At 37.7% G+C, this 117707-nt stretch overlaps 7 protein-coding genes, 2 long non-coding RNA genes and 1 pseudogene across 19 annotated transcripts; 8 read left to right on the forward strand and 2 right to left on the reverse strand.

Annotated features, from left to right (window-relative positions):
* Positions 1–2634: 2634 nt before the first annotated feature.
* Positions 2635–5843, forward strand: LOC136276938 (peroxidasin homolog; annotated as a pseudogene).
* A 7322-nt stretch (positions 5844–13165) lies between these two features.
* LOC131775970 (peroxidasin homolog) lies at positions 13166–21202 on the forward strand. Of its 3 annotated transcripts, none has more exons than XM_059092099.2 (8): positions 13203–13238; positions 15470–15572; positions 16655–16817; positions 16942–17265; positions 17766–18080; positions 18553–19041; positions 19480–19613; positions 19838–21202. In XM_059092099.2, the coding sequence occupies exons 3-8, from the start codon at positions 16697–16699 to the stop codon at positions 19895–19897; spliced, it is 1443 nt and encodes a 480-aa protein (XP_058948082.2). In that variant the 5' UTR covers positions 13203–13238; positions 15470–15572; positions 16655–16696; the 3' UTR covers positions 19898–21202. The 3 variants fall into 3 exon arrangements, with proteins under 3 accessions (XP_058948080.2, XP_058948082.2, XP_058948081.2); XM_059092098.2 differs by having other exon boundaries at positions 13205–13238; positions 16640–16817; XM_059092097.2 differs by lacking the exon at positions 15470–15572 and having other exon boundaries at positions 13166–13238.
* A 2919-nt stretch (positions 21203–24121) lies between these two features.
* LOC131775995 (ficolin-2-like) lies at positions 24122–27393 on the forward strand. Its single transcript, XM_059092122.2, has 3 exons — positions 24122–24321; positions 24622–25005; positions 25948–27393. The coding sequence occupies exons 1-3, from the start codon at positions 24240–24242 to the stop codon at positions 26241–26243; spliced, it is 762 nt and encodes a 253-aa protein (XP_058948105.2). The 5' UTR covers positions 24122–24239; the 3' UTR covers positions 26244–27393.
* Positions 27394–27983: 590 nt separating this feature from the next.
* LOC131775982 (myb-like protein A) lies at positions 27984–44044 on the forward strand. Its single transcript, XM_059092109.2, has 21 exons — positions 27984–28304; positions 29303–29355; positions 29819–30250; positions 30436–30498; positions 31298–31399; positions 32033–32111; positions 32824–32905; positions 33509–33595; positions 33861–33930; positions 34064–34222; positions 34395–34462; positions 35182–35255; positions 35773–35876; positions 36304–36398; positions 36706–36800; positions 37720–37805; positions 38591–38686; positions 38998–39027; positions 40024–40332; positions 40894–41070; positions 41664–44044. Exons 1-21 carry the CDS (start codon positions 28100–28102, stop codon positions 43845–43847), a joined length of 4650 nt encoding a protein of 1549 aa, XP_058948092.2. The 5' UTR covers positions 27984–28099; the 3' UTR covers positions 43848–44044.
* A 2622-nt stretch (positions 44045–46666) lies between these two features.
* On the forward strand, positions 46667–47409 carry LOC136283829 (uncharacterized). Its single transcript, XR_010718931.1, has 2 exons — positions 46667–46924; positions 47148–47409. It is a non-coding gene; the product is annotated as an uncharacterized lncRNA (long non-coding RNA).
* A 3221-nt stretch (positions 47410–50630) lies between these two features.
* On the forward strand, positions 50631–78501 carry LOC131776012 (transcription factor 12-like). Of its 6 annotated transcripts, none has more exons than XM_059092144.2 (21): positions 50631–50769; positions 55977–56070; positions 56256–56314; positions 56714–56837; positions 58943–58974; positions 61510–61567; positions 65560–65606; positions 67277–67382; positions 70197–70309; positions 70408–70470; positions 71527–71680; positions 72171–72241; positions 72398–72497; positions 72900–72988; positions 73418–73624; positions 74028–74145; positions 74596–74830; positions 75744–75846; positions 76375–76432; positions 76712–76879; positions 77174–78501. In XM_059092144.2, exons 1-21 carry the CDS (start codon positions 50767–50769, stop codon positions 77266–77268), a joined length of 2097 nt encoding a protein of 698 aa, XP_058948127.1. In that variant the 5' UTR covers positions 50631–50766; the 3' UTR covers positions 77269–78501. The 6 variants fall into 6 exon arrangements, with proteins under 6 accessions (XP_058948127.1, XP_058948125.1, XP_058948129.1 ...); XM_059092142.2 differs by lacking the exon at positions 50631–50769 and adding an exon at positions 55428–55840; XM_059092146.2 differs by lacking the exon at positions 50631–50769 and adding an exon at positions 55428–55840 and having other exon boundaries at positions 56714–56780.
* On the reverse strand, positions 50667–65879 carry LOC131776013 (uncharacterized). Its single transcript, XR_009339517.2, has 3 exons — positions 65741–65879; positions 65502–65555; positions 50667–53010 (listed from the first exon to the last, which is right to left on the reverse strand). It is a non-coding gene; the product is annotated as an uncharacterized lncRNA (long non-coding RNA).
* Positions 78502–79202: 701 nt separating the features above from the next.
* Positions 79203–86913, forward strand: LOC131775952 (methanethiol oxidase). Its single transcript, XM_059092075.2, has 11 exons — positions 79203–79330; positions 80705–80874; positions 81477–81547; positions 82256–82370; positions 83022–83142; positions 83483–83662; positions 83999–84177; positions 84341–84419; positions 84794–84915; positions 85815–86026; positions 86481–86913. Exons 1-11 carry the CDS (start codon positions 79318–79320, stop codon positions 86665–86667), a joined length of 1449 nt encoding a protein of 482 aa, XP_058948058.1. The 5' UTR covers positions 79203–79317; the 3' UTR covers positions 86668–86913.
* A 1701-nt stretch (positions 86914–88614) lies between these two features.
* Positions 88615–104316, reverse strand: LOC131775953 (leucine-rich repeat-containing protein 71-like). 4 transcript variants are annotated; one of them, XM_059092077.2, is made up of 17 exons: positions 104151–104316; positions 98977–99138; positions 98281–98457; positions 98010–98085; positions 97410–97487; positions 96708–96776; positions 94504–94651; positions 93944–94027; positions 93205–93282; positions 92589–92662; positions 91922–91982; positions 90529–90565; positions 90305–90396; positions 90065–90176; positions 89826–89938; positions 89202–89324; positions 88615–88871 (listed from the first exon to the last, which is right to left on the reverse strand). In XM_059092077.2, exons 1-17 carry the CDS (start codon positions 104296–104298, stop codon positions 88860–88862), a joined length of 1644 nt encoding a protein of 547 aa, XP_058948060.1. In that variant the 5' UTR covers positions 104299–104316; the 3' UTR covers positions 88615–88859. The 4 variants fall into 4 exon arrangements, with proteins under 4 accessions (XP_058948060.1, XP_058948059.1, XP_058948061.1 ...); XM_059092076.2 differs by having other exon boundaries at positions 90305–90399; XM_059092078.2 differs by lacking the exon at positions 104151–104316 and adding an exon at positions 103260–103464 and having other exon boundaries at positions 90305–90399.
* A 926-nt stretch (positions 104317–105242) lies between these two features.
* On the forward strand, positions 105243–115755 carry LOC131775981 (endothelin-converting enzyme 1). The gene is made up of 16 exons (XM_059092108.2): positions 105243–106384; positions 106800–106862; positions 108235–108438; positions 109145–109269; positions 109421–109643; positions 110184–110282; positions 110876–110953; positions 111102–111205; positions 111389–111447; positions 111555–111606; positions 112041–112108; positions 112605–112729; positions 112858–112923; positions 113501–113596; positions 114270–114346; positions 114705–115755. Exons 1-16 carry the CDS (start codon positions 105566–105568, stop codon positions 114802–114804), a joined length of 2358 nt encoding a protein of 785 aa, XP_058948091.1. The 5' UTR covers positions 105243–105565; the 3' UTR covers positions 114805–115755.
* The last annotated feature ends 1952 nt before the right edge of the window (positions 115756–117707 follow it).

Below are 117707 nucleotides of genomic sequence, written 5' to 3' on the forward strand. Positions count from 1 at the left end.
TTTCAATTAAAGACATTTACGTCTTTCACCACTTTTTAATGTCCAGTCCTTACGGAGAGAGGAAAAATAGCGCTCTAGATATATCTTAGAAAAAAATATACGTCTTCGAAATCGTAAGAACTCTACCTCAAACGTGCAAAGAGTGGGTTGATTCTCAGTCCACATGTGTACTACGCTATCCGGACTTATGTTTACTTATTTTGATAAGCTGAACGAGTTTCAAGGATGCCAGAGCAAAGATTGCATTGCATCTTAACTTGCATACTTATTGACGAGATAATTTACATCGTGGATCTCTTAGGAGGTACGATTTAGCCTGTTTAATCCTTCCACAATCCCGAAGTATGCGACCCTTCCACTGTAGAGTGCCAAAGTTTCCTCAATATTTTCCTATCTCCATAAGAGCTAAACATATTTAGAGAAGAAAAATATACTGGTTGGCAACAAAATCGCTTTTGATGATCATTTGACCTGTATCTTTATGGGTGTTAAAAGCCTCCGATCCAAACAAACTTGTCAGTTAAAGCTTTCGTTTACGTGGGCGAATCTCTAATAAGCGGACCTTTGCAAAGGAAATAAAAGCAATCACAAGCTTTTTACAATTTTTGCTGGTGTATTTACTGATCTTCGTTGTAAGGTTTTTATGCGGGTCGTGGGTTCTTTCTTATAAAATAAAAGGTATGGTTATGCCCCGTTGAGAATTAAACGGCATGTTCATACACCCACTAAGAACTTGAGTTGTTTGTTGACCGTCCCACATAACCATTGAATTTTTACTTCAGATAACACAGGCAGCCCAAGCTCGCGTCTCGTTGTGACTCGGTGTTAAGTTACGAAAGGAACCTTTGAGAATCTGAACACGTTACAAGGAATAGCATGGGGAGCGAAATGCGGTCGATTTACAGCGATAAATATTTCGAAATATGAACATTCTACATGTAAAAAAAAATCAATAGAACTTACGCACATCTTGTTTGTCCATCGTAGTTTCCGGCGATTTCTGCCATTTCAAGCTTGCATGTAAAAAAAAAAATCAATAGAACTTACCCACATCTTGTTTGTCCATCGTAGTTTCCGGCGATTTCTGCCATTTCAAGCTTGCTCTGCTATCGCTCTTATTCCTGTCATAACACCATGTCACTTACTCTCCAGACTACATTGTAATGAAGGCTAATTCGCCCAAAATTTTAAAGTAAAAGCTATGATTTGGAATTGATAAAAAAGACAGCCGGAGCGTTGAGTTACGATGTACGTGGTGGATTGGCGCCTGAAAAAGCTGCCTGACGGTTTAATTACCGGATTGTAACGTAGTAATCCTTGACAAACAACCGAAATTATCCAGAGCGTTCCATGCCCACTTCTCGAAAAATGATACTTTTTGTAGGTTGGAGAATAAAACCAGTAATTCAAGGAAGCTTCAGCACTACTTTCCCGGAGCACTAAGGACAGTCAAGGTAAGAGCCCGGCTCACACGCGACAATTGATTATAACTTTCATCTCTCTGCACACTAACCCTCAATCCCACATGACAGAGCTGAACAAAATCTTTCCTCTAAACTAACTCTAGGCTTCCTTCGCTTTAAGAATTCGACAGTTCTTACCTGGTTCGTATTTTGTTTTTAAGTCTGTGGTATGAGACCTAACATGGAATCGTTAGAATTAACGTAGTGGCATGCCACGCATCTTTTAGTGTGGTTTGCGTTGTTTACCAAGTATTTGACAACGAAAAAGAAAATTGGGGTCAGTGTTTTTCAGAACATTAATGCACTTATCAGGTACCTCGTGACATACCTTTCCATAAATGGGTATTTTGATAGACGATTAAGACGTCTTAATCTGTTGAGTAAGAACGAGAAGATGAAAGAAGAAAATCGCCGTCGAAGCTAATTACAAACCGACAAGGGCGCCAAAACCCGTCAAAACTACATTTGGGTTTACTGAGATTCACTTGATAGCCAGTCAGCTTTTTCTTAAGGGCTTTTTACAGCAAATAATCCCTACCCTAATGATTGTCAAAGTTGTAGTTTTTTGCTGTTTTTCTTTCAATGATATTCGCTGAGTTTTTGTGGAAGACTAGCTACCACAATAAGCAAGTCACCAAAAGTCAAGGTGTAGTATTTCATAAGCTTCTGTTTCTAATGCTGCTGCCAGTACAAAGGCCAAACTCATGTACAATTAGCGCCCAAACTTGTCTGTGTTTCCAGACTACAAAGGCTGTCCAAAGCTTATTTCTTAATTGACACACAGTAAATGTTAACTCGAAAAATCAAAAATAGAGCAAAAAGATATAAAAAATATTGGTAATGTAACTGCACGGTATTCTTAAAAAAGAAAGGTATCAAACTGAGCGATTATAATCTATTTACTATAATCAACTTAGCTCACCATAATCATGTTATTAGAGTCAACTTAGTTTGACTCAATTCGATTCTATGTTTTTTTTGTCGTTGTTTTAGGTTTTCTTTCGTTCTTTCCTTGTTTTTGAAAAAATTTCAACGATTTGACCTTTATTGCGTTCCTCGGGCGTCAGCAATTTTTCTCAACCACTTGTGTTAAAAAAATAGATTATGATCATGACGATGAAATTTCACTAGTTTAAGAATGCTACATTTTTTCTTTATTACGTGATCAATATTCCTTGCAGGCTATTTGAACAAGACTCACAGATATTCGCCAACGTGTACTGATGGAATTCAATACTTGGCCAGATGATCTTTCTAAACCTTTTCTGGTAGTCCTTATAGTGACGAGCGGTCTCTTGAATCTCCCTCAAGCCACAGGCATGAATTGCAACACTAAACTGACCATGGCCAGTAAGTAGTGGAGGTATTTTGGGTTTTTCTCGGACTGGCAATCTATCTTTTTAAGCTCAGAATGGCCGCTGCCAAACTCTTTATGTTACATATATTAATAGACTATCCTTCTCCCTCCTCCAGTAATACCTGATGTAGAGATTTCCATAAATCCACCAAGGCACGAACTATCTGTAGGTACTGCGGTTAACTTGACTTGTACGGCGCAGCCCAGGAGTATTGATGCAGGATATTACGATCGATGGACCGAGTATATTCAGTGGTACGATCCACAGGACAAGCAAACTGGATACAGATGTGTACAAGGTAGACACATGGTGTTAAAATATAGATGCACATTAATGATCGAAAAACTAACGGCAAATCAACTTGGAAGCTACACGTGTGAAGCAGAAAATGGTTATCGTGCACACTGCAGGAGAGAATCAGTCGAAATTCGTCCTGAAGGTAAATAACAAAGCGGGACAAAGATCATGAAAAATATTTGAGTAAGACGGGTCGAGTAAAAAAAACCAAAGAAAGAAAAGAAACAACTCTATCAGCAGTCCATCACGTCATGTCAAAATGAGATTTTTATTATTAGCTGTAAGTTTCTTGGGTGTTGTTAACGATCTTTAAGCCACAACATTTTAATTCTTTGTTTACGGAATATTGTAAAAAAAATTATGGCTACATAAAGTTTGATCGCTCTTGATCTCAGTGTCTAATAACTGAATGTCTGACCTTTTCTTATGTATTACGCAAGCTGTTGACGATACAACAGAACGAGTGTTAGGGGGGTCTAGACACCTGTCTTCACTTGAACCAACCCTTAACAACCTTCAATGTTGAAAATCCTTTATATATCTTTGTTCTCACAAAAGTAAACTTTAATGACTGTCTCACTTTTGTTCTACAGGAGCCCAAAACATTCAAATTATTGAATATCCAAAGAACCAAAGTGCTTTTATCAATTCCAGCGAATTTTCAATTGTACTGCCACCGGTTATCCCAGGCCAACCATCTCTTGGGTGAAGAACGATGATCCATATGCTTGACAAACCAACCCAAGGGTAGAGGAGAAGGTTATTTTGTTAGACAACAAAACCGTTCGCAGTCAGCTCTTGTTAACAGGAACTAAGATGGAAGACAGTGGCAAATACCACTGCGTGGCTAATAACAGCGCCGGAGTAAGGGTATCAAGAGTGTCTTCCTTATTCACAGAGGATTTAGGTAAGAGGCATTCATTTTTTGCGCCTGAAAATGACAATTTATTCTTAAAACTGTGCAGATGATTTATCCGAAAAGCTTTATAACTTTTCCTCGTCAAAAGGAAGGTTATGAAACAAAATTACCTTCAACCTGAAGTGACTAACAGAATATTAGTATAGTGAGATGGAGAAAAAATCACCGTACAAAATGAAAAGAAAAGACAAAAAATTGAAGAGAAAGGCATAAATTGACTTGAAAGGGAAATTTAATGACAGCAACAACTTATGATCGTTCCTGCTTTAAAATATGAGAAATAACTGCTGATTGGTCAATTACCAACTACCTTTGGAAATAGGAAGGACTCGTTTCCAGCTATTTAATTGCCTTAAGCCTCTCCTTAGGCGTGTCTTCCTTCCTTCTAGTCTATTTGCAAGAGAGTTTGGGAACCTGCAGCTATCATAGCAACAATAATTGCCTCATTGTCATTCCTCAGACCTCCAACCTATTCAAAATGTGGAAGATCTCACAAACCAAAGCGCTGTTGTCGGTTTTAATGTAACTTTTATCTGCACCGCCAAGAGTTATCCCATGCCGAGCATCTCATGTACAGGGGGCAATGATCGGCATTCAACGCAATCCACCCCTGGGACCAACTTCCACCCATCAGGCACTCAAACTGTAACTCAAGTTGTTAAAGATCGGTGGAACATAAGTGTTGTCATCGGTTCTGACGTTACTTTGAATTGTATTACCACTGGTCATCCTCAGTCAACCGTCATGTGGATCAAGAACAACAATTCATATGATGTCCAATCTACTTCAAAGACAATGATCACTCGAGATCGACGTGACCAAACCACTCATTACCAACTGTTTATAGAAACAGTAAAGAAGGAGGATGGGGGCAAATATCAGTGTGCTGCAACTAACATAGCAGGGGAAAAGGCATCAATCGAGGTCAACTTACATGTGAATGATTTAGGTAATAAAATCATGGATTTAGCTTTTGTGTGACACAGAGGTCACTATCTTGCCTTCTTAGCTGTATGTATTTAAACTAATGTTTCGACACAGACATCAACATTCTACAAATTTTGATCAAATAGATGCATTAAGAGTAAGTATAAAAGAAAATAGGCTCAACTGTGGCGGCAACGTCGATAGTCTAAGGCACTTCTAAAGTCTGCCTTACTTACGTTTATTGTGTCTGACCACAATGGTTACTTCCCTATATAAACGCGTCTTTTAACTCTCTGTCCTTGTGAAAACTTATCAAATTGCCAGGGACGTCCTCTGTGCCTGAGATGGGCAGAATTTCCTGATCAGAAGTTGCTGACTTAAAAAGAGCTGAACAGAAGCAAAGTAATTGAAGTTTTTTAGAATTAATAGCTTTGTTATAAGCTGATTATATTCTTTTTCCAGATCTGAAATCTGAATCACGAACACTAGCAAGAAGGACTGGTTGTCAATTTTTCAGCTGACTGCGATCGCTTTCGTAGTATCTGCATCTGTTTTTGCAGTTGGTGCATTTTTGTGGGATCGACGTCTTTTAAAGGTGTTTTCAAAAACTCTGATTCCCCATTTATATGAAAAGGGCTCGTCACGCAATTTGATGCTCCAGCCCCTGAAAATCTATTGCCTTCAAACAGAAATAACAGTAATTACACATAATTAGACGACACTTTTTGCTTCCTTTAGTTAGCATGGGCCTTCAACCATTAAAATCACTGCTAGTCTCTTTAACTTTTTATTTAACTACTTCCTATTTGCCTCTCACAGATCAGCAAGTCCATATCCATGAGCCTCCTCCAAAAATCAGAGAGTCAGTCACTGGTCTAATTGTACTGGCAAGCGAGGGGTGCGGCTACCGCCTCTCTGTTGGGAGAAAGAAAACGAAATCCAGTCTGACACGAATAAAACAACTCTGCATATAGCAATTATTACTACCCTTATATCCCGTTAAGCAAGATGTCATCATTCTTGCGGACTAAATAATGAAACATTCCGGATATGATAAGCTGGGTCATTAAGTATTGTTCGAGCCCACACTCCGGTTCCTCTTCTAGAAACAACGGCGGAAATCATGCCCAACCCCATACGAAAGTGAAACACGCGAATCACCAAGCCATGCAACATAAATTGGTTTTTTTGTATGTTTGTTTGTGTGTTTGTTCTTTTTTTCAAGAAAATAAAACTAAGATATGTTTAGCGGGAGAAATTATCCAGCTTCTTGTTGGGCTGTTTTGATGTTTAAAAGTCCCGGAAGTCGACCACTGTCATAAAGAACTTCCCCATAATGTTCTCCATCTCTTTTGGACCTTTTTATAGCTTTAATTGAATTACGAGCACCTTGAGGGTTTTAATTTACTTCCGTTTTGTAGGTGGGTCAAATTAATTTATCCCGGCAAATTAACAGACAGTAACAACACATTTGCACGCAATAGTCCCAACCTGATATGTGTAATGGTTTTGATAAATGACACAATTTTGTCTGAAGTCTGCGTTCGACTCTGCACAACTTTTCTTTTGATCTAAAGATGGCTACAAAAGCCGATAAGTATTAGGGTCTTTAATAAAGAATACCTTTATTTCCTCTTTCTGATCTTTAGTATTTCATGTAAATTCTCTATGAAAAAAGTAATCTTCGCGTGGGTAGCACTTTGATGAACTTAATAGCACACTTACTCGTGCGCTCAAGGATGATGTTCATAAAAAGAAAGAGTGAAGCAGTTGCTACATATTTATGAATTGTAGGTCTAGTTTATGTGTGAGGAAACGACCTCGGAAAAAAATTCCCAACTTGTATAGAGTGTTATCATGGAACGAAAAATGGAGCAATTATTACTACCCTTATTACCCTTGTGTGTTTTTTTGTCAGGAAGAAATAATATTTTTTAGCTCAAGTTATCCAAACTTCTGTCTGCTAACAATTGCCCTTGTGACTTTTAATACGAAATATTCTTTCGACATTCAAAAACGCATTAATAATTCATAAGCCCATTAACCTATCAAATGGTAGATAATACATCGCGTGCAGTGACTTTATATCGATAAACCTCATCCTTATTAGTATGCGGTGTTTTATCAGATATAGAGACACTGCACGTGACTTATGAATATTAATTAACTATCAACACAGAAACTGACACAACAAATGGTGGGAACATATTTAATGTTCTTTCAACAAATTTCACACAGTAAATTTACTTTTGCACCAAATTAATAGTACAGTTGTGAAATACACATCTGGAAAAATTCTCTATTCCATTAGTACAGTAATCTGGTAAAGGCATATTAGACAATACATCATCTGAAACTGAAATCTGTTTTTCTCGTATGCTAATTTATAACGTTCACAAAAGCATAATTGTTATGAACTCTTTTGACACACGCTTTTCCAAGAATGTTTTTGAAGCCGCTCAAAAAACTCGCAGCACGTGTTTTATCGGGTCAAAAACCACTCGGCTACGCCTCGTGGTTTTAAACCCGATAAAACACTCCTGCTCGTTTTTTAAACATTACATAACCGACAATGCACAACTTTTTGGTGATGGTCAGAGTTTCAAACGCTAATTGATTGTGGGGATCAAATTGAGATAAATTTTTCTCGTAAGATGTTTCATTCTTCCTACCGGTAATTCGCGAAAGCCACTGCCCATCGCCCACGGAAAGGTGTGTGGTCGACCCAGACAATTCTGAATACTCTTTCACTGAGTTGTGATGTTTACTAAGTTCGTTCACCCACAAAAATAGCTGTTTTTCTCGTAGCTTTTTTCATAGCTTTTGCAGCAATGGCCTAAATAGCTAATCAATTCCAATCCAGACTATAAATGACGGTGTTTCTTCAGTCCCTCACTGTTACATATTATAACCTTTCGTTGCTTAAAGCAAGAGAGAGCTTCACATTATATAAGATGAATTCCCTTTTCAGAGTTTCTAATTGGCTGTTCGGGCCAATACTGTTGGTGATTCTAATCTCATCTTCAACGTGTACATGTAAGTAAGATTACCTTCTTACACCATAGTGATGAAGAGCTAAATTACCACTAGTTCGATTTCTCTGCATCAATTTCATCAGTTGCAGGCTGTGTAGACAAATCATACATGTGCGAGGTTGTGCACTAAAACTAAGGCAAATCAAAATTGACTCAAAGACAATCGTCACACAGAGGCATAGGATGTGGTCGACGGAAGTCAGATTCCTTTCTCATCTACGATCCTCGGCTTTTTTATTTCCATTCTGCTCATTTACGTGCAACTTTGTTGACGAAACTTTCGTATTTTTATTCAACAGTTAAGAATTGTGCTGAGCTGCACAGATCTGGTCAGAGAATTAATGGTATTTATACAATCAAACCTGACAACTCACAAGCCTTTGATGTATACTGTGACCAGACAACAGACGGTGGAGGCTGGACAATGTTCCAGAGAAGACTAACTGGTTCCGTTGATTTTAACCGCAGTTGGGCTGACTACAAACATGGTTTTGGAAGTTTCCTCGATGGTGAATTTTGGCTTGGACTGGATAAGATCCTTCGGCTGACTAAAAAGAATAAAAACAACAGGCTTAGAGTGGATCTGGGGGTCGATTCTAAAACAATTGTTTACGCTGAATATAAATGGTTTGGAATTGCGAGCGAAACGGCTGAGTACCAGCTGAACATTGGCAATTTGGCAAATAAGTCAGTAAAAGCAATAATTATTGACAAGTAGCTTCGTTGCGTGACAATAAATGAAACAGTGAAGCAAAAGGATACGACTTTCTGGGGAAAAAGAAAATGATTGTAGTACCTATCAGTCGACAGACAAAACGATTAAGATCTCTAGCTCTCGGGACTTGACTGGTTTTCCCGGTCTTGAAATCAAAGCCAGAGGGTAAAGAAGATGAATTTGGTCCATCGAGTATCAACAAAATGACTACACTGAAGAGCTCAGTTATAGCCCTCGTTACTATCGAAGTAAGCCTCATATAAGCTTTTTAACAATAAATCACCTCGACTATTTTTTCTTGTATACGTTTTCGTCTAGACTAAGCACTTTGTGAGCATATTACCGCATGTATATGTGCGTGTTACACTAATGAATAGATTTCGTGTAGTATTCCTTTAACGAGTCCCTGACTCAGCTAAGGGTCTGAAAATCTGACCTGTAATGCAAGTATTAAAGCTCAATGTCGCAATGCTCAGATTCACATTTTTCTTTTCCCTTTTTTTTCACACTTATCTTCTCGAGATTAAAAAATCTTTTTTCCCATTTTTTTTTCATCTTGACAAAAATTGCGCACAAGTTTCAAATAATTTATGAGTGGATCTTACTTTCTTAACAGATGCGACTGTCAGCGATTCTCTCCGTGATCATAATGGCTCAAAGTTTAGAACCTGGGATCAAAAGCATTCCATCTGTCCTGAAAAAGTAGGGGAAAGCTGGTGGTTCCCGGAAGTACTGTGCTATTCGTTCAAATCTAAACGGAATTTATGAAAGCAAAGAAAACGGAAAAATTCATTGGGGAAAATTAGATCTTGACGATCCTACTCGCACTCCCAAAACAACAGAAATGAAAATCAGACCTGCAGAATTCAAACGGCGAGAAGAGAGGCGGACAAAACGAGGAACAATGAAAGAAAGGGTGTGATGGTGAAAGAGCGCGTTCACATATTTCCTGAGAGAACACTGATTTGTTTTCTGAACTTCTCATGTATATCAAGGAATTTACGCTTTTGATTGAAGGACTACTGTTGATGTCACTAAATTTCTATTTGTCAATTCTGGATTACAGTGATGAGGTCGATTCAGAGCATTTCAGTAAGTTATAACATTCTTTTTAATCAACAAGTGTGGCTGTCGTTGGTATTTAAGAATTCCCAACACTGACAACGCAATGACGATAATCAAATGAGAGAAAACTATTTGTAGAAATATTTGTAGCCGAAATGCAAACGAAACGGCTAAGTACCCACCGAACATTGAAAATATTGCAAGTAAGTCGACAAAAACAACTATGAAAATTAACTCCGTTGCACGATCATAAATAAAGCATACAACTTTCTTGAAAAGGAATTTATGGATACAACTGAACAAGAATGATTAATTGGAGATATTTAGATCCTAAAGATGTTACCCGCGCTTCCAGAACATCAGAAATGAAAATCAGACCAGTGAAATTTTCTTTGAGCTTTCGAAATGAACTTTTCGACCCTATGACTTGATTAAGACATCTGATCGACCAGAAAAGCAAATGGCATACGGTGAAGAAAGTGGCGGATAAAACCAGGACCAAAGGTGCGAACAATCGATTAAAGCGAAAATGAAGTTCACGCAATTTATACAAGAAAATACGGTAATTCGGAGTAAGGTTGAACTGAGCAGTGAAGGCGTAATATTAGACAATGCACCAAAGGTGGAGAAATTAATAGGGGAACACTGTATTTGACCATTATTGGTGAAATATTTTAGTTCCACAGTAAATTGTGTGAACCCAAAAATAACTTTCTGATCGTGTAAACTGGTCGTCTGGGCAAGAGTAATCCAGAGAAGACTGTCATCATCATTGTTATCAGAGTCAATTGACTTTGATGAGGACTTCCGCCTATTTTGTCGAATTGTCAGTCATTACTAATGTGTCACTCTGAAAATGGTTATTAGATGGTTATCAAATGGTTATTTGATCGCCTAAGAGAGTTCCCTCTTTCGACAGAACAACATTATTAATAAAGAGAGGATCGAAACTCACACCTTCAGATTCCATGCTCGGAAGCTCTACCATTGAGCCACGTAGACTCAATGGTGAGCCATCACGTGAACCAATAATTCCCAAATGCCCCAAGCTTGTGACATTTCTCCAAACAATCACTTTCGGGTCGGATAATGTGATGATAAAATCATTGTTTGTTGACATCTATAAGCTTACTTGTCAACCAACGGTGAAAATACCCTTTTACGGTGAGAAAAGGCTTTCTCGGCCAAGAAGCAAAAACCGTGAAAAGGCTTAAATTGTCAGACTAAGAAATTTGGTAAATGATCGACGATACTTACCGCTGAAGGAAACGGAAACGAAGCGGAAGCGATGAGCAGTCAATCGTGTCTATTTCAAGATATGCAATTCCACGGCTGGAATGGAATGGGTCTTGACTAAGCATTCTACAAGAAATAGATAAGTTACGAAGCATTTAGAAAGAACCAAGGAAGTTACGTGAGTGTCTTCTCGAGCTTAGCTCGAAAACTAGTAACTCCCTCTAAATCTTGTATGAAACATTGTCAAATATCTGATGAGATAGCCTCTCAAGTATAGAGTTATGGGGCCAGAGATTTCAACCCTTTGAAATATAAAGGGGAAGGTTGGACACGAGCAAGAAAGAATCGTGCTAAAAATACTTTTAGTGAAGCAGAAAAAACATTCTTATTTGTCAATGGAAAGGGAAAAAAAACAAAACAAAGCAAAAGCAATCAAAAGGCTCTTGGAGCCAGCTCATTCATATCATGGCTTAAGTTTATATTGATTTCTTGGACTTGCTGAATACAGTTGAATTCAGTTTATGTGATTTTTTAAGACTTATAGAATAAATTTCTTTTATTTTGGGGGCAGTTGTGTGATAAGAAAACGTGTGCATTCTTCGCAATGGGAATTGGAAAAAAGCCGTTGTGTGGGCTGGAGGTGGGATGAGTAGAGGTCATTAGGCAGACAGTGTCCTTTTTGTTGGTGTGTGTATGTGTTTGTGGGGCGGGGGGTGGGCCGGTGGTCATAATCAGGTATCAAATGTTGCTCTAACAGCAAGACATTAGTAGCCCTCATCTTTCACCATCATTTGCACTATTATGAAATATTCCTTGCCCGATTTATGATATCTCTTGTTTTTAACAAAGTGGTCACTGCATTTGATTTTTAACAAAGCGGCCACAATTGTTCTTAATAGAATTTCAAGCCTTCATGCAGTCTGATTTTCGCATATTAATATTTGCGTAGTCACCAAACAGATGAGGGATAAAACTACCGGAAAAGTAAACAAATGGCCAGTCACGAAAGCAACGCTTCGCTTTTCTATATAGAAATTAGGTGTGAACATTTCGGCTACTCGATACAAGTTGTATTTGTAGAAGTTCGGAAACGTGATTTGAGGTTATTATTTTTATTAAACCATACAAACATTTTATTTCTTTCCATGTGAGTTTTTGAGCTTCATCGAAATTGATTTTGACTTTCACTAAGTGGGGGCGGGGAGTAGCACGCGAGACTACTTCCCTTCACGGTCCACAATGCAACTTCCGTCTACGGAATACAACTTCCGTCCACAATCGACAACTTCCGTCAACATCTGCTTCACCACAATATCTCATTCGTTGCTTCCAGCATGAATGAGCTAGAAAGGAAGAGCATTGGGGAAAACGATCCCCGGAAACGGGAGCTTTTCGTCCAAACGGAAAGGTTGGAATCAGAGTGTTGAATTCCAATTAAGGAGATTTACGTCTTTCACTACTTTTTAATGTCCAGTCCTTACGGAGAGAGGAGAAATAGCGCTTTATATATATCTTAGAAAAAAATATACGTCTTCGAAATCATAAGAACTCTACCTCAAGCGTGCAAAGAGTGGGTTGATTCTCAGCCCACATGACACATATGCTCCGGACTTATGTTTGCTTATATTGATAAGCTGAACGAGTTCCGAGAATGCCAGAGCAAAGATTGCATTACATCTTAACTTGCCTGATTATTGACGAGCTAATTTTTATCGTCCTCTCCTAACTTATATTTTAACACAACACGTGACGCTTTCATGAATTACTAGTTTGCTTCTTCTCGAGACGTGAGCTTGGGCTGCCTGTGTAGATAGAGGACTGTCATTGATCTTTCTCTAGTCACTTCGTCATCGTTCTGTTAATTTTAGTTTAAATTAAAAATATGACCAGTCCCACATAGTCACCTTTTCTCCAGACTACCTCGCAATGTGTTATTTGAAGGCTAATTCGCCCAACATTTTTAAAGGAAAAGTTATGATTTGGAATTAATAAACAAGACAGGAGCGTTGAGTCACGATGTGCGTGGTAGATTTGCGGCTGGAAAGGGTGGCTAATGTTTTAATTACCGGATTTAACATAGTAATCCTTGACAAAAAAACCGAAATTATCTGAACGTTCGACTCCCACGTCTCGAAATATGATACTTTTTGTAGGTTGGAGTATAAAACCAGTAATTCAAGGCAGCTTCAACGGTACTTTCCCGGAGCTCGAAGGACAGTCAAGGTAAGTGCCCGGCTCACACGCGGCAATTGATCATAAGTTTCATATCTCTTTACACTAACCCTGAATCCCACTCTACAGAGCTGAACAAAAACTTTCCTCTAAAACTTATTCTAGGCTTTTTTCGCTCTAAGAATTCGTCAGTTCTTACCTGGTTCGTATTTTGTTTCTAAGTCTGTGGTATGAGACCTAACATGGAATCATAAGAATTAACATGGTGGCATGCCACGCATCTTTTAGCCTGGTTTGCGTTGTTTACCAAGTATTTGACAACGAAAGAGAAAATTGGGGTCCGTGTTTTTCTGAACATTAATGCACTTATCAGGCATCTCGCGTGACATACCTTTCCATAAATGGGTATTTTAATAGACGATTAAGACGTCTCAATCTTTTGAGTAAGAACAAGAATATGAAAAAGAAAATCGCCGTCGAAGCTTATTAATGGACGATCAAGACGTCTTAATCTGTTGAGTAAGAACGAGAAGATGAAAGAAGAAAATTGCCGTCGAAGCTAATTACAAACCGACAAGGGCGACAATACCCGTCAAAACTACATTTGGGTACACTTGATAGCCAGTCAGCTTTTTCTTTAGGGCTTTTTACAGCAAATATTCCCTACGCTAATGATTGTCAAAGTTGTAGTTTTTTGCTGTTTTCTTTTGATGATATTCTGCTGAGTTTTTCTGGAAGACTAGCTACCACAATAAGCAAGTTAACAAAAGTCACGGTGTAGGATTTCTTAAACTCCTACTGCTGCCAGTACAAAAGCTAAATTCATGTACAATTAGCGCCCAAACTTGTCTGTGTTTCTAGACTACATAGGCTGTCCAAAGCTTATTTCTCAATTGACACAGAGTAAATGTTAACTCGAAAAATCAAAAATAGAACAAGAAGATATAAAAATATCGGTAATGTAGCTGCATGGTATTCTTAAAAAAGAAAGGTATCAAACTGAGCGAAATAATCTATTTACTGTAATCAACTTAGCTCACCATAATCATGTTATTAGAGTCAACTAAGTTTGACACTCTTCCGATTCTGTTTTTTTTTTTTTTCTTTTTTCGTCGTCATTGTTTTTTTGGTTTTCTTTTGTTCTTTACTTTTTAAAAAAAAAATTTCAACGATTTGACCGTTATTGCGTTCCCCGGGCGTCAGTAATTATTCTCAACCACTTATGTTAAAAAAAGAGATCATGATCATGACGCTGACATTTCACTATTTTAAGAGGGCATTACGGTTGGTTTATGGTTAGATTTTGGTAACTTACTTAAAAAATCATGTTTAATCAACAATTCAATCAAATCACCTCAAACTTGGCAAGAGGTACACCCAAGCAACTGCCTACAACATGACATTTTTTGAGTAAACATATTTTAACAAGTTACTGTGAAGGGCTATTCTGAGGGTCAAATTGGGCCCCCCCCCTCCACTTTTTTGTCATTTCCTTTTAAAATAATCACCTAATTTTTGGTATGATAAAGCATTATCAAATGAGCTGCAACCTTATTGAGAGCTATTCCCTTTTGACTATTTTGGTTGTCATGGTAACCAGTTAGATTTTGCAAAAGACAAATTACTTATAAAATCAGTTGTATATCAGAAAAATAAATTTTACTCAATTACATTGCAGATAATTACAAAAACAATCTTTGTACCAAATTTGGTGTCAGTAGCTGAAATACTCTTCAAGAAATTTGAGGGGCCGATAAAATTACCCCGAAAAGAGCTATTTTCGGAAAAATGGAATTAAAACTTCAGTTATTTCTAAATGTCATTTGTAAGACTAAAGACTCCATAAAATGGCCTTTTGTACATCACAGCACACCTACTTGAAGGTATGCTTAGGTTCTTTGGTTCTCTCTCTTTTAACCCACTCTGCAGAGCTGTGTTTTGTCAAAGTCTCCAGCTTCAAATTATGCCTTCCACAGGTTACACACAGGTCTTCTTCTCTCTGCTAAGCTTGTCTTCGTGCAAGTCTATATTGTTTGTGTTTTTCTTGAGCTCTGTGCTATGCTTGCTGAATTCTTCCATTGTTTCTTTGCCTTACTTCCTTCTACCTGTGCCTCCACAGTTCTTTTGTAGCTGTTTGCTTCTTTCCTCTTGGAAGGCTTGACTAAGGGCGTCTTCATGGCTGGCATATTGTACACCTCACAAAATTTGGCAACTTCTTCTCTCCCATTCCCACTCTCAAATACAGCAAACTCCATTCTTCTGTTCACATCTTTTCCTTGAAGAGCTCTAGGATAACATCATCTTGAGGGTGGCTACCAGTTGCAAGAAACTCAGAGTGCCCCAACCACTGCACTTGACATAAAGTGAGCTACCAATTCCAAACTGGTAAGAGGAACTCTTCAATATCTGTATTTGACTTAGTAGATCCATAAAGACAATCAACGCTTTTATTAATAAAGGGATATAACTGTAGTAATTTTGGTCCAGCATTGATCCAGAAAAACAGCTTTTATATCTTGGTTCAAAGGCCTTAAAATTTAACTCACGTAACTCTTAACTAAATTACGTGGAGTTTATTCGTAAATTCTCTTCACAAATTTAAGAAGACTGTCCATTGAAACAAGTCTGTATCCTTTCGGCAGGCGCCAGATGATCTTCAATACGTTCATTCGAGGAGCTTTCATCGTCGTTTGGCTGTATTTTCCGTTTGGAAGCAGATTCTGCGAGGGGCAGAATTTGGTTGTGTCCTCGTGTACCGGTACACAAAGGAACGAAACATTAACGAACTGCGTCACAACTCCATGTATGGATATGAAAACAATAAGAATTCCCCCGTGTACCGGTACACCAGGACAGCCCCCAGACCCCAGAATTTGCTCGCTGACAACATCATCTTCTCTAACGAAGGTGACCTCTACAGCTCTCGTTTCTTTCCTTCTCTTTTGCGCTACTTCCTGCTTCTGGGTTCCTTTAAAACCTTTCTTTCTTTTTAAAGCATAATTCCTTAAAAGAGACTGTTTTTTCCCCAACTTTTGACACGGTTTACGGGCAAGAAGACAAGATGGACACTCACGCTCGATCTGTGAAGATTGAGTGCTTTGTAACCGGGCTTCATATTGGTGGAAATTTTAACTTAAGAATGTGGAGCTGGACTTGAGGGTCTCAGGATCGAATGGACTTAGTTTTAGTACCATTTTGGAGAAATGAAACGTGCCAAAACGATTGGATTACCTGTGGTTGTCATGGCAACCAAAAACAAGCAACGTACTGGCCTTTAAAGGGGCTGTTTTTAGCGGCGCATGAATAAAAAAGCTAAAAAAACATATATTATCTGAAACATTATCTGAGAATCATTTAAGAGGAAATAAAAATAAGTGAAATTTTCCATTTTTATTCAAAATCCAACCGCTATGCGCCCTTAAGAATGCTACGTTTTTTCTTTATTACTCGAGCAATCTTCCTTACAGGCTATTTGAACAAGACTCACATTTACTCGCCAAAGTGTACTGATGGGAATCAATACTTGGCCGGATGATGCCTCTAAACCTTTTCTGGTGGTCCTTATAGTGACGAGCGGTCTCTTGAATCTCCCTCAAGCCGCGGGCATGAACTGCAACACTAAACTGACTAGTAAGTAGCGGAGGTATTTTGAGTTTTTCTCGAACTGGCAATCTATCTTTTTAAGTTCAGAATGGCCCCTAACAAATTCTCTATGTAACATATGTTTAATGGACTATCTTTCTCCCTCCTCCAGTAATACCTGATGTAGAGATTTCCATAAATCCACCAAGGCAAGAATTATCCGTAGGTACAGCGGTAAACCTGACCTGTACGGCGCAGCCCAGAAGTATTGATGCAGGATATTACGATCGATGGACCGAGTATATTCAGTGGTACGATCCACAGGACAAGCCAGCTGGATACAGATGTGTACAGGGTAGACACATGGTGTTAAAACATAGATGCACATTAATGATCGAAAAACTGACGGCAGATCAACTTGGAAGCTACACGTGTGAAGCAGGAAATGGTTATCGTGCCCACTGCAGGAGAGAATCAGTCGAAATTCGTCCTGAAGGTAAACAACAAAGCAGGAAAAAGATACATGAAAAATATTTGAATAAGACGGGTCGAGTAAAAAAAATATAGAAAAGAAACAACTCTATCAGCAGTCCATCATGTCATGTCAACATGAGATTTTTATTATTAGCTGTCAGTTTCTTAGTTGTTATTAAAAATTACCTTCTCCTCTACCCTTGGGTTGGTCTCTCTAAGCCACAAAATTTTAATTCTTATATTAACGGAATATTGTAAAAAATATACGGCTACATAAAATTTGATGGAAAATAACTCAAGAGGACATTTTCGCTCTTGATCTCAGTGTCTAATGACTAAATGTCTGACCTTTTCTTACGTATTATGCAAGCTGTTGACGATACAACAGAACGAGTGATAGAGGGTCCAGATGCCTACCTTCACTTCAACCAACCCTTAAAAAACCTTCAATGCCACTTTTCTTTAAGTATTTTTGTTCTCACAAAAATAATCTTTAACGACTGTCTCACTTTTGTTCTGCAGGAGCCCAAAACATTCAAATTATTGAATATCCAAAGAACCAAAGTGCTTTTATCAATTCCAGCGTAACTTTCAATTGCACTGCCACCGGTCATCCCAGGCCAACCATCTCTTGGGTGAAGAACGATGATCCATATGCTTTACAAACCAACCCAAGGGTAGAGGAGAAGGTTATTTTGTTAGACAACAAAACCGTTCGCAGTCAGCTCTTGTTAAAAGGAACTAAGATGGAAGACATTGGCAAATACAACTGCGTGGCTAATAACAGCGCTGGAGAAAGGGTATCCAGAGTGTCTTCCTTATTCACAGAGGATTTAGGTAAGAGGCATTCATTTTTTGCGCCCGAAAATGACAATTTATTCTTAAAAACTGTGCAGATGATTTATCCGAAAAGCTTTGTAACGATGTCTCGTCAAAAGGAAGGTTATGAAACAAAATTAGCTTCAACCTGAAGTGACGAACAGAATATTAGTATGGTGAGATGGAAAAAAATCACCGTACAAAATGAAAAGAAAAGAGAAAAAATTGAAGAGGAAGGCAAAAAAGGACGTGGAAGGGAAATTTTATGACAGCAACAACTTATGATCCTTCCTGTTTTAAAATATGAGAAATAACTGTTGATTTGTCACTTGCCAAGTACCTTTGGAAATAGGTAGGACTCGTTTCCAGCTTTTTAATTGCCTTAAGCCACTCCTTAGGCGTGTCTTCCTTCCTTCTAGTCTATTTGCAAGAGAGTTTGCGAAGCTGCAGCTATCATAGCAACAATAATTGCCTCACTGTCATTCCTCAGACCTCCAACCTATTCAAAATGTGGAAGATCCCACGAACCAAAGCGCTGTTGTCAGTTTTACTGTAACTTTTATCTGCACCGCCGAGAGTCATCCCAAGCCAAGCATCTCACATGAAGGGGGCAATGATCGGCATTTAACGCAATCCACCCCAGGGACCAACTTCCACCCATCAGGTACTCAAACTGTAACTCAAGTTGTTGAAGATCGGTGGAATCTAAGTGTTGTCATCGGTTCTGACGTTACTTTGAATTGTATTACCACTGGTCATCCTCAGTCAACCGTCAGGTGGATCAAGAACAACAATTCATATGATGTCCAATCTACTTCAAAGACAATGATCACTCGAGATCGACGTGACCAAACCACTCATTACCAACTGTTTATAGAAAAAGTGAAGAAGGAGGATGGGGGCAAATATCAGTGTGCTGCAAGTAACATAGCAGGGGAAAAAGCATCAATCGAGGTCAACTTACATGTCAATGATTTAGGTAATAAAATCATGGATTTAGCTTTTTGTGCGATTTAGTTTTTGTGCCTTCTGTATTTAAACTAATGTTTCGACACAGACATCAACATTCTACAAAGTTTGATCAAATAGATGCATTAAGAGTAAGTACAAAAGAAAATAGGCTCAATTCTGACAGCAACGTCGATAGTCTCAAGCACTTGAGTCTGAAAAGAGTCTGTCTTAATTATGTTCATTGTGTCTGACCACCATGGTTACTTCCCTACATAAACTAATATCTAATAACTCTCTGTTCCTGTGAAAACTTATCAAATTGCTAGAAGGACGTCCCCTGTGCCTGAGATGGGCAGAATTTCCTGATTAGTAGTTGGTGATTTAAAGAGAGCTGAAAAGAAGCAAAGTAATTGAATTTTTGTAGAATTGATAGCTTTGTTATAAGCAGATTATTTTCCTTTTCCAGATCTGAAATCTGAATCACAAACACTGGCAAGAAGGACTGGATTGTCAATTTTTCAGCTGACTGCGATCGCTTTCGTGGTATCTGCATCTGTTTTTGCAGTTGGTGCATTTTTGTGGGATCGACGTCTTTTAAAGGTATTTTCAAAAACTCTGATTCCCCATTTATATGAAAAGGGCTCGTCACGCAATTTGATGCTCCAGCCCCTGAAAGTCTATTGGCTTCAAACAGAAATAACTGTAATTACACATAATTAGATGACCCTTTTTGCTTCCTTTAGTAAGCATGTGCCTTCAACCATCTAAATCACTGCTAATCTCTTTGACTTTTTATTTAACTACTTCCTATTTGCCTCTCACAGATCAGCAAGTCCATATCCATGAGCCTCCTCCGAAAGTCAGAGAGACAATCAGTGGTCTAATTGTACTGGCAAGCGAGGGGTGCGGCTACCGCCTCTCTGTTGGGAGAAATAAAAGGAAATCCAGTCTGGCACGAATAAAACAGCTCTGCATATAGTTATAGGAAGACGACCAGAAGCGTTTGAAGCGTTAGTTTTTACAACCCACTAAATCAAATGAGTCACACAAATGACAGAATAAATTTTGCAAACGACCAAATCAGTGCGTTACGCCTTTGACCCCTAAGAGTGACTTGCATCTTAATTCTCCTCACAACATCATCTGTCTGAATCACAGATGACCCTAACCCTAAGTATTTTATTGGGAGATAAATGGAGAACAAAATGGGGAATTTGCTGACAGATGTTAATGAGAAAAGGTTTAAACTGGTTGGGTATCATGTTTACAAGCGACCGAAAAAGTCTGTACAACTTACAGTGTATCATGATTATAGGGGGTAAGTTTCTAAAGAAACTGTGGTGCTGCGTCGCTGGGAGAATAAAACAAGGTAATTTTGTATTACCAGCTGAGTTGGTAACGTAAATTGGCCACTGCAAAGAGTTTTAAAGCTGACGCTTCGAGCGTAAGCCTTCTGTTAGCCCTCCGTTAGCCCTTCGTTTGCCCTTCGTCATTTGCTCTGGCGAAGTACTTACCCTCGAAACGTCATCTTTGAAACTCTCAAGTCAACGGTTGCCAACTTACGTTCTCAACTCAGTTGGTAATACTAAATTGCCTTATCAAGATTACAACCGACCGAATAAGTTCGCATAACGGACAGAAAAAACATACTAATTATTTCTTACAACAGAAAGAGTAACCAAGCTAATTATTTCAATTGACAAAGTACTATGATAACAACCGACCCAGTAAGTGAATAGCAACTTCTTACTAACCGAGGGCCGTACTAAGGAATGTTGGTTATAGGTAAGTAAGTAGTTTGTTAGCTTTCGTGACCAAAAATACACGGCTTATGACCGTTCCCGTGCCATGTGATAAAACAAGCTACTGGAGTGGTGTCTTACATTTTATCAAATATAAAGTATAAACTAACTAATTTTTGCAGCTGACTAAAAAAGTGAGTACGGTTGACAGAGTAAAATTTCTAAGTGACTGTTTAAGTCCCCATAACCAACCAGGTGATATTTCAATAACGCCAAGTTTCGGAGTGATGTTTATTTTAGTGATGTTCACAGTTGACCGAACAAGTAAACAAGTGACTGAGATATATCTTATAGAGACCCCCAAAGGGTTATTAAAAAATGTAGGATCTCTTTGTATGTCAAGCATCGATTTTACTAAGACTGCGAAAGGAAGAAAATAAAGTGGAGAACATTTAGTCTTTAGTAACAACCATGATAAGAGCGATATCATTCTGCATTCTGCATTCTAGACGCAGTTGCTTCATATTTATGAATTGTTGGTCTAGCTTATGTGGGAAAAAACGACCACGGAAAAAAATTCTCAAGTTGTAGGAAGTGTTATCATGGAACGAAAAATGGAACAATTATTACTACCCTTATTATCCTTGTGTGTGTGTGTTTTTTTTGTTTTTTGTTTGTTTTTTTTTGTCAGGAAGAAGTAACATTTTTAATTCGTGAATTGCGCAAGAGCGAGTTGTAGATATGATGTAGAGAATGGCACTCGCTCGCTCGCTCGCTCACTCGATTGGTCGATTCCTGTAAACTTTTTTTCGGTTTTAGGCTTTTGAGTGCACTTGATAGTTTTTGGCGAGCAATAAACAAACGAAATGGCAACCTTTGTTGTTAAGAATAGTGGTGGGGTGAAAAAGAAGCCAATGATAATCTTAAAAGAGTTTTTTTTTCGTTTTAGTTTCAACAAGCGGCGCCAGCAACTGGCAGGCATGCAAGGATTCACACAGAAATAACAGAACAACCTTCGTTTTTCATAAAATTGTAATTTACAATTCTTGAACTTGAAAACAATCCGAAGATTCATTGAAAATATCACTTACTGCGAAGTGCTCGGAGTTTACAGATGTACAAAAGCTTTTTCTGTTATGGCATGAGATTGAGGACAAAATCGATCATTACGTTTCGTATCGTGTGTTTTTCCTGTGTGAAGCAACAGAAGGTGCCGGCGACTGACGAAATTACAAGTTAACACGAAAATCAAATAACACTTAAACAAACAATTTTAGGTACCGATTTTCAGTGAATTTTTAATGAACAATTTTCTCTTAAGTTTCAAGACAATTTGAAGATTCAAAATAAATATTACGTACTAAAATGCGAAAGTTATACACCACAAAATTGACAAATAGGCCTGAAATTAAATTCTATCTTTTACTTGATTACACGTTGCCTAGCACGTGACTAAAATCTACCCGGGCAGAGATCCAAAATGACGGTGGCAGTCTTGGCTTAGTTATATCACTCAAAACTAGTTCCCGTTTGTCTCATTCGATAAAGAGGGAATCGTTAATGTTTTCATTAAAACAGTATTGCCTTGATTTTTTAATATTTACAATGATAGACAGTAAATTTCACTTTTCACCCACATTCACTTCCAACCTTTTCTTTTGAACCAGAAACGAAAATGATATACGTTTAAAACACATGACATCATCCACCCTTGTCAAATGTAATAGCATGATCATTTCAATTGTAATGCCTTCTTATCCCAACGTTACTTTGTTTCTTAGCTACGTTAGCGAACACTGACCTACTGCTCGTACTCTAGATATGACAATCAACCACAAAATTTCCTAAACCAGATAACATTAAACATAATCCAAAAAAATCATGTGTCAATTCACGAGTTTGCTCACGGAGCACTTTGATTTAGCTCTAGTTATCCAGACTTCCGTCTGCTCTTCCAATTGCCCTTGGACAATCACATTAGGTGATGTTTGGACTTTAAACCCTTCAGTCGAGGTATCAGAATAACAATGTAGCTGATTAAGTATCTTTCTAGCAATTAGAAAAGTATTTAGCTATTAAAAAGAATTAACACCCGCGTTAAGCATAACTCTGGAAAGTTTAACATCACAAAACTCCTGGCGGCGGCTTATTCATATTTGTTAATCTTAAGTGATTACAAGAAATTATAAACTGAGATAATTTTATTCTCATGACCCAGTTTATAATCTCTCGGTGACGATTAATGTCAAATTATCTAGCAGAGGAAATGATGTATCAGCACAACAGTCAACAAGAGAACTTTCTTGTGACTTTTAATACGAAATATTCCACAACAAGTGTGACTGTCCTTGGTATTCAAGATTTCCCAACATCAACCCAATGACGATAATCAAATGAGAGAAAACTATTTGTAGCTAATTTTTGCAGCTGACTAAAAAAAGTACGTACAGCTGACTGAGTAAAATTTCTAAGTGACTGTATAAGTCCCCCTAACCAACCAGGTGATATTTCAATAACGCCAAGTGGCGGAGTGATGTTTATTTATGACACAAATTGACTTAGTGATGTTCACAGTTAACCGAACAAGTCTAAACAAGTGACTGAGATATATCTACTTAAGACCACCAAAGGGTTATTGAAAAAAAAAGTATTTAAAGTATTTAGCTGATTAAGTATCTTTAAAGAATGTAGCTGATTAAGTATCTTTCTAGCAATTAGAAAAGTATTTAGCTTTTAAAAAGAATCAACACCCGCGTTAAGCATAACTCTGGAAAGGTCGACATCACAAAACTCCTGGCGGCGGCTTACTCATCTTTGTTAATCTTAAGTGATTACAAGAAATTATAAACTGAGATAACTTTATCCCCATGACCCAGTTTATAATTCCTCGGTAACAATTAAAGTCAAATTATCTAGCAGAGGAAATGACGTGGGAGAACTCAATGACAATAACTAATAGTAATTATTAAATACCAGTAATGTTTACCTTTTTCAATGTAGCACAGCATAGGTATTCGATTATCAGCACAACAGTCAACAAGAGAACTTTCTTGTGACTTTTAATACGAAATATTCTTCCGACAATGTGCAACTTCTTGGTTTTGGTCACTGCTTCAATTAGTTTCAAACGCTAATTGACTGTAGGGATCAAGTTGAGATCAATTTTGCTCGTAAGATGCTTCATTCTTCCTGCCGGTAATGCGTAAAAGCCACTGATTTTGATTGACAAATTCTACCCCACCGCAAGAACTCTGGCTTAAGCGCATCGCTCACGGTAAGGTGTATGGTCGATCCAGACAATTCTGGAGACTCTTTCACTAAGTTTTGATGTTTGGCACCCCCAAAAATAGCTTTTGATGCAATGGCCTAAATATGTTATCAATTCCAAACCAGACTATAAATGACGGTGTTTCTTCAGTCTGTCACTGTTACATATTATAACCTTTAGTTGCTTAAAGCAAGAGAGAGCTTCACATTATATAAGATGAATTCCCTTTTCAGAGTTTCTTATTGGCTGTTCGGGGCAATACTGTTGGTGATTCTAATCTCAGCTTCAGCGCGTACATGTAAGTAAGATTTCCTTCTTACACCATTGTGATGACAAGCTAAATTACCACTCGTTCAATTTTCTCTGTATCAATTTCATCAATTACAGGCTGCGTAGGCAAATCATACATGTGCGAGGTTGCGCACTAACGCTAAGGCTAAATCAAAATTTGCTCAAAGACAGTCGTCACAGAGAGGCATAGGATGTGGTCGACGAAAGTCAGATTCCTTTCTCATCTACGATCCTCGGCGTTTTTATTTCCATTCTGCTCATTTACGTGCAACTTTGTTGACGAAACTTTCGTATTTTTCTTCAACAGTTAAAAATTGTGCTGAGCTGCACAGATCTGGTCAGAGAATCAGTGGTATTTATACAATCAAAACTGACAACTCAGAAGCCTTTGATGTATATTGTGATCAGACAACAGACGGTGGAGGCTGGACGGTGTTCCAGAGAAGGCTAAATGGTTCCGTCGATTTCAACCGCAGTTGGTCTCACTACAAACATGGTTTTGGAAGTTTCCTCGCTGGTGAATTTTGGCTTGGACTGGATAAGGTCCACCGGCTGACTCAAGAGAAGAAAAGCAACACGCTTAGAGTGGATCTCGGGGATGATTCTAAAAACATCGTTTACGCTGAATATCAATGGTTTGGAATTGCGAACGAAGCGGATAAGTACCAGCTGAACATTGGCAATTTGGCAAGTAAGTCAATAAATACAGTAAATGGTTTGAACCCGGGGGTAACATGTACCAGTGTAGTTTGATCGTCCGGGTGACTGTAGTCCTGAGAAGGACTGTTGTCGGTAGTGGTGACTGACGTTTCGACAACCTGAGCGGAAGTCATCATCAGAGTCAAGTGAAAGGTTGTTGTCAGTCGAATATACTTACACAAACACACAAACCGGACTAAGTACATTCGACTGACAACAACCTTTCACTTGACTCTGATGATGACTTCCGCTCAGGTTGTCGAAACGTCAGTCACCACTACCGACAACAGTCCTTCTCAGGACTACACTCACCCGGACGATCAAACCACACTATTATAAGTCAATAAAAGCAATAATTAATGACAGGTAGCTTCGTTGCGTCACAATTAATGAAACAGTGAAGCAAAAGCATACAATTTTCTGGAGGAAAAGAAAAATAAAATGATTGTAGCACCTTTCAGTTTTCCCGGTCTTGGAATCAAAGCCAGAGGATAGAGAAGATGAATTTGGTCCATCGAGTATCAACAAAACGACTACGAGAGCTCAGTTATAGCCATCGCTATTATCGAACTTAGCTTCATATGAACTTTTTAACAATACATCACCTCGATTATTTTTTCTTGTAAACGTTTTCATCTAGACTAAGTACTTTGTGAGCATATTACCGCATGGATGTGTGCTGTTACATTAATGAATAGATTTCGTGTAGTATGTCCTTTAACGAGTCCCTGACTAAGCAAAGGGTCTGAAAATCTGATCTCTAATGCAAGTATTAAAGCTCAATGTAGCAGTGCTCAGATTCACGTTTTTCTTTTCCTTCCCTACTCATCTTCTCGAGATTAAAAAAATCTTTTTTTCCCATTCTATTTTCATCGTGACAAAAATTGAGCTGAAGTTTCAAAGAATTTATGAGTGGATATTAATTTTTTAACAGAAGCGACTGTCCATGATTCTCTCAGTGATCATAATGGCTCAAATTTTAGCACTTGGAATCGAAAGCATTACAACTGGATGTCATGTCCCGGAAAAGTAAGAGAAAGCTGGTGGTTCCCGGAAAACTGTTCTATTGTTTCAAATCTAAACGGAATTTATGGATGGAAAGAAGACGCAATTTATGGAGGCAAAGAAGGCGCAAAGATTCGTTGGGGAAAATTTGATCTTACAGATCCTACTCGCGCTCCCATAACATCAGAGATGAAAATCAGACCTGCAAACTTCAAACGGCGATAAGAGAGGCGGACGAAACGAGGAACAAAGGTGGCATGCAACTTTAGAATATAAGTCGACTTACATACTCGTAAATAATGTTCCTGGCGTAAATGATGTTCACGGTGCCAGAAGAAGAAGGTGATTCGGAGTAAGGGTGGGGGTGGGGAAGCGCTGAAAACAAGAGTAATGAGTAATGAGAGCGATCCAACAATTTCCTCTTTATTTGACTATTGTTAATGAAATCTCAAGGATCTTAAGTAAATTGTGTGAACCCAAGAGTAACATTTGATCTTGTAATCTGGTCTTCAGGGTTGGAGTAGTCCTGAGAAGGACTGTCACCATCATTAGAGTCTCGTGTGTATTCGTAAACTGATATTCAGTTTACAAATCGTGTAAGGTAGGGTTTATGTTTTCCGACTGTTCCATCTCCAAGATAGGGTAAAGAAAATTTGTCTCCATCACAAAATCACTACATCTTTAAAATCAAAGAAGATCCAAGAAGCATTTGGGAAATAGTTTAATTTGACACCAAATTCTTACACCCTAAATGATAAGAAATGTATGGTAGATGGTGCAGAGAATTAATATCTAAATCTTGTGGGTTAGAGGGTTGGCCGAGGCGAAAGATGCTACAAGCGAACTCCGAAAGTGGGATGCTCCTCCCTTTAGATTTGTCCAATTTTAACTAGTCACGTGGGTAGTCTTATTATTACATCATGTCTGTTAAAAAATAACCCACTATGAAAGGGTGTGAAGCGTTAAAAAAGAAATTGTGGCCGTTAGGCGTAAAAATTGAAAAATTTTGATTGCTAGTCGTAAAAAAGTTAATCCTAAAATTTTTTTTCTTGATGGATAAGGAAAGAATTTAACCGTTAGCTGCAAAATGGCCAAAATTTTAACCGTTAGTTAGCTGTAAAAGCCATCACCCCATTAAGACCTTTATGAGCTATTTTTGATCATCAGTTCTAGTCAAAGTATTGAAATTCAACTATTGTTGGAAGAAAGGTTAGTTTTTAAAACTTCTTCTTAACTTCGTAAGGAAACTGATATCCAAGTTCTACCTTGTACACAGTATTTTCTAAGTTCTTTTCTCTCTCTGTGATGAACCGTCCAGAAATAGGATCATAACAGTAATGGCTGCTTCAGTATTAGATCAAAGATTCATTTTAGTCGCATGGAAAAATTAGTACATAAATGAACTTAAATAATAAAAAAAAGTCATATGTCAGGCTGGTTTTCTTTGAGTGTTGATTGGGATGAATGAGACCAACAGGCCCATTTATACTGAAATAATTTTCCTGGTTAGCAAATTTTTATGTTTCACGAGTACAATTTTTGCAGTTTTCCTCCAGGTAGCAGAATATTAAACAAAAACTACACTGGAAAACATTTTCATCTTGTCTTCTTCTTCAGTTACAGCAAAACCATGAATATTTCCTAAAATTTCACTAAATATTAATTCAAACGTTCACATCTAAAAGCTCAAAAGGACTGGTAACAGGTTTAAAACCCGACAAAACCTAACCCTACCCCCTCCCTTCACCAACTCCCGCGAGAAGGTTCAGTACGTGTTGCACAATCTAAAAAAGCATTTTTCTTCCCTGTGATTAATTATAAAAAGTACAAAAAGCAAGAAAAAAAGCCCACAATAGTCATTTTTCATCTAGTTTTCCCTTTAATCTGCGACAACACAACAATACTCACTCACGTATCACTACTCTCCCACGTTTCTTTTGCACCCTGAAAGTGAGGTTGTTTCTAATATGGCAGCTTGACGTAACCAGGTCGTTGTGTCTTTCTCCAACAGTCGTTCAGATGGAGAGTTCACTTCGTTTTATCAACAAATTGCAGCCAGTAAAGTTCGGAAAGAAAGTGACATGAGTACTCTTCAGCCCGATGAAGGCGACGTAAGTGAAAGAGAGCTTCTTGTGGATGACATCCAGCGCATTCGCGAAGCCCTCCGTGTTACAGCTGATGCAGTCAACAAGTTGTCTTCTGAAGATGAAGAAGACGATGAAGAGTTCGAAGAAGAGGAAGAAGAAGAAAATGAACAACCTTGCGCTGAAAACGCAAGCCTGAAACGTATGTTTCATTTGTTGTTTTGGTAAAATTTCTAGGCTGGACAAAATAACTGCCACGCACAACAGACGATAAATTTATTGTAGTAAACATTCTGGAACTCCCCATTCCCAATTGAATCTAGATTCACCCTTACGTCAAGAAGTGTCATGGCTATCTCACTTGAGTGGAGCTAATTGCTGCAAATGCTTCAGTGACGTAGGAACTATTACACAATACAGCACCACCGAGGTCCACCTTGTCAGCATGCTGAGTTATAATTACAGCATGTAGAGTAGCACCAATACTTTTTGAAGTAAATAGTAACTAAAAAGAAATAGGGGATTAAAAAAGTTGATGTGTCAACAATTTTGTTGCCGATTATAGATTGGTGTGAATGAATTATGGGTACACACCGTACATAACTTGTTTTTTCAAATAGTCAATTTCTAGCTAGGTGCTACCACACAGTAAAGGAAAGAAGCAAAATCTATGATATAAAAGTTGTGTTATGTGACAAAGTTTGTTGCTACTCTGGTGTGCAGATTTAATGAATGTAACCGAAGAAGTTACAATTCATAGACCCAACGTTTCCACACTTCTGTCTAGTGCCTTCATCAGGGGTGATCTAAACACTGCAACAACAGGTCCTTTTATATGATCACTAATTAGCGGCCTTTTTTTTTTTTCTGACAAGGTGTAAATAGGCGTCAGGAAGCAAGCCACCATCGTAATTAGTGACCATATAAAAGGACCTCTTGTTGCAGCGTTTAGATCACCCCTGATGAAGGCACTAGACAGGAGTGTCGAAACGTTGGGTCTATGAATTGTAACTTCTTTGGTTACATTCATTAAATCTGCAAACCAGAGTAGCATCAAACTATGTCTGATTGTCCACCTGGTTGCCGTGTGAACTTTAATATATTTTGTGTTATGTGTTTTGAATTTTACCTTTAATTTTCTTATGTGAGCTAAATCACAAGTTTTCCGCTTTGACATATATGTATACCTGTATCCCACAGATCAAACTTCTTTCAAGTTGCCACATCAGACAGAGAATTTTCTCTCTGCTTCAGTGAGTATTTTTAGTTGCCTCTTATTACCATAAACAGGCAAATGTTACTTATCAGAGTACAACAGCCACAGAAGAAAAATTGGGATACCAGAATTAAGATCAACTCTTTTAGGTTGAACCTCAGCAGAGGTCATGCTGTTGTGGTCCTAGAAGAGAAACTTTTCTCTTTTTTCTTTTTGTGGTGTATTGTCAGCAATCCACTCTGGAGCACAAGCAGTATCAGCACTATTACTTATTTTTAGCAGAAATCAGGATAAGTTGTGGAAATTTTGGTAGCCTTTGGCTTCAAGTTTTGGCACAGATTAGGGAACTAGTTGGTCATTAAATCAGAGCACCAGTTGAAAATATAAAAATTTGCCATGTGTTTTGGGAACCAAACAAAATTTTGCAAGTTTTTTTGAAGTTTGATTATCATGATTAGTACAATATCAAATTGATGTAATTTAACCCATGTTTCTCGTAGAAACATGGTTTTACACTCACCAGTGAAGGAGAAGTACTTCAGGAAGAGAATTGTAATGGGCAAGAAGGATTGAATGAAAGGACACCATTTGCCTTAACCTCTGTGGACAATCAAGGACTTATCAGTGGGTTGCCATTCCAGGCACAAGGTGACACTGATTCATTGACATCTCAAAACCATAATTTTTCTTCAGAAGAGGTCATCTTGACTGAATTACAACCAGTATGTTTTCAACCCCCTGTTTGTAATCTCAATACCAGTCAAGGAGGACATACTGCTAATAGCTGGCCAGTGGAGTTGAACCAACATCACCATCAGCTACAAGAGGAGCATGGTCCACAGTACAATGATGATGCTGACAAGGAGCTCGACTGTGATTATGGGATGAGCAGTGAAATTCAACAGTGCTTGAGTTTGAACAGAGACTATCAAGTACAGTCTTTTTTTTTTCTTTTTTTTCTTTTTTTAAAGCGAGGTACCTCAAAATTTACCAATCATTATAGCAACGTAAACCAAAATCAGTGTAATCCCACTGATTACTATTGACTCTCAGCTGAAAATGCTTGTGCCTGCTTCTCTACCTGTTGTTTATTTCTTGATTAATTTTCACATTTCAGTTGGTAATATTGGATGAACTTGAAAGAATAGAACACGCCCTAAAACGGAACAAACAGAAGCAGGTACTGTTAAATACACTGTAAATGGGGATTCTTTTTTTGTTTTTTGACAATTTTTGATAGCTTTTAACTTTAGTTACCTCACATCTTTTAGGCATCCGCTAATAATTTCTTACGATGTTTTTTTATTAATAGTTTTATCTTCACTGGCCTCATGGAGATACAATGATAACATTTTGTACATGGTTTAGTCCTGAGCACATTTTTTTCCCCTTCATGTATACATATCAGGAATTTGCAAAGTGAAATTTTCACAATTAATTGGAAATTGTTGATTGGTCTCATGCGAGCCAATCAAAGCCCTCCATTTAATAGAACAGCCATTTTTAACTCTCTACACCCTAACAATAGAATGCATATTCTTCATAGTGTTCTTTATTCTCTTTCTGTTGTTCTGGGTCCAGTTGTAGAAAGATCGGATAACGCTATCCAATGGATAAATCGCTATCCAGCAGATAGGAGATAGCAAAACATATTGCATTATCCACTGGATAGAGTTTTATCCAGTGGATAGTACCATCTAACCTTCAAACAACCAGAACCTGATATAGAGAATTTCATTGACTAACGAGAGCTTCAGTCTTGAGTTTACTCTGACTTTTAGTTTCCCTTATTCCTACGACCATAACATGTGATTCAGGGGTGGTGCTGGAATGAGAAAGCCAAAGATATGCATGCAAAACTGCTTGAATGAGCATTTAAAAACGTTGCATTTGGGTAGTTGGTGATAACAGTTGAGTAAGACAAGGCATTTGTTTACATTTGTTGGTCTGACATAAAAATTTGTCTTGTTGTGAATCAGATGGGATTGCATCAAATGAGAGCAAACAAAGATGACACAAAACCTGATCCTCATACATTAATCAAGTTTGCCAATCCTTATTTTAAAGATTCAAGTTCACTGGTAAGCTATAATTAAAGTTAACACACATTCTTAAGAATTTTTTTTAAAAAAATAATAAACAATTGTTGTCCACAAAGACAGAGTGAAAGCTGAATGTTGTCAAATAGTCCAAAGACAAATTGAAAGGCTCAGAGCAAGAACGATCCCTTGATTTTTCGGCCATTTTTGAAAGTGTTCAGAAGTAGTTATCAACTACTTCTGAACACTTTCAAAAATGGCCGAAAAATCAAGGGATCGCTCTTGCTCTGAGTCCTCCAATTGTAGGTGATTATTTGACAGTTATGTCCAAGGCCAGAGGAGAATGGCTTAAGTTTTAGAATTGATAAACACTGTACAATGCAGTCATTCACTCAGATTGATTGTTAGGGAAACTACAGTTTTGTTGCTTATTCAGAGACATGAAAGAAATTATTACTTATAGGGCAGTCACATAGTAAACAAATGGTTTCACAGTATCATTACAACTTCAATCTTCACTCTAACTGAGTGTACAGTCAGGTAGTTTTAAGCATGCCAGTGTGAAAACAATTCAAGATATTAAGTTAAACATGGTTTTTTTTATTACAAGTTATGCATTGTATTTTAGAAAACATTATGAGATGTGATATATCACCTGAGCCTCATGCTTATTAGGGACCTCCAGATAATGATGACACCAAGGTAAAGAGGCAAAGTTCTCAGGTTGGAGGCTACCAGATTCCATCCAGATGCTGTAAGTCAGGTGTTAAATTCAACTACACTGTCCATCGTAAAATCCTTGAAAATGGCACACTGAAAATAGGGAAAAAAGAGGAAAAAAAAAGGAAGTTATAATTTTTTTTTCTCAATATCAGAGCATTTCTCCATGTTTAAGAGATACTCAATACCAAACAGTGTACAGAAAACACTAAACTTGCCTGAATGTTTTCTCAGGAGCCAGTACTTTTTTTTCAGAGGGGCTAATAACTCAGTGCCAAAGAATCCGGATCAATGCTAGTATCTAAGCAACTGCACATCTTCCATTCCCTTAGCCCAACAACAGTCAACTGATAACAAGTTAAGGCTAATGTAGAGTTGGGGAAGGGGTAGGTGTGTACTTTCTTAGATACTGACATTGATCCAAGAATTCTTAAGTTCACTCTTTGTCTGACCTGAAGCATAGAGAATTGACTTGTTTTAAGTATGGAGGGTGACACCATTTTCATATAATTTTTACTGTGAATAAGTAATGTTACTCCTATTTCTACACATGATTTCTTAACCTTTAAACAACACAGGCAAGTTTTTCTTCCCTGGGATAATATCTCCAAAGTATTGGACATGCCAATATTGGACATGTAGCTTGGAACTTTATTTTGTTGTTGAAGCGCAGATCCAGGTTATCAGCTTAACAAAATGAAAGAGAAACACAGTTATCTCCACTGTAAGGTTTTTTAAATTTGAAGGGAATTTGAAGGAGCAAAACAGTCTAGCTGAGGGAGTCAGAATGCAAAATTTGGAAAGTAAACTTTCCCCTGTGCTGCAAAAGTAAGTACAAATAGAACTGGTATATTTCCCAGAAGAGGCCTAAGGAACATATTTGGTACCTCAAAAATGAAATGACCAACACCCATCAAAATAATTGTTTTAAATAAACTTGACTGGTGAGGTATCAAAGAGGCTATAATTATTACAGTTTGCCATAAACACTGTACATTCAGTAAATAAATAGTCACTGTGTTTCTCCAGCCAACCCCTAAACCTATACTATGAAGGGCTCAATTAGAATTGATCTGAAGTTTCAACCCAACTCAACTTATTTCAGTAACATTGGTTTCTTCTCTTACTTCTTCTGGATAAGAATTTTCTGATTTGAAGTGACTTTGCCTTAGGATTTTTATTGATTTTCCTTGTGGTAAGCATAAATGACGGTCTATGTTACATTTCAATTCCTCTTTAGTTCAAACTTTTCAAGGTTAAACCTCAGTTACAGTATAATTATGAAGAATATGAAGGTACAGCTGCACCAGACATCAGTTCTTAGAATAGGGAACCAGGTTGATAGAAATTTCAGAGTGTTAAGTCCCCAAATTTCTATTTCTACTATTTTTCCCCTTTGGTCATTTTATGTAATTTAATTTTGTTCTTTAGGATCAAGAAATTGGAAGGTAAGAAAGAGAAAACTAAGAGGGAATTGAAAGAACTTGAAGATCTCAAAGCAGAAAGTGTAAGGATTAGGTATGTGTAATCAGCTTGATAATTTCTCCTCATTTTGGTACATGAGTGCTCCTAGGAACATCAAGATTAGAGTTAAGAAATCTAGATCTTATTGAACTCAGTGATAAATTCCTAGTATATCCCCTCCCCCCCCCGAAAGTTTGCATCTGTCCATACTTATGACAACAAAGTAATGATAATGCTAAATAGAAAAAGCAAAAAAAAATCTTAACTGAAGATACCTTATTTCAAGCAGTTTCCTAAGAGCTTTTTGGTTACATTTTAGAAATTTAGGAAAGGAAACACTGGAACGAGATCTAGAGGATATCGACTGGGACAAATTAAGCAGCAAATATGTAAGTTCTTTAAACTGAAATATGTGGTTGGATAATATATATGTTTTGTTTTGTATGTTTACCTCACCCTAAAAGCCTGACACTATTAGGAACATGTGAAAAGAAACACATTGAAAAATATATTTTTTACTAGCTTCCAAAGCGATCAGGCCTTGAGTGCCGTTTGCAGTGGTGCAACTTTGGACATCCTGATGTCAACAGAACAGCATGGACTAAAGAAGAAGACAAGAAGTTAATAAAACTGGCAAAAGACCCCCAAAATACCTGGGATATTATTGCTCAAAAACTGCAGGTACAAAAAACTATTTTACAAGCTGTTCCTTTCTTCAAGCCTACACATTTTGTGCTTAAGATGGAAACATTCTCTCTGTACAATATACTAACAGCTTTTCTAACCTTAGTTGAAAATCAAAGAGAAGGTAGTTGATGCTAATGATATATCATTTGTTTCTGTTTGTTTTCAGACCAAGCGCACACCTATTCATTGTTATGAGCGTTATCAGAGAAGCCTTAACAAGAATCTTCTAAAGAGGTGAAAGACTGCTTACATTTAAAGAATCACATGCACTGCATATGCTACAAGGAACATTTGGTTCCTTATCTGAGGTCCATTGAATAATTAGGTTCCTATTCTCTGATAGTGTTGTCGGATTGTCAAAGGGAGGATAGAGCTTGAGAGGACTGTTGTTAGTAACGGCAACAGTCATTTTGACAGCCTGGGTAGAAGTCAGTATCACTTGACTTTGTGACTAAAGATAACATTCCTTCAGGTTTTAAAGACTACAGTCAATGGGTTGAAACCATGCACTGTATTACAGAGTGATCCACATGAAGACACCAAATTTGTAACTCAAGGCTCTGCATCTACTTCTGATCCTCCATATGACTCCAACACAAGTGATTTAATGATAATTGCAGTGCGGTCATAATGTTAGAATCTGTTGAGGAAGTGTAGGAAACTTCAAATCACAAAGCCAGTTCTCAGGCCCACCAGGAAAAGTTCTGTCTCCACCAAAAGAAAGGGAATGGGGAATTTTAAGGAGGGAAAGGAAAAGGTTTCAAAATTCATTTAGAAATAGTATAAGACAGAGCTGTCCAAATCGGTTCTGGTTTTCAAACCAAACACCTATAAAAGGGTGCAAATGTTTTCCGATTGAAACAATTTAATGCAAGGTGTTTGTTCATCTTTTTTATGTTTTTGTTTGCACTTTTTTGTTTTCTTTTTTCTTTTTTTCCCTTGGCTTTATCTAGTAAGTGGAGCCCAGAAGATGACCAGCAGTTGCTTGAGGTTGTACGTATTGTCGGCCTTGGAAACTGGCCAAGAGGTAGGAAAGGAAAACATATTTGTTTGCACATTCTCAATTTCTTTTTTTTTTTTTTTTAATGGTGTTCTCTTTTTTGATCACCTGTTCACATCTTTTAATGGTTCTCTTCTTGAAAGTACTCATACTCCCTAGAAATGTTTTTTGAAATTCCCGGCTGGGGTAAGGTGGGGTGGAGGGCTAATGCACTGAAATTCTCTAGGGATGGGTGGTATTCATGTGGAAAATTTTCCTGGGTTGTGAACATGAAGCATGTACAAGCTAATCAGTCTCTTAACCCTTTACACCTGAACATCAGTATGTATATTCTCCATACTGTTCTCTGTACATTTCCTAAGGTGCTGACATGGAGAATTCGTTATCGTATCCGTTATCGTATCTGTAATATTTTACTCGGGGCATGATATTGTAAGGAGAAATGAGATGCTGGTCACTCTTTGAGGTCAAAGGTTGAAAGTGCTTTTCCAGGTTATGCCATCCTTTTCTGTTTCTTTTTAATCCTTGGCTTTCACCTTGGCAGTGGCCAGTTTCTTAGAAGGTCGCCATGGAGACCAGTGCTTACACCGTTACACACAAACACTGCAGATGGTGAGGAAAGGAAAATGGGAAAAACATGAAGACGAGGTTAAGTGTTTTAGTCTTCCCTTTAAGATGCTAACGTATTGTGGTGTGTGGTGAAAAAAATTGATAATAACTGGGGGCTTTTACAATTGAAGGGAAAAAGAAAGTTCATGAAAATTTTCTCTGTCTCTGTTTTTGTTAGTGAATGGTTTTGGCTTCGTGCTTTAAATAGTTTGCTTATTGAACGTCTTGCTTTGAAACTTGGAAATAATTTGGGCCCAAAAAGCTGCAAGGTTATTTTTCTCCTTTGTTCATGAAAGGATCAAAAATAAATAAGCGTTGTTCCCTTATGTCTTAACTTTCAAGCCAAGATTCTTTTATTTTTATTTAGAATGAAACAAGTACTGGGTCAGAATTTCTCCTCTTCTCCTCCTTTACGTTTTAACCCTGTGGAATAATTGACAATTTTTTATTTGTCTTGGGTTTTTAGCTTCTGAAGAAGGCTATTGACAAGTATGGGCCGTGTAACTGGAGTAAACTTTCTGATATGGTTCCTGGAAGATCAGGTCCTCAGTGTCGAGAAAGGTGTGTCACTAAGTTTCAATCTTTATAGGAAGAAAGCCTTGACCATTCACGGCTTTTTTTTAAGAAGTCTTCTTCTCATTAGCAATTGTTTGGTGTCGTCAGGCAACCCAGTCTCCCTCCCTCCAAATGGCTGATGCGAAGTAAAACTTCGGCCTACTAATCCCCCCTCTCTCTCAGCCATCCACCAACGGGAATAAAAGAGGGAAAAGAAAGAGTTATGTACGATGTACGAGACAGTCTAACGTATGTAGGTAGTTGTGTCGGTTTCTTTCTTTGCTTATACTGAAAAAATCATCGTTATTTGTAGATGGGTAAATGCTTTGGATCCCAAAATAGAGAAAGGACCTTGGACCAAAGAGCAGGACAAAGACCTTTTGGAAAATGTGAACAAATTTGGCAAAGGTTTGTGTACTTAAATTGTGTGAGAAGATTGTCTTTACTACATAACTGCTTTCCGTTACCTTATGTCCCGTTCTGCTGTTCTTTTTAGATTGGATGAACTCAGGCTACTTTCAAGCCTACAGAATGGTCAATATTTTTAACTTAACTGCAATTTTTGTTTTTGGCGTAAAGAGCTGTTACTGTATGTTAAAGCGAACTAACACGGAAGATAAAATTTCGTTGTTCTCATTCGGCGCTGAGAAAGAGGCCAGTTTTAGTGGAGAGCTGCAATAATAATGTTGAGTCAGGACACCTCTGAGCTGTCAGTTAAATTATTTTCTTCACTGCCGACTTAACTTGCGATCAGGCGTTCCTTTTCTCCCTCCTCTGGGAAGCACAAGAGTGAGGTTGGTCGACCGACTAGTGAAAAAAAAACGTGTCTTCTTTTTCTCCTATCCTCTTTCCTTCTCTGGTGCACTCATCCGTACAAAAAAGAATTACCTGCTAACTCTGCCAACGCACGGAAATGTTCGTCAATCTCAGGTTACCACCCCTTCCCTTCCCCACAGCTTTTTGTCGCTTTCTCGTGACAGTTTACAAGTATCCATTTGTTACTCCTGAGTGGAAAGTGGTACGCCTATTCCAAAACACAACACAAATTACCGGCCAGGACTCCAACCCAGACTGAAAAAGCGGTTAAACAGCGCACTTACACAAGATAACTACTCAGTCTGCGTTAGGCTCTCCTTTGGTAGAAATAAGCGAAAGAGCGATTACAAAGCCGTTGCTCTGACAACCACAACCCTCATTTGTTGGTCGGTGGCTCATTCCCACAAAACAGGCTTGTCATTGCTGCTTCCACAAACAAATGCTTTCGGACATTCCAATTGACAATCCCCGTCCCTGATTACAACTAATCAGATGTTTGAATTGTTTGCAGGAAATTGGTCTAAAATTGCACGTGCCATGGGTAATCGAACTGATAATCAATGTTGGCGCCGATGGATTGTGATCTGCAAGGATGATGTGAGTTACTTTCTCTCGTTACCAAGTTAATAAACATCTTCTACAGCGGATGTAAATGAAGGATTAGTAATTGTAGGCAGATCTCACTTGCTGGATCCTTCAGTTACTCCGCGTTGACCAAATAGTTGGTCCCTCACTGTTTGGTCCCTCAGAGTTTGGTCCCTCAGCCGGAGTTTGGTCCCTTAGAGTCTAGACTATCAGAGTTTGATCCTTCAGAGTTCGGCGCCACGCAGTGTTTCCTTCCCTGACCGCACGAGCCCAGAGAAAGGGTTTATTTCTGCAATGTTTACAACTGAACCGTATTCCCTCAGTTGTTGTATACTCTTTGCATTTGAGATGAGCACGTGTTGAAAGGAAAAAGATGAAACAGACTTTAACAGTGTACTCCAAGATTCATCAGGTGGTCACCAACATGGCAAACCTTCTTTAGAGTGCTTTTAACATAAATACCAAGGTTATCTCAACGGTTGACCATGAAAGTCAATATCACAATAAAAAATCGAGTGGCCAGGTCGCGGTTGGTTGTTAGCCTCGTTCAGAATTTACTGGGAGACTGGCGCGTGTTTTATAAATCAAGTACACTGCGCAGTTATGTAGGAGAGAGCATTCCAAGGTTACACTCATCACAAAATACCTAAAATGTCGTGAGTAAGTTGACTGTAAGCTGCCGTTACTTTAAAAAAAAAAACTTGCGACTTGAGGAGAATTTGTGTATCGCTGTCATCAGAGGTGTGGTAGTTCGAATAAAATCGCTCATTGAAAGGATTTTTTGTTATTCCTTGCAGTCGTTACACTATCGTCAAAATACACTTCGCAAGAGAAGAGAACTGGTAGCCAACTTCACTGGAAGAAGACAAGAAAGACCGGAACTTGAACCTGAGGTAAGCGTTGAATGACTTCTATCTTTTTACTGCCTTCTACTTGTGAAGTTGCGAATATTTTCTGAAATTAATCAAACAAGAGGTAAGAAAAGCCAATACAGAAGTTACAAGACAAATTTATTAATTTTGTAGTAAGGTATACAGCGAATACTCATTCACAAAGCACATATGCCGTTATCAATGCCGCTTCTATTGAAAGGCGTTGCTCTTGGCCACCTGTTCGTGTTCTTGATTGTTGGTGGTTCGGGGAGTTTTTGTTTATCAGTGTTTAACTGGCTTTTATTTTATTTATTTTTTTTTTTTACTTTCAGGATCTTGACATTCCAGATATCCCTGTTGTGGTAAGTGCGATTAAGTCTTGTTTAATCTTTTCAGTGTCCCTGTAAGCAGTCCCTCAGGAGGGGAGGATAGGTTTTCCCGAAAGTTGCAGGGTACCAATTCCAAACCATCAAGTCGAACAAGAAATCGACGAGAAAATTCGAAATTTCGGCCAAGAATGCTTCCTTAAAAATAAGGAGATCAACGAACGAATAGCAAGTAACTGTCATTAGCCATACAGCCATGTCACAATTCGGGCTTCCTCAAAGATTTCAATTTTTTACACAGCGGTAAAATACAAGGCATGCGTATATGCGTCAATTTTGTCCAGTCTTGCGCCAATTTCTCGCTCAAAGTTATAAAGGAAAATGCAAGAAACAACCCTCTGCCATGCAATATTTAGGAAATTAATTTGAAATGTGCATCGAAGTCTGCAAAAGGAAATAAAAGGAATTGGAAACAAAACTTGGCCATTTTTTTTAGACAAAGTTGTTTATTCACGGTTATTCTTTTGGTTCACCATTTTGCCTTGAGCTTCGTCAAAAGTACAGTTTAAAATTGCCATGACATCATAATTTGTGGGGTTGTACAGTGTGGACGCGCTATGTCGGGCCGCTTCGTAGGACACTTGCGCGTCCTAATGTTCGTATATGCCCAGACTTTCGACCGCCTTGTTTCGTCGAACACTTGTTGCCGTGACCGTCAACACTCTTCTTGCATGACCTCAGGAAAGATTACCAGTTTATGAGTAAGGTTGCCATTGTACAAGTAATGGTAGGGGGGAATCTTCGAAGGCAAGGAAAAGGCAATGAATTTTTATTGGATTCAAATTGACATTTCGGAGAAAAGTCTCGGGAAATAAAAAAAACAACCTTGCTGATTGATTGAATTGCGAGCAGAAGCATTTTAGGTCACCCGGATCTTAACGATGTTCAGATTAACGGTTAGGGTATGGGAAGGTTGAATAGTGATGTTGGTGGTATTCACGTAAACACTACCATAATTTCATCTGCATGTAGAGGAAACGCAAAGGACGTGCGCCACGTCCCATTGAAGAGGCTCGTGCGATGAGAAGAGCGACTCAGAGAAAATTCAGAGAGAGAAAACGAGCGGAGAGACGAGAAGCAGAAAGAATCAGAGCTGAGGAAGAAAAAGCTGAAAAAGAACGTAAAAGAGCTCAAAAGGCCACCATTAATGGTGGTGGCGACCAAATTGAGGCAGAGAGAATGAAGGTTCAGGAAGAAAGACCTGGAAAGGAATGTAAAGAAGGGCAAAAAGAGGCGAATACTGGCAGTGAAGAGGATAAGTTCCCGCGCACAAGGAAAGCGGTTGGTTCTCAGTGTCCTTATCCAGTTTTGAATAGTTTTTCTGCCTTAATTCTCAGTATCAGATTAGCAATTGTCGCTTCTAGTCGGCATACATTTCTTTATAATTTAGTTACCTCTCCAAGCATTACCTCCAAACACTTGGAAAAAAAAGACGAAGTTATCAATTAGGGGTGATACCTTGCTAAAACATACACTTCTCCTATGCAAATTTAATAGAAACACGCTGCATCTTGGACAGGGAATTATGTAGCAGTTGTTGTAAAGGAAACGTTGACACACTTTCATTTACCTTCCAAGAGGAATGCCCATACTGCAAGTCGTGTCCTGTTACAGAAACCCACGACTGGGTGCGGCAGTAACCGTAAGACTTAGCCGATGTAACCCTCCTACCTGTTCGGGAGGTCGTTATTCTATATGTTTTCCCACAGAGGAACGTTGCAGGATATTACACAAGGAGACTTGTTTCCCGTTCTTCCCATTTTGCATCTGTGGAAGGCTAAATGATAAGTACAGTAGCCCCTCACAATTTTTGTTCTTGTCCTATGTTTTGCTTCCCTACAGGGTGGAAACAGAAACCGAGTTCAGCAACCTCATCACCGTGTTCTTATGCGCGACAAACAGCTGTCCAAACGGAAGCAAGTTGCCGAGAAAAAAGAGCAACGTCACACGATAAGCAGTGGCGGAGAGAAGCAGGTGGCGGTATCCGGCTCGTTAGGGCCATTCTCGCTTCTTCTGCAGGTATGCAGACATTGTACTAGAAATAAACAGATAAGGTTCACTTTCTGAAAAAGTTAAGTAAACCTTACTTTCGCTTTTCACGCTCAACCCTTTTAATTTCCAGTCGAGATGAGCTTGTAACTTCTCCCTACAGAATCATTGTCTAGTTTACAGGTAATGAGAATAGACAAAACTCTCAAGTAAAGAGTATTGCACCAATTTTGATAGCGTTTATTCGATTTTTGGTAGTAGAAGGGTCAATCTCCGCAACTTCGACACATGGTTGTTTTGTTGTAGATTTTCTTACCACTTGTTGCCTCACGGATAAAGAAAAACAAGGGTAGCCATAGGAATATGCCAGTGTATCACAATGAGAAGACATGTCGCTCTTACACACGTATTTTTATAACGGTAGAAATGCCTGTTCAGCCGAAAACTGCGTCGGACTGTTAAAGTTTCAAACGACGGAGGATAATGATAACATAAAATATACTTTTAAAAAAGTAATTTGTAATATTTTTGTTTGTGACAGTTTGGCCTGCAAGCCAATTTTTCCAATGTTATTATGGAAAAATATTATCGTGTAACATCAGCTTTTCCTTTAACGTTCCTAGGCGTTCAGTATCGACATTGCCACAGTCCTAAAAGCTATTCAGCAGACCGGCACGACTCCATCCTCCGTATCATCGACAAGCACCAGTGTTGGCCCTAACACTGGCGCCTCTGTGGAGAGCAAGGAAGTTAATTCAAATGAAGAACAGCCTCAGGGACAAACGTGCGGTGGTGTTGAAAGAATGGAGGCTCAAAGGGAAACCGTTGGCAATGAAACTCTCAATCCTGACTTGCATATCTCTACATTAGACAAACAAACCTCATTAGTGGCAAAAAATCACGAAGAGGCTGAACAATCTACCGACACTGAATCACGAGTTAATAAGGAAAAACACAGCGAAATTAGCGATACCCTTGAACTTGATAATACAGATACGGAATCATCTCTTCGCAAAGAAATTCCAGATACCAGGACCAATAAAGAGGCACCCGGACCAAGTGAAAATGCCCATTCTGGCTCGGATCGAGTGGGAGCTTTAAATAAACCACCTGCAGCCGGTTCTGCTGTTCTAGCAAGCCAGGCTGCGCGCAGGCGTGCACCGGCGATTCCTCCTCTTCCCCCGTGCTACACAACGCTAAAAACGTACAAGTCCCTTCAACTGCTCCGCCCTCATTTGCAGAAAATCGCCGCCATGCTAAAAACAGTTCCCAGAGTTAGCAGTACAGTCTCATCAACTTTTGGGCAGTCTTCTTCATTAAACAAATCCGGTAGTCATGGGAACGAGGAGTCAAGTGGGACATCTGGGTGTGGAAACGAGGTTACGGTTGCAAATCAACCGAATCGTTCTAATTTAGTGAACAAAACTGATGATAACGAGGGCAGTTTGGGCGGTAAAATCGCGAACAATCGCGATGTATCACTTGAAAATCCACTCGATAAAGAAGGGAACAATGTGTCAGAATTGAATAACGAATCCTCTATATCAGTTGGCCACGAGGCTAAGCTATTAAAGGGTACTGAAACAGCGGCAGCGCAAAGTCGCTTTAATCGTAATGGGAAAAAAGAAACACTGTCAAGTGAAAATCCTAGTCCTTCACCAATGAGAGTCGTTACACCAACGGCGACAGTTAACGAACAAGGAAACGGATCATCCACAACCGGTGTTGTGACCAACGGACCTGTTCAGAGCAATAGACAACAGACTGAAACAGTCATTCCTTTAAATAACACTTCATATCGAAATTCCTACGAGTACAGAATGCTATCTTCGCGATTCAACTCTTTATTCTGTTGGCCAGCTCTCCTTTCGAGAATTCCAGTTAATCGTTCTTCTCAAATTGGACCTGTTTTCGCTGAGAGGCATCCTCCTCCCAGAGGGGGGATCCAGAGCACAAAACCTAAAATACTGACCTTTAGGCGTAAACAACGTGGCCTTGCTGCAGTGAGAATGGCCTCTTCGGCGTCGTTTTCGACTCCGGGCCAACAGATGGTCTCATTGGGACAAGGATTTGCTATAAAGAAGAATGTCCCACCCACTCAGCCGCACAAGGAAACGTCCCGGTCGAAGGATGTGGTCGTTGCAGCTTCTCAGTTGCTATCACTTCAAGAGTCGACTCGATCGTTATCATTGTCTACTGCCAAGAATAGACCTTGTAACACGCATCAAAATAAAAGAAAGATTACCCCTGTAAAACGATATTCCAATCAAGAGTGCGAAGCCAAAAAGAAAAAAATTGTCCTCAGTTCGGATTCGTATTCTTCGCCTTCAGAGGATGATGACGATGACGAAGACGAGTCCGATTATGTACCCGGCAAGGAAATCCGCAACGTTAGGGAATTTCGTCCAGCACCGAACACGCGCCGATCCTCTTTACGGAATATGGTGCCCCAAACTCCGAAAGATTCTCTATCAGTATCAAGCGTCCAGGCCGGCGCGTCCTCTTCTACCACAGGAAATGTAGCTAATAACGCCGATGAAATTATCTGGGATGATCATGGAAACTCAATCGATCACAATACGAATGAAACTGGGCCTTCGTTTCAAGGCGACATCAACGAAAGAGTACGCCAAGTTGAGGAAGTATCGGAACAAGATGTAAGTGATGTCACCAGACCGCAGAACAACAATACAAGCATATCGTCATCGAAAGGGAATGCGATGCTCAAAAGAACTGGGGGAGCTCGCTGGAGAGCAATGCTCCCGAGAGTTAATGATTCTGGAGACACTGACGTCGATACAGAGTAGAATATGCTAAACTGATGTTCAACCTAGTTTTGTCGACTATTATAGATTTTGATCAGCTTTCTGACCCTCCACGCGGACCTTTAGACTGAAACTGTTTAACACCTTTTAAATGTTGCTTTGAGAAATATCTATTCGTTGTTCTTTGTAAACAATAAACAATATAATTTTGCAAAAAATAAAACACGAGATGTTGGTAATTTACGGTTGTGCTTAAAGAAGAAGAATAATTTATTACTTGGGCAAAGTCTTGTTTTGGTAGGATTGTTTACACCTTTCCGGTGACTGCCGAAAGAAACACAAAAAGTTGCATAATAGGGTAAAAACCGCACACATGTCGAATTTTGAAACTTGGAAATTTCCACAATGAAATGAGTCGACGAAACCTTTAACTATTTTTCCTTAAATGGATTCATCCAAGGGAGTGTTATGGCAAAATAACTTGAAAAAGACACGATTTTCACTGACAGTCCATCGATTCTCTTTATGCTCAGAAATACGTTCTTCAGTGCAAGAACGACGGCAAACGTGAAACATCAATTAGCCGTTACCTGTTTGCCGTCAGCGTTAGGCCAGTCTTCAACGTCACGACAATTACTGAAAATATCATTTCTTTTCTTCTGTTAGAAACAGTTCGCTGATTCAAATGGTAAAATTCTCTACTTTTAAGGTAGAATTGAATTCTACTGTTTATGACATCGTAACTACATTTACTTGATTATTCTGCCAGGAAAAGTTTAGTTGTTAAATTTTTGGGCAGATTTTGAATGTCAGTGTCACGGCAACAACTAAAAAATTCGAACTAATGACACGAGATCAGGGAGAACTTTCTAAAAGTAAAGAAACCGATATGCAACATGGTATTCGAAGTAGAAATTAAATAAAAATTGCTGATCTTTTCAGTCTTCACCAAAAGAGAAACCACAAGGTAAAAGCAAGATTATCCTTGTCAAATACGCCTTAAGCAAATGCTTCGCGTAATTTTTCCCACAGTTGGCAAAACTAGCCCCTCAAACCAAAAGCTCCAGTGATAATTTTGTTAGGCCTTAACTGACGGTGTATGTGTTGTAAGAGAAGAAACTACACAATACACGTTCTAACTTTTAAATGGCAGAAGAATTCTCTGCCAATTTCTCTAGTCTCGAAAGATCAAAGCGACAAGGTCCTCATGAAGGAAATAAAATATTAAACTGGGTAGATGAGCTCACAATTCCTTTGTTTATATCTTAACTTGTGCGCGTCAGTGTTGGGTTGATTACATTACAACATTTTGCAGCACCTTAGCTAATTCCGAGGCATAATTGGCAAGAAAAATAAGTCCTTTACGCTCTGATTGGTAAAAGCATACCCTTATGCTGTGATATGCTTGGAGCGAGATACATACCCCGAGGCAGCGATCCGAGTGATTGATATACCACTCGATACGCTACCGTAAAGTCATAGTATTTTTCTTTTTAAGAAAAAGATATACATAACTTAAAAATCCCTTCTTTTCCCTGCTGTTTGCGAACTGTTGTCATATTTGGCACTACCAGCTGAGTTGATAACGTTAATTGGTCACCATAAAGAGTTTCGAGGCTGAAAGTTCGAGCGTTAGCCCTTCTTCAGAGCGATGACGAAGGGCAAACGCTGGAAACGTCAGTTTTGAAGCTCTTTACTGTGGCTAATTCCATTTACGCTATCAACTCGGTTGACAATAACAAATTACCCTGTTACTATGTTCTTCCACCGACGCAGCACCACAGTTTCTTTAGCACCAATGATCTATCGTCACCATTCTGCTTTGGCGTGGGTGACACGTGTCGTGTTGTTTTTTTTTTGTTTGTTTTTTTTTTTTTGCAAAGATAGCTTTATTTTAATGATGTCGGGCGAGTAGCAGTTCTAAATGTATGATTTTAAGTCTCTGTTTGTGGACGCAAATAAATTATGTGCCCTCGTCTAATACGCAACTGCATTGCAGGCCACATTCGCGGCTACATGTACTTAGGAGACTCTTGAAAACTTTCATGGCCCAATCATTTTAAACCAAAAACGTCCGTTTTGACACAGACACTGCTTTTTCACCAAAGTCGAGTGCATCGATGATTGATTTTCCCAAATCTACTCAGCAACAGAGTTACTTTCAAGGCTATGTGGCGCGCGAGAAGTGTGTGAAACCACCGAGGTGTGAAAATTGAAGAAGAGAGAGACTAAGAACACTTTATTACATATATGGTCATATATTTGTCTTATGTGGATAGCTTCCTTGACTCTCGGGTGCATGTACCAGTGCGAGTCTCGATCAATAAACTTAACTTTATTCCAAAGCGGGCGGTGGCCGGTTGGCGAGCTCAGAAACGGTGGATGTCTATGTACGGGCTAAACATATTTGCCGCTTGTGTTCTTTCATCTTCTCTTGCATAGATCTTCTCATTTCACTAATGTAGATTTTGCCGCATTCACAGGGAATCCTGTAAACCGCGCTGTCCTGTCTAGCTGGATTGACAGGGTTCCTCTGGTCGCCCTAAATGCGATCTAAGTGTCGTGTCGGACTTAAAGACTGCGCGGATGCCTTGTTGTAGGTAACGGCGAAGAGGCTCTGATAAACCACAGTTTATCATTACTTATTACCGCGATGAGCATTAGCCTCTTTCACGATGGTCATATATTTTATTTTTATCAGTCCTTTGTCTCGGCTCATAACGTCATCCGACTACTGCCACCCACGCAGTCTTTCTCAGTTCCTGGGATTTCTCCCAGGTCCTCACGGTGTATTCACATAGGAGTCATAACTGACGTCTCACCAGCTCCCACCGAGTTATCAAAACAAAATGGAAGACCGTAACGGGTTATAATTTTGGGAAATAAACAACAAGGACCCCGCTTACCCCCGCATTTCCTCATAAGTTAATGGCGATGTCTTCAATTGTGACGAGTCTAAAAAAGGTGACTGGCGTAATTTTGCACAGCTGCTGAACATATTGAACAGGATGATAGAATTTAGACAACTTTTCTTCACCAGACAACAAGGATCCTGCTTACCTCCGCATTTCCTCATGAGTTAATGGCGATATCTTCTGTTGTGACGAGTCTAAAAAAAGGTAACTGGCGTAATTTGCACAGTTGCTGAATATATCGAACAGGATATATTTAATAGAATTAAGATAACTTTTCTTCACGAGAGGAACGGATCAACACTGAGATACTTTAATGCAGACATCTTTATATATGAACCCGTTTAACCCCGCTAAACTTTACACCACAGTCCTAACAGCAGAAATAAGAGATCCTTAGAATTACCTTTTTTACATTTATATTAAACAGCAAGCCACCATAACTGTGCTATCGCTGTGTACGTCTTGGCTCCTGGTGCTGTAATGCGGGCATGGAATTCAAGAAAAACTAAAAAAATTAAATTTATCACATAATAGTTGCGATCGTGAGTAAAGTTGATGTCAACAGAAGATTCTTCAGACATGATTTGATGCTACTCTGGTTTAAAGATTTAATGTATATAACCGATAAGTTACAATTCATAGGCCCCCTTGGTCTAAATATTGAGAAATAGTAAAATGATAAAACCGGTCTTATCAGGGTGTAATTATTTAACCCTCTGCAATCTTGAGCTTTGAGTATGTGCACAGGAAAGTTCGAAAAAAGCTGAGAATGTACGTAAGGAATAAATGAGAGGCAGCTATCAGGTATAAATTTAGTATCGCCAAAACCAACACGTATTAGGGTATTCCCCTAATTGGCTGAAACGCGTTTGTACTTAATTTATATATCTGTTGTCCAGCGCAAATACGCTAGTCGAGTTGGCATGCGGTTACGAAATTCCCAACCATAACAAGCATTTGCATTTTAAACGGACAATCGGCCATGTCAAAGCGTTGTTGTTGGAACGGAAATCGTAAAGCGTGACATTAAATTTGGGTCTACCAACTTAAACGAAAGCCAAGCGTGGGAAAGAGCACACTTAATTATCAGTAAAAATTTATTAATCATGCATTCGCTAATATTACATTCAAATTTTGAAATACGCGACGATGAAGAACTTTGTAAAGTTATTTATTTCAGAGATTCATTAAAAAAGAGCATTCATGAAATGAATCTCGCGTCCACCTGTTACGAACAGTTTTGCATTAAACCACGTGTAAAACACGTGGGCGGTGGGCACGCGACAACACAAGATGGGTAATTTGCGTATATTAAACAAAACAATTACGAGGTACTTTCAGCCTTGACGACACTTTTGTTGTATTTTACAAAATAGAACCGGCGGTAATTTATCTTTTCGAAATAAATAAAGTGGCATACAACTTGAAGCTAACATGTGTTCTGGCTCTCAAAGCTAGCAACTTTTTTCTCTATTTCTCAAACAGCGGTTTGGCTATTCATTGGATTGACGCAATTTTCTTTACCTTTAAGTGTCTTAATTGATTCTTTGAAGCTAACTCACGTTTTTCAGTTTTCCTGTGTAAAACAGAATGAACTGTCAGAAATGTACGTCTTGCGGAATATATTGTTTTAAAATGTCTTCATTAGCCCCACCTGCGATGATGGATATTGGGTTTTTCATTGCTGCTGACTTAAAGAAAATGTCACTCCACGACGCAAGTAATTACAAGGAATTTATGCTCCGAACTTCACGTGAAAATTACATGAATTCAGGAGAATAATCGCGGCACGTGCCTTATTGTTGTTGCCAAACAATGGGAATTGTTCTCACAATAATTTCTTCACGATATGAAAATTTTTGTTATAGTTACATGGTCTGTACTTCAGCGTTTCCATTTCTGCTGTATATCATTTAACCATTTAAATCGGTTGCGTGTTCAAAGCGTCTGCTTTTTTACACACGCAATTATGTTTATTAAAACAGCTAATACGCTCCTCTTTATTGGAATTTTAGACGCTCGCATCAAATTTTAATTACATCAACGAAGGGGTAAATAAATTTCGGTAATGTAAAGAGTTCACTGAAATATTTCATTTTTTCTAAGTTTTCTCCTTGAATTTTATTGAACGTGCTATCTTTTGAATTTGATCGTTGCGTGATAAGTGCCCAAATGATATTGAGTCTTAAAAGATCAGCTGGCAAATAATACTTGTTTAATGAATAATCAGTTCATCCCTGAATACTGCCCTGCACAACTTTCTTGGCATAATTCTAACGCGTTTTTTTTTTTTCTTTCTTTCTTTTTTTTTATCGTTGTCTATTACTATTATGCTGGTTTTACTATTTGAGTCGACTATACGTAACGCTCCATAGGAAGAATAAGGGGGTCTAAATCCTCGGCCTCATCGGAGCAGCGGGATTTTTTCTTCTTCTTCACTGACACAAAAAAATTCTTGCAAAGATAGGATCACACTTTATTACTCAAATACCTCCTTCTGTTTCATTTATTTGGGAGGGTGGAGGTGGTGGGTTAACCGAGAGTTAAAGATTAAGTAAATTCTGTGTTTCAGTGTCAAAGTTTGGACGCTCTCCCCTCTTTTATCAAAAGTTCCTGAAGCCTTCCCAAACCCCCCCCCCTCCCGCCTGAGCAATACCTTCCTCTGCAATGTACACTCAGATAAATTCCCAGCGCAAAGAAATCGTAATCATTGGACAAATTGATTTAGCAGGTATTTGTAATTTGAGCGAAATACCAATTTCGAGGTACGAGGTAAGATCGAGTCCCCGAGTAACAAACTGAAGGGTTCGTGGAACTTGTTCCATATAGCCCCGTTGGAATACCTTGTTTTAAGCGCACGTACAGATGTTAAAAAAAGACGTGAAAAAATGCTTCTCGCAGAAAGCCACTAGCGATGAAGGCTGTGTATAGGGCTGTCAATCTAAAAAATATGTGAAAAAATTGGGGTTTGCAAAGGATACTAGTGGAGTTCCGAAATGAAATAGAATGTGCTTTACAGAAAAGCATCTGAAGTACAGTTTTGATCAAAACCACGTTTTTCAAATTTGAAATATCTTCACTTTCCCGCGGAAAGCCGCTAGCGATGAAAACTGTGTATAGGGCTACCAATCTAAAAAAAGGTAAAATAAAATTGGGGTATGTATTGGATACAAGTGGAGTTCCGAAATGTAATAGAATGTGTATTACGGAAAGCAACTGAAAAGTGTGTAAATTAATGCACTCTGTAAAAAAAAATTTGCTCAAAACCACGTTTTGCCCATTTTGAATATCTTCACTTAGTCAAAATTCGTTTTTAAATGTCTTTATGTATTAATGTAACTTGTGACCACAGATTTGGAATCCTCTAGCTACAGATGGCCGGACTGCGCACACCTTGAATTTTTTAGACGGCGCAGTTTGAGCGAGATGCTTAAAAGGTTTGATAAAATTTTCCTTAAAGGTATTTAATGAGTCTCTAGGCCCATACGAAACGCCGTATTTCAGCCACGAATCATTTTCACAAACATCGGTAGATAGCGAAAGAAAGTACCAGCCAACCCTCGAACAAAGCGGGCAAATTGCCTAGGCCGTACCCCGTTTTCTTATTGAAAGGTAATGAATAATAGAGGTATTGATATTTCTCCCTGTTCCTGAGTGGTTCTTTCTTCCAGCAACTTTAACGGCCAGTTTTATTATTGTACTCTATTACGGTGGCCCCTGATTTTTTTTGTCCCTAGTCTACCAAAGCACCTTACTCGATCTCACACCCATAAGAGATCTGGGCACCAGTCGATTTAGGCGCCATCGCGCCGGCCGTTATTTGTGTTCAGCACTTGTTGTTTTTCTTTTGATAAGGAAAAAGTTTTAAAGGAAAGTTTTTTTACAGATTACAGCGACGTGAAATGAACAATCTCTCATTAACAGTCTTAGAACTGTTTTACGACATTACCGTGGCGTGATTGGCAAGACGAAGTTTCTACATCGATCCACTCCAATACAAATATTTTTGAAGTAAAGCTGTCAGCTGGTTGGAATTCAGGAAAGAAATGGTAAGTTCTATTCTATGAAGGATTGACGAGGCAAAGTCTGAGTTCATGAGGTTCAATCGTTGTTTAAATTTGATTTTGAAAGAATATATTTATGTGCCAGTTAGATACAAGACAAGTTCGTTTGTTTCTATGAACAGACAGACAAGTTTGTTTGATGACTTATGAATTCATCACTACGCCGATTAATATTCTTAAAAAACTAAACCACAGGAGACTCGCTTTTGTTTCCATGATTTGCTTTTTAAATTATTTTTAGCTATAATATTTATTATGCAAAGGGTTGATCATTTTGTCAAACACCTATCGTCAAATCTCCTCCATTAGTGTACGCGCTCGATCCTTGATAAGTATTTTAAAACTCTTCACTTCATTTGCAAGGAATAACGGTTAACCCTTTAACTCCCATGAGTGACCAAGACAGAATTTCTCCTTATAATATCAATACCATATCAAGCAGAAAAATGATGAGAGTAAAGAAAAATATTAATCAGGCGATGGTTAGTTCATCCAATACCAAAGTCTCCGAACGAACATCAAAATAATATTAAGGTAGACAGTAATGAGAATTCCTAATTAGATCTTGGGAGTGAAAGAGTTCAGGTCAAATAATTTAAGGATTTTAAATATGGGTTATGGTTTAAAAGGGTAATTACATCAAATACCGATGCTGAGAACCCTTGATTTTTCAGTTTTTCATTTCTCACTTTTTCAAAATATACATGAATCATCAATAAAGCATACACCAATCCCGTTTAAGATGCGTATTGAAAACTATTTCTTGGACATTTGCATTTAATCGAAGATTGCTCCATATGTTCATAACGCATTCACAATGAAGAAATTTATTTTTGAAATAGATTAGAAGGTACTCTTACTCGAATTTGAAATGAATTTTATCGATTCACATGCCAAGAGATCAATTTCTCGCCGTCATTTTCTCTATCAAGCGTCTAAACGATTGTCGTCAAAGTAAGAAAATTATTAAAAAACATACGGAGTGTGGGAAGAAGGGGCTTTTTTTGTAACCCGGGAACCGAGGTGTTGCAATATCGTCCTACACTTTCCCGCTTTCGGGTACGAAGACCGGAAAACAATTATTAGCAAGTCGCTATAAAAGTTAACCGAATTTATTTCCTTTTTCCGTGATGAGAATAAAGGAAATAACTGAGGTCAATAACGAAAACAAGATATTGAAGATCAAGATTAAAAATGAATATTATCATACTTTCTCAAGTATAATTGACCGAGTGGATCGAAATATATTTTAAAGTAGGCGAGTCCAGGTATTGTTTCTAAGAGCGTTTCTTAGCAGCTTCCGTTGTCTCCGAGTTTGTTCCGAGCCTTGCACTGCCCAATTGTTTTGAATCTTCGGCCACTTTTCAATTCATTCTCTTGGCCTTCTAAAATCATAATAATTTAGGAAAAGTCGAGGACGCAGCCTTCTCTCAATCAACCAGCAGAGAGTAGCTGTCTTCCGTCTTCAAATAAATAACGGAAAAGAATATATGAGAAAGGATAAAATTCAATCCACTTCCCACAGTGTTTATACAGGCAGCGGAAACTACCAACTATCGTGGGATCTAAACCTGAGAATTCGATATTTCAGTCACATTCAACCACAATTCGTTCCCTTGCTTACCAGTCAGTTTCACAGTCCATTTCGGAAAGCAGAGGTGTGACCAGTCTTTTTTCCACTGACAAAAAATGGATCAAGAACGATCGTGAAAAGAACCAGGAGGGATAAGTTCTATTTTTAGAACGATGTGGTAAGAATGAATCAATAATTGAACGTATTCATCCAGAATGGTAATCATTAAAAAATTAATTTGAAAACGATGTTTCGTCTTGTGCAAAGTCACAACATAAATCCTAAAGGCAGGTTTTCTTAAACACTGAGTGACGTCAAAAGTTTCCTTTCATATTAGGTGGCCGAATCTTGTCTACATAACTTCACCTCTTTATTAAAATCGTCTGATTTTCTTCCCTGAAAGTATCTATTTTGAAGTTTTTTAGAGAGAAAAAAAATAATTCGGAAGGGAGGGGAGGGCTTAAGAAGAGCATTCTGCACAAATGTAAGTTTGTTGAAGGAAACAACTTCCAATGTCTTTTATTATTATTGTGAAAGTAATTTTCGCGAAGTTCTTGAAAGCGCACAACAAGGCGAAAAGACTTCTCCTAGTATTTTACCACGGAATTAGCCTGTCGTTCTTGAGTCTTCAGGGCGAAATCTCTGCTCGACATCTGTGTAAAAGAAAAAAAAAGAGCGTACGTGATACTTCCTCTTCCCATTTTTTTTTAATGAAGCACGGAAAGCTGCGGTCTAGAAATCATCCTACCACGCCAGAACATTTGTCAAAAGAATTTAGCTCGTTAGTGAACTATTTTTGACAAGATAACAATTCTCTGTGGGCTTCCACACCTATCTGCCAAATAAAGAACTAAAGAACTAAATTTGCTACAGACATTTGTATACGCTAGGCAACTCTATTGTAAAGTATTTCACCAGTAGAGTTTTATCTTATATCGAGCCGCAAACTTTTATTTATACGGAGCTAACCCACTGCTCCATCATTTTTAAGCGCTGGTTTGGCCTTTAAAAGCACCCATTTTGCGAACAAAGAGGAAAAAGGACGGATAATTTGCTATTTCGAAAATGCCATGAATCGGGAATCTTTTGGAAGTTTCGTCCCGAATTCGGCAAAGTTCGGTCCTTGGATCTCGAACGAACTTCACACAGTAGATCGTGGAAGGGCATGGCGGGTATGTTTTATTTTTCTTCCGTTTTTAATGAATTGTTATGTTTCAAAACCACGTAAGGTGTCCACGACATGCGCATTAACTCAATCTCCTTTGCTTTCTAAATAGTAGGGACAAACATCAACCATCCACTGTGAACCGCGATTGCAAAAAAGGATAAAGTTATTCTTAAACGCAATTGAAAGGGAAAATCATGGCGGCGTTAGGCAGAATTAGGCCAAAAATTGTATAGATCAGAGGATTTACATCCGCTTTATTCAAATGATCATAAAACTTACATCAAATTTATATGAGGAACGCTGATAATATGAACTTGTTCAAAGATCAGCCCATTCGGTATTGAAAACTTCTATAAAAGGAATTTTTTAAGTTCTATAAAATCTCCTACCAACGCCACATCAGTCATGGGGTGCTATTTAAAAAATTAATAAACGTCATCTTCATAATTGCGTATTTCTCTCGTATCTTCCTGAAATAACTGTTCGAAGGGACATTCTGGGACGTAAGGAAGACTTGAAATAACTTTATTTCATATATATGTATATCCCAAACACAAAAGCTAACTGTTCGAAGGGACATTCTGGGATATAAGGAAGACTTGAAATAACTTTGTATTTATAGATACATCCCAAAGGCAAAAGCTTAAGAAACAACTTTATACATCATTTCGTGAACGTGTTACGAGCTTCGAAGTCGAACTTAGGGTAGTGTTTATTGTACAGTGAATCGTAAACAAATGGCAAATTATGCCCATCTTGTTACATCCTACGCGTGATGGGTTGAGCACTGCAAGTTCATGATTCGAAGTGCCTCTTCTTGTGATTTGTTATTGATTGAAACAAACGCACGATATTTGAACGTTTGGTTGGCTAGGAGGATATTCACTAAGTAGTTTGGGTCAAAAGCTACTTGTGTTAGCTAAGACATGATGCGAAAGCAAACCATCGTTGTTGTGATGTCACGTAATTGTCGCGAAAAGTGACGTAGGGACAAATTTAAACTTCAAAAAAGCCCACAAAAACTGGAATCGGAACAAAAATTTCTCTGCTCAAAATCGACTAAGAGAAATGCGTGTTTTTGTGTGAATTGTATGAATCACATTTAATTCACGTTTCCTTTTAGCTTGTCAACATTATGCAAATTTTGAGAAAAGTTTACCGTGGATATGCAAATTTCCAGAACTTTCAAACGACTCTTATGTGAACGACTCAAAAACGAGGTTGCCAAAAGAGCATTTCTTTACTTTAAGAAAGATTAAAAGATCGCACCTTAATCCCACTCGGGCAAGTGTAAGCGGAACTAAACAATAGGATTACATGTGACACTACCATGAAAATCGTAAGGAACCATAGCGTAACAATTGTTTAAAATAATCGAAGGAAAGCGAGGGAGTAATTTAACTCGTGCATCATTGTTTGGAGCGTTTCACAAAGACGTACCCACATAAATTTTATGTCGCTAACGAGAACCGGAAATAACAAATTTAATATTTCCTGTTCATGAACAAAAATTTATAGCGTTGGACCTAAGAATAATGTTAATAACACCGTTGCAACTTAAATTAATTACTCGTGGAAAAAAAAAAACTTTTTTCCGATCTCCTTTTTTAAAATTATAAGAATAGATTTTTTGTTGTTCATATTAAATCATTTTTGCACTAATATTCTTTCTGCATCCCAAACAGGGAAAAAGTTTAACTCAATAACGTCATAGATCAGCCAATCACAAACGCCGAAAATGTTGTTTGGGTTTTGTAATCACGTGTAGTGGTCACATGGTAATAGTTGAGTTTCTAACAACACGTGCGATTGGTCCGAACATAATTGGATCTGTCAAGACTAATAATTGCCATGATGAAAGCAACAATGAGCTGTCAATTATTATTTTTAGTCCCCTCCCCGGAGAGTTGGGCCGGTTAAACTTGGGAATATGGAGAAAACGAAGCCACGCGAATTAGAGGAAATTTGTAAAGCTAGTTGTTGAGTTGTGTTCGCGGAAATTCCCCCCGCGCTGAAGGCGCATGGAAAACCGTTAAAAAATCGCGAATTATTTGGCAGAGTGCGGTTTCTCAGCTCGGTATAACGATCGAGGGAAAGTTATACGCGTTGCCTTTGTTACGGAGCAAGCTTGCAGTTTTGAGGATTTTTTGTGTGGTTCAGCTTATTATTCAAAATCGACTCGCTCAAGCCTGCGTGCATTCACAAAAGTCGCTGCGATTTCTTCAACGGACTGCACGCTAGACACTGGGAGATTTTGACGAATGAATCCGCACGCGGGAGATAAGGAACTGAGCGATCTACTAGACTTCAGCGCGGTTAGTACAACTTGGAAAAATTTCTGACACACTTGCATTCGCAACTTCTCTTGATGTTGCGATTAGCGAGCGCCGTTGGCTGCAGTTTATTAACGATCGTGTTTGCTTTGTGTGTTGGCAATTTTTTTTTGCTCAGATGTTCTCGCCGCCGGGATCCATGGTCGGCAGTAAATCTAGTGGCTCTCTGACGGAAGCTGGGTTATCGAGTTCCATGCACGCATCTAGAACAGGTGCCGTTTGCGTTTTGTTTGTATGCCGTTCGCCATGAATTAAACTTTCTGTATGGACCTCACAGAACCTGCTACTCACACTAGAGTACATCACACCGGTTCTTGATTCCAACCCACATGCTTCTCTGCTTCCAAGACATAAAAATATTTCCTCTGCTGGCTTACTTTTATTTTTTCTTTTGTAGGTTCTTTAGACGAGACACCCACGTGGCAAGGCAGTTCTGTGTCGGCCTACGAAGCTCGGGTAAGCTGTGAATACAGTTAAACCTATGATGCTTTATGCGCTTGAAAATTAAAACAAATCTCCAAAACAAAAGTTCTGTAAAATTCGCTACAAATGTCAACAGGAACATTTGTGCAAAATTAGAACCACTAATGTAGCACGTGCCTGAACGGAAACTCTATATTTTCGAGCGATAATTTGTTACTTTATAAAGATGCAAAATATTTTACTAACAAGTGGCCCTTATAGACTTGTATGTTAGCGAAGCCATGCCCGTTGAAATGTTGTTTTCCATTTAGTTCGGCATTTTTAACACTTCACTGAGCAAAACCTGAACGACTGAATAAATATACTTCATATGACCTTTTTAATTTCGCCGATTTTTATTCTGTTTTAATATTTTTATTCTGTACTTTCCAGGCATATCACACGGATAGTCACGGTGTATACAGCACGATCGAAGATGTGGAGGGCGACTTTATTTCCCGTAAGGGAGCTGGTTTTACTAATTCGTATCTCGGTTCAAACTCTCTAGGAACTTTAGGTAAGAGTATTGTTAACGCAAGGTAGACATTTCGGCGAGGAATTGATTGTGAAATTATTCTTTGGCACTTGAATGATTCAGATAAGGCTCTACTTGTCTCGGCTTTGTTGTTGTTTTGTCGGTGAGCATCATAGCAGTACCTCGTTGCCTTCTTGAGATTGTTCGCACGATCAAGCTTCCTGTGATCCAAACATTGACGCGTGCTGCTTTGCTATGCTCTAGAATTAAGCGTTAAATCCTTCGATCGAATTGAAACACAAGACAATGAAAAACCAAATGCAAATTTGCATGGATTTTTTTCGGAATATGATCGGTTTGTTTTTTCCATGTATATAATATTTTTTGACGCATGACGAGATCGCATTTTCTTGTGGCGAAAACGATTTCTTTTTCTCATGATCGGTTTTAACGACTCGAAAGGGTTAGACGGTGGCGAAATTAGCGCAAAACAGTTTTTTAGATATTTAGATTTCCCCCTTGTATTTGCGATAATTTTAATATTTTAACGCGCCATGCTTGGTAAATAAGATGACCATATTTTATTTTCGTTCACTTCAAGTACAGAGCTGGTGGAGTAATTTGTTTTGCTTAGGACGTTTTTGCTGTTGCGAGTCGTTTTCTAGTGATGGCAGACTTTTGTGTCTCGGTTAATAAAATAAGCGATTAGGGCAAATTTTCATTTTATATTTCGTCAAAAAAAATTGTTTCCATTCATCCTTTGTTCACGTCAAATAGGAGATATGATAATATGCGCGAACATGCTTACTCGCGCACAAGCCCCACCCTCTGAGGGGTTTTACGATTATAACACATCTTGTTTTATGAGCAACATAAAAACTGGCGTAATGATAAATACCTACAGTAAAATTAAGGTCAATTTGAGGATTCCCTTCTTTCCAAAGTACCAACGAACGCGTGACTCGAACACATGTGTATGTATATAACATGGTTGAGTTCATGCACTGATTAAATGCTCTCTATGTCTTGTTAATTTTATATATGGTTCGGTTCATTGACCACGCAAATTTTACTTCGTCATAATATAAATTTTCACACATTATTTTTTATCGTTTTTAGAAGCAGATGTTGTTTTACCAGGTGAAAACGTTTGAGAGGTGTAATATAGATTTGAAAGAAATGATTCACTTGTGGTCGGTTGTTTTGGAGCTTTGACTGAATCGATCTCCCTTTAGCTGGAGTTAATCTGCCAAACAAATCAGCTATTTACACTTTGGGCTTTAAGATGAAACCTACATCAAGATCTTGGATAGGTTGACCAACAAGTCACCATGTGTGTATTTTGCATTGAACCTGCTCTATGTTAGGTGACATAAGTTAAACACAGGCTTGCCAGCTCTGAAAACTTCATAATTTAACAATTTGCATCGATTGAAAGTGAAGAGCAAATTTATGACATTTATTTTTTTCTCTCAAAATTTAAGGAATAAAATAAGGAATTTTGTTAAATAGAGATTTAGTAAAACAGAAATAACTTCTAGTAGCAAGTCTAGCTTCCTCCATGTAAGATACAAATGTAATTGAGGCAAAATTTGGCTTTTCTGTGCTTTGAGAAAAATCTTCTTGACCACAACTTTTTTTAGAACATCTCAGGGTTTTTTGAAGTAGGAAGGATTGTATCATTTGGCGTGCATTGGCTGTCAGTCATTCAGTTGTTCTTTTGTGAAGAGAGTCTCTCCTCTTTGAACAAAAGTTGGTTGGAAAATTGCCCAATATGTTTCAGCGTAGGGCATAGATGAGGTTCTGTCAATTTAGTTATTTTAAATGTTTGCAGTGGCTGCAGATGCATACTTAGAGTTAGACACCAGTTTCTAGCACATTTGACATTTTAGAATATCTCTGTATGTAGTTTTAATTGCTAGCACAAGTTAGTCTAATACAGGAAGGTCTCACACAATTATTTAAACATAAGCGTGATATGATTTCATTCTAGCACTAGTTAGTCTGACATGTAAGGACTAGTGATATCACAGTATTATATAATTGATGATACCATATAAGATATATATATAGCTGACAAGAAGTGACTGGGTTTTTTTTTTCTGCTTTTGTTTTGTTTTGGTTTTTTTTATTGTTTTTTTTTTCAGGCTATAGAGAATCCGGACTAACAGGAAGTCAGGTGAGTTTTGTTACCCACAATGTTCTCTAGGGATTTTTTAAGCAGTTGGGCATAATATTAAAATAGCTGATGGTCACAAATGAGACCTCTAAGGCCATAGGCATCTATTTTCCTTGCTTCAATTTATTGTTTTGTGTCCAATTTTTATCAATCTATTTGGGTACATGTAGAAATAAAAGGAAAAGTTAAAATGTATTCAGATAAAGACAATTCTTTCACTCTTTTGTTGTCATAAAGTAGCAAGTGCTTCAAAAACAAGTAGCTGGTAAAACCAATGGCTGCTGTTGCCTCTAGAGAATGCTATATAGGGATTCAAAACAAGCAATATGCAGTAGCTAACTTTCTACAGCTATATTGTCTAGATCACTTCGCTGTCTCTCCCTCACCAGCTCAGAGTGATATTTATACATGTATGTTGTGAAGAAGATGCATGTATAACCCTAACCAACCAATAAGGTTGTGCCCTATTGGAAAGGGTCTATATTGAATATTGAACTATAAAAATGACATTCAAAGGGCTTTAGATTTCTCAAAATTTGAAAGGCTTTTTAATCAAATAATGAATAAGGAAGCTGAATGTTTTACAGCACATCTGTTAAACACCACAGAAAATGCAACAGCTTTTTGGCTCAGTAATGTATAAATTGAAGATGTATTTCAAGAATAACCTCTTCACATGATTGGAAATAATAAATTTACCAAGGGAAATAAAGTAAAAGGATTTGTGCCAAACTAAGATACTTGTACGAGTAGTAAAGAGCAGTTTGTAAACATTACTTTTTTTTGAAGCTAGAATTTTTGTATTTATCCCTATGCATTGTTGTGCTCACATATGTATATGATGTTATTTCGACCAATGAGGTATTATAACCTTGAGCTACAGGAAGAAGAGAAATAGATAAAGGTTTGGAATGACAATTCACTAGAATTCAATTTCTTTTCTTTTTTTTTTTTTTTTTTTTACACTAAAAACAGTGACAACTAAACAAATTTGTTTTAAAGGCAACCTACTTAATCATCATTCACAATTCATGTTTTAAATCATGTAAACTGGGAAATGACCAAGAAGAAATGATCAAGACACACTTTTTCCTACAGAATAGACTCGTGCACTACCATAAAATAATTATTTTTGATGAATTTTATAAGTGTGCTAATGTCTGTAATAACTCTGGTAGCTCTAGTCAATCTGAAGTTTAGCTAATTACTTTGGTTAGTGCAAATGCAAGTAGTTCTAGGTGCTGTATGAGAATAAACAAGGGATAAAAAAGGCTTGGTATCCAGGAGGCAAAATTTGGTTCCTAAAAGAACAGCTTCCTGTAAACATTGTCAAAATTGGTTACAAAGGGATCACCTGCTAAGCTGCAATACTTTTGAGAGTTAAATATGGTCCTATCAATAATTTAAGGATTTGTACACCAGTAAGATGTTGTAGATCCACTGCACAGTGTTTTCAGAGGCTTGGCAAATACTTTGAGCATTTTTTTAAGTATCTTGGTCATGGACTCCAAGGAAAGGGTTCCTCATGGCAGAATAAGTGTACCCTACTTGTTTAATTGCATACTGTAAAGCATATTTCGTCATCCAATGATGTTCACCTTAAGCAGCCTATTTCACATCCCCATGCAGGAAGTACTTGCCTTCCTCACTGCTTCTTTTAAACAGAAATTTCCAATTTCAACTCAGTTTTCTTTGAAACATTCATTCAACAAGAAACCTACTGAGAGGTAGAATCGGGCAGAACAGTACAACAAGGGGAAAATAAAAAAATCATTAGTCATAAGAGGTTGGCTTTAGTCATCCAAAATCTAGTGTTCAAAAATTGATGGGTGCACATTCTTAACATAGGCTGCAGGTTTGGTGGATTCAGATTGTTGTTATTTTTATTTGACAATTGGGAATGTTAGAGTTATTGATTGATAAAGTGTTGTCTTTTTTACTTCAAGAGTCAAAGAAACCTCCAAATAGGTTCTAAACTGAACAACACAATCATTGTTAAACTAGATGTTTGCTTTCCGTTTTTGATCCCTCATGACTCATTCAAAATCAAACATAACAGTTATCCACTAATTTATAAACTTTCATAGACTTCATGGTGAAATCAGTTGAATGTGTTGCACAAAAGTTACAAAGTTCAATCTTGTCAAGGAGCTTCCCTTGAAAACACAATCTCGATGCACAATCTTTAAGAGTTGAGTATATTTTGCAATGCTTGCCTTAGGAATGAAACTGAAAATGATATATTAATTTATGGTTAAACACTTTATCAATTCTTGTTCATTGGGAAGGACCAAATCTATTAGAATAACTTCAGGATTTAATGGGTTTGTCCTACCATAGTTATCTTTATTATCATTATTATTTTTGTAATGATCATCATCATATCATGTTATCATCTTTATCTTTCTGCATGATAGACTGGCATTGCTGAATTTTTTTAACTGTAAATGCTCAACAACAACTTCTACAGACCTAAAACAACAACAACAAACAAAACAAAATTTTAAAGCTTTGTGGTTATTTTTTTCCCCACAGGCTGGCCTCCCTCCACCGCTGCAGACCTCTCATGATGTTTCTCTATCAAGTCCAGATTGTAAGTTCACCAATGTAGACAATTATTCATACAAAATATTGTGATCATGTACATGTGTACTCTAGGGCTCACATGGATAGCTTACCTCTCTGGTAGTAGACTTGAATTTGAGGAACCAGCATATAGTTTGTAATCCAAGAATCTGCGCTTAAATATGGTCAATATACTTGAAATCCAAACTTGTGATTAACTATTATGAAACAGACTGATGAGAGGTTCAAATTACATCTTTGGTAGGCTATCCAATAAGTAGAGACAATTTAATGCATCTTTTATGGTAATCATACAGTGTACACTTTTCATTTTCATTTGTATTTTGGCCATTTGACAAAACCTTTTGCTTATAATTACAAGCCTAGACCTTAATGTTTCTGACGTGAAAATGGGACTGCTTTTGTCTGTTAGGGTAGGAAATTTCCTGCATGCATCCCAAAGCAATTTTCCTTTTGTTTGATCTTATTGAATTGTAACCAAGCATATACATTTTTACATTATTGGTTGAAGGTTCTCCCTTCTTGTTACTTTTTCTCCCAATACAACTTCCTGGAACATTCCATACCAGTGTTTCAAGACTGCTCTTAATTTTTTCATTTTTGTTTTTAGTTTTCCTTGATCTCCCTATCCTCTCCACTTATTTTAGATGACAATCCTTTTGTAAAAATTCCATTGGCAAAACTTGGGTTCATTGATTGTAAAGCAGCTACTCTATAAGGCTATAAACATTTAATCATAAAAAAATCAGCTATTACTTTTCAAAAATATTTCTCAGAAAATGAATACCAGTTACTCTCATCTAAACATACCAATTCACCAATGAGTCAAGCTTAAGTAATTTTGAGCATTTCACAGATCAAAAGTCTGCTTGTAGTTTATTAGAATGTCAATTCAAACTGTGGTCAGTCTTAGAATAAGTTGTGACTTTACTTTTGGTGAAATAGTTATTTTTTTGGTCTCACAATCTTTTAGATATAATTGCATGTACATGTACTATGATAAAAATGTCTATTTGTTCTTAAAATTAGCTGTGAATAATCTTTGGTGTTAAAACTCAAGTATTTTAGACAATGCACTATTATTTCTTGTGGAGAGATTGCTAAACATTAAGCTTTCGTTTGATTTATCAAAGTATAATTACCACAACTGCTAAACCTGAAAAGAGAATTTACTTTGTTTACATTTTTCCATGCTTTACAATGTCAGCATGGGGCTGATTAAAAGTGACACCCTGGAGTTTAAAGAAATACCTCTTGGTCTAAACTGTGGCAGAGTGATTATTCTCTAGTACTAAACAATGTTGCATCATATTCAAAGATCATTCTAAATAGATGTTTAGTTCTAATTTTAGAGTCAATTTTCTGGTCCTGTTTACTTGAAGAAATGAAAGTTATGTGATTTTTAATTTAACAGAAAGTTTGAGTTGCATGCAACGTCATAACTTTACTATGTTATTGACTTCTCCAAACAAATGGAACGTGAAAAAAACAATGATTCTAATCTGCAGGAGAATCATTACAACATGTTTTGAGATCAAAGTTCAAAAGAAGCATTTTAGCCAATAAGTAATTTTGTAAGCAATGAAAGGAATTTGTCTCGTCATGGGCAATTAACAAGTGAACCCTTAAGTCTTTACTCGGAAGACCTACTCAAATCTGTCCTTATTTAGTCATTACAGAATTTATACACACAATGTGTCTTTTAAAGTTATTAGTAGGTAATTTAAGAGATTGTATCTTTCTTTATTATTAATTCAGGGGATCCAAGAAGGAAACAGTACTTTTTAAACACTAGATGGCTTAATTTACTCCTGTCTTCATTGAAAATCTATGACACTTACAAAAAATGGTGAACAGGAAAGCATGGTCAGGTTAACCAATGCATGACTGAGTGACATCACTATTGGAACTGATATATCATTACATTAACCACCAATAAAGCATTTTCAATGGAACATTTTTAAAGCTGCTTTTTAAAAATGTTGCCATTTTTCATGGAAAAGTATCAATAATATTATGATATCAACTACTTTTTAAAACTTCAAAGATCAACATAGCTTTTAAAACTTCAAAGATCAGTGTAGCCTTTAAAAAATTGTCTTTGTATGTGCCAAAAATTTGACAATGGAGGCAGCCATTTTGAATGTGGTGGCGTAATTTCAAGTTGACAAATCTTACTTCTCATTTTTTACATCTCTTGGTATCATGGTGGCTGCTGGTCAGGAAATATATGTAGTTAGGGGGGAAAAATTATTCAGGGGCAGGGATGTTTTCAAGGCAACTTACTTAATCATCATTCACAATTCATTTTTTAAAACATGTAAACTGGGAAATGACCAAGAAGGAATAATCGAGACACACTTTTGCCTGCAGAATAGACTTATGCACTGCCTTAAAATAATTATTTTTGATGAATTTTACAAGTGTCTGTAACAACTCTGGTAGCCCTGGTCAATCTAAAGTTTGGCTTATTAATTTGTTTAGCACATATCCAAGTAGTTCTAGGTGCTGTGTGAGAAAAAAAAAGAGATTAAAAAAGCTTGGTTTCCAGGAGGTAAAAATTTGGTTCCTAAAAAAACAGCTTCCTGTAAACATTGTCAAAATTGGTTACAAAGGGATCACCTGCTAAGCTGCAATACTTTTGAGAGTTAAATATGGTCCTATCAATAATTTAAGGATTTGTACACCAGTGAGATGTTGTAGATCCACTGTGCAGTGTTTTCAGAGGCCTGGCCAAATCTGTCCTTATTTAGTTATGAAAGAATTTATAAAAATTATTCAGAGTCAGGGAGATTTGAGGAAAAGTACATCTTTTGAAGATTAAGTCAGGAAACACTAAAATCTTGAGTCAATAACTGAACTCATTCATCTTGTTTGAACCTCTTCATGATGAAAGATTCTAAGATTTGACGTTACGTGATGCCCACAATTACTTGTGTATATTGTTTAAAATAGTTGTTAGATTCCTGATATACTTATTGTTTCCCCTTGCAATGTACATCTTAGTTCAAGATTTTTTGTAAATGAAATCATCCTCTCTTACTTTTGCCAATTTTATTGTTATCTCCAATTTCATAATTGTTGCATGGACATGAATTGTGTTGGATTGGTAGTATATTGTTTAATGAAATTAAACATTAAACCTGACAATGGGTGTCAAAGAAATCAGTCCTTTTTACAAATTACACTAAAGAACTATCAGTTTGTTTACAATGAATGTAACTTACTGAAAGCTTAAATAAATGGATAGAGAAGATGGCTGTGTAAAGTGGTTGGAGGCCATTATAACAACCAATTCATTCAACTTTACACTCAAGGTTTAATAAGTCGAGGAAAAGTAAGGGAATTTCAAAATCCTATGGCTACAGCAATCATGGGTGATCTGTTTAGGAAATTGATTTTTTTTTTAGAGCCTTGGAATTTTTTCTAAAGAACAACTGTACTATGTGTGCATCATTAAATAAACCTTGATAGCCTGATGTATGCTACAAGTACAGTGTTCACCCTTTCAGACAGTAACCAGTAACATTTACTGCCTGTAGTACCTCTTATTACCATTTAAAATTGCTTGGAATTCTTGAAATTCGACAGGTAAAAGGATTGCTTTACTGGTTTGAGAATTTATTTTACCTGTCATGCTTAAAATAAGGGAGAACACTGATGTATGATGTACCCACCCCCTGTCTGTACTTTTCACACATCTACCATGTTATGAACTTGTTTTCAAAATGCATTCAAACTGCTGTGCAGTCAATTATTTTTTTTCATACTTGAAATTATTTTACTTGTGATTCAATCTAACCATGATGTGATATATTAAATTTTATGGCAAATTGTAATATTAATTGACAGCACCAATAGGTAGCATGCTATGGTTAGAGGTCTTGACACCATGCATTATGTTCTTTATTTCTATTGTTACTGTAGCATGTGTTGTTTACCTTGTGGAGAAGTATTTTGTCCTGTCTAACCACTGCTTGTTAATGTCTTTTTTTCTAGGGAGAGGAAGAAAGTATAAGTCAAGCAAAAACAATAGCTCCCTTTCTGTAAGTGTGCCGAGATATGAATTTATTCTGGGGAGGAAATCATGGAATTTTGAGTTGATTACACATTCACTGTTTGACCTTTCAATAATGATGAAGACTCCGGTTTTAAATAGTAAAATATACTTATATTGTACCTTAACCAACAAAAGGTGTACTGGTTTTCAGCTGCATTCTGTTTGGTAACTTAATGTTGTAAATAATCTTAAGTCACATGTAAATGTTGACCTCTTCATACATTGACAGTACATAGTTTGACTTTGATCAAACACAATCATTGACTGCCTCTGATAAGTCAAATATTTCTGCCAATGAATAACAGACCAAGGAGTGTTTGTTACATGATAGCTGAATAAAAAAATAAGTTTCAAGGGAGGAGAGGCTAGGAGTCTGAAGTCGCAGCATGCAAGCTTTTTAAAAAACAATGAAAAGACATATGAGTGAGCTGTGGCCTTTTAATGCAGTATTTTTGAAAGATGCTACTCCCAATGATTTTATAAAGATGTTTTAATGGCAATCTAGGGCTTATAAAAATGTTTTTTCCAGACTTCTTTAAAATGAAGGGAAGACTGTAGTTATTGTCATTCCATGCTGTGCTGATGGATTTAAAACATGCATTTGAGAATTATTCATTGTCCTCCATCTTACGAATTTCTGATCACTGCAGAGTCTTAGAATGCTAGATCATGGTAGATTACTTAGTTTTTCAAAGATAAATACCAGCTGTAAAGCTTAAAGCACAGAACATCTGTTTAAGTAGGAAGGAAAAACTGCCAAATTCTTCCCCTGACTGTAGAGGTTGTGGTTTCTCATTTAGGATAAAGTTACAGGCAGATAGGCATAGGTCTGCCAGTTATCACTGTCACCTAATGTCACATGATAGCCTAATCAGAGCTTGAGTGCCTGTGATTGGTAAAAACATAAGCAAGGCCTTTGTTTAGATAGAAGGATCATCTTACAGTAATTAGATTATTGTCCTAATGTTGCCTGCATGAGGCGCTGTTAGGGAGCAGATAAAATAAGCCAGACAATACTTGGCCTGTTGTTCAGAGCAGTGATTTTTCTAAAAGATTTTTCCATGTGGAGACATCCATATCCTCATCAAAGACCTCTACTTCCCTATCATGCCAGGGGAAAGGTATAATTTATATCTTTGAGTACATTTGAGGCATTTCTATTGAACAGGGTTGTTTGAATAATGGTTTTATTTACCCTGATGTCACATCACTTTCACTTCAAGATGTGTCCTCAGAGATGAAACAGAAGGTCTTAAATATTGCCTGCGTCATTTCTCTCAGCTAAGATTGGGAGCCTAAATCAGTCATAACAGGATGTAGATAAGCCTTGTGGAGATTTCAGAACTTCCAAGAGCTTTGAAAAGCGGTTTCTTGATCCCATATGCTGAGTAACTTGAAACAACTGTTACTTCACTGTGACCCCCTGTGAAAGACAATTTACATGTGCTTTTCCTCTTCAATTATTGTTCAAAATGCTAGGATAAATACACATCAGGATGGCTGGTTGTGAAATGACAAGCCAGCTCTCTTCTAAGTGACTGCTGTCGCAATTTGCCTCTTGATCCCAGTTTATCTTTTAGTGTGCTTTGGGGTCTAATATTGCATCCTTTTCATTCTTTGGGATGCTGAAATTAAACATTGTTTTTTCTTTTACAGGTCTATTCACCAGGTGCCGATGACATGATGCCTCATCCTGGGGATGCCTTGACTCAATCTCATTACTCTCCTAAAGGGGGAATCTACGCTGATGCTTACTACATGGGTGAGAAGGATTAGCATATCTTGTGTTCCAGTCGCCATCTTGCACTTTAATTTTTGTGCTCTTTGACCACCATTTTGGAAGAGTCTCTTGTTACAGTCTAATTTGTAATTTTCTTTGCGCCCAATACTTCACTTTCTTGTTTTCCTCTTTACTGTTCTATTATTAGTAAATTAGTTCTTTTATTAATCAACCAATGACTGGTGGAATTTGTTGTAATAAAGCTGTCTTGTCCCTACCTGAAATTTCTTTTAACATTCTCTGTTCCTGACGTTTTTGTGAGCAAAATTGTTGAATCCACTCAGATGTTTCCTCTCACTGTGTCAGTTGTCAAAGACACAGGCTTCTGTTCTCAACTAGCCATAGATAAATAAGCAATGCCATATTTCTTGTTGAATTACCAGCATGAAAAACCCCAATGCTTGTCATTGGAGTGAACTGAGAGGATACTTGCTAGAGAGCAACTCAAAATAACATGTGGTAAAGGTGAAGTCGCTTAACAGACTGTTAATAACTACAAGTCTGTTGAATACCTGCAGTGGCTTAACACCACACTTGATTAGTTTTTTATTGGGGGCTATTTCAGTTACAGTGATGTGGTAAAGGCTGTTATACTCATTTGTGTTTATGGGCACTTCATTTGTGGTTTCCAGCTGAAGTAACATTATTCTGTCATTATAATCAATCTTATCATAAATCAAATTTTTCATGGCTTGTGTAGTTCATGACTCAAAATACACTGTCTTTAATGTGATTATTTTCAAATTTTATTGTAAATTTAGCTTTATATCTCTTTTTCTGTGAGAATTCTGAGATTCTGTACTCAAAAGGCTTCTATTTGCTTCAATGTGCACTGATTTCAGTGTTTGTAACATGTAACAGAATGAGTTTTTATGAAGAGCACCTCCACACTTGATCTGGTCCATTTTTTTTTTCACAAAGGAGCATCCAAATAACAGGCTTTTATTCTGCCACATGTTTTGGATGAGCTACCACCTCATAGACAATTCATATTTTGTCATCTGTTTTTCAGATTTTTGTACCTTTAATTTTTGTGATGCCAAAAATGTTGTTAGGTTGTGATCACCAATTGATGTACATGGTTTCTTTTTTTCCACTTTGAGATTTCCTATTTTACATTGATATACGATGGAAACAAAGCTTCTATGGAGTGTCTTTGACCCTACCTCCTATATCTTATATAACACAAATTATTTTTGCTGATTCCAAGAATTCTTTGCAGTAATTATGTGTTGTTTCATAACCGAAAAACATCATAAGGAATTGGTATATGTTAATTTTTAGCATTTTTCCAGAAGAAATGAAAGGTCTCTTTAAATGGTGCTGTATTTTTTAAATATTTCTTTCTTCGTGTCTCAAAGTCTTTTGTCAACATGTAAATTAGATTGCAAGTTAGAGTGATTAACTTTGGTTATAGAATCTCGTTCAATTTACCTCAAGGAATTTTTCATACATGAAATCAAGCAGTCAAACAGTATGTGTATATGCATTTCATGCTGATGTTGTGTGAATGTTATCATGTGTTATATTCTTTGAAGAGGCAATGACCAGCTTTGCTAAACTTGATGCAACCCTTACCAAGCTAAGACTTACTAAGCAAATGATTTCAATGAAGGTGAAGAAATAAATTCCTAAAAGGCAGAAAATAACTTCAACAAAAATTTACTAACAAGAATAAGAAGGGAAAGTAATAATAAAGATACAACAAGACCAAAAAAATTCAAAATGCAGCGCAAGATACATGAAACACTTGAAGGGAAGGGATTATGATGCAGAACCTAAATGAAAGCCCACCACACCAAAGGCAAGAAACAGGGAATCTTTAGAGTGGTGTGATTTACATCAAGTGCTAAAAAAGTAATGCATAAATGAAAAATGAAAAGATTGGGAGTTAATGAAATGGTGTGAGGTGTCTAAGAAGTTTGAAATCAAATAAAGAATTAGACACAAAATTTGTCATACCTGAACATTACTGAAGCATTGAAAAAATTTTAGAGGCTAAAAAGGTCTTTTTTATTGTTTTACAAAAATAGAGAGAGAGATGCATTTATAACTGATTTTAGGTCAAGTCATGATGCTACCTGTCACCTGGTTCTTGTTGAATAAGTACATTTACATTCTCATCCTGACAATTTTAAGCTCTTACCGTATGTGATTGATTCAGTTAGTTTCAGCTGTAGTCTTTCTGTTGGGTTCTTTGTAAAAAAAGTTGCTCTTAAATGTGGCAATTCTTGGACCAAATCGAGATTTACCCTCTCTTTAGTCAAGTGCTCTTTTTATTAAACTTTATTCCTTTAGTATCAAGAAATCTTGATTTGAAAGCTTGTTCTAAAGTATTAATGAATGACTTTGTGGCCTAAATTGTATCTTTAAGTTTTCTGTCTTACTTCCCAAATAGAGTCTTTTAACTGCTCTTTTTTGCTCCAGTATTGGAGATACATGTGCTTGTTGTGTTTTATCCTATGAGTATGTAATTTAAATTTTGAAGTGGGTGCCCACTATTATATAAATCTGACCAAGCTATCATAGACTTATATACAAGCAGCTGCTTGTAGCCACTTGTTCATGCTGATGAACATGTTTCCAAAATTTGTTTGGTATTTGCTTCTACTTTCTTTAACTTTATTCTTATCCAATTCATTACTTAAGCTGATGTTAAATGGCTGATGGGAGGTGTTAAACTTTTCCCCTTTGAAATAAGTTGAAAAGGGATTTCAAGGTTATATGAAAAGGATTTCAAAGAAATATGCTGTGTGGAAGGTGTTGTAACTCAATTTCTGCTTTGTTTCCTTTTAGATCATGGCTCACCAGATCCATGGGGGCACACTGGTCAGCTTGGTCCAGGATCTTACTCTGGTTCAGCTGGCTCCTACAGCAACAGTTATGGCATGCATCCAAGAGATAGCATGGTGGGTTACACAGTTCAGTTACAATCACAATTTTGCTGGGTTGATTTGGTTTTGCTTAAGTTTGTTTACAATGAGGGGTTTTGTTTGTTTATTTTTAGAGCGATGTTCGTGGTATTCCTGTTTCAGCATTAGCAAAGGGGCCAGCAATTCACCAACCTAGGGTGGGCTTTGTTTATGGTGTTAAAAAATACACATACATCATCTCTGATCAGCATTGTGCTGACAACTTCCTCTCATCTCCTTGAACACAAGCTCAGCTGACTGTAATCATTGCAAAATTGGGTTAGACACATAACATGCTGGTGCCATTTTAAGGGTTTTTATTGCTGTCAATTAACATTTAACACCACCAGTAGTCTTCCGGTCATTTATCACCTTGTGGGTCTTGCTTTTTTTTTCGTTTTCTCTTCTGATTCTCTGACCCTTTCACAAGTGTCATGCATGAAAGAAGTGAGTGTTAAGCTGTTTGAACAAGGAAATCATCTAATCCTTATGTCTTTATTCTTAACTGACCAGTGTCTCTTAACACATGGAGAACTACATGTATTTAACATACTTGTACTTTGTATTACTGATTTTTGATTGTCAACCTTACACCTTCAATTCAAATTATCATTTAATTGTGGGGTACAGAAAAATAAGATGGGTATGTGGTGAAAGTGTGCAATTTCTTTTTTTAACGTAGCTTTATTCATCAAGCATAATTTGTTAATTCAACCTTGCTACCTGCATTTAAAACTATAAAACATCTCTGCTATTTTCTTTTAACAGCTTATTCAAAACTTCTCTGTTCATTAGATAGACTTTTAATTGTGTATCTTATCAGTATCCAAATTCTAAAATTTGTCCATTAAATTATGAAGTACTTTCATGTATGTGGCTCTCTGTTGTGTGAAACAAAGTAACAAACAGTTTGAGAGTATAGCAAATTTGTCAGATGATTTTCTTAAACAGCCAGTGAAGTAGTCTGGCTTCCAGTGTGAACTTTTTATTTGGTAGTTTGGCTGTATACCAGCATGAATGGGAGTATTTTGAATTGCAACATTGTTATAACAGATTTGCCAAATGACTCTGATTTCAAGCAAATTTATTTTAATATCAAGAATCATATACTTTACCTCAAAGGTAGAGTGCTTTATCCACAGAAGTACAGTGGTACATGTAGGTACTTAAGATATGTATTGCTTCAGCTAATCTTTTTCCACTATATTACACAGGGCTACCATCACTTAGGCCATGGTGAGCCAATGGAGAGACTGTCAAGTTTACCACCGATGACATCTTTTAGGCAAACAGGAATGCACCATGGTCAATCATCACCCTATCTCCATTCTTCAGTGTCACCTCCTCTCAATGGAAGTGATCCAATGGGTATGGTCTTTGGTTTAAAACTAAGCCTTCAGTTTTAAAGATATTATAATTCAAGCAAGAGAGCTGAGCTTGTTGTAGAAGAACAGCTTATTTCTTTTTTTTAAATATGAGACAACATTTCCTGGGAACTTAAACTGAAAGTTTGATTGAAAAAGAGAATTTTTTTTTCTAACTTCTAAAAGATTATCATTGGAATAATTTTCCCAACAGGGTTTTCATGCCTCTTAAGGGAGGATCCATTTTTGGGAGGGGGCAGTGTGGGTCAAATCATGTGGATTCACTGGTGTTTGATGTACCAATTGAGAAATCTCCCAACAAAAAATCTGTACAGGATGGCCTCTTTGAGGTGAATTTTCAAGTTGCAAGAAAAATAGAATGAAAGCCTATTTGCTTCTTGTAATGCGCTGCTTCATGTTTATTTGGGGCACACCATTGTTGTTCCTTTTTTCTGTTGTTTATGTGATTTATCATACTGTTACTTTTATTACAGCCAGTCACAGCTCTAGGGCACCCACATCTGGTTCACAAACTGGAGACACACTAGGGAAAGCCCTAGCATCTGTAAGTGCAGAATCCTGTTTGAGGATGTAATTTCAACAACCTTACAGTTCATCTAGGAGTGCTGAAAGAATAAGTTACTTCTTGCTAATTTTTAAAAAAATCAACAGGGAGTGTGAAACTGTCTTTTAATGACATAAAAATTGATTGTTCTTGCAGATTTACCCCACAGACAATGGTGGATCATACTCGTCAAACCCAACAACACCAGTAGCATCTCCTCCCCCCTTGGCTAGTGTCAGTGACAGACCTTTATCAGGTAAGATGCTTTGCCCCAGCTTGACCATTTCTGAAGTTTGTTTCAACCAAATGTGATTTCAATTGCAAAGAGCCATATTAGGAAGATTGTGAATTGTCACCAAAGTCTGTCATTAACCTCTGACTTCATTTAGTTCTGTCCGACTCTTTGTCTAATTTATAACTGTTGCTTTAGATTTTATTGGTAGTCAGAGTGTTCATCCTTATTTTAAGCATGCAGATTAAAAGCAATTTTCAAGTCAGTAGAGCAATCCTTTACCTGTTGAATTTTCGAGAATTCCTAGCGATTTCGGTTGATACAGGAGGTAAGTTTTAGCAGTTACTGCCTGGAAAGGAGAGCACTTTAGTCATGGAAGAGAAAGACATCTAGATTAATAACGATGTTGTATTGATCTTATTACAGCTGGCTCTGGAGCTTCAGGACATTCTGCAAGCTGGGGAAGAACTAATCAACCAACATCACCTCCATATGAGAGCCATCTGCATTCTCTTGTGAGTAGAAGTTTGTCGTGGTACTGAGTTAATGATTAACCCACTACACCATAGCATTAGAGTGCATATTCCCCTACTGTTCTGTCTCCATTTCCTAAGGTGCTGACCAGGAGAATGTGTTCAAAAATCACAATTTTCTGTAATAAATAATTATTTGCTTTATTCTTGTGGCCCTAATGTGTGGCTTAGCAGTGGTATTGTAAGGGGAAATTGGATTCTTTAAGGGGTCAAAAGGTTGAAAATGTTGTTGATTAGACGTAAGTGATTAAATAATGGTTTATCGGGTAGACAAATGCAAATTAAATAGGAAAAAACAAAAAGGGCACCTGAAAATTTGGTGCAAGATACGTGTACATTAGCCTTGTATACATTTGACTTCTTTCCTAAAATCCATGCATTTCATCAAGGTCTGCAAATTTTACATTTCAGCAAAGCAGAATGGAGGAGAGGCTTGATGATGCTATTCATGTTTTGCGCACCCATGCTGAAGGTAGCCTCCCTCCTGGAATGTCACCAGTGGTAGCTGGAAGCTTGCTGAGTGCTGCTGCGGCAGCAAGTGCAAGTGGGGTTCAGGGTGTTAGCTATTCAACCTCTGTGGGAAGTAGCGGTACATCAGCAGTCCCCATGGATCAGATGGTAAAGCAAACCTGTTTTGAATTGTACTTCCATAGCTACTGCCATCTTTTTGGTATGATCGTGGACCCCTGCAATTCAATTTTAATTTGTACCCAAAACAAAACTCAAATGAAAGTGAAATTGTGTTTACATGTACAAATGCTTGAATGCTGTCCCCTCAAAGAAGTTAGTGAGGCAGAGATACAGGTTAACGCAGCTAAGAAAATGAATAAGTTGAAGACGGGATGACTGTTTTTGTGAACTAGCTGCTCTAGTATCAGAGTAGCCAGATAATAAAATTGATTGGCAAGATTAATTTTTCACAAATGTCTGATCATGACGTAGACATATCCCCAAAAAAAATTATTACAAATTATTTATAGAAACTAAGAATCTTCATGGACAAACCTTTGTCATTCTTTAGAGTGGTGGACATAGTGGAATGGAGGATGATCCAGGAATGGCATCACCAAGTAACCTATCAAGTAGAGGAGCAGCGTCACAAATGTCCCCCAGTACCTCAGAGACAAGTGAATCAAGATGTATGTACAAGTTTGATGTAGTCTACAAGTAATCAGGTGTTCCTTCTCGGGCAGTGGTGTTAAACAGAAGAATGATTTTAATTGATTTGAGCACCTTTTTGTTGAAATGTCTAGACTGACTGGTTGTATGGAATTAAGTAGTGGCCATTTTAAGGCGTTATCCTAATCCATTTGAGGAAAATTTGACATGCACAAGAATGCTGAAACGCACGTCTCAGAAATGATACTTCAGCGTCTCACTTTACAAAGACAACTACCGTCCTCTTTTAAGTTTATTTCGTGAAAAAGGGCTTCTAAGCCAAGTAGGTTTGACAGGTCATCATAACTGCATTGCTATATTTATATTTGAAAGATCAAAATGTTGTAATCTCTGTGTAGTTTGAGGATGTAAGGGAAAATTGTTGTAAATCGCCGGTAATTATAGAGTTAATTGTCTTTCTGCCTTGGCAGATGGTTCTAAAATGGACACAGGAGGCGAAAGTGCAAAGAGCAGTAAAGACTCGTCATCGAAGCAAGATTTGAAAAGTAACGGGGACTTGGCAGAGGACAGAGACAAAAGGGATTTGATTGTGGATGACGATGATGACGATGATAAATTGACAGAAGATGGTGGTGTTGATGACAACGGCCGAGTCAGAGTCGTCAGGGAACAAGAACGAAGATATGCGAATAATGCCAGGGAAAGGTATGATCATGAATTAGTGTAAGTACATGCAGGAGGAAACAGCGGCACAGTAGAGTCTGATACCCGAGTATCTATAACCACTTGTTATCTGAATGACTGGACTCGTGTCTGTGTTACCAAAAACTGAAATTGCTACGTACATAATACTGTATATTGGTGTGGTGAGCTTGCAAAGGTTCATTTAGCCACGTGTTGTTCAGTTTAGAAAATTGTTATTATTTTATTAGACCTAAAGTACAGGAAATTGTTGGGCCGGGTGTATGATAACTCCATTTTTCGGGTTTCTGTTATCAAAAACCATTTCAGACTGAAATTTCGATATCATTAAATTATCTGAAGAAGAGCATGTTTACTCGGAATGCCTGCAATCCCCGACACAGCAGGTCCTCAAGAGGTTGGAAGGCAACAGTTTTCAAGCTGATTTTTATGGTCTTTTTTCTCAGAAAGGTTGAAAATTTATCAAGTGCGACCCATGCCTGAAGCTTGAAGGAATTTGGTCGGACCAAAAATTGTCGTGCGCACTTGTCTCACGGAACTGAAGACAGTTCTTTCGCAAACTAAGCAAAAATTTTCCTAGTGCGTCGAGGCCCTAAGTAACATTTTCTCAGTCACTGAGTGATATAAAAAAAATAATAAACAGGCTCTGCACTGAATCATACTATGTATAGAGAGAAAAAGTCAACTTTCATGAACTACCTAGCTGCTAAGTTCCCGGAATCTGCACATCTTTGTGACCTGAGAGTTTTTCATCCGGCGGCGACATTTTTAATAACCGCAAACAAGTGTCGATCGTAAAAGGCTCAAACCAGTGTGAATCTCTAGGATCCCTGCAAGAGACAGAAAAAAAAAAATGATCCCAGATCGATTTGATATTCAACAGTCCAATTTTGTGCTCTGCACCTTGCCTTAACAGGTTGAGAGTTCGAGACATAAACGGAGCCTTCAAAGAATTGGGAAGAATGTGTATGATGCATTTACAGGGTGACAAATCCAACTCTAATACTAAACAGACTAAGGTGAGATGCTAAGCTTACTACCCACATAACTCTTTATTACAGGATGAGGGTTCGAGACATCAACGGTGCCTTCAAAGAATTGGGCAGAATGTGTCAATTGCATTTAGAGAGCGACAAACCCCAGACCAAGGTAAAAAAAAAGACAAGTTTTGTCACTTCCAAAGGTTGACTCCTTCTGTCATCTCCATTTGAAATTTCCTGTTCAGTTTTTATTCAGTGACCATGTTTACAATGTTGTTTAAAGTTGCATGTCACTCTCCAAGATGCCCTTGATCTCCAACACTGATACTACTGCTGTTAAAGAAGCTTCTTTGTTTGTTATATAGATCTCTTTAAGGCCTTGAGTGATAAAAACGAATAACATGTATGCAGTGTGAATTTGCAAATGCCTTCACAAACAACTCGGCTTGTAATTATATCCCTCTTCAAAATGTGAAAAAGTGATCCACGTGCCCTGGTGACTGTGATTGTGTATCGTTATGATCGAATTTTATTTACTCACCCACATATGGTTGCTTTGTCCCACAGCTTGTAATCCTTCACCAAGCGGTATCAGTCATCACAAGTTTAGAATCACAAGTTCGAGGTAAGCTTGGAATAAGATCGTGGTATTGTTTCAGAACTGATAGTGACTGTTTTTATTTCACATTTTTCCGTCATTTCTTATTGTGTTTTTTAATTCTGGAAAGGAGTAAGATGTTAGGCTTGTGGATTGTGAGGATGAGTTTTTCCCTAACTTTTAAGTCAATTAATTAGGGAATCAGACTTAGCCCTTTGGATCCAAGCCATTGAAGCAGCAGGGAACTGTTATCTCTACCGGCTGGCAATTTCACCTTATAAAACTTTTATTTCCGGATTTTCCTAGAACGAAATCTCAACCCCAAAGCAGCTTGTCTCAAAAGGCGCGAAGAGGAGAAAGTTGAAGAGGAAGCCCCGGAGAAAAGAGCTGTACCGGGAGTGGACAAACCTTTTGACACCTCAGGGGCAGCAGCAGGGCGTGGGAGAGGCAGGCGAGGAAGAAGATCTTCAAGAGGTGGGTGGGGGTTCAGTCAAGTCGCAAACCTGTTCGATTTAGCAACAAACTTTATAGTTCGTCGTCTTAAGTGAAGTAGTTTTTTTATGAAAATATATTCTCTTTTACACAGTTCCTCCCTTATCTTTATTTTACTTTTGAGATTGTGAATGTAAGATTTAAAGGGATCTGCAGCAGTTTCAAGGGTATTGAGATATTAGGAAGTCAAAAGCATTCTTCAACCTTTTCAGTTTAGGGGTAATATCTGATGCGTTAGGTAGTAACAACTGATGTTTTACTTTTTCGCTCTAACAGGGGCTTTTAACGGCGAAGGTCGAGGAATGCCATGTGGACCACTGAACGGCTATGAACCAACGGACCATGGAGATCCACCCTCCTTAAATGCGTGACAAGAGTAAACATGGAAAAAAGTTTTTAATGGAACAAAGCTATCAGAGTTTTATGTAATTTACAGATTAAGTACTAAATGCAGCAAAATAAGTTTAGAGCAAGAGAGAGAAAAACGAAAATCTACAAGAAGCGACCTCGTCCGTACTAACCATTTATCACTGCTCTCTTTCCTACGCGGCTTAAACTGAGTCTACTTGATTGACAGTTTTTTCCTTGTTTTGTTTTGTTTTTTCCTTCTCTTTTCCCGACGCGTGGCTCCATGGCGTATATAACGCTAGAAAAACCCAAAAGAAGCGTTGAACCTTGTCAATAAGTAGCTTATGTTACGTTTAAAGCTTAACTTGATAACCAATTGAAGATTGCCATGCTAGGGCCGAAGTTTTCACCACGATCAGATATTCTTCTCACTTCAGAGCCAATTCTTGCTTTTTGTACTTAAAGCTGATTTGATAATTAGATATACATATGTCTTATTGCTATCCTCAAGTTCGATTCATGAAGTCTTACAGAAGAATTCTGCTTTAAAGTTGTAAATAAGAAAAGAATCACGTATCGTCCAACTTTCCATCTTAGTGTGACGTAAGCTACTCTCTTCTGATGAGGCCAGAGGTTAGCGTCCAGGTTACATGTCTTATGTGCGGCGTTCCAAGTTCAGGACAACCTTGTGATGTTTTCCTCGTTCCTTCTCCTACACTGAACTATTTTAACAGCTTTTTCATCGCGCCATGAGATGTGTTTTATTCTTGGTATTCCTCAGAAGAAATAGGCGTTTACTAATTTATCCATTATACATTTCACTAGACAACTAAACATTTTAGATGATATTTTTATGAATATTACCGGTTACTACTTAGAATAGCAATCGCCGCTAGTTAATAACATCATCACCCAGACACTGCTTTTGCACTGCATACCATCGAAGACTCCTATAGCAACGATCTTTCCCCTAGGCTTTTTTCTGCTCTCATTATATTAGCTATCAGTTGCTTGACTATTAAAGATCGATTGAGTGTATTTCACTTGATTTATCTCGATATGTAATGGAATACTTAGACAACCTTGGCTGTTGAATTTGCAATTTAGCGAGAGCCGTGTTTTGGTGATAATGGTGACCTAGGAAGGCCTTTCAGAACTCAGTGTAAAGGCATTTTTTCTGACAATCGTAGAGTATAGCCATTGATGTACATAGAATTAAATACTGATCAGTCAAATAAAAGCTCAACTTACAGTAAGTTTTCTGCTGGTTCCAGACACATAGTTACGCAACCTTGGTCTTAGGGCCTCTCTTCTGGAAACAAAAAGTCCACGCTGTAAGACTTATTCGTTCAATAACGAAATATTTCTGAAAAAATATCACCTATTCGGAATTTATGACTTAACACCGTGCCGATTTTTTCCGTTAAGTTTAAATTTGTAGAATGATAACAAGGATATTTTAATTAGCCTCGATAAGAACGACGAAAAGTTAATGAAACAGAGCGGGCGAGGGTTGTATTATTGGTCGGGGACCGCAAAGTACTTCGCCGTGAAAACACGTCTACAAATGTTCTTAAACGCCTTCCACACTTCCCAGCAAGCAGATGAAATCCATTCCCCTTTGCTGTTCTGACAGGATATGACTCTGCTGGTTTTTGATTGCACAAACTTAATCACTGTAAAAAATAGTCAAGTACTCATCAAGGATGCGGGTTAAAGAGGTTGTCTTCGCGATATGCGTAACAAAAGAAGACAACCAAACAAGAGAGGCCGTCAGTAATCAGTCAAATCGTTACTAGTCAGCCTTACATCCTTGCTGGCATTGGAGAAGAGGTAAAGAGATCCTGGTCCTTAGCTCAATCTTGAAGCCATGTCCTGACCAGCTGTAGCACGCTTTTGCGGAGTGTCTATATTTACTAATCCAGGTTGAGTGACGGCTGGTGTTAACGTGACAACCAGTGGGGGAACCAATAGCTAACTTGGCTTTAAATAAGCTGAATCATTACGCAAACACTTAATCTTTACTTCTTGAACAATCTCTCCATTAATGCAGCGAAGTTTGGTCCGTCAAAATGACAGCAGTAGGTAAGTGTAGATTAGCTCTTTCAGGTCTTAAACAATTCTGATAAGTATTTCAATCGACCGAAATAGTAGTGCGGTTTATGCATGTGTTATGCAAGCAGTTAAGAACTTTCTATTTAATGCGCAACAACAGGAATTGAAGTGACTTAATATTTACTCGTATTGGTTTTGAGTTCAACCATCAACTGGCTAGAACGTAAACTTAGCTGAGACGGGATGCACAGTTTTAGAGGGAAGAGCTCTCTTGAACGGAACTAATTTCTCGGTCAACCTTCGCTTGGGTAAACCACATTGTAAGATTCAGTTGTCTTTGTTACTAGTGTCCTCGTGGGTTTGTGGATACTTTTCTTCGTTGAAACTTAGTGGGAAAAAAGTAATTATACTACGGAACAGTTAATTCTATGTTTTGAGCATCAAGTTGTATTTCAAATATTGCGTTTAAAGATGTTATTGCTCTGTGCGATGTTGATTTAGAATTTCGCGCAGTCGTTTCTAGAATTGTCACGCAATGTGGCTAGTTCGTTGCGTGACTATGAAGTTATGATGGGCCTTAACAAGGACGAAAATTTGGCGTAACTGATGAAATATCACTCGCAATTATTCCTGTTCTGATCCTGCTGTGTCGCAGCAGGCGAAGACGTGGCGGTACTGTGTGCCTTTTAGTGCCAAAAAAAACTTCGAGTCCACGAGCTCCTTGAACAGCGGACAGTTATCGGACCTGGTTAGACTCGTGGATTGAAAATTATGAAATATTTCTTATTAGCGAAATACAAAGAAAAATACCCGAGTCTTAAGAGAGGATTTAGGTCGCAGACCAACTGATGTACTGTGTGTGTGTGTTTTTTTTTAACTATATCGTGTGATTCCCTTGCAAGACGAGGATCTACTTGAATACTGCGAGTTGAAAATCGAATAACCCAAATTACTCTGAAGTTTATCAACGCAGTCGGCCCCTTACTTCTGTGTAAATCCTTCTGTGTTTTAACTTCTGTGTTTGGAATGAAAAGAGATTTGGACAACAAAACGCCGACAGCTTTATTCCCGTTCAAACGTCGATTATTACGTATTTGCTTTCTTATGCAGAACCGTAAGAAAAAAAATTATAGTAAAAGCAACGAAACAAAAAATGAAACCAAAAAAACAATTAAAAAGGTGTCACGAGAAGCGAGCGTGACGTGCGTAGATTGATGTGCAATTGCGAGGGTTTCGCGTGATGTAGAAATCTCTCTTTTTGTAAGGAAAGGCCACTGCCTAAGATTGAATCTATGTATGATTGCTTTCACGACTACAGAGGTACAAATATAATGAACTATGAAGTTTTAAAAAATTCAATTCAACTTTTTTTTTAAATGCGTTCACTATCTTTTATCTCGGCAGCAGGAGGACACTGTGGGTGTGGGCCTGGGTATGCTACACCCCTGGATGCCATGAAGGGTCCAAAGGAGACAATTGTCTACCTGCCATGTATCCTCACAAATACTGGAGTGGACAAACCGGACTACCTTGCCACTGTTGATGTTGATCCCCGCTCGGCAACTTATTCAAAGGTAACACCATATATAAGCCATGGATAATGAGTTATTCCAGACTCTGGACCTAGAGGTTGTGAAAAGTGCATTTTAGTACCAAAAGGGGAATTCGGGTATTTAAAAAAAGAATATATTTTTGACAAGAAATAGCCTGACTTATGTCTTCTTGAACGACCGAGGACTGAAAATGAGGGGGTCGAGGAGTCTTTGGATTAATGTAAACCCCTTCGCTTAAGTTAAATAAAGTTAGATTTTCTTCTTAGCAGTACATCCAGGCATGCTCCAACAATATCATGAGGTAGCCGATATGAAGCCCTTTACTTCACCTTGCCCCCACACCACCCTAGCCTCACCCTACCCTACGCCACACCCCACCCTTCCCCAACGAAAACTTTCGCTCATGTCCCTGGGAGTAGCAGGGTGTCCTCAATGCGAGACTGGATTGTATCACATGATTCCTAGAAAATACTGAAGAGTATCATTTTGATTTCCTATAATTTTTATGAACGACATTGTAGTTTCTTGGTATTGCGAGCCCTGGGAAAACTCGCAACGAGTATGAACTGCCGCTTTACCGCTGATAGGGAACTGTGAACTTTTCGTCGCTGTGATTTTCGCAGGTCATTCATCGTTTGCCAGTACCTTACAAAGGAGACGAATTACATCACAGTGGATGGAATGCTTGTAGTAGGTTAGTCTTACTGTAGTATGGAACTTTTAAAATAACATGCGTATCAAGCAGGTGTGTGCACGGCGATTCCAACTCTCCTTGGTAAACGATTTGTTCCCAACAAACCTCATGAACACAGCCCCTCGCCCCGTAACGTTGGAGAAAGGAAAAGGAGAATTGAAGATGTGCGCATGTCTTCTCGTTCACTTGTGCCAGTCTAAGACGCGCCTGGCTAATCGAGTGCCTGCTACTTGGTAAATCTCTGAGAAAATCCGTCTGCGATCCCTAGTCCGCGGAAATCAACCCGTAAAACAAATTTATGACCACAGTAGTGATGAAAAATTTACTTTACTAGATAGGAATTAATCGATCGATGTAGATGATGATAAAATGTTTGCTATCATAATTATTATTATTATTATCGTTATAAGAAGTATTACTGTTATCACCAGGATCATTAAAGATAAGTCATGGCGTCGATTCCTTCTCCGTAAGCCACAACTAACATAATCTCAGAAAAAAAAAACCACAGGTGGCGGTTCTTCATTGAGAAACTTTTTGGAAACGCAGTAGTCAGCTCCGTTTGGGAGAAAAGAATAAAGACCCTTGAAATTAGAAGAAATGTTGTCATTGTGGGATTTAAGATGTGCTTTTCAAATTATTTTTCGGTGTAGTTGATGACCGCGCAGCTTTTTTTAGTTGTGTCTTAAGTATGCTTTCATTTTCTAGTTGTTTTGGTGACCCAAACAAGAAGAGAAACCGCCTCATCATGCCTTCGTTAATTTCTGGTCGGGTCTACATCTTTGATGTGGGAGGCAATCCAAGAGCGCCACAGATACACAAGGTAGGAAAAACAACAACGCCGTCCTATTTGCACTATATTTCTCTATTTTCTCTTAAAGTAATGGCCAAGATTCCTATACGGAACGATACTAATTTTTTTAAGGTGGAGATTTTTAAAGATTCTGAGACGTTATGCTGAGAGGGATCTTATTCCCGACCTCTGCAGATCTTAAAATTTTTCTTGTCTCGCCTTTTTTCTTTCTTTTTTTTTTTTTTTGAAGGCATGGTGAAGTAGTGTAGTGATGAGTGCGCTGCACTCTGGGGGAACAGGTCCCGTTGTCAACTATGGCTGAGTCTCTAGGTTTGGTGCCCAGCGGTTCCTTTTGCTCTCTTTTGCCCTCTTGTGTTCGCATTCGACTTTTCTCCCTTTTTCGCACGTGGCTCTTTTCTTGTTCGCTCTCTGAGCGATTACCTGTGAGAACAAATATGAGTTTATGCTCGTTTACACCCAGGAGTATAGATAGTTATTGGCGAAGTTTTTAGGCAACCTGTAGAAATGCTATGGTATGGGGTGCGCTTGACTTGCATACCATTTTGGAGAGATGGGATGCACTGCCAGTCGCTTGTGCTACAGAACCCGGCCACTAGTGGTTATAAGCCTCTAGATTTTAAGACTTTACCTTACACTATAAACATGTGTTGTTTGGAACAGATAATCCAACCGGAAGAGGTTGCCAGTAAAACTGGACTTGGTTATCTTCACACAACGCACTGTTTGGCTAACGGAGAGGTTATGATCAGTTCTCTTGGAACATCTGATGGCGAGGGTGAAGGTAAGGTAATAAGTTTTTTACCGAGGGTGATTACGAGCTTCAATTGAATGAAGCTTTAAGATTTTTTTTACTCTTGAAGAATACCGTAATTCCGCCATTAACACTCAAGCGCTTATTATAAATGAAAGTTTGGACGGAAGGCGCTTATTATCTCTCATCGCTTATTCTAAACTTTCTTTTTCACTACAGTTTCTATCTTAAACGTTCTTATCTTATAAGGCAACGTTAAATTGTAAATCTTTCTTGTTCTATAATAATTTCCTCTCTTTGATGAAAATAAGAGTCGTTAATTTGTCTGGAGAAAGTTGGGACGAGTAGGGTATGCGTCTTTCTCTTTCAGGTGGCTATGTCATTCTGGACGGCGAGACGTTTGACGTCAAAGGACGGTGGGAGTCTGGGACCCCTCCACCTCTGGGATATGACTTTTGGTACCAGCCCCATCACAATGTGATGATCAGTACGGAATGGGGCGTGCCCAAGGCACTCACTAAGGGATTTAAGGTGGAGGATGTTCAGGCGGGTAAGTAGGGTCTTAACGTATACACCATTTGAATAGGAAAGTGTGAAGACAACTTTAACTGAACTTCCACCTTGAAGGAGGTACCACATGCCATGTAGTTTTGTTTATCGTGAATCGTGTTTGACTGGAACTCCTTTTTGAAGAATGCCAATTGCAATTTTCACAGGGCCAAACATTTCACCAAATTTGTTCTCGAGTTCTATGGTATATATAGTTCTATGTCCTTTGGTTGTGCATGGAATAGATAAATCTCTTGCTCAAAATCTCTGTATTATTAACTTGTGCTCATCGTTGATTAGTAACTCTGGGATATAACTTTAATTTCGAATGTCTCAGGCAAATATGGATCACACTTGCACGTGTGGGACTGGACTTCACGGACCATTCAACAGACGATAGACCTGGGAATGGGTACCATTCCCCTGGAGATAAGATTCCTGCACGATCCTCGACAGCCCCAGGGGTTTACGGGATGCGCTTTGAGCAGTACCATCGTCAGGTTTTTCAAAAATCAGGTAAGGTTCCGAAAAATATGTTTTAAAAAGTTGTTTTAATTATATTTTATTCTTGCTAACGAAGTAATCGGTACAGGAGGTATGTGGTCAGCTTGTTCAAAGAAGCAAACCCGTTTTCAAAGAGAATTCCCTCCATTGACATCTCATCGTTGTTGCCTTTTAGAATGACACTTGGAGCGCTGAAACGGTGGTTAAAGTGCCAAACAAGAAAGTTCAGGGATGGGCTCTAGCGGAAATGCCAGGTCAGGATTTTCTCTCGTACCCAGTCTCTTTTTGTGCTTTGGGCTGTCGCGCAATTTTTGCTACAACAGAACAGATGATTGACTCCTTACAACATTTTAGTTGATTAAAATTTTAAAAACTGCTGAAAATTGATGTCAATATAGTCCGTAAGGTAGCTGTGCTACTTCGCGGCAAAATTTTCCCTTCCCCAGTTGCTAAACATTTCTTTACAGATCAATTATGAGAATTAAGTTATATTCAAAATGATGCTTTCTTTCTCGTGACCTTGTAGAGTATCATCGCATTTGTAGGATGATTTTGTGTTTTGTAAGGCTAGGTGGCATGTTTACCACCTCTGGTAGTTTAAGGTAACGATGGTATCCTTTTTACTTAGGTTTGATAACTGATATCCTTCTTTCGTTGGATGACAAGTTCCTGTATTTTAGCAATTGGCTTCATGGAGACATCAGACAGTATGACATCACAAATCCTGAGCACCCAAAGCTTGTCGGGCAGGTATGTGCGTGCACACTGATCAACACTTTCATGTCTCCTCCGTGTGATATCGTTGAATATAAAACGGCTTTTCTGTTTTCTAATTGGCTGTCTTTTAATTGTCATGGTATGAAGGTTTGTATAGATGAATCATAGCAAGTGGTCAATTCTCGTATGATATGAGTTGGGATACCAGGGCTTGAAATTATTCATTGTTAGTACCAGATCCCTGGCAGGTCTCTCGCTGGCTGGCTTTGCTCAAGTTCTAAAACTTGCTCGCAGGCGAAGAAACGCTGGTGCCGCAACGCTTATAATTGGGACCTTAAGCATTTAGGACGGAAACGCCTAGAAAGACGTCGATTTAAAAATGAATACATATTTTTAGTTGGAAGCTCGCGGAAATTATCGGATGTATTTACCATCTCTTACGGCGCCGCAAGTTAACCTCAGCATAACGTATGAGAGCGGCTTTGAGTTCCAAATGGAAACTTAACTAATTTTCTCTCCGGGTTTCCTTTCTCGGACCACGCAAGGTTTGATGATTTCACGTTTTTATTTTGCAGAGGACTGCTAAGAAATGTACACAGTTCTAAATCGCACGTGCTAAGCTATTGTTCTGTTTATTAGGTCTTTTGTTTTGCCAAGTCCTCGTAGCCGTCACCGTCGTGGTTTACGAAAGGTCCCCAAAGTGGGCCTGCTCGTAGTTTAGTACTTTTGTTACCTTGTTCTTTCTTGTTGTGGTTAATATTTTTCCTAATGATGAATTTTAAAAGTTATTGGCTTCAACTAAGGGTCTTTCGTACAGTTAGTTAAGAATATCGGCACGTCTTTAAGTCAAATCACCACCTCTGAGGCCTCACAATGGGGCAAAATTGGATGGACGGAATATTAAAAGTTTATCTGAAAATGTTCTTTGTTAGCTGTTTATTGGTGGAAGTATTGTTAAAGACGGTCCAGTGAAGGTGATAGAGGATTCTGAATTGAGTGGACAACCTGAGCCGTGTTACGTGAATGGAAAACGAGTACAAGGAGGACCGCAGATGATTCAGTTGAGTTTGGATGGAAAACGACTGTACGTTACTACATCACTATACAGTGTATGGGACAATCAGTTCTACCCTGACCTGGCCAAGTAAGAATTATTGAAATATTCTCTCGTGACAATTAAAAACATAAAAGAAGACATCGCCACGTTGTTTCACGTTAACGTCAAATGATAAACCAACTATTCGGTTGAGGCAACTGCCAATCTCTTGAACTATATCGGCTTTACATAGCAATGACAATGGGCTCATCCTCGGGGAAAGAAACTCTCTTGTTCACCGGTAGTAGAAAGGAAAAAAACTACAACAACGAATTGATCAAAACGATGGAGGCTAGGTAAGAAGTTGGAACTGAACGAAAAAAGAAGTGAGGTAAACTCTGAAAATATCATCTGTGGGCTATAAAAACTCCATTCCTTTGATTTCATTGCGTGGTTTGTTAGTTTGTTCCTTCGCTGGCTTTCTGTTGCTAAAATTTGTTGCTTGTTGTATGATTTTATTTAGTTATTCATTTATTTAGTTGTTTTCCGATTTCTTTCTCAGGAAAGGTTCCATGTTACTGCAAGTAGACGTTGACACAGTGAATGGTGGTCTTAAGTTGAATCCTGATTTCTGTGTGGATTTTGGAGAAGAACCCTACGGTCCAGCTCTCGCTCATGAAGTTCGTTATCCGGGGGGAGACTGCTCCTCGGATATATGGTTGAGTGAAACCAAAGCTGCAAAGTTGTAGGCTAAGATTTTGCTAAAGGGATCATAAGTTGATAACTTATATCCGAGTGTTACCGGAAGGCGTAATATATTTCAATGTTAAGACTTTTTTACTTACGAAAAATAAGTTGTCAAGTGGAACTAAATGATGTTGACACCGAATAAATTAATGCGAAGGGCAAATCTAAACTGCATTATGACGTTGGAGTATACATTGATTCCTCAATAAAAGTGTACTATTAAATAAATTGCTTTTTTTTACTCACCATTTTAATAGTGATTTTGTTTTTGTGTTGGATCGATAACATGCACCCATCTCAGACGTGATGTGTTTCTTAAAATTGTACCCCGCTTCTATTGCAGGAACATGAAAAGTGTGTTGGTCTTCTAAAAAGGCCATTTGTGCGTCGTTTTTCTTTGTTGTGGAATTTGCTTGTATTCAAATATTTCTCCCAAGTAGACTACATTCTATTAGTATGGAATCAAACAAGGAATTAAGATAAATAAGCATATATATATATATATATATATATATATATATATATATATATATATATATATATATATATACAACTAACAAAAGCGAACGGCTTCCTTTCATAGTTCGACTCTTTTTTTTTAGGTTCGTCAAACTGGGTTACAAATCGCCGCCCAGGCTCTCCAGCGCGTGTAGTAGAGCTATGAGTTTTTCACATGTTAGCTTCAACAACTAATTTAAAAGCAGGTGAAAACACTGTGTGAAAGGAATTACATTTCCACAAGCTTTCCGAACTGCTTTTCAGCAGCCTCTCACATACATTAGAAAATTGCGGGTGAAATTAGTCTGAAAATCGCATGAATACTGTGACCAGACGTTGAACGCTAAAATGCGCCTTGTCCTGTTTTGCCACCAAGATATTTTTCTTTCCTTTTTGGAAATGGTACGTTGTAAAAACAAGAGTTTCAATAAGAGGTTTTTTTCTTCTCTTGACTTTTCAACTTTAATCAGCCTCGACCCAGACCCCAGAACTCGTGTTCAAACACACAGGTGCTCAGCGCGCGCAACATGTCGCGTGCTCTTTTGACGCAGATTCGAAACTTATCAATTTTTGTTTCCGTTAACGGATATTTTACACTTAATAGTGATGAAGCATGGGTCTCGCAGTCCATAAAGGGGAAGAAACCAGTCTGAAAAAAAAACGGTTTTTTAAAAGAGCGATGTTAGCATAGCTCACCGAAGATGAGTTAACGTTTGATTAAAATTACCTTTTTGAGTCCAGGCTTCGCGCCACCTGGTGACGTAGGAAGATAACAAAACAATCAAAATCTTGTGTCGTCATAGCAACGCAACTTGCAGTATTGATAAGATGCTCAACGCATTTACTGCTATGTTAGGGTAATTTAGTGTTATCAACCGCGTAAATTAGCCACCGTAAAGAATTTTAAGGCTGACGTTTCGGGCGTTATCCCTTTGTGAGAGCGATTTACCTAAGTACTTCAGTAGGTGAAAACTGAGAGAAGCAAGTTACGTAAACATCAACATTTTGCAGCAAGATGTGATGAATCGGTTTTCCGAGTACGGAACCATACACAGACTGATGGCAGCTACACCCTTGAAGCTGCACAGACCACAGCCAATGTGGTAGGCTTTTTAACCGCGTAAAAACTAAATAGGTTTGTTGTTGTAATGCTTCTGTACTGGTATTTTTTCCAATAAATACTTTTCCCAGCCAATTTCGACAGATGAGTAGGCATTTACATAAGCGTTATAACTGTGTCAGTTGTAACACTCTGTGTCTATTAAACATGCGTGTCTCCCTCAGCTTCACGTACTCGTACCATCTTTGCGTTAGAAAAAAAATTGAGCTACACGTACTAAGAGCTGGTTTTACCCATCACAGGTCTTTCCGTATAGGTCTGAATCGCTAACGATCATAGTTTTTAGCAAAGATAAGCTCGAGGGGCCGGGCAAAAAAATTCTTCAAACTAGTTTAACGAATATTTTATTTACAGTAAAATACAATGACTTTATTCAAGAGCAATGGAAAGGGCATGCGATGATCGTTGGAAAAAAAAAGTTGATTCAAAACACATTCAATGAAGCACGCCATAAATTCTTACTTGGCTTAGTCTATCGGTGAGGCAAGTGTCCTAAACAAAATTGGCCTCTTAATTAAATTGATCTTAGCTGAAGAACTGAATGTCTTTTGGTCTTAACACTTTCTTCTTTTCTCGTCACGGCTCGTCCTGGCAAAGTAAACAGAATGGTCCGCTAAGCACTTCTAATGACACGGATATAAATTCTTGTTTGCTTGTTGGTTTGTTTGTTTTTCAAACCCTGGGCTTTAAACATGTCGAAGGAATTTTGGGTGGGCCAATATCCACTCAGTGTTGACATGCAAGTTGCAATCATGGACATCTTTTAAGCTACCTGTAAGGGCCGACTTGTCCACTACAATTCGACGCGCCCACCCTTCTTTTTCGACATTCGTGTATTATAATTTCGCTTAGTGTTTCAATCAAATGAGCAGAGGTTTTGACCTTTTACACTTAACTCTGCAAGCAAGTTTTACCTACCTTTGTGGAAGTGCCAGTTTCATCCACAGGGCTCGGCTGAGGAGGCTTGTAAAATGGATCGCGAGTCTGCATTAATTCCATCAACCTTTGATAAGAACCGTTTTCTGGAGGGAAAAGGTTTCTCTGTAAAATGAGACATGGCTGAGGGTTAGTAAACGAATGGAAAGAGTACAGGTTAAAGATCAACTGAGAACTAAAAGTGTGGCGAGTACTTGTATTTTCTTTCTTCCGTTTTCCATGAAAATCCATTCATGTAGCTGCTACAAACTGCACGGTTTTAAAAGTTGACTGAATGAAAAACAAGTTATTGCGTATCCCCTGCTTTGAAGTTCTGCAGTTGTAAGTTTTTTCTGTACACGAGTCAAGTAGCCCACCAAACCGGAGTTTGTCCTGGCGACTAAAGGTATTACAACCCCCCCGAATGGGATGCTAGTACATTGCAAGGCTACCCAGCCAGAAGTCTAGAACCCAGACCTCTCGAACCTGAGTCTCACCATGAGGCCACCACGTCTCGTACCAGTTTTCCGAAGTTAAGATAAATTTCACGCCTTTGCTCCAAGTTCTGAATAATATCACATACTGTCGAAACTCGTGTCATAAGCTAAACAATGCTGTGTTACTCACACTGAGTGATAGCCTCATAAGTCCTGTTGGTTTTCCAACTGAGGACGTCACTTCTGCTTGTCTTTGTACAGAAATAAGAAAAGCCTCCACTCCGATTTCACCGCATTTATTCCCTGGAATGTGGAATAAAGATAAATCAATAGTAAATGACCAAGAAAAGAACATGGAGGATATCCTCAACATGGCAAACCACTTTCTGTCAGAATTTTCTTTAATCGCGTATGAGTAGAAAAACTTACGCGATAAGTTCAAGTTAATAAGAGCTCTGTTTCCAGGGATAATAATTTCACCACTCTCTTCCTTGATGGGGTTTTCCAGGAGTGGATTAGGGAACTCTACAACTTCCGGTTGCTGCAAGTGAAAAAATATAACCATTCCAATTCATTCTAATCAACCAAGAGATGATGATGTCATCCTATCTTGATTCAACAGAATATATTGCTGGGAGGCACATGGAGAAACAACTGCAAAATACTTACCTCTTGTTCAGGTTGCTGCACTTTCTTATCGCCTTTGGTTGTGTTAACTTTTTTCCCTTTACCAACACCCTTGTTGACGGTTTCAGTAGAGGCTACTAAGTGAAAATCACAAAAGTGATTTTTAATTTTTTTGTTTAATGTCTTTTTTTCCTTTTGTTTCCTTTTTTACTTTCGGCGGGAGCCTAAGAACACGCTTAGAAACATTAGTTCCCAGTTCTACTTACTTTTCTTCGCCTTTTCCGTTTCTTGTTTTTTGGTATCCTGCAAAACAAACAGCATATTGAATACTTTAGATGTTACATTTGACGAGAAAAGACGTAAACGGAGCTAATTGACTGGCTGTGTGGCATCTTAAAAGAATTATAACTCCATGTCAATCTTTTCCATCTTTTTTCCTTTACTTTGTCCATTTATATGCCTGCTACTTTATCGAAGTAATAATCTGTGTAGTTCTTATGATCAAGTTTTATTTTCTTCTCACCGTAGCAAATTACTTCAATGAAAGATTGTGACGTATAAATAAAAATTGTTAAAAGACTAGTTTTAAGTGTCATTGGTGCGATCGTTGAACTTTTCTTCCAGATATCGCCACTTCCTTGTCTGGGCGAGGACATATTAAGATTAAGACCTCTCCATCATCACCTATCACGCGACAAAAATCTCGAACTCGTAATCTCATTGCTAAATGATCAACCCACGGTTGACCTTTTACCTTAGTGCCAGCTTCTCAATGAACCAGATAATCGATTAACTAATTACAATATCGGTACCTTTGGAGATCTCGTAAGCGAGACTGGAATGAGATGGCATGAAATTACTCGATAATTCATAGGTGCACAGATATTTTCTTTACGCTCGCGAGATTTCGTAGGAATGACGACGGTTCTCCTTTCTGGGTTAATGTTTACATCTAGTCTTAAAATAATCAGTTATTTGTTTCTTTTTTAACTTAAATAACAACACAGAAAATGATAATAAAAAATAAAATGTTCATAGATTCTGAAGTGATGAGTGTGCATACATGCCTTATTGTATATCCAGTGCAGAAAAAGAAACTTTGAATCATTGTCAGTCCCCCTGGAGAGGATACTATTATTTAACCTCCAAGAATGTCTGCTGTTCCGACATTCAGTCGGGCGACTACTATTCTCTTTTGGACAAAAATGAGGGACACTGCGTGCGTACTACACGAGATAGGCAGATTATGTTGCGATTACTAACAGTAAGCTTTGTTGATGCTGTTGCAAATGTTACCGCAAGTCGTGAGGACTGACGAGAAGGCTAGAAGAGAAAATTTGAACGGCATTGATGATGTAGGGGAGTTATTGTGAACCGACATGGAAATTTAGATTAGTAGGTTAGCGGGATATTAAAGAAAGCGGAGGTAAATGATTCTCCGTATTCCTAAAAATCGACGTTCATGTTGTTTTGAGTTTCTTAATTGACCTTGTTTCACACAACATCGTTTTCACAGGTCACGAGCAAAACTCAGTTGTTACCTCACTCAAGGCCTGTATTAACTATTTGCAAAGTACTTAGAAAAGTCAAATAAAACACAAGAACCTAAATTGAAGCCCTTCCGTCGATCTACAGCTTTGCACAAAATTTAAACCTCACCTTCTTCTTCTGAGCGTCCCTTTTCTCTCGGCTCTTTTTGTCTTCCTTGGAGATATGTGTACTGAAGGAAGACGACGAATAAGTAGTTAAATCCTCACTGTCTCCACATATTTCTTGTAGACCTTAGCTCCAAGATTTTAGTGTCAAATCAAACAACTCCTTCAGTTAATTTTTTGTGGCTCTCACTATCAATAAACAGTCGCTTGACAGTGTACCAATATTTGAGAGACAATACATGTCAGTGAGAGTAAAAGGTTGTAACTGTCAATCAAAGCTTATTACAGTCTGCACACTAATTAAATCAATAAACCACCACGTCTTATCCTCAAATTGAGTAACAGCCTTCAGATCTGTGATTAATAATGGTAATAAGAAAGAAAGGAATTCGATTCGGTCTGAAATCAAACGAGTGATTAACAAAAAAAACAAAACAAAAAGAAAGTTAACTCGGCGAAATGCGCGACAACAGCGCGTCCAAGAGACGCGTCTTGTCTACTTACACAAGCATGACGTATCAACTGTCCCATTACCCTGTCCAATTACAAGCATAACGCGTACACTGTCCTATAAGTGCTCAAATCGGGTTGGTGATAACCAATCACGTTCGAGAATCTTGTTATAGTTTTGATAAATTCCTCAATAATCTACATGTATCTGATGAACTTACCCACTGCGAACACTGGCTGGCCTGTCCTTTGAACCACCAGTTGGAGCATTCAAATTTCTGGAAGGACTACCTGCCTGCAAATGGTCAATAAATAATGATAATAGATTGGACCGAGTGGGGTCCAATTCGGTCTTTAATCATACGAGTGATTAACAAAATCAGACAACCGCTAAGCTATAGTCCGATTTGTTAATCACAAGTACGATTACAGACAGGTTTGGACGACAGGAGGTCCTGTTTACAATTAATCATAACCATTACAATTTCCAAAAGAGAAAAACATTTAGGACAAACATCTCCGGGAGAGACAATAAAGATAAGGGGTTGTTGCTATGGTTATTGTGATCAAATCTGTGATTGGTGGATTTAGCTGAGAGGACCTAGTATAATTGACTGCTTCAAATGTCTGATTACAGGTGTCCAATAACAGCTAACTGTCCGCTTACACTGCCTGATTATAGCAGTACAAACTAATTAGTGGAAAATAAAGCAGCTTCTGCACCAATCTCATTTTCGGAAATAGTAACGGTTATGATTAAACATCTAGCTAGGGATATCACTGAGGTTACTACACATGACTGACACACAACTCTGACTACACTAACTAGGCACTTACTTCTTCAGGAGATTTTTTAGAGATGAGAAGTCTCCTTGCCACAACTTCCTCATGAGTGAGAGCAAAGCTTGAAAGCACCTATAAAGTAAAAAAAAACATAAAATTAGCCACAGCGTTAGACAAACTGCCTGAGAAAGTATTAGCAGCAAATAAATATAGCCTATTTATAAGCATTTCTTTAAGTAAGAGATGACCAGGCTGATCATTGCGGTTTAAAAAAGTTAAAAGCAGCTTATAATTAACATTCACTGGTGCATTTGACGTTCAGAAGCATCTCATCAAGATGTTCTATGCTTCAGTAGTCAATATCACAAAAGATATTTAGATGGAAAGTCTCTGAGATTTTTACATGAATAGTAACCTAAAAATGATGTTGGAAAGTGTAATATTGGACAGTGTGAATAGTATCATTGATGAATTTTGGCTTGAAAAAGAGGGGAAATGGTCTGTGTATTTACTACACAAGGGGGTGGGGGAGGGGGGGGGACATAAGTGGAATTACCCCATCCATATACATGCACCCCAACCAACACCCTGACTGGTGTGGAGGACATATTTGATTGTTGACTTTGCTGACAGGCACATGCACCTTGCACAGTAGGCACATGTACACTGGCTTGCTTACAGTTTATCAGCAAGTTTTAATATCCTCCTTAGGCTAGCATCATCCAGGTATCGTGATCTTAATTCTGTAAGCTAGATACAGTCAAGGATGCAAGGGATTTCTCTGTATACCCACCTCTGCCAATTTAGAGGCTCCATTGTCACCAATAAGATTGCTTCCAAGATTAAGAGACAGCAGGGTTCTGTTCATTCTTAATCCCTGATAAAGCAAGTAAAATGTTTGATTAGACCATAGTGACTTCATTGTAATTATAGTAATTTTGCATGCAGTTGAATTCTGTTCCAGTGTGCTGACTCCATCAACTTTTTCTTTTTATCAAAGCATTGGTAACTTGCCTATCAAATATGCTCCCTTTCAAGTATAACAGCTTAATACTATACTGACTTACAAAGCTGCATTCAAACCAGTTTCCATAGCACAAATCTCCTTACAGAATCCCCACTCCTCCTGGATGGAAAGCTTGTTTACCCCAGTTACTCCCCTCCAGCATTTTGCTACAGTTTGGTTTGTATTCCACTCTGGAGATAATCATTGAGGTGGGGGGAAGCAGATTTTTTCCCCAAAACACAACAAAATAATTTTGTAAGGGCATGATTACCTGCAACCTAAACTTCACAGCCCCTAATTTCAGGCACAAATCATAGCTTAACCCAGACATAGTCATCTCTGTTTACCTTTGCTATCCAGGAGGCTCCTTCACAACTTATTTTGTTATAGCATAAGTTCAAGGTTGTCAGTGACTTGTTGGCTGTCAATGCTCTCCCAATCATCTTTGCCCCCATATCATTGACATAACAGTTCCTCAAGGACAAGTTCTGTACTCTAAATTTTTTAATAAGATCATAAAATTGATATATACCCAAAAATTAAATGATTCAGTTGTCAATAGGTAAACTGTCTTGCATTGAACATTTGTACTGGGCACTGAAATTTACAGTTTAAAATATTGGGTAACTGTGAGGAACAACTCCCTGAAAAAACCTGTTGGCCAACAGTCTGCTGACAGTCGGCTTGCTGTGGGCCAAGTATTGGCCAAAAGTTTATCAAGGTTTGGCCAACAGTTTCAAGCACACCATTACCAATTCATGTTCAAATAGATGATGTCTATCATTTAGGTGTGTTTACTTTATCTTCTCCACTCTTATTTTCAATGACATGCAAACAACACATGCATGTATGACTATGTAATTAAATTACTAGATAAGTTTACATCTACAGCTGCAGTTTGTTGACCAGTGTAAATAAATCAATAACCCATAAATTACATGATTTTCCTATGCTGACAGCCTTCACCCTCCCCATCTTAAAGATTTAAGTATTAAATTGATAATTAAAAGTACTTTTTAATATTTAGCTAACTTAAAGTAATTCTTTGTTGCATAAGTGATCTTTCTATACCCCTACCCACCCCCACCTCCCACTGGCTACTGAATGATCATGTGAAATTTCCTTCCCCTGCTATAATGGCTTCCTACTTGTTAGGCTCATAATATAATAATAATAATATACAGTATTTATAGAGCACTAATTCCCAATGGTCCAAAAGCGCTTTACATAATAAAAATAAGAACAAAATCCTAAACCTACAAAACTACAAATTTTAAAACTACAATTTTAAAAAGCCACATCTTGAGCTTAGATTTAAAAGAAGAAAGGGAATTACAAGATCTAAGTTCGAATGGAAGTGCATTCCAAACAGAAGGTGCGGCAATAGTAAAAGACCGGCCACCATAAGTTTTAAGATTAAATTTAGATGTAGAAAGTAAAAATTGATTGGAGGATCTAAGAAGTCTACCAGATATAGCTAGGTGCAGCACCATGAAGCACCTTAAATGTAATTACTGCAATTTTGAAAGGTATTCTTTGTTCAATTGGTAGCCAATGAAGTTGAATAAGCAACGGTGTAACATGCTCATATCTACTAGTAAGGTGAATAAGCCTAGCAGCACTATTTAGGACACTCTGTAAATGTTTCATACAGTAATAAACCCCTTTACTCCCTAACATCAGTATGCAAATCCTCCACACTGCTCACTTAATGCCCACAAGGAGATTTTTTATAGCAATCAAGAGCTCCTAATGAGCACTTTTCCAGTAAATGTGATAATTTCCTCTACTTGTGTGACCTTAATGTTTGATCCAGGAGGGGTAATATTGTACGAAGAAATTAGACACTAGTCACACTTTGGGGTCAAAGGGTTAATTGTTTGTTCATTACACAGCCCGTGTGTGGAAATAATAATTGCCATTCATTCACTTATGTTGTACATCTATCATAATACATCAATCAATTCGAGGCTTCAACATCACCACCCCACTTACCAGGCAACCCAATGGCATTTGATCTTTTAAAGATTGGTTTGTTCAAATTCCCACCCTTCTGGGCCAAAATTGTATTTAAATGCCCAACCCAAGTGCCAGATTTCATGGTCTATCTTTGCAGAAGGCAAAATCAGCAATCATTACTTTCTACTCATACACCAAGATTTAAAACCTTGATCATGACTGAGCATTTCACTCACAGACATGAACTCTTTTCCTTTCAAAACCTCTATATTAAAAGATTAAAACACATGTATTCTGCTAGAAAGACTTGACAATTGGTTCAAGTTTCCCACCCACCCAGGCATCAGGTTCAAATCGGCAAGGTTCAAATTCCCCACCACCAGGGCATAGACTACACTCAAACGCCCGTGGGTTGCCCCAAGGGGGAGAGGGATGTTAAGGCTTAAAATTGATTGGCGCATAACCCATGAGGAAAAATATTAACTTAAATAAATTAATTTAATCCTAACTACATCTTCTGTCACTGTAGCCATAAAAATATTATAAGACTAAATACTTGTTAATTACCATGACACAGATTTAACAAACTTACGTGCTTTCTTCACCAAGGAAGATTCCATATCTTTGAAGTGTTACGGGATTGTTGTCCAGACACAATGTTCTATCAGTATGGAAAGAAAAGAGTTTTAGTATTATCTCATACTTGTGACAAATGCCATCTTTTTCTCTTTTTTTCAGGTTTTACCAGTAGAAAACAGCTCGTAAAGAAAGGAAAGGACCATATAGTTCCTGTCAAAACCCTTGAGTATACAAATTCCTCACTATCAAATAATTCAAATCATGTCAGGCCTTTGAACTCCAATGACAAAGTTTTGTTTGACACAAACTCAACCCCTCAAGTTAAGAGAACTTAAAATTTGAAGTATAGTAAGGTGAAAAATACAGTTGAAACTTTGAAGTATGTTTAAAAGTTAAGAAAGGATAAATTATTAATAAAAATGATATATCAAGTTGAGTGCAGAAATTGCGAATACCTTCATTACCATGTCACTTGTAACACACTTTGATAAGACATAACTGTTTTATTGACCCTTTAACTACTGAGACAATATCAGGCAGAAAAGGGACAAAAAGAAAGAAAATAAATAAATTAAGGTATACCAAATTGTCCAAACTAACATCATAGGATTTTTTATGTCAGACAAATTAAGGAAACTAATGAGATCTTGGCAGTGAAAGGGTAAAAATACACTTAGTAAGGATATTAATGAATTCAAAGCATGGACATTTGTACCTGAGACTGGGAAGATGGGTGATAATATGAGTAGCTAAAGTGTTCAAACCATTATCCTGAAGGCCAGTGTTCCAGAAACTATAGTCAAGAAAATATTACCCAGTAAAACAATGATGCAGCCATTTACAGAGTAACAATCTATATCTGATGTTAAGTGCAAAAGAGCATTTTATAGATCATCTCAATAGGGTGAATTGGCAAAATTTTCTCAATCAGTTCAATTCCTTTAAAAATAAGGTATGAAAAACTAAGCTACTGTATAAAAATTGGTATAGTTATTATTTTCAGCCCTAAAAGGGCATTCACATGTTGTATTACAAGTGAGCACCTATTTAAAAGTACAAATCAAGCATCAATTAAGCAGTGTATATCATTTTCAGGTGGCATGATGTCAGCCACATTGGCATCTAAAACTGTTACAATGAAATGATGGCAATGTTGGTGTCTGCACATTAGGGTTTGAACCCTTTTCTTGTGTAAACAATATCTTTGATTCCATTAATACATAGCTGCTCACAATGTGATTAAAAACATCCTTTTCCATTAGACATAAATTCACAAAGATATACAAGACAATAAGATTTTAGAAAATTGACTCACTCAATTGTGGTCAACTTTTCCAGTGGTGGTAAAGTAACAGTCAAAACATTTAAGATTCTGTCATCTATTTTCCAACCTGTATAAACAAAAACAAAATAGATTGTAATAAAAGAAACAACATGATATAATATATTAAATTGATGATTGCATCTGATCTTTGTTTAATTCTTTCACACATAAAGCAAAGTCAAAGGAAGGAATCTGGGTGAAGAATTGGCCTTTAACAGATTTGTATCTTTTAATTAAAAATTTATCCCAAGGAATAGATCACCTCGAATGTAAATCTCCTTGATATGCGACTTATTTCCCTCCTCTTCAGTTTCAACCTCCACTCTGGGTTTGAAGTAATGGTATTTTTCCTTCACATTAAATGTTGTTGGTGGTTCTTCATTTTCATTTCCATCAACTATCCCTGTTTCTTCTGTTTTACTGCTTTCATCTTTCTTTTCTGTTGTAAAAAATAACCATGGTCATATCAATTAAATTACTTCAACATTAACTAATCAAACCTTTGACCCATAAGTGTGCCTAACATCTTATTTCTCCTTACAGTAACACCTCTGAATCACATGTTAAGGTCACACAAATAAACAAAATGATCATCAACTCTTGATTGTAAACTCTTTTCACCCCAATATCATATTCACACAGTCTTCTAAGTATACAGTTTCCTACACAATTTTTATGATATTGACAAATAAGCTAAGGAAAATATATTTAAAAATCAAGAGCTTGATCTGTGGGCAATCGTTTCCTGTATTCTCCCATTTAATTCAGCCATAAGGAGAAATTAAAAACTGGTCTCACTCTGAGGGATAAAGTTTAAAAAATTCTTCACTTCAGCACCTTAGGATATGTGTAGAGAACAGTATGAAGAATGTGCATACTTATGTTAGGGTGCAGAGGGTTAAAACAAACTGGGTTTGACCAATCATCCCTTCCCAACAGACAGTCAAATAGGGTTTACCATCTTTTTTATCCAGTTTTCCTACAGGGGTGTTGTCTTGGGGTATGACATTAGGTGTTGGTGGACGATGAGGCCGTGGCACAACTTGCATTGTTGGAAAACCTGCTCTTGAACATAATTCACAGAAGTCCACCTCAAAGTTCCCTGTTGGAGTGTAAGGCTCTAAAGAAAATAAAAAGAGAAATAGACAACTTATAGAGAAAGTATTGTAACAGTCCATTAAGTGTAATTTATTAGCCTCACTACATTAATTTAGCTCAACCAACAAAAGTGAATAAAATTTGGCCAGTGATGCAGCTAATGTTTATCTTAAGTAAATCTCTCCCTGCATGTGAGCTGTGATGGGTTAATTTAGTGGGTATATTTTGCTATAAGGCCTGTTCAATTCAAAAACTTGTTCAACTTGAAATATTCCCCCTCTATTTACACCAACAGATGTAATAAATATTGTTTTTCCTACTTGGATTTATGGCCTGCACAATAATTGTACTTTGGCCATGAATTTGAGCAGGAAAAACTTGGTCCATAACTTTCGGTACAGATCTCAAACTTGGTTTTTAGAGGTATTTATAGCCTTGAATATGATTTTAACCCACTTTCACCTGTACTGATACACTGACAAATGTATTTAAAGAGAAATAAATGGCATTACTGACTGGGTAATCACACAAGTTAAGTGTTGAGCAAAATTGTTGGTTATTCATATGTAGATTTATATTAGGCTGTTCACTACTGGAGAATTTCACGACTACTACTAAACTGGTAGTACTAACAACTTAAGTGTATGGCATTGAACTGAAGTTGTTTCACCCTCTATCACAATGCACATAGGGTGATAAAAAATATTTCAAAGGTCAGGTAACAAGACATTGTCTGAATCCTGATCAATAACACAAGGTTGGGTGTTTAGTTGAATTGCATGGCATTACTAAAACTGAGCAACACATGCAGCTGTTTATCAAAGTTCCTATAACAGCATTCTACCTGTAACATGAACTCTTATAGTGCTAGTCCTTGACGATCTCATGTCATGAAAACATCTATTAAGAAAATCCCTCACTCAAATTTAGCTGTGAGAATAAAATGGTCTTTGTTCCTTGATAACCTAGCTAATGAATAGGTACTTCCATTCACCTGGTTGTGACATTTTGTATATTTTTTATAATGCTAGGATAAACAGTACCGGTAACTAATTTGTTTTGCCTGGGAGCCAAAATTAAAACTGACAGTTTCACACACTTGCCTGTTAGAGTAATGAACAAAGTAGAACTTTTGTACAACATAAGAACTTGACTACTGAGTTTGGAATTGTAAGTATTGGGACATCTTTTAGCCGATCACCAGGTATGATCACTCAGGGAAACAAAAACAGTGCAGTATTGCCAGCTATAACTTGAAATTCACAACTTTTAATTACTAGCAAGAGTATTATTGTTAAGACCCACATAATTGATTTTCTGTACAACATTCATGGCTAACACAATATAATTTCAATAACTATTAGAATAAATATCAAGCTGTTGGTTTAAGGATCAAATATTAAGCCATTCAACTAAACCAACAGTAAACAACGTTTTTCACTTATCAGTAATTAATTTTCTTGATTTATATTAGCTGGAAAAAAGATATATTTGAGTAATTGTTTGCATGCAAAGACCAAGATTGTCATGTAAAACTGTATAATTATTTCAATCAACAAGCAAATTTGTATAAAACAAAAATCACCATTTTCTGATGAGATAGAGCATTCTTGGTCAGGAACTTCTGCTATGACCTCCATCAAAAACAGTTGTAAGTTATATTGATATTGCATGCAGATTTCTTCACTGAACTGTTTTCCTCCTTATGAGTAAATCTCTCATTTCTTTGAAACATCATGTTACTCTGTGTCACAAACATGGGTTTGTGCATACAAGTGTAAATTCTTGTTACCAACAAACAAAAAAAACAGTCAATAACTGTTAATTCTCATTGGTCAATTTGAAAACCTCATTCACAATAAAATGATTATAAATTCAGGATTAAATACACTCAAAATGTTGTTCTTATGACAAAAAGAATAACAAAGAAAAAATGACTTGCCTAAAAACATTTCAATTACAGTAGCTTTTCCTAGAAAAACACCATAACTTTAAACAGACTCATTTTTGTCATTCTTTATGAAATCACAACAACAGCACAGGCATCTGTGCACCATAATTATGATATCTAAATGGAGTCTGCTGACCAATTATAACTAAACAACAAAAAAGGTTTTTAAATATTCATTATTACCAACACAATAATCAAAGGTGTTACCCATTCAATCTGTCTTCTGACTATTACAACTTGACAAAAATAGCAAATTTACATAAAACATATTTTCTTTGTGTTAAAGGTTTGGCCAAAGGATTAATTTAGATATCCCAAAACAACTTATATGAAGAGCAAAAAAAAATTGATATCTGCTATTAACTAGGTATTTGAATCCTGTGATAGAATTTCCACAAGAAAAGATTGTTAGAATAGGACTTAAATACTTTTGGTCCATGAGAAATAGTCTCCACTTCTGCATATGGAACCAAGAAAAAGTATTAACTAACCTACTTATCATACTTTATTTACATCAATCCATAAAAAGATAAATGAATAAAGGGGGAAGTTTCTAAAGAAACTGTGGTGCTGCATCGGCGGGAGAGTATAGCTGGTAATTTAGTGTTAACAACTGAGTTGAAAACATAAATTAGCCACTGTAAAGAGTAAAAAGCTGATGTTTCAAGTGTTAGCCCTTTGCCACCACTCTGATGAAGGGCTAACACTCGAAACATCAGCTTTTTTATCCTTTATGGTGGCTAATTTACGTTTTCAACTCATGATCAGTTATTAACACTAAATTACCTGCCATAAAAGGATTTTTTGTAATAAAAATGCCAAGAATTCAAGAAATATCAATTGAATTAGATTCTCAAAATATCTGGGAAGGAATTAAAAAAAAAAAAGGGAAGAGAGTTTTACTTTTGTGCCTATGATAATAAAAGTGCAATTTTTTTATGTACCAATAGCAATTAGGAAAGTGCAACTAAATAATGACTGTAGTTTTAAAATATTCCAACCTGAAATTCATTCTAGAATACAATGTTAACAGGAAAACTGTCTCCAGCTACTAAACTGAAGTTTTTTTGTCTTGTTTTGTTCTTGTTTTGCATATTTATATATGTAGTTTTATCTTCAACAACTTATGACTAAATAACGAAGAGCCCATTTTACAGACCAAGATGAGAAATGGAGACAGATTTCAACTGTTTGATTTCAGACCACAGTTCTGTTTACTTTGTTCCGCAAACATATTATGTGTAAATATACATAGTGTCCCTATGACTGCCTCTTTCCTTCACACTTCTATTTCAAATTTCTGAGCTTAGGTGAAATCATAATTTGTAAAACTACACTGACAGCATATATTAAGTGTTTGATATGAAGTATCTGACAACTTTTTGTTTTTCAGTAAGAAAACAATTCCCTTCAACTTGCATCTTTAATTTAATTCCTGAAACTTAAAACTTGTCATTGAAATTACTTGGACCACCAAATAAATTAAATTTTCAACAAATAAAGTGGAAAATGCGCAGGGAAGTTATCTCTCTAGCCTGGTCTTACGTACACTGTCGACAGAAAATATTGAGGGAATGGAATACACATTGAATCTGCCAAAATCACATATTGTCAACAAACTGAGCCTCATCAATATCCTCAGCAGCATAATACACCTATGTCTCAGTTTAATCCTTTGGGTACACTCAACTGAAAAATGCGCCGGGAAGTTATCATTCTTACCTGTTCTTATACTGTAGACAGAAAAATATTGAAGGAAAGGACTATACATTGCATCTGCCAAAATCCACATATTGTCAACAAATTGAGCCTCATCAATATCCTCAGCAGCATAATACACCTACGTCTCAGTTTAATCCTTTGGGTACACTCAACTGAAAAATGCGCCGGGAAGTTATCATTCTTACCTGTTCTTATACTGTAGACAGAAAAATATTGAAAGAAAGGACTATACATTGCATCTGCCAAAATCCACATATTGTCAACAAATTGAGCCTCATCAATATCCTCAGCAGCATAATACACCTACGTCTCAGTTTAATCCTTTGGGTAAACTTAACTACAAGCATGTTGCATGCAGAGATGTCAAATATCGACTAACTTATAGGATACTGTCAGAAACATTCGATTCGCGTGATATACATATTTCTACACGCGCGAAATGTACACTCATTGTCGAAATGCATAATTACCTCCATACCACATAAACGTGCTCAAGTAATCTTCCTCTTCTTCTTCAATTTCAATGGCAATCGAAAGCCGACCACCACCGCTTCGGTCAGCCTTCTTCAGCGCGCGCTTCATTCGTGTAACGGAGCGTAACGTAGCAAACATTGTGATCTCACACAAGAAATTCAACAGCCATCAAACTGCACTCCACAGCAGAATACGTGTCCTTAGCTACCGAAATCTTCAACGATTTACCATGTAAAACAAAAAGACCTTTCTTCCTTTCGAGGAGTTAGTCAACAAAGTTGACACGTAACAAGAAATGAAGTCAATAAGATGATTAGCGCCTTTCAACAATCGAAGAAAATCAATAACGAAAAAGTCAATTGTCTTTTAAAACAGAAAATGAAACGCACCATTTTCAATAAAGAAAGTGTCAAAGATGTCATTCACATGTGTTAAAATTGTTTTTAATGTCGAACGTCTCGTTAAAAGACAGCGAAATGCGGAATATGATCAAACGGAAAAATTCTAAGTAGACATTGCCTTTTATGACATTCATAAGACGTTAGGGTAAAGATACCTTGATGGTACCAAACATGCAGTTACGGAAGCATAACAGCGAAGGAAATATATGCTATTTCCTCAACGATATTTCGGCTGACCTTTTATACAGATTTCTAAGTGCTGGGAATAATTTACCGGCGTCCTCAAAGACTGTTCTGTTTACCAAAAAAACAAGAAGACAGTCTGCAAGCACAACATTACAAACTTTTAAAAACTTATGAAAACTTTTGGTTAACAGTTCGAATGACAGTAAGCAATAGTAAGCCTCGATTTATGTCTGCGTTATGTGCGAAAGAAAACCTATCTCCTGACCAAACTGGAGCAGGATCACAGATCAGAATACTTACCAAGTTCGACGGGTTGTTCTTCATTTTCCACCGGCGTTTTATCTCCTGCTCCTTTATCGCCAGAAGTACTTCCTTTATCAGGTTTTTCTATTTTATCAGCCTTCTCTGACGCTGTTTTCTTTGCCATATTTCGCCGTTCAACAGCCATCCGCCATTTTGGTTTTTCTCTACTACGTCGCTATGGTAACGTTTATTCGCCAAACAAGAAATGTCAGCGGCATCGTCAACGCCGAACCTACTTTGGTGTCCCGTGAGTGAAAAATCCCAGCTGGATAGTACTCTCACTTTAAAAATAGGTTTAAAAGCAACATTGTGGAAAAGTAGCATTGTGGAGAAAGAGGCCTGGATTTCTCAAGAATCATATCCTCATCTTTATCTCCAGCTCGCTTAAGGGTTAACATCTTAAGAGTGACTCGCTCGCGCAATATGGCCGTTAGAATCTCACATGTAGAATATTTGTTCTCAATTGAAAACGGATTTATATCGCATTTTCTTTTACGAGCCGACAGGAAGCCGCAAACATTTAAGCTTTGACTAGTGTCATCATCGTGATCACATCTTTCAAAAAATTAGTCAGTTCAGGCCCGCGTCTGTATAAATACCCGCCCCATCTATTTAGAAGGTTACAATTATAATTAGGACAAAACAGTTTTTTGGCGACTCTCTAACAAGGGCAAATTTTTCATAATCTCCTCGATAAATTTTCAAATTTTTATATGAAAGTCAAAAGTATCCACATGCATCAAACCTTAAAACATAATCATCTCCTTTTTCGGAAATTATTCAAAAGGTAGCCAAATGTTAGAAAACTGCTTGGAAAATAAAAGTTAATTTTCCTTTAAGATTACTTGATATGTCTATCCTATCTTCCCTAATTTTTAATGCGAGTTTTCACCGAGAGTTTTTGATAAATAAAAGTTCGTCATATTCATGAAAGCATAACGATCTCTTTATCAATAGATGACCTGCCAAGAAGCTGGTACTAATGAAAGGCATCACCTAAACAAGTCCATAGACTTGATTATCTCGACCAATCACATTATGGCGTTGAAGACAATGCAATGATAGACGAATGGGACGATGAAAGGAAAATGTCGGAGTTTTCCTAATCCAGGAACAAAAAGCTCTATCGAGAAAAACATTAGTCTGGAATTTCTTCAGAAAGTCAGCGATAAGACTGATCTGATCTAATCGATTTCCCGTGAGAAAAATAAGTTGCGTCATTTTTTAACCAGACTAAAATTGGCCTTTCAATAGGAGTTTTGATTGATCTTTCAATCTGTGATTTTGTTAAAAAGACTCAGGAGGAGAAAGAATAATACTGATATACGATTAGGACTTGTGCTATTGGTCGATTATTACTATAACTCGAAGTTGCACTGAGCTAGCTTTGCTCAGCAAGGAGAGATTACAACATGGTTTCTACTTGGTCCACCGACATAAGATGGTCTAAGCTTCGTCAGTTTGAGTACGGAGAACCAAACAACCATCTTGGAGAACTTAAAAAATCTTTAAGCACCGCTAGCGACGAAAGCGACGACGAATGGTTGGCTCAGCTCGAGAGAGACTACGCCACAGCGAAGCGAAAACATCGAGCTTATTGGACTTCTTTGGAGAGAGCATTGGCACTTGCGGTCATTATCTTTATTATTATTACCATTTCTTTAGCATTTGTACTAATATTTAAACAGTATAATGTGGCCGTGGTATTCGGTGGCAGTGGATACAGAACGGAAATCTGTGAAACACCAGGGTGTGTAGCTGCGACATACAGTATTTTAAATCATCTTGACAAGAATGTTGATCCGTGTGACGACTTTTACAACTTTGCTTGCGGAAACTGGTTCAAGAGCAGTTTTATTCCGGTCGGACACTCAAAATGGACAGCTTTTCATCGGGTTTCGGACAACAATTTGATAATACTGAAGAAACTTCTTGAGAACAAACAACTCAGCTTAAATGGAAGTTCTACGGTTTTGACGAAAGTGCAAGATTATTTTGCAGCTTGCATGAATAAATCTGTGCTTGAAAAGAGAGGCGCAGACCCTGTCAAGAAACTTATTCACTTTGTAGGTTCCTGGACGATAACCAACGCCTCAGAGGTTGGACCCTGGTCACCAGAGTCGTGGAATTTCGAACAAGCCCTAAGTAGAATTCACAGATTGAAGAGTATGCCTTTGTTTTATATGTTTGTATCGGCTGATGACCGGAATTCGAGCCAAAACATCATACAGGTATGAAATAGTGAACGTTTATACTTCTATAGACAAGATTTTCCATTAATGACTTCGCGTCTTCATGTCTTTCATGCTGTGGTCTCGGCTAATAATTAAGTTATTTCACGTAGGATAGTTATTGATGAAAACCGAATTGCTCTACGAAAATCAATCCTTTTGGACTCGACTGACCCAAAATGGATTCTCGCGACTGCGGTGCTAATGTGCAGATCTCACGGTTTTACCTGCTGTTGCCTCACATGCGATAAGATTGCAGTGAAAATAAAGTTTAACGAGGACAACTTATTTGGCTTAGTGAAACACAGAATACCCATTCTGTCGCAGGAATAGCTCCTCTAGCACATCTTACCTTTCCATTATGTTGGGGTGGAGAAGTCAACTTTTAACTCAAACTTTTTCTACGCCTCCTTAGGTTCAGCAAGCTGGCATAACACTATCAGACAGAGATTACTACTTCAGGAATGAATCAGATAAGGTAAATGTAACTTACTTTTTTGATATAGGAAACGGATTGTTTACTACAAGGAAATTAATGTATCTGAGCAAACGTTTAGCAGTCGAATATATTGTAAACTTATTTATTCGGAAATAAGGAAGAGAATCCGTTGCCCGAGTTATGAGGACCTATGAGGGAACACCATCTAACAACCGGAATAATAACGAGGATCAAAACGAACCAATAGCAGCGTACCAACGTGCTACAAATACCGACACGTACTCAATTTGACCTCATCGCCTGATGAAGACAAGCAGTATTGCAGTCGAAACGTCGCAATCAACATCAAAAAGTGACTCTATCGTGAGACAAACGAACAAAGTTCATATCCTATCTTACACCACGATAAAAAAAAACGCATATTTTATTACAATATCATTTTCGTTATCCTGTACAGTTAATACCTAGTACAGAACTCTGTTGTCCGAGCCGTCAACATGAGTCTCGACTTCGATTTCATGTTCGGAACAAAACCTATGAAACATGCAGCGAACAGTAGAGAGATTAATTATGTTGATGAAACCGCTTTTCACGTGAGAAAAGAAATAGTTTTTCACTTTGAGATTCCACTAAGTGGACGTGTGTGAAAACAGACTCCTTTCGCGAGCTGAAGCTAGAAATAACCTTAATGGAATCGACATGTGTAAGCTAAATATTTGATCGTCTTTCTCATTACCCCACTTTTCTGTTGATGCTAACAATGCTAATTATTATTATTAACTCTTTTCACCCTAACATTCAGTGTTCGTTGATTTCTCTACATTTCCTGTGATAATGACAAGGGAATTTGTTTAAAAATCAGGAGTTTCTTAAATTGGTAATAATTTCTTTTATTCTCATGATCCTTAAATTTGATTTTTTGATAACTTAAAGAAGAAATCTGAAGTCAGTCACTCTTAGGGTTTAGAGGGTTAACGAAATTGAATGAACTTGGTGTCAGTACGCTTTTTAGCCTATAAGTATGGGTAATAACATGAATTCGAGTGCAATTTGGTGTTAATAAGCACACGTAAATTTTTCAAAGACAAAAAAAATTGCAGGCTAAGCCCATAGGGCAAGAGCAATTTGTAGTCTTTGAAAAGTTTTACAAGTGCTTATCTCACCAAATTGCAAGAGATATCATATTATCACTTAATTGTTAATAATGTACATGAAAAAACATTACAGAAAGTCTAGACAGACAGAATTTTGAAAGCGTGCGCGCGCGCTATTTGTAATTTGCACTTGTGTTATAACTTTGCACTCGTGTTCCATGAGAATGCACTCATTTTTCAGCCAATCAGAAGCGCGTAATTTTTTCATGTACATTATTAGAGAAGTAATTGCCTGTTTCCACCTGGTGATTATGTAGGTTGTGCAGGCGTACAAAGACTTCATGGTTAAGGTGGGTTCACTCTTGGGAGGTGAAATTAATAGCACACGGCATCAGATGGAGGAGGTGTTTCAGCTTGAAAAGAAACTGGCCGAGATTTACGAACCAAAAGATCGACTGAGAAACATGGAGCAAATTTACCACAAAATGACGGTAGCTGAACTTCAGCAGCTTGCACCCGCGGTAAGAAAACAAGTTCAGATCCTCCGACTGCAAAATAATGAACCTTTTTATTCCCGTAAATAATTAAAGTTTAAGTAATCGTTGCTTAATCCATGTAATATCTAGCAGACTTTATGACAATCAGTTCAGCGAGTGGGCATTATATGTGACCAAGAGATCAGTTTATAATCTCATTGAATAATAACAAACCCTTAGTAATTAAATATCAGCTGGATGGGAGAATTTCTTATAAGATGTTGGCCTGGAATTAAAGGGTTAAAATAACGTTAGGGAGATAAATGAAAGCAAAGAACAGTACTTGGATGAGGTGGGAGGGTATGATTGCACGGTATAGAGATTGGTTTAGTTCCTTTTTCTGCTTCCTTCTTGTCTAAAACTTTGAATTTGAATTTGATGATCAGCAACGCGGTTATAGGGAAAATGGGAAGCAAAGAGAGGAGATTTACGCTTCTTGTCAATTTCAATCCCGTTAGTGGTCATATGGCTCAGTTGCTAAATCTGATTTAAGAGTTCCTGATGGGCTCTTACAACCCCACCTGTGATTCCGTCGTTAGCGAAGTTACTGCCGGCGCGGATCGCGATTTTTAAACAGTATACAGCTTATCTTTATCGAAACAACAGATAAAATGGATAGTTAAAAAAAAAAAAAAAACTACGCTAGTTTGAGATGAATCAGTGATAAGTTATTTTTTTCCATGATCTTCAGATTTCTTGGTTGGATTACATGAATGCGATGTTTAGCAGCCCGGTCACGCATCAGGAGCATGTGGTGGTTTATACTCCAGAATACTTGAAAAATATGTCGAATCTTGTCATCAGAACAGATCGAAGGTAATGATGGTAAATACCAGAACAAAAATTGCATCTAGTCTATGTCAACCAAAGCGGGGAAAGGGCTTGCCGAGAAAGCTACTCTGCACTCTATTGTTGATCTGGTCACACGAAATTATATATAAATCTCCTATGTGCGTTAAATTCACAGGATCTTAGCAAATTACATGGTTTGGCATCTCATCAAGCCCCTGATCGGGGAATTGTCCAAACCGTTCCGTGATGCTTCGCTGGAATTGTTAAAAGTTGAGAAAGGAGTGGAGACTGGGGCTCCGCCCTGGAAGAGCTGTGTTACTAAGACTAACTCGGTCATGGGGTTTGCCACAGGATACTTGTACATTAAGGAAAGATCAGGAAAAAATGCTAAAAAACAGGTAGAGAATAGATTTAATTTCTTAACATTTAGATTCATCTGTGCAACGTCGGAAAATTTCGTGCTTACTAACAAAGTTTTTTTCTTCCCATCCTCTGCCATTTTTACCCATTTAGAACGTAGAGCAATTCTCAATTTGGTATCAAAACTAACTCGCGATTGCATTGATTCTAGTCTTCTTCGCTTTATGACTGGTCTAGAAAACGCGTGCCACCCTCACGGACGAGCAGTCAGATGTAAAACTAAAAGCAACTGCAACTTAAATTGGTCATTCGCGTTTTCCATGCTTCAACAGCGCTTAACTCATTTGCTTGTTGTTACTGAGCTATCATGGGCTTATTGTTATTTTTTTCCCTTGTTTGACATGGCTCTTGTGATTATCTCGGGTTTTTTTTCCGGAACACTCAATCAAAAGGGGATAGCTCAAGTCGAAGACGGGGTATCGTGAACAGTGTGCATCGTTTTAAACAGTTATAGAAATTCTTAGCAGTAAGATGCAGATACGACGGAATTTTTTATTTCCTCGTTTTGTCTTAAATAGGCGGAGGAAATGATAGCTGAGATCAAGGGAGCTTTTAAAGCAAATTTACCCCATGTGAGGTGGATGGACGAAGAAACGAGAGAGAAGGCTTTAAATAAGGTAAAGTTGGACATGACAGAGTTCAAGAGACTACGAGTTTAATGTTCGAGGAATATTAATTTCAGTTGATTTGTATTCCCTAAACTTTAATTTGTATTCACGTGTTTAAAAAGCTTTAAAAAAGTTGTTGCCTAAATTTTATGAAGCACAAAAACCTCTGATAAACGTTTTATCGAATAAATTATTAAGACACTCGCTTAACAGATTGTCTCGGAGAATCAGATACCCAATCCATACGCGTCATTTTCCTACGAGTTGCCTATCCTGGCTGATGATATGGAGCAACATTCTAATGAAGTGTCCGAAGTAATCCCAAATTGTGTTGGTTTTACTTTAATTTGTTCTTTAATTGGTCAAGAAAACTCGCGCCACTCTCTCAACCAATAAGATGCAAAACTAAAACCAATCGCGACTTGGGCAGCCGCGTTTTCCCGCGCTTTAGCCAGTTTGGTTTTCTTTTTACTTTGAGTTCTCATTAGCTCATGGAAGTATTTCCTTCTGACGGGCTGTTTTGATTTCATGTATTTTGATTTTTGTTTTATTACACTTAGTTGAAAAGCTTTCTAGTGATACTGTGTTTACTTCTTTTTCAGATTACGGCTACTTTCGACATGATTGGCTACCCAAAGTGGATAGAAGATCCAGAAAAACTCGACGAATACTACGAAAATGTAAGTTTTGATATTGAAAGCGTGTAAAAGGAAGCTTGCGTGATCGAGGGGTAGTAGGTTTGGCTGCATTTGAGATGGGAATCGATCATAATAACTGCTGATCAACTCAACTTTTGACAAAAATTTTTAAATGTGTTGTTTTTGTCAGCTCACAATAGGTCCCGAAAAAAGCTTCGAGAATTACTTAGAAGCCAGAAGATTTTTCCACAACAAGTCCATGAACAGACGAGGAAAGCCTGTCGACAGACGAGAGTTAGTACAAATATTTTTATTGTTCCAACTTTCATATCACGAGAGCGGTTTTTAGCAGTGTCGAAAAAGTGAAACCAAAGTATCACGGAACAGATAGTGAGTAGCGTGCCCATCAGATTGTAACATTTTTGATAGAATACTAACTTGTAATATTATGGGTGTACATGTTATTGTTTTTGTCAGATGGCATATGACTCCTGCTGACGTCAACGCCTACTATAACTCGCCAAACAATTACATAGGTTAGAAATCTTAAAATTTACTCTTTGCCTTATAACGTTTCCCTCGTTTTAGCAAATGTTTTTATAATTTGGTCGTTAATAACTGGTTATGTAATTTTCCTTAACAGCATTCCCGTCAGGAATTCTTCAACCTCCTTTCTTTGATCCGCAATTTCCGCAGTAAGTTATGTAGATCTTATAACACAACATTTTGACTTTTAAACGAAATAGGATAATTGTCAGATAACCTTTCCTTTAGCTCGCATTCGAAGCCCTTTGCATGTCTCAGGCCATTGGCATTCATCTCCTCGTATGATCTCTGCCGTAGACCAAAGCGAAGGAGCGAAAATGAATTTAAAATTGGGTAGTCACCACTGGAAATTATTTCCTGATTTGTTTTTCTTTAAAAAGTTAAATATAAAATTTCTCACTGAATTTTTACCCAGCCCGTTCTTGCAGAAAAACGTGTTCTGAATCAATTTCAACCCCTTTGACCATGGGGGTAACTTTTAGTTCCACTAATTCTTTCCTATTTCAAGGAAGTTGTTTTATACATTAATTGGTGGGGTATAATCAGAAAGTGTTAACAGCCAACATTCTTTATTCCGGCGTAGGTCAATAAATTATGGCGCAGTCGGAGTGGTAATGGGACATGAGCTGACCCATGGATTTGACGATCGTGGTAAGTTTGTAACGATAACCAAACCAGTTATAAGGACACATTCAATAACACACTTAAACGAAGACTCAAAGATCTACAAAGGTCTAAAATACAAAGTGAATCGTAGCCCGCTCGCATCCTGACGCGATTTTTCAGACTGTTTTTTAGTCACTTTTTCAGTTCTCGTTTTCTCAGTGCCCTCCAAAACGATGATAAGATAGTAATAGAATTCATGTTACATAGCTTTTGTGGGTCGATGAAAATCAGCAGTGCTGTAAGAGCGTAGTTAAGAAAGAAGAGAGAGGAAGCAGGCATACCTTATTTTTCTCCGATGGTTTAGGGTAAAGATTTTTGCTAATATTCCCGCGCAAAACAGCGAAGAGAGGACAATAATTTCGTAATGACATCATGGTAACTTTCAACGATAAATAGCTGATAATGCAAATTAACCATCACTCTTTTTTTCTTTAAGTACGTAACGTTAGTTCGATTGTCTCTCGATTTAATCATATCGCAGGTCGAATGTTCGATGAACATGGTAACCTGGCCAGCTGGTGGAACAACCAATCAGTGAAAGCCTTTCAAGAACACGCCTCATGTATGGTGAATCAGTATGGCAACTTCACTGTTGCTGGAAAGAACGTAAGACTGTCATTTTTTTTCCTAAATTTTTCTCTGTTATGTAGGAAAGTGTATGAACATTTTAATAGATACTTGTATGTTGCACCTTAAAATCTAATTTATGACCTTATCCTTTTAACTTACTGCAGGTGAATGGGAAACAAACACTTGGCGAGAATATAGCAGACAACGGAGGGCTGAAGCTTGCCTACACTGTAAGTTTATTTCTTTTTATTTTCTTTGATGTTAGTTAAAGTGCAGCAGGTTACGTCTGAGCGTTATTTCATCAATAATGTTGCTTGGTCAAACACTGGAGAGTTTATCCGGAAAATGTTCAAAGTCGAGCTAGGTTCCATATGATGCTTCGAACCTTGACTGATTTAAATTTTGATGTCGAATTGTCTTTCAATTCTAAAAGCCACAAACAATGATTCAAACGAGGTCTTGCAGGTAGGGTAGTTAGGGTAGTGTAGCCTAAGCTTGCACAAAGAGCCTCCGTAAATATGCAAAGAAGTGTTTATGTTGCACAGTGGACGAAATACAAGGATTTGTATGGAAATAAACGGTCGCTCTCTCTCAACCTTCAAATCTGAACTAGTTCTGAATAAAAACAAACTTACCTCGCTTAAAATGGCTATTCCTTTGCATCATGTGAGTTTTCTGGGCTGATTTGGGGCCACTTCGCTCGGTTTTACTTCATCTGCTTTTTCCTCTATGCAAGGATTGGGTTGGGGTTCATACGTAAATGCAAAAGCTTCTTTTGCCGGAATATTCTTGTTACCTCACCTGTAGGCCTACCAGAACTGGGTCGCGAGAAACAGCAAAGAATTGAATCTACCTGGCTTGGATTTCACTTCGGAACAATTGTTTTTCCTCGGATTTGCTCAGGTAAATCAAAAGTGATTATCTGTGTGTTACATAAATTGGCCACCGTTATGAGTTTCAAAGGTGGCGTTTCTAACGTTAGCCCTTCGTCAGAGCGAATGACGAAAGGCTAACGAAGGGCCAACCTTAGCCAATTTACATTAGCAACTCAGTTGATAATACCAGTTTACCTTGTTATACTCTCCCACCGACACAGCACCACAGTTTCTTTAGAAATTTACCCCCTTTTTTAATTAAAGGCTAACTTTCGGTACGTCTTCATATCAGAACTTGTTATTTATGAAGACTTACTTTTAAATTGATTAACGGAGTAGAAGTCTCAATATTGCAGATTTTCGGCCACATCACAACCTCTAGTTATCGAGCTTTGGAAGTAATATTTTCACTGATGTTGAAGTAAACTTGGCAAATTTCGGGCTTGGCCATAAGTGACGATGTCACGGCGGACAAACTTCAAGCACGAACCAAAATGATAATTGTCATAATGACATAACGGCTATAATGAGTTGAACAACTCCAAATTTTGAGATTTATGAAAGCCATTTCTATGATTTATTCAGTAAAAGCGATCACCCTATGCTTCATACAGAATCGACTGTATGTCAAAATCTCAGATGTGCTTCACACATATGAATGTTTATATAAACTTTCCGTTTTAAATCTTCATTCCGGCCAGGTATGGTGTTCAGCAACTTCTGACGGGCGTGCCCAGCATGCTTTGCTAACTGATGTACACAGTCCTGAGAAAGTGAGGTGAGTTTAAAAGCAAATGGGTGTCCACGGCAATAAGTGTTTTACCTAAGAGAATTAATGAAATCCCTTAACGAAACAGCAATGCTTGAATTAAGACTTTTGTATTGATTATCACTTAATAGGAGCGTGATATCGGGGTCTTTTTGATGCTATGGTTTACATGAGAATCTTCCAGCGAGTAAGAGACGAGATATTAATAACGTGTGATTAAAAGAGAATCAGGTGGAAGGCCTACCACTGGAATGACCCTATTAATCTATTTATGCTTCCATCCCTCTTTGCTTATGTAACAGTGATACATGCAGTTGATTGCAATAAATATTGAGAATAATCTAACCATTGTGACCATACTTTGTAGGGTTCTCGCGGCAGTTTCCAACTCAAAGGAGTTTGCAGAGGCTTTTAATTGTCCCGTCAATAGTTCTATGAATCCGATGAACAAGTGTCATGTCTGGTGATGCTTTGAAATAAATGGCAATCAGTCTATGAAGTCAAAAGCACAACAATGCCCAATTTTCCTGGGAACTTCGATTCGCAGGCGCCGTAAGTCAAGGGTTCGACCAGTTCTTTGAGGAAGGACTTGTGGAAAATTAACAGGTTCTTGGTTCCTACTTTCAAACAAGTGTCGCGCTCATGGCAGTTCCGACCATTTTCCATGAGGCCACCGATTCTCTACATTCTAACCCCTCTTCGGAATCAGAGATGCCATTTCAACACTTGTTTTCAGACCCGGCCACTAGAATCAATCACCGGTTTCAGATCTGTCGAAGTCAAGAAAATTTTGCCTGAAACGTAGGTCTTGTTAATTTCTCACACTATTGACCGCAGCACATCCCTAGAAAGCTCATGTAGGAAAGAACCCCCCCCCTCAATGAGAACTACAGGTAAAACAAGCAAATTGCTTAAGGCGCGGGAAACGCCCGCAATCAACTCGTGTTTGTTTTAATTTCGCATCTGATTGGTTGAGAGAGTGGCGCCAGTTTTCTAGACCAATCACAGAACGAAGTAAAGTAAAAACAAAGCAACGTCTGATCACTTTCGATACTCATTTGATAAATTTGCATTTTAGACTACTAATTACAAAGTACACTTTGTGCAACGAGATTGCTATGGAGTCTGAAGTGTGTAGCACATTAAGTTTCCTGTAAAAGTTGATATTGCTCTAAAGTTGACAAATGTACTTTTGCTTGTTGTTTCGATTGCAAAATGTAAGGAAATCCAAATATGACAAACGGGCAATTCATTCAGTAACGACTCTTGAGGTTGAGGTTTTTCAGTTTGCCCGTGCGTAATTTATTTTATACTTAACAGAGCCGACAATATTTGCTGTATCACTGTTACAAAACATAGTTTGTAACACTAATCGTAATATAGAGATTTATATCAATACCAAAAAAGATTATCATTTAAATGCGTGCTATAATGTCGAATAAAATTTGCGTTTCATTTTGTATGTTATTTTATATGCTGCATAGAAGTTTGACCGTGGAAATTGGATCCGGCTTTTCTTACCAAATCACTCCTAGTATGTTTTATGCAAAATGTAAAATGTTGCAGTGCTGCTGATGGGATAAACTGGTAACAAAATAGGATCAAATTAAGGTACTGACAGACTCAAGGTCTTCACTCTAAAGTTAACCCTTTCAAGACATCTCAAAGCTCAGGGCTCCGCGAATGAAGTTCAATAAGTTTTATTTTTGAAGAGTCGTTTATCATCTTTAATGAGAGGACCGAAAACAATCCTATGAATGAAGAGGGGAAAGCAAACATAAGGCAAAGTGATAACCCATATTTGGCGAACGCCTTGTGTAAAAAGTGGATATGAAATATTGGTATTAACTTAGTGCAATAAGAATGTGTCAGTAGGAGGAAAAATCAGGTACGATACATATACAATGCACCCATTTTGTTTCCTAACAGTTTTCTGTACACGAACAAGTTGGCGGATGTAATCGCCAAAAGAAGGCCAAACAAAAATCTGTTCATCAGATGGCTTTCTATAAATGTTTTTATATATTTTTCAAAGAAACTGTCAAGTTGAGATAGTGATGGTAGCATTGTAACACCAGAGTGGCAATAACCACATTCTTCAATAAGCGAAACTCACCCTATCTGTTTCTAACCGTGAATCAAATTCTCTTTTGGTATTACATCAAGAGAGAACTTATACGAGAGGAGGATAGATCGCTGAAGATGTTTGCATAAGTAAACAATACACACTCCCTATATATTAGTTTGGGCACTGAATCGAAAGATTTAACGATTTACATAGATAAATGTCAGGTATGGAGTTTAACCACAATAATGAACGGTCAATAAAATTTACAAATGAGTTGGAGACGTTGGTAAGATATAAAAAACGCTTCTTAAATAAGGTTCGTGAGATCAGACTCAAAGAGTAACCAGAAATACTACGCCTTCTTGGCCGCCGGCTACAAAATTCGTTAGAGTTGCGAAAAAGCGACGTTAGTGAAAAAATAAAATCGAACTTAGTATTATGACATAATCGAAGAAAGTTTTTGTCCTCTCAAGAGGTTGGTTTCTGTGTAGCAAGATCGACTTCAAAAAAACTCCCGTCTCAGGAGGTTCTGTGGTTCTCACGGTCAGGTTTTTAAGCCTAAAAAAAGCTCCAAATTAAATGGCTGCTAAAGTAAAAGAAAAAGAGAGATGGGCACTGGGTGCGATATTTAACCCTCTGCCTTAAGAACATTACAGTGTTAACTTTTAAGATTATCCTGAGTATCACTATGAAAGAACGAGTTCTAGGAGTATTGCCACCTGTATTGAAACTGCTGTCAGTTAATAAAATTCATTTCCCTCGAGTAACAAAAAAAGGTTCCGTTTTTTAAACGTTTTTATGTTTGTTTTGTCTTTGGGCTGAAAGAATCACCTTGGCTTGGTCATTGCATACGATAATACCGCACGTCATCGAGATTTGATTGGTTGGAAGTAAATGACTTTGACTCATTTTTCGAATGGGTTTTGTTTGGTTTATTCTTAATTTTTTTAATATCAGATTTCCTGGTGTCTATTCTCCTAACTTTGGCACATTTTATCACCTCGCAATTGGACTCAATACTTTGGTTCAAGGATCTGCCTTAATTTTATCTTAGATCATGAATAATTCTAAGCAGATATCAGGTGTTGGCTTTGCACTGGTTTATTATTCGCCACAGCGGGTTCTTATTTACTGTTTTACTGTTGTTCTGTCATGTTTTATCTTTTTCTTGAGGTTCTGAACAATTATAATCTTATTTTAAACCGACGATACAGTTTTCGAACCTTCGAGAAGGGAAGATTTTCTAGTGCGTATGAATAAAACCGCCAATTTGATAGCCTCAGGCAAAATTTGATATGTTTG

The sequence above is a fragment of the Pocillopora verrucosa genome, chromosome 1 (assembly GCF_036669915.1).
Source record: "Pocillopora verrucosa isolate sample1 chromosome 1, ASM3666991v2, whole genome shotgun sequence".
Taxonomy (NCBI): Eukaryota; Metazoa; Cnidaria; class Anthozoa; order Scleractinia; family Pocilloporidae; genus Pocillopora; species Pocillopora verrucosa.

What these genes read in the sequence shown, in the direction of transcription:
- LOC131775970 (XM_059092097.2), top strand. Translation starts at nt 16,697, where the DNA reads ATGGGAATCAATACTTGGCCGGATGATGCCTCTAAACCTTTTCTGGTG. An exon ending in CTTACATGTCAATGATTTAG is followed by an intron (nt 19,042 to 19,479) that starts GTAATAAAATCA and finishes TTCCTTTTCCAG; the next exon opens with ATCTGAAATCTGAATCACAA. An exon ending in GGGATCGACGTCTTTTAAAG is followed by an intron (nt 19,614 to 19,837) that starts GTATTTTCAAAA and finishes TGCCTCTCACAG; the next exon opens with ATCAGCAAGTCCATATCCAT.
- LOC131775995 (XM_059092122.2), top strand. Translation starts at nt 24,240, where the DNA reads ATGAATTCCCTTTTCAGAGTTTCTTATTGGCTGTTCGGGGCAATACTG. An exon ending in CTCAGCTTCAGCGCGTACAT is followed by an intron (nt 24,322 to 24,621) that starts GTAAGTAAGATT and finishes TTTCTTCAACAG; the next exon opens with TTAAAAATTGTGCTGAGCTG. An exon ending in GAACATTGGCAATTTGGCAA is followed by an intron (nt 25,006 to 25,947) that starts GTAAGTCAATAA and finishes ATTTTTTAACAG; the next exon opens with AAGCGACTGTCCATGATTCT.
- LOC131775982 (XM_059092109.2), top strand. Translation starts at nt 28,100, where the DNA reads ATGAGTACTCTTCAGCCCGATGAAGGCGACGTAAGTGAAAGAGAGCTT. An exon ending in AGAATTTTCTCTCTGCTTCA is followed by an intron (nt 29,356 to 29,818) that starts GTGAGTATTTTT and finishes TGTTTCTCGTAG; the next exon opens with AAACATGGTTTTACACTCAC. An exon ending in GCAGAAAGTGTAAGGATTAG is followed by an intron (nt 33,596 to 33,860) that starts GTATGTGTAATC and finishes GTTACATTTTAG; the next exon opens with AAATTTAGGAAAGGAAACAC.
- LOC131776012 (XM_059092142.2), top strand. Translation starts at nt 55,787, where the DNA reads ATGAATCCGCACGCGGGAGATAAGGAACTGAGCGATCTACTAGACTTC. An exon ending in CATGCACGCATCTAGAACAG is followed by an intron (nt 56,071 to 56,255) that starts GTGCCGTTTGCG and finishes TTTCTTTTGTAG; the next exon opens with GTTCTTTAGACGAGACACCC. An exon ending in CAATGGAAGTGATCCAATGG is followed by an intron (nt 71,681 to 72,170) that starts GTATGGTCTTTG and finishes CTTTTATTACAG; the next exon opens with CCAGTCACAGCTCTAGGGCA.
- LOC131775952 (XM_059092075.2), top strand. An exon ending in GAGCGCCACAGATACACAAG is followed by an intron (nt 82,371 to 83,021) that starts GTAGGAAAAACA and finishes TGTTTGGAACAG; the next exon opens with ATAATCCAACCGGAAGAGGT. An exon ending in GGTGGAGGATGTTCAGGCGG is followed by an intron (nt 83,663 to 83,998) that starts GTAAGTAGGGTC and finishes CGAATGTCTCAG; the next exon opens with GCAAATATGGATCACACTTG.
- LOC131775953 (XM_059092076.2), bottom strand. Translation starts at nt 104,298, where the DNA reads ATGGCTGTTGAACGGCGAAATATGGCAAAGAAAACAGCGTCAGAGAAG. An exon ending in GAAAAGTTGACCACAATTGA is followed by an intron (nt 97,488 to 98,009) that starts GTGAGTCAATTT and finishes TCTTGACTATAG; the next exon opens with TTTCTGGAACACTGGCCTTC. An exon ending in TATTAACTTGAACTTATCGC is followed by an intron (nt 89,939 to 90,064) that starts GTAAGTTTTTCT and finishes TCCACATTCCAG; the next exon opens with GGAATAAATGCGGTGAAATC.
- LOC131775981 (XM_059092108.2), top strand. Translation starts at nt 105,566, where the DNA reads ATGGTTTCTACTTGGTCCACCGACATAAGATGGTCTAAGCTTCGTCAG. An exon ending in CGAGCCAAAACATCATACAG is followed by an intron (nt 106,385 to 106,799) that starts GTATGAAATAGT and finishes ACGCCTCCTTAG; the next exon opens with GTTCAGCAAGCTGGCATAAC. An exon ending in TCGACGAATACTACGAAAAT is followed by an intron (nt 110,954 to 111,101) that starts GTAAGTTTTGAT and finishes TGTTTTTGTCAG; the next exon opens with CTCACAATAGGTCCCGAAAA.